The sequence below is a fragment of the Pituophis catenifer genome, unplaced genomic scaffold (assembly GCF_029215685.1).
Source record: "Pituophis catenifer annectens isolate HBS135680 unplaced genomic scaffold, rPitCat1.0.hap2 SCAF_1, whole genome shotgun sequence".
Classification (NCBI taxonomy): Eukaryota; Metazoa; Chordata; class Lepidosauria; order Squamata; family Colubridae; genus Pituophis; species Pituophis catenifer.
Window position 1 is genome coordinate 28775846 of NW_027256881.1, and position 123366 is coordinate 28899211.

At 39.8% G+C, this 123366-nt stretch overlaps 1 protein-coding gene across 4 annotated transcripts; it reads left to right on the plus strand.

The window, feature by feature from the left end:
* The first annotated feature begins 38420 nt into the window (after positions 1-38420).
* Positions 38421-114217, plus strand: XPO1 (exportin 1). 4 transcript variants are annotated; one of them, XM_070932218.1, is made up of 26 exons: positions 38421-38573; positions 39741-39766; positions 43327-43458; positions 49462-49563; positions 53358-53430; positions 79917-79978; positions 80087-80131; positions 80214-80395; positions 80706-80754; positions 80838-80957; positions 81066-81194; positions 85021-85179; positions 91479-91676; positions 93098-93236; positions 93623-93804; positions 97114-97270; positions 97436-97599; positions 97864-97998; positions 98855-99038; positions 100338-100444; positions 101213-101407; positions 107711-107879; positions 108035-108169; positions 108263-108422; positions 108513-108609; positions 113182-114217. In XM_070932218.1, the coding sequence occupies exons 3-26, from the start codon at positions 43333-43335 to the stop codon at positions 113326-113328; spliced, it is 3216 nt and encodes a 1071-aa protein (XP_070788319.1). In that variant the 5' UTR covers positions 38421-38573; positions 39741-39766; positions 43327-43332; the 3' UTR covers positions 113329-114217. The 4 variants fall into 4 exon arrangements, with proteins under 4 accessions (XP_070788319.1, XP_070788320.1, XP_070788318.1 ...); XM_070932219.1 differs by lacking the exon at positions 39741-39766; XM_070932217.1 differs by lacking the exon at positions 38421-38573 and having other exon boundaries at positions 39548-39766.
* The last annotated feature ends 9149 nt before the right edge of the window (positions 114218-123366 follow it).

Below are 123366 nucleotides of genomic sequence, written 5' to 3' on the forward strand. Positions count from 1 at the left end.
AGAAATGTTTACCAATGTGAAATTGTTGAAAAGAAGAAAATTGTAAAAGATTCTTTTTTGTTTTCAAAAAAAAACCTGTTTAATAAAAATTATTTTTTTTAAAAAAAGATCTAGAAATAAGTAGATAAGGTATTGGATGCTGAAATGTAGCAACTTACATATCTTACCAGAATAAGAGAGCACAAGCTTTACAGGAGGGTTTCCTAACCGTGGCAACTTTAAGACATCTGGACCTCAACTCTCAAAATTCCTCAGTCAGCAGTTCAGCTTTGACATCTCCAAATAGCCATGATCTGCAATAGCAGAGACTTGAGAAAGATCTCTTCCTGAAGCCCTAGAGAGGCAATGCCTGTTATAGTAGATAACTATATCGGTTAGGATATAGCCCATATACTAGGTTACATCCAGCCTTTAGAAAAGTTTGGTTAGTTTTTCCTTTCTAAATGGCTTAATCCTGACCTCATATTGATTATATTATTTTAGATTTTTATTCCAATTAATGCATTTTATTGATTTTTCTTTTATAAGCCATTACAAAATGACAAAGCAAATCATTTTGATTTCAGCAGGAAACCACTATAGTAATGTTGGAAGAAAAATCCATCTGGTTCCGTTCCAAGCTGGTAGAAAGGCACTGGAGATAAAATGGAGGCTGGAGGCTGATTGGAAAGAAAGGTTCCCTTTATTGATGAAGCAGAACCACTAACCACATGTGATTCTGGGCAGCTGACAAAATGGAGTTTAGAGTGGGTGGGTTTTATACCTTATGGATTCCTATGGGATTCATGTAGGGATCATAGCTGGCTCTATAGAAGAAATGCAAATCCTAGGTGTTTGTCTGAGCTAATTTTGTCAACCTTTTTTGTTGCTTATCTAAGTTTCTGTCTTGACCCAGTCTTTCTGAATGGATTACCAAATCTGCATTCTAAAAGCTGGCCTCTTCAGTTTCTGCTTGGAGCAGAGAAACTGGGGCTGGTTTCTGCCTCTCTTTAAAAAAAATTCATTTCTCCTTTAGGGGAAATATTCTATCCTGCCTTTTTAATATGTCCCAAAATATTTCATTCTTCTGGGGGGGGGGGCTTCCCACAGTAAATTAAATATACCCAGTTATCTTTTCAGTTTTCTGGCCTCCACTTGAACGTCTTGTCTTTGTTGCTTCTATGAAGCAAAGACCCTAACTAGCCATTATGTGTTTAACCTGGGGAAACCTAGCAATTCCTGCATGAATAGATCAGTCACCATTGTAAAAGAAAGTAATCTACTAGACAAAATTGCAAGAGGAATTTTGAACTTCTGACTCAATCAAAAACTCATTTTGGGGTGGTGTCACACAAAATTTGGCCATTTATTAAGAATGTCTTCCATGTACCAATACTTCCAGTTTGCTTAGATAGCATTTAAATGACAACTGTATTAGAATGCCTTAACCAACTTCAGAAACTTATCCCATGTAACATAAGTGCCATCTACTTGCCTGCCTCTCAAAAGGTAGCATTACACTGTCATAGTACCCATACCCATTTCAGGCTTCACAGTTAAAAGCATTCATCATACTTCTTAAGCCATCACAGAGTAGCACCAAGGTCACCCAAAGAGCAATGAAATCTGATATGAGACTCCATTTCTTAAATTTGCTGAGCAAGGTATCCAGCTAAGTTAGATGTTTCATACTAGAAGCTTCAAATTTCATGCCAAAATCTTAGTGCCATACAATACCTACATGGCATAGCTCCATAATCCAAGTGTAAAATTCACATTTCTCACAAGTCACACATTTCCTTAGAAATGAATAACTGTTGGACTAACAATTCAATCTATTTCTCGATCCATTTATGCTGAATCAAGAGCAGGAATTTTTAAGTTAGTCTAGATCACAAGATTTTCCATGGTTTTTGGAAATTTCTGTAAAACTAAGCAAAATATTTAATGCATTTAATTGGAAAGAAAAAAAAGTAAAAAACATCAAACTATCTTATCTGAGCATCTTTTAGAGCATCTTTTGCTCTAATGATGGCAAAGCAAAACTTTTTTTTTTTTTGTATTACTCTAAAAACTCAAAAACCTAGACATCACTTGATTTGGTTCAAAAGCTGGGACTTGTATTTTTTTTAAAATCTCAAAAATAATATAGAAAAGCATACAGTAGTTAAATAACAAACTGTATAAAAGGAAAACAGTAAACCAAAAACATAGAAATTATTTTATGGAATATTTTGCTTTCAGTCAAAAAAAAAAACACCTAGACAGCTTATATTGTAACAAGTTATTCTATTAACTAATTTAACTTATGTATGCCTTGGTAACTACCTTATAGTTCTGATTTGCTTGTGTATCTACAAAGAAATAACCATTATCTATGGAGATTCTCAGTCAGCTCTGAAGAAGTTTCTTGGATGTGAAGCGAAACGTCTTCAAAGAAAAACCAAAAAGTCCAGTTGAAAAAGCATCTTTGGGACTGCAAAGAAATAGTTCCTGACAGCCTTGGCCTTTGGATATTTCTCCTATGCACTTCAAACAGTTACTCTCATGAGTTCCTAACCACGGGATGAGCCTGCCCTGGTAACTGTTCTACATCCTGTTATCTTGATATTGTCTTCATCTCATCTCATCATATCTCATGTCATTTCATCTCAACTCATCCCCAGCCCACAGAGGAGAATCTTCAGCTGCTCCAGTTTAAAAGTTGCACTTTCCCTCTTCTCTTGACACCTTTTTAGCTGAGGGTATGATCCAGCACAGGGGTGGGCAAATATGGCCCCTTTACGACCTGTGGACTTCAACTCCCAGAATACCTGAGCCAGCTTGGCTGTCTCAGGAATTCTGAGAGTTGAAGTCCACAGGTTGTAAAAGGGCCACAGTTGCCCACCCCTGATCTAGCATGTTTTTCTGAGAATGTGATTGATGTCGTTGTCAGGGGGGGCATCTATCCAATTCCATATAGCACTGGGACAGTGATTCTATATGAGATAGAGATAGAGATAGAGATAGAGATAGAGATAGAGATAGAGATAGAGATAGAGATAGAGATAGAGATAGAGATAGAGATAGAGATAGAGATAGAGATAGAGATAGAGACCCTGTTTCCCCCCAAAATAAGACATCCTCTGATAATAAGCCCAATCGGGCTTTTGAGCGCATGGCAATAAGGCCAAGCGCTTATTTCAGGGTTCAAAAAAATATAAGATAGGGTCTTATTTTTGGGCATACATGGTATAGATATAGATATAGATACATTGGAAAAAAGTAAAGGGTAGATCTGAAAAAATCTGAAAGTGGTTATAAGGATTTTGAAAAGCAATTGTTTATGTTTATAATTTTGCTTTACAAAAGAAAATTCAAGAGCAAAACCAAGGGAAAAAATGACAAAAATGAATAGATTAATAATAATATCTAAAATCAAATAGTGTATGCAATTTTATTTTAAAAAGATGGTTCCATTTCCATATTTTCACATGGATGTGAAAGACTTTTCATTAAGTGGCACCATTTTTACAGTAAAAGTTAAAGAACCAAAAGTAAGTTTTTGAAAAGTAAATAAATACATTCTGAAATAAAGGACTGTCCTTTATAATAATGGGCGTATGGTTACTGTATCCAAAGACCCTTAAATTGCTGTCATTTCCAATTCCTGCCAGGCATGGCTATTTGGGCTGGGACTACAGGATAGACTGGATGCTCTGTATGGAGAACTCAGCAGGCAGGAACTGAGACTAGGCAGGCTGCGAGTAATAACAACCTTTACTGCTAACAAGAACTAACAATTAACAAGGCAAACTTCCGTAAGGGCAACAACAACATTTGCCGTCTGACAGCCGCTTAAATACGGGAGCTGTCAGATGGGTGGACCAATGGCAGGGCTGTGTTTGTCCCACTCTTTGGTTGCCTGTGCCTCAGCCAATCAGGATGGTCCAGCGGCAAGTCTCTGAGCAGCGTCTTAGCCTCAAAAACTTAACATCCCTCTCCTCCCAGATGGCGCATGCACAGTCAGACAGATACGCTGGCTGACGTCAGCTCCGCCCAGATCGTCTCAGTTCAGGGGTGGCGGCCGAAGGAGGAGGAGCTGTTGTATAGTCCTCCGGAACTTGTGCTGACTGCGCAATTACTTCTGATGTAAGTCCATTCATCACTGGAAAACCCGATTCCTCAGGTAAGTCGGGGCCGAGAATGCTTCGGTTGTGGGTGATTGGATTGTCTCTGGCTGGGCTTGCGGATTTGCTGGGCATGGTGTTTCCCCAAGGTATGATTGGGCCTGCTCTGGGCATTGATTGGCTGCATTCAGGAACCTTCTTCTGAGTTGATTTATGTGTCAGCACCATACCCGACCGTCTTCGAGCTCGACCCTATAAGACTAGGGCCCAGTTAGTTGAGTTATGTGGCCTGGCAGCCATCTTGGTTTGGATCCATAGTTTTGTGCAAAGACTGGATTTCCCACGGTAAAAGTTCTGGTATGATTATGAATATCAGGAAGTTGTTCAGTGGCATAGTTTGGGTGTAGTCGGTCCAGGTTTGTCAGAGCCAACGACCCATAAGTATTTCTGCAGGACTTTGCTTAGTAATTGGGCATGGGGTAGTGTGTTGTGCCAAAAGATATTGGCAAAGTTTGTTGTGTCAATTGTCAGGGCCCAAGTGGGCCAATACCTCCTTAACCAACCTGATGGCCCATTCAACCAGGCCGTTGGCAGCCGGGTGGAACGGGGCCGTCGGGGCATGGCGTATGCCATGCTTGGCAAGAAACATCTGGAAGAGTGCTGACATGAACTGGGGACCATTGTCCAACACCACAATGTCGGGTAACCTGTGGGTTGCAAATAGTTTTCCCAGGGCCCATATGACCGCCTCTGAAGTGGTGGATGGCATAAGAGCCAATTCCACCCATTTGGAATCTACTAACACCATGAAGGCTTGGCCTAGGAAGGGGCCAGCGAAGTCCAGATGGACCCGTGACCAGGGAGCTCGGGGAGACTCCCACTCTTGGACAGGGGCCGCTGGGGGAGTTGGTCTAGATTGCTGACACTGCTGGCATTTGGCTACCCTTTCTCAATCTCCTGATCCATCTTAGGCCACCACACATAACTGCGCCCAAGGGATTTCATGCATATGATGCCAGGGTGGGCATCATGCAGGCACTTTAAAATTGACGCCCTTAATTCAGGAAGGGCCACCAGCCAGTTTCCCCACAGGAGACACCCCTTTTTGCATCCACAGTTCATGTTGTCTGCACTGGTAGGGTTAGAACTCGGATGGCACTGGCTTTTGCGGCCAACCCTTATTCACCCAGTCTAAAACTTGGGAGAGGGTAGGATCCGTGTTTGAATGAAGCGCAATGTCTATCACTAAATGAACGAACCAGCCATAAACATAGTCATGGAATCTTTTTATTCCTGCTATGGCCGCTAAAGCCTTTCTATCTAATTGGCTATAATTTCTCTCTGTAGCTGATAGGGTCTGACAGTAATAAGCGATTGGGGCTTCCATTCCATTAGGAAGGATATGGCTTAGGACAGCCCCAATGCCATAAAGTAATGTGTCACATGCCAAAGTCAGCAGCTGACTATCATTGTATTGGATGAGAACTGCATTAGAAGTCAGCATGTCCTTAATAGCTCTGAAAGTGGCCACAGCCTTTTGATCCCAATGCCAGGGTGTTTTGGAGTCTAATAACCTATGAAGCGGTTCTGCTAGCGAAGCCTTATGGAGCAGAAAAATGGCGTAAAAGTTAAACAGTCCCAGGAAAGCTTGTAGTTCTGCCTTATTCAAAGGCGTAGGTGCCTTTTTGATAGCTTCCACCTTAGAAGGAGTAGGGTGGATTCCCTGGGAGTCAATAAGGAATCCCAGGGAATTCTACTTGAGGAACTCGTATCTTCCATTTTTCCTTCTTTAACTTGAGCACTGTGCATCTGAAACATGACAGCACAGCTCTCAACTTATTGACGAGTTCTGTTTGATTGAATGCAGAGATCAGAACATCATCAAAATAGGGAACTACCCCTGACAGCCTCTGGAGCAGCTGCTCCATCAGGCTCTGAAATAACCCTGAGGCCATGCTAACCCCGAACTGGAGGCATTCACACTTAAAAACTCCACAGTGTGTGATGATGGTTTGAGCCATAGCAGTGGCATTGTCGACTGGGAGCTGCTGATACACCTGTGCTAGGTCCAGCTTGGCAAATATGGTATCCTGGCCTAAAGAGTGGAGAAGATGTTGCACCACAGGCACAGGGTAGGGGTTGGCTTGTAAAGCCCTATTGATTGTGTACTTATAACCAGCGCATATCCTAATAGATTCATCCTGCCTGAGGGGAATCACTATGGGGGATTCTCAATTTGAATGATCAAAGGGTTCTAGAACTCCCTGGGCTATAAGTTTGTCTAGCTCCAGGTCCACCTTGGGATGGAGTGCAAATGGCACCCTTCTAGGTTTTAAGAAGATCGGCGCTATCTGGGGGTCCAAATTGAATGCAATGGTGTCCCCCTTATATTTACCCAGGCTGCTGTCAAAAACCTCCGTGAACTCACTGGATAGGCTGGCAGAGATGTCAGGAGCTGTGGTATGGACGCCTAACACGTTGAGCCCAAAAGCTTCAAACCAGTCTAATCCCAGGAGGCTGGGCAGGTTTCCCTTCATGATGATCAGTGGAAGGTGTTGTGGCCTGTCAGCACCTGTGCAGTTAGTAGCTGATTCCGACAGCAAGGAGTCTGGTGTGGTGCTGCACCAGCAGCCTGTGCAGCTGACACTCGAGTCAGACAATGAGGAGGCTAGAGAAGATGTGGTGCCAGAGACAGGGATTCAGCCAGGGTCTTCAGAACCTCCAGAAGCTCCCAAAAGTGAAGAGGAAGAAGAGGAGGAGCCTCTTCTCAATGCACGGGTACACAGAGCTGCCAAAAGGCAGGAGTGGCTCCTCAGGAGGAGGTCTTCTCGAGAGTAAGGCTTGGGGCTAATTGGCCACTCCCTTAGCCTATTTAAGGAAGGACGACGACTGAGGCAATTTGCAGGGAACAACTTCGTTCACTCTCTTCACTCTGCACAGGCTGCTGGTGCAACACCACACCAGCCTCCTCGTCTTGAAACTTGAAACGTTCGAGGTAGGTGTCCCATGTCTCAATGGCCGGTTTAAATGGTGTGAAAGAGGACTGTGTTGCCATCCTTATAAGGACATGATGCCTGTAGATAGCCTTGGAATGACTGTACCTCAGCTCTGTTAGTAACTTAGCTGGCCGTTACCTCAGTCCTATCCCACCTTCATTGCCAGTGCTCTTTATGGAGAACTCGGCGGGCAGGAACTGAGACTAGGCAGGCTGCGAGTAATAACAACCTTTATTGCTAACAAGAACTAATAGCTAACAAGGCAACAACAACATTTGCTGTCTGACAGTCGCTTAAATACGGGAGCTGTCAGATGGGTGGACCAATGGCAAAGCTGCAGTTTTTCCACTCCTTGGTTGCCCGCGCCTCAGCCAATCAGGGTGGTCTGGCAGCCAGCAAGTCTTTGAGCAACATCTTAGTCCTGGGGACTTAACAGTAGATATTTGCAGTCCTGAGATATCTGGCAACTTATATCTGGCTACTGACTGGTGCTTTCCTAAATGCCTGCTTGATTTTATATGACTTTTTCCAACAAAGTGCTAGACTTGAGTTTTAAACACGGTCAATTTAAACTAGGAAAGAGAGATAGGTTCTTCCAATTAAGTGTTGCTGGTTCTTTCATCATTGTGAGTTTATAGGTTTTCTGTCAACAAGAGGTTTTTCTTTAGGTGGAAGGGGAGCCGTTTTGTCATGATAAATGCCTAACTATTACTTCTCCCTGACCACCCGGTCCTTCAAGGGTTAACTAACCACATATCCCATAATCCCTGTAACCACTCCTTACCTCTTGACCCCTCCTCCTGGGTACAAAAGGGCCAACCACATGTTCCACAGTTGATTCCAGATGTATACCTGAAAGAGAAAGGTACAAGGTCAGTGACCTCCAGTACCAACAGATCAACAATAAAACTACTGAAAAGAACTAGTCTATGTCTTTGAGTTATTGGGCTAGATCCAGTTTCTAACAAAATGGTAGCAGAGGTCGGTTGCCCATAACTCCAGACAATGACTGAACCCAACACCTATCCTGAAGAAGCAAACAGAGCACAGACCAGAGCTCTTACCAAGAAGATGGCTGAGAAGCTTGCGACCGAAGCCACAGCCATGGAGGAGACAGAAGCTGGAAGCGAACAGGACTCCAGCCTGGACTCACAATCAGATGAAGAGGGGCCATCCAAGGAAATCATCGCCCCGGAAGAAGAAACAGCACAGAAAATGAATAAATTCAAACTCTCCATCCTGAAACTGATGGAGGGAAACAGCGACAAAGAAAACCTCATCGCGGACCTTCAAAGCCTCTTCGAGCAACAAGAAGCAGCGATCGAGGCCCCAAAGACCACCGAGAAAGAAAAGCCAGCAAAAAAGGGTAAGCCACCCCAACCCGATGACCCTGAGCCGGCAGAATCCATCTCCGCGCCCCCTTCCCGGCGGCCATCTTGGGACGAGCACCAGCCAATGGGAAGCCAGGATTTGAATCCCTTGGCGCGAAAATGCCCGAACCCCGAAACAGACGAGGGGGACTCAGAAAGTGACTACGAAGAGCCCAGCTCTGAAAGCGACCACGAAGAGATCGCAATAACAAAAAGAAAAACGCCCACCGATCTCGAGTTGCAAAAGGCAATCGAGACCATCACCGCTGCCCTAGGCTCTGCTTTCGAGCCTCCTGCGGCACTCAATAAATCGAAGAAAAATCCCGGGGGGCACAAGAAGACCAGGACAACCAACAGAGACCAGGCAACCGAGGCACAGCCCACAAAAAACTCCGCGCGCACCAGCAACCGGCACAAAAGACCGCCCGCCTGCAGGAAAAGTCAACCGCAGAACTCGAACTCACCACCCGCTACACCGGCAACGCGAGGCCCGAGGCAGAAGAGAAGAACCGGCTACTCACCAACGCCACGACACCCATCAGGCCAGTCCACGCGACCAGGGACCAGCGACCACGAGGGAGGATCAGCCGCCGCCGCCGCCATTGCCGCCGAGCCGCTGGGAGCAGGAAGTCCTCAACCTACGACCTCCGCTGCTGCCGCGCCGCCGACCCGCGAAAGTCCTCGACTTGCGACCGTGTCGCCCCCTCACCTTCTGCCCTTCTTCGCCGGGGATCCGGCCATCCAGCAGTGGTGTCCACCTCAGGGAGGGATCTTCGGACCCACCGGAGGCGGGTCCAGCCTCCCACCGACAGGCCTAGGCCTAGGCCTGGGAGCTCCAGCAACAGGAACCTCACCCGATGGACTCCAGCGCGGAATGAGCTTCGCGCATGCCCAGTACCTGCCTGTAATAAGAGAAGCAAGTTACATAGATCCAAGCAAGTACAGAATGGCCACAGACATCCCAAAGCCTTATTGCGAGTTTAATCACAACTTGGACCATGGACAGCTCCCCCCAGTAAGTAACCTTACTAACATTTCTGGGGCAAATTATGCCAATTTGCCAAAACTGCAGTTAGATGGGGGTAATATTATAGAATGGAGCCAACAATTAAGAGTTGCTCTCATGAGAGAGAATGCACTGTTCCTAGCTAACAAACCTCCCCAAAAGCCCTGGTCACTGGAAATTGACTGCATTCATCACAGGGCATTTTGCATCATGTTAACCTCCATTCCATCTGCTATGTATCCATCTATTGAGGACAACCTAACTGTTTATGATATTATGCAAAAACTATGTAACCTGTTTTATAGCCAAAGCAGAGCCACCACCACCAGACTATCTAGGGAGTTCCACTCCACCAAGCATAAGGCAGGGGTCCCCATGAGTGAACACATCTTAAAGATGAACGCTGCAAGGACAGAACTCATGCAGAGGGGGGAAATCATCACTGAAGAGAGCATGATAAGCATAATCATAAACTCTCTTGATAGCAGCTGGGACATCTTCATGACCCAACTAAATAGTCTCAACATGCAATACCTCACACTAGGCTCACTGACCAGTCAGCTCGTAGCAGAGGACACCCTGAGGAGGGAACGCCAACTAGCCAAAGGGGACCCCAGACCCACAAAGAGGGTGGATTTCCAGGATAGGGCCAGGGATACCTCAGAATGTTATTCTTGTGGATCGAGGAACCACTTAAAGAAGGATTGCCCCAGGAACCATAGGGATAGGGGGCAGCACGACAGTAGAGGGGGAAGGTCACCTGAACGCAGGTACCCAAAGGAAAGGGGGCGAGGATGGTCACCCAACCCCAAGAAACACCACGAGCGCAGAGACCACTCCAGGGAGAGTAGCTCTGGCTCCATGTACGGGATCAGGCACGATGACCCAAATGACAAACACAAGATAGAGAGAAACTCATGGCTTCTAGATTCAGGGGCCACAAGTCACACTACCTGTAACCCAGAGCTGCTAGACTCACTCACAAAAATAGACTCAGAAATAAAGGTGGCAAACCAAAGCAAGGTCAGAGTAGTGGGGAAAGGAAACGTACACATCACACAGCTAGGGGACTTAAAGGAGGTACTGTACATACCAGAGATTCCCCACAATGTGCTAGCCATCACGAGGCTAACTCGAGACACAAATATAGAAATAAAGTTTAAAGATGGAAAGGCACACTTGATCAAGCAGGGGAAAGAGATAGGAAAGGTAACCATACACGAGGGACTCCCCTACTTCACACCCAATGCAAGAGAGGAAGAAGGCATTGATACCAGCACAAACCACAGGATAGATAAGTATCCAGAAACAGAGGGGGTGCAGCAGGAGGCAGGAAGTAGCCATGAGAAGACAAGCAAGTCCGTATCTATCGGCAAGCCACTACATGATAACTGCGCCCATCTCCTCCACAGGAGACTGGGACACATAAGCTTCCCCATTGTAAAGAAAATGACGGAATGTACCGAGGGTCTCAAAGTAAAGAACTGCGAAAACTACTTGGAGTGTTCAGTTTGTAAGCGTTCTAAGATCAAGGTTAAGGCCATCCCCAGGGGATCCAAACGAACCACGGAATACCCCTTTCAATTGGTGCATATGGACTTGGTAGGGCCAATGAAACCCTCTGTAGGACATAGGAAGCGGTTCTTCCTCACGATTGTAGATGACTACACCAGGTACGGGTATGTCTACTCCCTGAGACACAAAAATGAAGTATTCCAAAGGTTTAAAGAATTCCACAGGAGAGTGGATATGCAACACAACATGAGAATAAGGCAGATAATGACCGATAGGGGCTCAGAGTTCATGGCCAAAGAGTTCACAAGGTGGCTGAGGGAGCAGGGCATAGCGCATTACACCTCTTCACCTTTCTCCCCCTTCCAAAATGGAGTCTCAGAGAGAAAAAACGGGGTGTTGCAAACCATGATGAGATGCGCCCTGGAGGATGCTGGGATGGGGCAGCATTTCTGGTCAGAGGCATTACACTACGCCAATTACACCCTGAATAGACTGTGGTCAAGCACTATCAATAAGACGCCATACGAGATGCTATACAACAGAAAGCCCAACATTGCTCACTTACACATATTCGGCGCCCCAGCTGATGTCCACATTCCCAGGCAGCTAAGAAGAAAGGGGGAAAAATTATCAAAAAGGTTAAGGTTCGTGGGTTACGAACCGGGCACAAAGGGCTACAGATTTGTCGACAACAATAACCGTTTTGTGGTTTCCAGATCAGCCAGTTTCCACGAAAACGCAAACTGGTCGAGGGTACACTCCAATGACATCCCAACCAATAGGGTCACGTTCGAGCATGACCAAGGGGAAAGGGAGGTCAGAGAGGTCACAGGGCACAAAACCAACCATCGCAAGGCAAGCGTCAAAGGTTGGAAAGAAGGGCACCCCTCACTGAAGATAGATGACCTAACGGATAATGAGGCAGACAACATGCAGGAAACCGAACCAACCCCCAGCAGGCCAATCAGAGAAACCAGAAACAAGCTACCAAAGAAGTTAGAGGACTACGTTATGACCATCCACAACACCCATTTCACGCCCAGCTCATATGAGGACATCCTCGGGCTCCCCCAGGAAGAAAAAGAAAAATGGATGTCTGCCATGGAGAAGGAGATGGAAAGCCTAAGGAACCTCCAGGTATACTCACCTGCCCAAGTTCCAGAGGACAAAAAGCCAATAGGAACCAAATGGGTGTTCAGGGTCAAGACATTAGAGGACAACAAGGTCCTATACAAGGCAAGATTAGTCGCGCAGGGTTTCGCCCAAAGATACCCCGAAGACTATACAGACACCTACTCGCCAACCGTCAGGGCGGAAAGCGTCAAAAGCGCCCTGGTGATGGCCACCATCCTAGGCTTGGAGGTCTTCCAGTTCGACGTGCAAACAGCGTACTTACACGCCGAGCTGGATAAAGAAATATACGTCAAAGCGCCGCCTGGGTACAACAAAGGCGAGGACCAAACCTGGCTGCTGAACAAAAGCCTGTACGGACTCAAGCAGTCAGGCAAAAGGTGGTATGACTGCCTGGCCAAGGCCCTCAGATCCATGGGCTTCGAGGCCACCTCAGCCGACAAATGTTTCTTTACGAGGAGAGAAAACAACACATTCGAGGGTGTGCTCGTTTACGTGGACGACATCTTGTACATCAGCAAACACAAGGACAGATGTGACAAGTTCGCCACCGACCTGGGTAGCCACTTCTCCCTAAAGTCACTCGGGAAGATTGACAGATACCTAGGGGTCCAAGTGATAAAAACCAACAAGGGCTTCCGCCTCTCCCAGAGAGAAAAGATCATCGAGCTGCTGTCCAAATGCAACATGTCCGAAGCGAAACCCAGCGAGACCCCCATGCAGCCTGAGTTCCTGAAGACCATGTACGAGGAATCTGAACCTTTCACAGACAACAAATTGTATAGGTCAACGATAGGGTCACTGCTATACATATCCAACTGGACCAGGCCCGACATCGCCTTAGCCGTCAATCTTCTGTCCAGGCATGTAAGCAAGCCCACGTTAATACACTGGAACGCCATCAAAAGACTACTCAGATACTTAAAATTCAGTGCGGATGCCCTACTCTGCCTAGAACCAGAAACATCCGAGAAACCAAAGCTAACCTGCTATGCTGACGCTGACTGGGCTGGGGACATAGGGTGCAGAAAAAGCACCTCTGGCTACGTGCTACTACTCAACAATTGCCCCATCCATTGGTACACTGGAAAGCAAAAACTGGTGGCCACATCAACCACGGAAGCAGAATTTGTTTGCCTATCAAAGGCCGCAAACAATTTAGTATGGTTCGATGACCTGCTCTGCGACATCTGGGCTGAACCCTCATATCCAATAGTTATCCACGAAGACAACAAAGCAGCAATAGAGATCTCTAGGGCCGATGCCATAGGTCAGCGTTCTAGGCACATTGACATTAAATACAAACACGTCAGGCAGTTTTCAGAGATAGGCTTCATTAGAGCAGTACACTGTGACACAGAGGAGCAAACAGCAGATATTCTCACTAAACCCCTACCACATAAACAACATGCTTACCTAATGTCAAAAATGCGTGTTTGCTTGTAATTCATGTCTGTACTTGTGTATTTCCTGTATGTACGCATACATTACCCCTGGTATCCAGTTAGGCATTTAGAGGGGGTTTTGTCATGATAAATGCCTAACTATTACTTCTCCCTGACCACCCGGTCCTTCAAGGGTTAACTAACCACATATCCCATAATCCCTGTAACCACTCCTTACCTCTTGACCCCTCCTCCTGGGTACAAAAGGGCCAACCACATGTTCCACAGTTGATTCCAGATGTATACCTGAAAGAGAAAGGTACAAGGTCAGTGACCTCCAGTACCAACAGATCAACAATAAAACTACTGAAAAGAACTAGTCTATGTCTTTGAGTTATTGGGCTAGATCCAGTTTCTAACACGTTTCATCTATTCTATTTTAGTTCCATGGCTATCCATAATCTAAGTCTGGGTGCTTCCAACCAGACTCACTGCCATCATTGTCATTCACTTGCAGTATTCCTTAAAACAATAAAGACAATACTAATCTTGGTTGTGAAAGAACAGGGTTTAGCCGTGGTGATGCAGTGGTTAGAATGCAGTACTGCAAGCTAGTTCTGCTGACTGCCGGCTGCCAACAGTTTGACAGTTTGAATCTCACCGGCTCAAGGATGACTCAGCCTTCCATCCTTCCGAGGTCTGTAAAATGAGGATTCAGATTGTTGGGGGCAATATGCTGACTGTAAACTGCTTAGAGAGGGCTGTGAAGCAGTATATAAATCTAAGTGCTATTGCTACTACTATTAGCAAGCAGAGTAGCAAATTTTAACCCGTGTCAGCTTAAAATTTTCTACACTGCTTGCCAAGCAGTGACAGGATAACAGAGTTGGAAGGGACTTTAGAGGTCTTCTAGTCCAACCTCCTGCTTGGGCAGGAAGCCCTATACCAGCGGTTCTCAACCTGGGGGTCGCGACCCCTTTGGGGGTCGAACAGCCATTTCACAGGGGTCGCCAAAGCCCTCTCTCGCCCCCCCCCCATGCCTTCCCTCACCCTCACTCTCTGCTCTGTTGGATCGCCGGCTGTTCGCATACCCCGCCCACTCCCAATCTATTGCTGCCTCCTGAGTCCCAGCTGATGGCTAGAGAAAAAAAACTGTTTAAATTCTTGCCACAGGGCTTCAAAGGGCCGCCCTATAGCCAGTGGTGGGATTCTGCCGGTTCTAGGGGTTTCAGCCGAACCGTTTGTTAAATTGCTGGCTTGCCCCGCTCCTCCGCACCACTATTTATTGCCAATAAATAGTGATGGGCGAGGGGCGGGCGAGCCAGCAATTTAACAAATGGTTCGGTGTTTTTTTGTAATTTTATTGGCCCGCGGAGCTTCAGCATAGGCTAATTAGCCCTTGATTAGATCGGCTCCCGACTCTCAGCTGATTTGCTCTCAGCTGTTTTGCTCAGGGCTCTGATGCTTGCTGGAGCAGATTTTTTTTCCCCTAGCTATGCTGAAAAACGAAACTGAAAGTAAAGCAGGCTGTTGGCTTTGCTGTTGCTGCAACGTTGGAAAATTAGCCAGGCAGATTTCTTTTCTTTTTCCTCACCAAAAAAGGTAGGTGCAAACAATGGAAAATTTAGGGAAAAAGAGGAGAGTTCAAGATTTTAAAACACAAAAGAAAAAAAGCTCTATTTAACTAGGGAATTGTAATAATTAAGATACTATTAATTGTATATTGTGTTGAAAGCAGAAATGGTTAAGTTATGGTTTGGAGGAATATATGGGGGAAATTATTTGGTAATTATTTATATAATTAATTGATTTGTAAGAAATTGGATTGCATGGAAATAATTGGAATATTCATGTTCATATTGATTAATATACAAAAAAGGTAGTTATATAACTAATTGATTTATATTAAAATGTTGAATTTATATTAAACAACTGTAATATTACATAATTAACCAATGTGAGGATGGATATAAAAATAGATGACAATGGGAAGGGGTATAATATAGAATAGAAGGGAAAAATTGAATTTGATTAAGATTAGAGATGAGGATGAAGGGTAATATTGGTTTTTTACAAAAATAGATGAGGAATAAATATGGCAAAAAGGAAATATAGAAATTGTAAATTTAATTGAAGTGACTAAACACTGTTTAAATTTGTGAACCGGCCAAATACTCTGTTCAAAGAAAATACATTGTATGTTTGTATGTGTGTTTCTAATTATTGTTATTTATTCATATTTGTTCTCTTTTATTCTTTAAAGTTTAACAATTCATTCTTTATTTTAATATCTTTATATTTGTTTGGGGTTGGCTTTCTTCCCTTTCATCTTTTTTATTGTACAGCAATCTTTCTCCTCAAACCTACCACCTCTCTCTTTTCTTTCCTTCTTACTTTCTCTTCCTCCCCCTCTTCTTCTCCTCCCTACTTCCTCTTCCTTTCTCCTTCTCCTCCTCTCTTCCTCCCTCTCTTACCCTCACTCCTACTCTAATTTCCCTTCCCTTCCTTCATCCCTCTCTATTGCTGTATCCTTTTATGCATATGGACTACTCAGAGGGCTGAAAAAGTTATTTCTGCCTGGTCCTCGCACTTTTGACCAGTCCTCGAACTTACGACTGTCCTCAGATTTTACGTTTTTGCCCTATCTTGTCACCATGGTGAAGAGAAGCAGTTGTGAAATGAGTGACATGGTTGTTAAGAATGCTACAATGGGCATAAATGATGACCAGTCATAAGTGCGAAGACCGGTCAAAACTGCGAGGACCTGTCAGAAATCACTTTTTTCAGCCCTCTGGGTAGTCCTTTTGTTCACATGGACTACTCAGAGGGCTGAAAAAGTTATTTTTGACTGGTCCTCGCACTTTTGACCAGATCTCAAATTTATGACAATCCTCACATTTTACGTTTTTTGCCCTATCTTATCACCATGGTGAAAAGAAGCAGTTGTGAAATGAGTGACATGGTTGTTAAGAATGCTGCACGGGCATAAATGTGAGGATGGTCATAAGTGTGAGGACCAGTCAAAAGTGCGAAGACCTGTCAGAAATGACTTTTTTCAACCCTCTGAGTAGTCCCTATACACATAGCCATGGCCACCTGGTCACATGACCAGCTAGCCACGCTCACCCAGTCACATGACCTCCAAGCCACACCCACAAAATAAGCCATGCCCACAGAACCGGTAGTAAACAAATTTAGAACCCACCCCTGGTTGGGGGTCACCACAACATGAGGAACTGTATTAAAGGGTTGTGGCATTAGGAAGGTTGAGAACCACTGCCCTATAACATTTCAGACAAATAGTTGTCCAATCTTTTCTTAAAAACTTCCAGTGTTGTAGTATTCACAATTTCTGGAGGCAAGTTGTTCCACTGATTATTTGTAACAGTTAAATGGTCCTAGCAGTTCAAAAGCATGCAAATGCAGGTAGATAAATAGGTACCACTTCAGTGGGAATGTAACAGCATTCTGTACCCCCTCTGCCTACAGACATGCTGGTCATATGATCATGGAAGCATCTTCAGACAATGCTGGTTCCCTCAGCTAGGAAAGGGAGATGAGCGCACACACACGCGCACGCGAGCACACACACACACACACACACACACACAGTTGGACAAAATTGGACAGGGAAACCTTTACCTTTTTAAGTAGTCCTGTAGTCTATGGCATTGTAGTTCAGAAAGTAAGTTAAATATCTTCACTTACTAGGCTACAATTTTCCAGAATTCTATGGGAAAAAATACAGATTAAACCCGTTTAAGCCAGTAGTGTAATATCCTTACCTAACCACGCATTTGATTTGATTGAGGATGTAGGTTTTGAATAATCCAGTAGATGGCGTACAGACATTCTTTTAGGAAATGAAATACATTATTAGCAGTGTTAAATTCAAGACAATAATATTGTTACACATCCCTTCTATCCTAATTAAAATAAACATTCAAATTAGTATACAATGCTTTACAGGTCATTATTTTCCTTCTGCATTTGAACAGTACTTTCCAGAATCTTTCGACTCACAACCTAATAATATATGCATACAAAATTGTCTATCTACAATTTCCAAGATCTGAGAGCAGGGAATATAGTTGAAATTTTTCATCTGCATATTCCCCAGAAAATTCCTCTACATTTTTAATAGTATTTATTTTCATAAAGGAAATTAATGTACATTTTCTCTAATAGTGCATATAACAGAGTTAGGGCAAATAATAACTTTCCCTTGTTATACTTCTCTATATTGCTGCAGAAAAGGTGCTAGAGCGTTCCCTGATGTACAAAGGCCAAAAGACAGGATTCCAAGACTAAGACTAAGACTGAGCCTAAGATTTTGATTTTGTGCAGAGTCATCATAAGTAGACCCCTTTCCTTTAAATCCCTTTTGAATACACTTATTTCGGAATTCAAGAAGAAATTGCTTTATACTAGAAGATCATAATACAATGTAAATTTCAACACTTTTAATTAATATTTTCTCATTGATCTATTTCTGTATTATAACCAAAACTCTTAGCCCACTTTATCATGCATTCTTTAACTTATTCTTCCGCTGTTTCAATTCCCAGCAAAAGTATGTACATTCTTTGAAAACTTACACTCTTCTAACACAGGGCTATCAAACTCACGGCCCGTGGCTCGGATGTGTCATGTGCTGGCCACGCCCACACCCGGTTTAGCGAAGGGGGAAAGTCGTGACACATCATGTGACAACGCCGTGACAATGCAAGTTTGACACCCCTGTTCTAATGTAAGGTCTCTTATTTTTCAGAAACATCCATTATTTCATTCTGACCAAACACCAAGTAGCAAAACATAATTATAAAAACCCGATCCTCTTCTTTCCTTTGCATCTTATATTTAACTTGTGGTGGATTGTTTTTTCCCTTCCAATATAAATTTAGATTTGTCTTTCTGCCATTGTTTAAATAATATACAGGTAGATTTCAGTTTACAAGCACAACTGAGCCCCAAATTTCCGTTGTTAAGCAAGGCAGTTTTTAAGGGAGTTGTGCCCCTTTTTACAACCTTTTTGTCACAATTGTTCAGCGAATCACAGCAGTTGTTAAGGGAATCATGCCATTGTTAAGCAAATCTGGCTTCTCCCACTGACTTTGCTTGTCAGAAGCCAGCTGGGAAGATTACAAATGGTAATCACATGATCCTGGGATAGTACAACTGTCATAAATACATGCCAGTTTCCAAATGCCTGAATTTTGCTTGTGTGACTTTTAGGATGCTGCAATGGTCATAAATGTGAAAAACGATCATGTGTCACTTTTTTTCAGTGCTGTTGGAACTTCAAACTGTCACTAAATCAGGGGTGAAATGATCCCGGTTCAGACTGGATCACTCAATCCAGTAGTGATGGCGGCAGGTGGTTCGGAGAACCAGTAGCAAAAATCCCTGCCCCCTCCCCATGCCCAGCTGAGCCACACGATCATCAGAGGCTGGTTTTTTTACTTTTAAAAGCATTTTTTCTACAACCTCTTCAGCTGAAAAAATGATTTTAAAAGTAAAGAAAAAAGCCTTTGATGATCGCGCGGCTCAGCTGAGATCGTCAGAGGCTCTTCAAAGCATTTTTTTCTGCAACCCCTTCGGCTGAAGAGGTTGTGGGGGAAAAAATGCCTTGAAAAGCCTCTGGCGATCCCAGCTCATTTGCCTGATTGTCAGAGGTTGTAGGGAAAAAAATGCTTTTAAAAGTAAAAAAAAAGTTGGCCATGCCCACCCAGTCACATTACCCCACCACCACCAAGCCACACCCACAGAACCGGTAGTAACAAATTTTAAATATCACCCCTGCACTAAATGAATGGTTCTAAGTCATGGACTACCTGACTTGACTGTTGTCAAAACAGGTATTGTCTGAAACAAAAACGGCACTCTTGGCAAGACATTCATTTTTCTCATAGAAATTCTCCCCTATAGTGACCATTTTAATTTCTCCATCTTAATTTGTCCTACTTAATTTCAATCCATGTTGCAATGTCATTATTTTGAAACAACAAAGAATTCATATTTGTTACTGTACTCAAGTATTTTACCTTTTTTTTCAATCTTAAAACTTGTTTTCTCTATCAGTTCTATTTGATCTTTTAATTTCATCGTTTTTGTTAATATGTTTGTACTTTGATTATTAATCTGGAAACCTGCTAATATATCAAAGTCCTTTAATTTTCCCATTAAAGTTTTCCTGACACAATTTTAGAAGTGGTCTGCCATTATATATGAGAGAAATGTATATCAGTTATGTTTCAGTCCAAGTGGAAATTAGATTTTCTTTAAATTCTAGTTAACCTTTTTTCAGAATTCCCACACAGTAATTTTCCAATCATCACATTATGCTCTCATGCTATCCTCAGTCCTGCATATGATGAAAGCAGATGTTTCTGGTGTAAACAGCCATCCACTCTGCAATCCCAAATCTAACCTAGATAGCCTAGGTTATTTTACAATGCCACAAACTGAATGCATAGTGCTCAGTCATCCAAAATTGTTCTTTACTAGAGAAGCAGCTTCTAGAATAAAAACACAGGTTTAAAATGAAAACCTTTCAAAATATATGCATGCTGTATAATTTCTTTTCTGGTTCAATGGCTTTCTCTGATAAGCCAAAGAAAAGAAGTGTCTGTGTGTTTCTGAGTCTGTGTATTTTCTAAAATACTGTTACACCTTATAACAGTTGCTAAAAGTGCCCATGGAAGGGAAGGGAAGGGAAGGGAAGGGAAGGGAAGGGAAGGGAAGGGAAGGGAAGGGAAGGGAAGGGAAGGGAAGGGAAGGGAAGAGTTGAAAGGGACTTTGGAGGTCTTCTAGTCCAACCTCCTGCTCAGGCAAGAAACCCTATACCATTTCAGACAAATGGTTGTCCAATCTCTTCTTAAAAATTTCCAGTGTTGGAGAATTCACAACTTCTGGAGGCAAGTTGTTCCACTGATTAATTGTTCTGTCAGGAAATTTCTCCTTAGTTCTAAGTTGCTTCTCTCCTTGATTAGTTTCCATCCATTGCTTCTTGTCCTGCCCTCAAGTGCTTTGGAGAATAGCTTGACTCCCTTTTCTTTGTGGCAATCCCTGAGATATTGGAACACTGCTATCATGTCACCCTTAGTCCTTCTTTTCATTAAACTACATACCCAATTCCAGCAACCGTTCTTTATATGTTTTAGCCTCCAGTCCCCTAATCATCTTTGTTGCACTTTTCTGCACTCTTTGTAGAGTCTCAACTTCTTTTTTACATCGTGGCAACCAAAACTGGATGCAATATTTCAAGTGTGGCCTTACCAAGGCATTATAAAGTGGTATTAACACTTCATGTGATCTTGATTCTATCCCTCTGTTTATTCAGCCTAGAATTGTGTTGACTTTTTTGGTAGCTGTAGTACACTGCTGGCTCATATTTAAGTGACTGTCCACTAGGACTCTGAGATCTCATCTTGGAGTTGTTATATGAAAGAAATTCATATGTCTCAGAAGTAGTAAGTGTCCATGGGTTTTGTGATGTCCAGAAAACTAATATGAAAATGTGTGAAGTGAAAGAGTTTTAGGCATGAGCTAACCCACAATTAGATTGAAAATTCTACAGGACACGAGGGACAGAGGAGGAGTTGCCCTACCAGATTGGGAGACCTATTATCAAGCAGCATGCCTGACCTGGATAAAAGAGTGGGTTGAGTTGGAAAATAAAAGAACTTTAATAATTGAGGATCATGACCTACAGGCTGGATGGCATACATTTTTATGGGGCAAAAAATACAAATTACATGGATATTTCAAAAGCCATATAATCAGGAATTCACTATTAATAATTTGAAACAAAATTAAAAAACAACATTATACGGGAATGCCAAATTGGATTTCACCCAATGAAATATTAACCGCCCCAACTCTATTAAATTGGACTAAAATAATTAGGTACAGGGATATATTTAACAAATTGGGAAATCTAAAAACGAAACAAGAATTAGAGCATGATTTGAATAGGGAAGTACAATGGTGGACGTATTTGCAAATCAGATCAAAATACACAGAGGACACAAAGATTAATCAGATACAATTGGAACAAAACAAATTAGACAAAATTATATATGGAAAAGACCAAAAATTAATTAGTAAAATTTACAAATTTTTATTGCAGTATAAAATGGAAGAGGAAACTGTGAAGGACACTATGATTAAATGGGCAAGAAATATTAATCGCACGATAGAGTTAGAGAAGTGGGAAAAGATGTGGAAAATAAATATGAAATTGACAGTATCAATGGCATACAAGGAAAATCAGATGAAAATGTTTCATAGATGGCATCTCCCACCAGCTAGAATAGCAAAAATGTTCCTTGGTAATTCACCGAAATGTTGGAAATGCCAGAATAATTATGGAACATACTATCACCTCTGGTGGACGTGTCCGGTGGCAAAACAATTTTGGACTAAGTTAAAAAACTATTAGAGGATATAATACAGAAACCTGTAAAGGGAGAGCCAGAGCAATTCTTATTAGGGATTCCAACAGAAAACTATACAAAAGAAATTCAATATTTAATATTACATATATTAACTGCAGCCCGCATAATATAGCGCAAAACTGGAAGAAGGAATATCCACCAACAGAAGAGGATTTAATCAAAAATATCCTTGAATGCGCAGAGATGGACAAGCTTACAAAGGAACTTAAGGAAAGAGAGGACTCAGATTACTATAGAGTATGGTTTAAATGGTATGATTGGTGTGAGAAAAGGAAAAACGAAAAAAAGGAATAAAGGGGGAAAAAACGGGGAATGGAAATAATACTCTATTATTTATTTTTGTGATAATATGGATTGAATGTGCTGAAGATCAAAGTAAAGAGAAGTTGACACAAAGGAAATTAGATTATTTAAGTAGATTAAGATAAAGTTAGAATTTATGTAAATAATAAGAAAGGATCACCTTAAACGAGCTGTTAACAATGGAAAAATGATTTGTATACATGTGCTGTTTGTTTTGTGTTTATTTTTAATGTATTCAAAATAAAAAACTTTTTATAAAAAAAAGAAAAAGAAAGAAGAAATTCATATGTCTCAGAAGTAGTAAGTGTCCATGGGTTTTGTGATGTCCAGACAACTAATATGAAAATGTGTGAAGTGAAAGAGTTTTAGGCATGAGCTAACAAGGAAAATGAGGTTACTGTTTAACAATCAGAAAATGAGGTTCGTGGGTACAGGCAAGAGTAATATTAAAAAAAATCTTTTGGATGTATTGGATTATACCTCCCACTATCTCCAGCAAGACTGAATGATTAAAAACAATTAGTCTAATTCAAGATTCTGATATTTTGGCTTGGACCACCTTAGAGACTAATGTTTGTAACCTAGTTTTTGCTTTTCATTTGTTTCCCACTTGCTGTAGAGTTTGTCTCCCAGTTGATGTTAGGATAATTAAATTCCCCCTTACTACAATGGTGTGTTTCCTGCATACCTTAACTGATTAGAAAAAAGTTCATCAATTCCCTTTGCTTGGTTGGGTGATCTATAGTATACATGTATAACAATGTCATTTCTTTTTCTTCTAATTTTCACCCAAATGCATTAAAGAAGGCTTTCATCCATGGTGCTGTGTATTTCTATACAGGTGTAGTAATTTCTTACATACAGTGCAACTCCCCCTCCTCTTTGGGGTATCTGGTGGTGTTTTTTGTTTTTTTTAATTTCCTTCTAGCAGTACATTCCAATCATAGGCTCCATCCCTCCAAGTTTCAGTAATAGCAACAATATCTTCTATGCTCTTGCTCCTATGTACTATGATTTTAAGATCACCTTGTTTGTTCCCCATACTTTGAGCAATGGTGTATATACATCTGAGCCCTTTATGACTGTCTTTGTGTTTGCCTCCTATTTCTTCTGTTTTATACCCTTCCTTCTCACCACTCCATTTTTTGTTGTCTGATTGGTTATTTTGGGGCTTATGTCTCCTAATGATTAATCTCCCTCCCCTTCCAATTTTACTTTAAAGCCCTTTGGATAAGCTGAGCCAATTATTTTCTAAACACATTCTTCCCAGTTCTTGTGAGGTATAATCCACCCCTTGCCAGAAGCCCTTCCTGTAGGTAATGTAAACCATGGTCTAGGAATCCAAAGTTCACTCTATAGCACCATCCCTTCAGCCAGTGATTTACTTCTAGAATTTTCCATTCCCTCATTAGATGTTGACCTTCTGTTAAAAATACAGATGAGAACATCATCTGTGCTCCTAACTGTTTGGATTTCCTGATATTGTTTTCGTTGTGTCATTTGTCCCAACATAAGCTGACCAGATTTTAAGATTGGTAAAGAGGGACACAATTGTGGGCGTGGCTTATTTTGTGGGCGTGGCTAGCTGGTCATGTGACCGGGTGGCCATGGCTATGTGTATAGGGACTACTCAGAGGGCTGAAAAAAGTCATTTCTGACAGGTCCTCGCACTTTTGACTGGTCCTCACACTTATGACCATCCTCACATTTATGCCCGTGCAGCATTCTTAACAACCATGTCACTCATTTCACAACTGCTTCTCTTCACCATGGTGATAAGACTGGGCAAAAAACGTAAAATGTGAGGACAATCGTAAGTTTGAGGACTGGACAAAAGTGCGAGGACCAATCAAAAATAACTTTTTCAGCCCTCTGAGTAGTCCATATGCACAAAAGGACTAACCAGAGGGCTGAAAAAAGTCATTTCTGACAGGTCCTCGCACTTTTGACTGGTCCTCACACTTATGACCATCCTCACATTTATGCCCATGCAGCATCCTTAACAACCATGTCACTCATTTTACAACTGCTTCTCTTCACCATGGTGATAAGATAGGGCAAAAAACGTAAAATGTGAAGACAGTCGTAAGTTCGAGGACTGGTCAAAAGTGCGAGGACCAGTCAAAAATAACTTTTTCAGCCCTCTGAGTAGTCCATATGCACAAAAGGACTAACCAGAGGGCTGAAAAAAGTCATTTCTGACAGGTCCTCGCACTTTTGACTGGTCCTCACACTTATGACCATCCTCACATTTATGCCCATGCAGCATCCTTAACAACCATGTCACTCATTTTACAACTGCTTCTCTTCACCATGGTGATAAGATAGGGCAAAAAACGTAAAATGTGAAGACAGTCGTAAGTTCGAGGACTGGTCAAAAGTGCGAGGACCAGTCAAAAATAACTTTTTCAGCCCTCTGAGTAGTCCATATGCATAAAAGGATACAGCAATAGAGAGGGATGAAGGAAGGGAAGGGAAATTAGAGTAGGAGTGAGGGTAAGAGAGGGAGGAAGAGAGGAGGAGAAGGAGAAAGGAAGAGGAAGTAGGGAGGAGAAGAAGAGGGGGGGAAGAGAAAGTAAGAAGGAAAGAAAAGAGAGAGGTGGTAGGTTTGAGGAGAAAGATTGCTGTACAATAAAAAAGATGAAAGGGAAGAAAGCCAACCCCAAACAAATATAAAGATATTAAGATAAAGAATGAATGGTTAAACTTTAAAGAATAAAAGAGAACAAATATGAATAAATAGCAGTAATTAGAAACACACATACAAACAAACAATTTATTTTCTTTGAACAGAGTATTTGGCCGGTTCACAAATTTAAACAGTGTTTAGTCACTTCAATTAAATTTACAATTTCTATATTTCCTTTTTGCCATATTTATTCCTCACCTATTTTTGTAAAAAACCAATATTACCCTTCATCCTCATCTCTAATCTTAATCAAATTCAATTTTTCCCTTCTATTCTATATTATACCCCTTTCCATTGTCATCTATTTTTATATCCATCCTCACATTGTTTAATTATGTAATTATTTAATACAGTTGTTTAATACAAATTCAACATTTTAATATAAATCAATTAGTTATAAAACTATCTTTTTTGTATATTAATCAATATGAACATGAATATTCCAATTATTTCCATGCAATCCAATTTCTTACAAATCAATTAATTATATTTACCAATAATAATAAACCAAATAATTTCCCCCATATATTCCTCTGAACCACAATTTAACCATTTCTGCTTTCAACACAATATACAATTAATAGTATCTCAATTATTACAATTCCCTAGTTAAATACAGCTTTTTTTTCTTTTGTGTTTTAAAATCTTGAACTCTCCTCCTAAATTTCCCATTGTTTGCAGTTTTTCACCTACCTTTTTTGGGGAGGAAAAATAAAAATAAATCTCTCTCTGCCTCATTTTGTCACGTTGCACCAAAGATCCTGGTTTCGGTTTCGTTTCTGCAGCTTAGCTAGGGGAAAAAAAAACTGCTTCAGGAACTCTTCACACTGATTGCCTGTAGGGCGGCCCTTTGAAGCCCCAGGCAAGAGTTTAAACAGTTTTTTTTTCTTCTAGCCATCAGCTGGGGCTCAAGAGGCAGCGGGACTCAGGAGGCAGAATGAAAAATCGGGACTTTTTTGAAATGCCGCGGGACGCGGGACAAATTGCTAAAAATCGGGACTGTCCCGCCAAAAGCGGGACGTCTGGTCACCTTATCCCAACATGAAAGAATAGAAATAATATTCAATGGATGATTATTTTGATAACCCTCTCTCCCAATCTTTGATATTTGCACCTAGGAGGCAACATATCTCACTTGATAAATTGTCTGGCCCACAAATTGCAGATTCTGTTCTTTTAATAAGTGAGTTACCTATCACCAACAAATGCCTTTTTTTCTTTAGGGAATATCAGCTACTTTCCTTCTTATAAAGGAAAATATTTATAGCTAGAGTTGAAATGAAAAGTCCTTGGTGCTCTCTGAGTTTTGTTTGGGGTTTTTTGCAGACATTTCATTACCCAAACTAGATAGTCTCATCAGTGCTAGTGATGTTACCTAATTTGGGTAATGAAACATCTGCAAAAAAAACCAACCAAGAACTCTCACTTTTTTTCTTGTTTCTGCAACACTTGATGAAATCCTTTCTTCAGATGCCTGCATGTTTTCTTCCTGGGGGAGGCTGTGAAATCAATTACTCAGCTCCAGTAGGGCTGGACCTGACTGGATTAGAATACACAACAGTTTTCTTGATATTTTTTTTTTACCTCTGAGTGACATACTGCCATCAGTTTAACTCTGTGGCTCCATTATTCCAGGTAGTTGTTTGTTCCTTTCTGTGTTTAATTTGGATATAAACTTCTGCTTTTACTAGGAGTTCCTCATCTTCCTGGCTGAATCTCAGTTTCTCATTTTCTTGGTTGAATCCCAAGCTAGTTTGCAAATCACTATGGGGCTAATCTGTTTCCATGGCAATGTTATTCTTCAAGAAAGAAAGAAAGAAAGAAAGAAAGAAAGAAAGAAAGAAAGAAAGAAAGAAAGAAAGAAAGAAAGAAAGAAAGAAAGAAAGAAAGAAAGAAAGAAAGAGTTTGATGTTAATGTAAAAAGAAATAGAAAAAAAAGTAAATCCAAGCTTCTCTCCTAATAATTCACTTGGAGTAACAATAAGGAAAAGGTTCTGTGTAAGAACCTTTCCTACTTTGTCTTCTTGAGACTGCCTGCACAATGGCATGATGATTGGGGCTTCACTTTCACCTCAGCGAAGACTGCTGAGTCTTCAGAGCAGCTCTTGCCTCAAGAACTTGGTGGGACTGAGTCAAGTTTGGTGGGAGCCTGGAAAGAGTTCTGAAGAGGCTCCTTCCTTGCGAATAAGGAGTAAAAAGTAGGTTTCACACATAAATAGCCACCCAGTACACAGGGTATTGCCCCTTAGCAATGTCAGATATTGCCTGCATAGGATGCACCAGAGACTAGAAGAGGTTAAGTCTTTACAGACATCACATGTGACTATATCAGCCAATGAACTCTCTTATTCGACTCTTACCTAGAAACCACTTGGATATCTTCCCTTTCTTTTCTCTCTCTCTCTCTCTCTCATCTATCTCTCAGCAAGACAACACATGGACTTCTCTCTCCTCTCAACATCTGAGTCATACAGTTAGGGTAAAAATGTAACAGGATACCCTGTTCATTGTCGTATGCATGTATATATTTGTAAATAATAAAAACAACATTTTGAACCTAAAGCTGTATTGACCAAATAACTTCTTCATAGAACCAAATGAGCACGACCATCAATATATATCTGATTATTATATATATCTAGCAAAGTAGCTAGAACTGGGGGCGGAAAGTGGGTGGGTGATGGGAGAAGGTAATGGGTGATGGGAGACAGTTTAAAATCCTAAGGGCTTTGCACCTTCAGGGCTTCAGGGTGACTTGAGGCAGCACCACAGAGTTGAGGGGTGAAGAAATGAAATTGGGATGGGGAAAGGAAGTAGCGGCCTCTTCTTCTCTTTATTCTCCTCCTCCTCCTCCTCTTCCTCCTCACTCTCCTGCTGTCCTTTTTCTCCATCTTCTCCTTTTCTTTCTTCTTCTCTTCCTACTCTTTAGCACTGCTCCTACCATTTGTATATTCTTCTTCTGTTTTTCCTGCACCTTCACTTCATTCTCTTCCTCCTCCTTTCCATTCTTTTTCTTCTACCTTAGTAGTTGCATGAGAAAAAAATGCTGCACATTCATCAGTAACAGGTTCCCCAATACCGTGCTGTTACTGACACTGACACCATCCTTAAATTCTTCTCCTTCTTCTCTTCCTTCTCCTTCACCTTCACTTTATTTTTCTCCTCTTTCTTCCATTTTAGCAGCTCAATTTTCATGAAGTTATTTGTATACACTGGATCAGTGAAGGAGTGAAATAAATAGGTGTAGGGCACCTTGATCAGAATGGGGCAAAGTCAAAGGAGAAAAGTTTTTTCTACTCTACCACCAGAAGTGGGAACTGTTCCAACCCTTTTGGCCTTAAAACTTGGTTTTACCAGTTGGCATGGGGCCACGAGAAGATGTTCAATGCTGGTGATGGTTAATAGGGTACTGCCCATCTCCTTGGTTCTGGTTTTTTTTTTTTTTTTTTTTTTTTTTGCCGTTTTAAATTTTTAATGTGCATAGTTTGAAATTTTGTTTTTCTTTTTTTTATGCTAGGCAAGCTGCCCATATTCACTCTATTGGGAAGATGAGTGGTATGGTTAATAAATAAACAACTAAATCAATGCAGGTAGTCCTCGAGTTATGAATGTAATGTAGCCAATTACATTCATAGCCCGAGGATTCATTGGAGTGAATCATGTAATACTTGGAGAGGTTATTGCTTAACTTCAAACAGTCACTAAGTGAACTGTCATAACTCCAGGATTAACTGTAAATATCAACATGCCAACCAGCTTAAAGAGCAAACTGATTAATCTGTGTACACTACCTGTGCTTGATAATATAATTGTGACATTTGGATATTAAATGTCAAATCAGTGTAGAAGCTGAAAGTTGACCAAAGCACTGAATGGTAAACATCAATATATAACTAACTTTCTAGCTCGTCCCCCACACCCCCCGCCCCTGCTGCCCAGCTGATTTCTGCGTCGCCCCTGCTGTACTCACCAGAGCTGCCCAGTAATGGGTTTCAATTTCATCTGCTACCGGGTCGCTCGTGGGCGTGCATGCGCTCGCGCATGACACTTCTGTGCATGCACAGAGACGTCTGGGCAAGTGGGCGGAGCCTCCCATCGCTGCTACCGGTTCACCCAATCTGGGGTGAACCAGTAGCAACCCACCACTGGAGCTGCCTGAGTTGATTAGTGGCATGTTTGAAGCTCCGTTTTAGTCCCAAAGGGGCGTGGGCGCACTCACAACCAGCAAACCCATTGTGAATGTTAAGTGCAGCCCACCTCTGGATGTAGCTATAAAATTCTTTATAGGCATTAAAAGAACAAGTTCAGATTTAGATAAACGTAATCTTCAGTTATCAAACTTCTGCATACCTTGAAGTTTGCAACAAACTTGTAAGGTTGTATAGTCACATAATGGTTAAGATTGAGCCTTGAATTATGGCAGTTTGATTTCTGTTATGAATTTACAAGGTTGCTTTAGGCAACCTGTTATCCCACAATCTCAGGCCCCCCCATGCAATATATAAGAATAAAAGTGACCTACTTCATAATAATGGGAGGACAGAAAAGTGGAGACCTTGATGATATAGATGTTCTCACCGCGGACAGGGGATAAAGAGTTATTCTTCAGCAAAAAAACCAACCTTGAAAATTTCAAGATACTAAGAAAGATGTCTAAAAAAGATGTTGCAGAATCCCCTGCTGTTGACTGATTCTAGTGATTTGAACCGAAGTCTGTTTTCATGATTATCAGATTTATTATTTTCCATGTTTCATGATGTTTATTATAAGGCAATTGAAGTCACTAAGAAATACATTTTTATAATGACATTGGCAGCAAATATCAAAATGAGCGAAGAACTGTCATGTTTCTGGATTTTTGCTATTATAAATCCAAGTTACCATGTAGATTTCTGCAGGAATATAAAAACTCAGGTGTATTTGCCAATTGTGTGCCAACGTAATAAGGAATTAATGTGAAGACAAGGAGAATATTTTAAGGGTATAATCATTAAGTAACACTAAAAAATGCTTAATCATGCAAATGCTGCATGTTTTCCATTTAAAATTGCCTTAATCACCACCAATTGTCAGTTGTGGAGCTCTCCTGAAAACAAGAGAGCCTCCAAATGCTCACTGCAAGAAATAGATCTTCATGGTTTTCCTGAACATTTATTGAAGAAAATGAAAAGATGTAAATTATGTAAAGATACGGCTATCTAAAATGCATGTCCCTAGACAGCCATATTTCTATCCATAGGAAAAATATCTGAACTATATAAACGTTCAGAAATACCAAGATAGATATTAATACTGAAGCGATGTTCCCTTTAAGTTAGGTGTAGATGCAACTTCATACAGATAGTAAAGTTGGTCCACAGGGCAAAACATAATACACACAACAAGTTATTATTGCCAATACTTTATTCATCGTGTCTTCCTGTGATTACAGTAAATCCTGAGATTCCAGCATTCTGCTCCCAGTACCTGCCTTACATTTTGCTGGATGGGAAGACAGCTACAAACCATTACTGTAGCTCCTGGTCCATTCTGGCATGAGATTGGTGGAATTGGGACAACATCATGAAGTTCATTGGCTTGTGCTGCTACTACCGTAATTAAACCAAATGCATTCAGTTGGTGAAAGAGGATTGGAGAGTTGTCTTTGGTTGATAGCAAGTTGGCCAAATTAAGGTTATTTTGTTTGATAAAATATTGGAATACTCTCCTTCCCTAGATGAGACAGATTCCCTCTCTTGGCCTTCCAAAAAGGCATTAAAACATGGCTCTGTGACCTTGCATGGGGAACCCACAGGGGCATGCAGCTGTGGTTAGTGTTCTGAGACCCCTCCATTTTTAACAGGTTTTAATTATCCTTGCCTTTTAAATTTTAAGATGCTGTTTTTGTATTTTAACATTTTATTGTACATTGCCCATAGTCCCTATCTGAAGGATCTGGGTGCTGTTCTGTCCCCGTCCCACACGCACACACACCAACAGACGTCCAAGAGTTAAAAACCAAACCAGCCGACAAAATCCTTTTCCTTATGATAACGGAACTTGGCAGCAACCTAGTGGATGCCTGCCAAGGGTTTATTACTCACGAAGGGAAGAGATAACTTCTCTCCGCTTCTGGTACATCAAAGTAAAATGTTCAATAATTACAGAGTAAATTAAGTCCAAATATAATCCAGCAAAGCCTATAGCAAAAGTCCGGCAATGCAGAATGGCGTGGAAGATTTCAGCTTTGTTCGTCACAAGGCTTGACTGGCCACCACGCTCCCTTTTATACCCTGTGGGGTGTGGTCCAGTGACTCAGCCTAATCTCTGGCACGCCTTTTCTTCTGTTGCACGTGCTTATCTCTGCGATGCTGTCGAGGATCCAGCCAAGACTCATTACTCTCATCACTGTCCACCTGTGGCTGTGTGGACGTGCTTGGCGCCGGCCCTATCTCTTGCCCTTCAGTGGACACCGAAGGCATTGCCAACGAGGAGGGTCCTGGAGAGGGAGGCCTTGTCAACTCCTCTCCTTCACTCTTGGATTCCTCTCCTGCCGATGACACAGACTCAGGTAACAGAGCCACAACAGGTGCTTCAAAAATGTGAAAATAAACAAATAAAATAGTACATATGTCAGTTGAAATCTGAAGCAGAAAATGCCTCATTTTTATTTTGTTTAAATACGTGTTGTAAATTCATAATGATTTTTACTAAAATGTGTTAATTAAACTTAGCAACCATGGGAAAATGAGGAAAAATTCTCTTATATCCACATATACTATGGAAGAAAACGCAGGGAAAAGTAATAAATGACCAATTTTTACAATAGAAAAAGTATAAAAAACAGCATGTGCAAAAAACTGTAAAGGAAACAGCTATTGATAAATGATCTAAAATATATCCAAGTTTATTAACAACTAAAATTATTTAAGGTAATTAGAATACAAAAGCAGAGTTTCAAAAAGAAATTCAGAATTCTTCACAAAATACCATGTTTGTCCCAAAATAACATCCGGTCTTATTTTTTGCCACCAAAAAAGGCACCAGGTCTTATTTTCAGGAAACATCTAATTATGGACTCACCTCGCATTGGTGGCACCAACAGCCTCGCCCAGGAGGCGCCTCCTGCTGGCCCATTTCTGCAACCATTTGCCACCACTCACACACGTCGCCCTTGGCCTGTTTTGCTGTCAGAGGCCTTCCAGAAAGGCCTTGGCAACTGAGAAACAGGCTTCAGATTGACACATGCAGTGGCTCCTGACTTCCGTTTCACCATCAGATGCCTTCTGGAAAGGCCTCCGCAGCTGACAATAGAGCTCTTGATCGATCCAGGGCTCCTTTATCGGCTGCAGAGGCCTTTCCAGAAGGGCCTCTGACAGCAAAACAGAGGCCAGGGGTGACAAATGCGAGTGGCAAGCAGCCACAAAGGTGGGCCTGCAAGGCAAGGCAAGTGTTGGGGTGTGTGAGGCCTAGTAAGTAGAGGAGCTCCACCCCACCTCCGCTCTAGTTCTTTATGCATGCACGTGGCCCCATCTCATGCACCACCGGAGTGGACAGAGTCTTAACTAGGGCTTATTTTGGGGGTAGGTTTATATTGGGCAAACATGTAAAAATCAAGCTAGGACTTACTTTCGGGGTAGGTTGTAATTTTGGGGAAACACGGTAGTTGGTGTCCTGATGGTCCTCTGGAGGGAAGGAATTACTATAGCAGGTTTTCTCCTGATTTTTTCTTATTCCTCTGGGATCCTTTTTTTAGAGGTTGGCAATTGGGAGAGGCAGGCAAAAATAAACTAAAGGATATCTGGAAAATATTTTAATATCACATAAATGGGAGCTGAGATGTTAATAGACAACTCATTTGTTGAGCAAATTCCTATTGATAAAGACAATTTATCAAATTAAGTTAACAGAGGAGCTTCTAGGCCAGGGCTGCCAAACTCCCAGCCCGCAGGCTGAATGTGTCACACATTGGCCATGCCTATGCCTGGTTTAGCGAAGGCGGGGGGGAGAGACAACACCATGATGTGAGTTTGACACCCCTGTTCTAGGCAGTGATTTACAGAATGCCCCAATATGTTTAGCATCATATGTATCACCAGGCAAAAATATTCCTCTATTTCCCCAAATCTTTCTTTGGTTTGATTTGCCTCTTCTATATTGGAATACCAGATATAGTTTCCCTATACAATTTATTAATTGCATGTTATTCTTTCACAGTTTTGCTTTTATGCTTTCATAATTTCTTTACATTTTAAATAACATGTAATACAGTTAGGGAGCTTCAGTTATTGGGAAAACTCAAATTCAATATTAGGCTGCTGCAAAAAAAAAAGGCAAATTCTGTGAAAGAAATCACTTAGAAAAAGAAGTAACTACAATGGAAGAGTTATGCAAATCTGTGATGAAAGACACAGAATACTTTTATCTCATAATGCAGAATTGAAGAAGCTGCAAAACTGCAAAATAAACTAATCACGATAAACTTGCAAAATAAACTAACCAAGAGCAAAATTACATTTGAGCTAGTTGAACGTATAACTATAGTATTTTACCTAGTATGAACTTGACCTTGGAAATCAGAATCATCATTAAAGCTTAACGCATTGTAAGCCGCCTTGAGTCTCCGGAGAAGGGCGGCATATAAATCGAACCAATAAATTAAATAAATAAAGCTGAGTGATTAGAAATAAAACATAGCAAAATGGATTGCTTCTTCTAAATGCAGACAATCTATGAAATTTATAGTCCTGGTGGCGTAGCAGACTAAAGCACTGTTATTAACAGTGTTATTAAGACCAGCTGCCTGCAATTACTGCAAGTTCAAATCTCACCAGGCTCAAGGTAGGTAAAATGAGGACCCAGATTGTGGGGGCAATAAGCTGACTTTGTATAAACATACAAAAGTATGAAGGCTATTGCTTAACGCATTGTAAGCCGCCCTGAGTCTCCGGAGAAGGGCAGCATATAAATCAAATTTTTTTTAAAAAATTTATTCCAGAAGGTAAACTGCGTATCACTAACTTGACAACTTAAAAAAGGATGAGAATTCATAGAGAATATACCTGTTGAAGTTATCATTAGGATGTGTGAATTTATTTATTCCTCCAAAATCACCATTAAATCACTATCACGCCAAGTCCCCATTTTATTTAACTAACATAAACCAACTCTTCTTCAGCAAGGCAGACACTGAGCAGCTAGCAGCCCTGTTTTGTAAGCCTCACTACAACAATAGAGTAGGGAAAGAAGAATAAAAAGACAGGGAACCAATTAATGTTGTAATCCTTTCAATTCTAGATAGCTGAAGTTCTTACAATTGATCAAGTCTCAAAAGAAAAATTCTAATGCCAAATTATATTAAAGGGAAGTTAGAGGGAAATAAATTAGGGAAAGGGTTTAGAGAGGAAATAAAATAGAACAGAAGAGTTGGAAGGGACCTCGGAGGTCTTCTAGTCCAACCCCCTGCAGGAAACCCTACACTACTTCAGACAAATGGTTATCCAACATCTTCTTAAAAACTTCCAGTGCTGGAGCATTCACAACTTCTGGAGGCAATTTCCAGAAGTTCCACTGATTGTTCTGTCAGGAAATTTCTCCTTAGTTCTAAGTTGCTTCTCTCCTTGATTAGTTTCCACTCATTGCTTCTTGTCCTACCCTCAGGTGCTTTAGAGAATAGCTTGACTCCCTCTTCTTTGTGGCAGCCCCTGAGATATTGGAACAATGCCATCATGTCACCCTTAGTCCTTCTTTTCATTAAACTAGACATACCTAGTTCCTGCAACCGTTCTTCATGTTTTAGCCTCCAGTCCCTTAATCATCTTTGTTTAGGAGTCTCTTTGTACGGAGTCTCAACATCATTTTTTTACATCATGGCGACCAAAACCAAATGCAGTATTTCAAGTGTGGCCTTACCAAGGCATTATAAAGTGGTATTAACACTTCACATGATCTTGATTCTATCCCCCCGTTTATACAGCCTAGAACTGTGTTGGCTTTTTTGGCAGCTGCTGCACACTTCTGGCTCATATTTCAATGGTTGTCCACTAGGACTCCAAGATCCATCTCACAGTTACTACTATTGAGTAAGGTATCACATATACTGGGGATAGGTATAGAATGGGGAAAGAATGGAGACACGAAAATATCTGAATAACTTAAATGAGAACAGAATTACTACTAATATAATGTAATATTTATTAACCTGGTTAAATAAGAAACCTTTTATAATATTGAAGAAGCTTTAATGTCCATCAAACATAAAAGAATAGCAAAAACATGGAAATTACACAAACCTGATTGTATTTTTCTCCAAAATACATGTATCAAGCACAGGAAAAATCATGCTTCCTCTTTTATATAAATGGATACAAACTGGTAAACAGATGCAAACTTCAAAAGAATCTAAAGCTAGAGCTGTAGCCCTTTGGATATCAACCAGTATAGATTTTTGTTTGCAAATACAGCAAAAGTAAGTTTATTTTTTTTAAACATAAGGTACAAGAAATGATGTCAAGTTCAACCAATCATCCAAAGACAATTTTACATTCTTTAAACTTTCTCCAGAGGTAATATTGTTATTGGAAATATTTCAGTAGGGTTATAGATATAAACATGGATTGTTTTAATCATATATCTGAATTTAAAATATAGTAATTTCTTAGATATAAAAAGTTAGTTAAAATATGGTTGACTGATACTTGGTGAGAAAAGAATACTACAGGTAGTCCTCAATTTGTGATTTATTATCACAATTGCAATCAGAATTCCTTTTCTAACAATGTAGTCAGAAAGCATTATATCACATGACTGCATTGCTTAGCAATAGCAATCCTGGCAATCTGTTGTTGTCATTAACCAAATTCCACAGGTGGTTAGCTGAGGACCCACTGCAATCCAAGAAATTCCAGCCTTGGTCTCTCCCACAGGTAAGGGATTGCATCCAACTCCCCACACCTGCCTACCTTCCCATCGCTATCCTTTTGACTGCCTTGTATTCTACTTGAGAGACAACAAGGTATTATGAAAAATACTATGAACTTTTGATAAAAACTCTCAATTATTAATGTAACAAAGCAATATAGCAATTATATTTTCAAATGTTAATTTATTAAGACTATCGCTCAAAGGCTTCATTAAGGGAAATTATTAAAATTCTGGCTGTCATCTCAAACATATCTACAGGTAGTCCTCAACTTACAGCAGTTCATTTAGTGACTATTCAAGGTTACGGCAATGAAAAAAAGTGACTTATAACCACTTTTCACAAAACCATTACAGCTTCCCCATGGTCACGTGATCAAAATTCAGGTGCTTGGCAACGGACTCATTTATGAAGCTGCAGTGTCCCAGGACCGTATGATCATCTTTTGCGACCTTCTGACAAGCAAAGTCAATGGGGAAGCCAGATTCACTTAACAATTGTGTTACTAACTTAACTACAATGATTTACTTAACAACTATGGCAAGAAAGGTCATAAAATGAGGCAAAACTCGCTTAACTGTTTTGCTTAACGTAATTTTTGGGACTGAGATTGTAAATTGAGGACTACCTGTATTTCACATCATTTTTAAAAAATGTAAAATTCACCATCTGATTCTCACTAAAGCAATTATCCAGAAATATCAAAGATACTTAATAGATTTATACATCCAGGAAAAATATTATATATAGAAACACTAATTATTCAATATTTTCCAAATTGGCTTCAGAATAAAAATAAGCATTATTAGCTTCTGGCTATTCAAAAAGAATTATTGTGCGTAAAATATCAACAACCCTTTTTGTATAGAACATGTGCAGTTCGAAAGCAAGCAATAAATTTATTTTAGTAGTCACTTTTTTATGCCATTTTTTTTTTAAATAAATTAATTAACAATACCAGGAGCAAAGCAAGTGTTGGCAAAAATATAAGAGACTTAACATATGTACACCTGCGGGTCGTGTGCAAAGTTCAAAGGTTTTATAAAATGTTTGGCATATGCAGATTTTAAAAACAGGAATATTGCATTAGACCACAGGTTAGCCTTATTAAGTAAGCAAATTTAAGAAGTTGCACAAAGAATTGTTAATAGTTTCTTATTAATTGCTAGCCAATTTATAGATCTTATAGATCACACAGGAAACGTTAGAATCTTTTAACATCGGTTTGGATTCTACAATGTTGGCCAATAGACATAATTGAGAAGTTGATGGGGAGGGGGAAAGTAAGGCTAAGCAAGTTTGGTATAATTTTACTCAATATGCACAAGGTGGTATTTATATACTCCTAATGCACTAGCAATCCATGATCAGATATTAGTTTAGAAATAACTATTGAACAACGTATTCTGTACTTATTAATATAGTTAACATATTTGAAAGTTCTATTTGTGCAAGAAATATTATTAAACTATTTTAGTATTTTTTTAGAAAAATAAAGACATGTGAAACCAAATGGAGAAAAAGAGCAGAAGAAAACCTCTTGAGGGAAATGTGAGGTATATAATTCAAACAATTCAAATAAAATATAAATATGGCACATTCTCGAACTAAATTTCCACTAAGCCAGTCTTGGCAAGTCTGTAGTCCAATCCTCCTGGAGAATACCCGTTGAGAAAACTGTTTCCATGGCTAAACACAAAAAGCTCGAAATCAAAGAGCACTTTCCAGGCTCAAACGCTAAGCCTTAGTGACTAAGGTATAAACTGATTAACAATGCAGGTGTCGCAAGAATCCTCGACGGTTTGGCAGATCAACGTAACAACTCTTTCAGAAAGAAAGGAACGCTCCACGGTGATCTTAATTTCCAAATGCTAAGAACCGTCGCCTCTTGAACTACAGAGTCAGCCCTCCTTTCTTCCTTCTCTTCATCTCTACCCGTCGCCTGATCAACGCCTTTCTCCTCAGCATCTTCCACTCACAATTCAATTACGACGCCCCGAGCTCTGCCGTAAACGGTCTCCTTCGCCTCGAGCTCGCCTCCTGACGTCATCTAAAGCTGCCACCCAATGAGACGTAAGGCTTAAGTATAGAACCAGTCCTCGTGAATGCTATTTGAAGACATTGGGGCATGAAGGGAAAAAAAAAAAGGTCGAGGCGGGAAGAAATAGAGGTGGGGATGGGGCGGGACAACAATAAGAGAGACGGTCCTCTTGCTCCAATAAAAAACAGGCTACTTTTCCTCCTCTCTTGCCCTTAAGTACGTTCACTCTTCTCCACTCCTGTACTGCGGAAAGAGTAAGAACGAGGGGGGGGGGGAAAGAGCTAGGCTTCCCCCACAAGGGCTTCGCGCGTTCGAAAGGGGTAGTGTAAGCAAGATGGATGTCCCGATTAACCAATGAAACGCCGAGATCTATTATTTGCCTATAACCCCGTTAGATGGTGTATGTGTGTATGCGGATCCCCTTCTACTTTGAAGCTCCCTCCTCCTTTCCGTCATTTCTTGGAGCCAATGGGAAGGCAGGGCGGCTTGGGGTGGAGGCTTTCCCCCCTCCCCTCCCGCACGCTCGGAGGCGCCATGGGCTGAAAACTAAACCGAGATGGAATCTCCCAGTCTGAACCGGTTTGAGCCGGTTCCGAGTCTGTGGCACTAGAGGAGGAGGAGCGGGAAGAGCGGAAGGAGAAGCAGCAGCAACGAAGGAAAGCGAGAGCCGGGGGGGAAACGAAAGAGCGAGTGAGAGCGAAGGGGGGATTGTGTCCGAGAGAAAGAAAAGCAGTCGCCCCACGCACTCGGTTCCTTTGCCGCCTTTACCGTGTGGGGAGGGGCGGGCGGGCGGGCGGGCGAGCGAGCGAGAGAGGAGGAACTGCTGGAGGGCGCGCGTGTGCGAGGAAGCAGAGCGGGGTTCATTAAGCGCAGGAGTGGATTGGCAGGAGGAGAAGCAGGGGTTTAAAATAGAGAGAAGGGACGGGGTTAGGTATGGAAGTGAACTGAGGGGAAAGCAACCCGTGCAGTGTGAGAGCGTGAGGAAAGAAAGGGGGAGGCAGCTCAGCCAAAGACTGGCCGTCTGACTGACTCCCGAGAGTCGGGTGGTTGAAAAGTGCTTCTGAGTTTTTAAAAATTTAGGGACTCCCAAAACAGGCGTGGGGGGGGATCTAGCCAATTGAGCGTTTTCTAGCTTCCCCGCCTATTTAATTTTGGAGTGGGAAGGAGCGTGGTGTGGGTGTGTTGTAGGCCCCTAAATTCCTCCCCCCCCTCCCAAATTGGCAGATCTCCCTCAACTTAAGCGTTCAGCCTGACTGCCTACCTGAATAAGGGAGTCTCCTTAAAATCGCTCTGTTTTAATATATAAGAAGTATTATTTATGTGAGGGGGGGTGTAGAAACGCCCCCTCCAACTTAAGGTTTTAAGGAAACGGCGGGAGAGGAAAACCGGTAGAGTACCTTCTTTCTTGCCTGGTGGAAGAACTTGCCTCGAATCAAATCGCATCCCCACCCTCCTTGTGTGTCTTTTTGGGGTGGTTGGAAAAGGGGGTGAATCTTGGGTACACATTTGAATGGACGGCCAAGCCCTGGTTTTTTCTATGGGCGAATTTGTAACTTTAAGAAACAGAAAGTGATTTGTGTGTTGTTGCCCTCTCAGCCCTTCTTTTTTGTAATTCACCTCTTCCCATCCCCATTTGTTAGTAAGTCGGAGAGTTGGGGGGAGGGTGGGTGGGCTTTGAATGACTTTTGGACTGCTTATGAAAAGAGAAAGATACCTTTCTTTTGTATCTGTGTGGTGGGGAGTTGAGAAGGAAGGAAGGCTGGACAGATCTCTTCACTCCTCCTCCTCGTGCATTTTAGCTTTGCTTGGATTTCTTTTTTTTTTTTAACTGCTCCTCTCCACTACTTGCCTCTCTAGAAGGAATAGTTGTGATACTCAATTAGGTAAGTGAGAGCTTTCAATTAATGAAAACACGTGCATGGGACATTAAATTGGAAAGGGAGGGAAAAGAGGGTTTGTTGAAGAAAGTTGGGGTGTAGAGGAAAGCAATGCCCGGAGAAATCAACTGGAACTCTTGTGGAAGGGGCTGAATGTGAAAAGATCTACTGGAAAGATTGCTTTATGCTTAGCAATTCCCAAATGCATTTTAGTTTTTATTTGAAATAATGGTTCTCATCCCCCTAGGCCTAAACTGTATACAGTAAACTGTGTGATAATCTTGTCGTTTCCAAGGAAAACAAAAATGGGGAGTGCTAAGTACGAAGCTTTTTCGTAATATAGAGATATAAGCGGGTCGTTCTTGAAGACTTGTACTTGCACCACATGGAAAGCAGAAAGAGAAAGGGGCGTGTATCTCAAAGAGACATAGGGCTTCAATAGGTGCCAGCTTTGGAGCAAGACGAAGTTCAAAGAAGATGCTTGGGAAATCGGAAATAATAGTAATCAGACAGGGAAGGAAAATGTAGCAGGTTCCAGCAACCTAGGCCATCCTTGGAGCATGGCGGTGGGACTGGAGCAAAGCAGCAAGTGTAGGTTAGGAAACTGGAGCTGGATACTAAAACGTAAGCGGCAGAGAGAAGGGCCTGGCGGGAGATGAAAGGAGGACCTTTTCTTATAGGTAGATGAAGGACAAGGCGGGAGACTGGGACCGGATGGAGAAAAGAACGAGCGTTATCTGTGAATTATTAGGAGTGGAAGTTTCCAGAAATATTTTTTGTGTGTCTCCGTGCAGCAGTATTGAAACGTCCGCCTGGATCACGTGGGGGCCCTGTATAGAAAGCAGGGAAAGAGGAGGGAGGGGCTGCAGCGGCCCTGCTGTGCTCTTTACTGGTCTTAGGGCGGAAAAGAAAATCTGCGTGGTCCGCTCTGGGCTGAAAAACGAAATCTCTTTGGGAAAATTCTGAAAATAAACTCAACAATTTATAGCTTAGTTGTATGTCAGTAGCGTGGATGTCGCATGTGCTGCAGCGTGTCTGCTTATTGGGGAAGGGCGGCAGCCAAGGCCTAACCAATGGGTGTGTGTATAAGTGTATGTGTATGTGTATAAGTGAACGTAGCGGTCTCCCTTGGATGTATCCCATGTGCGTATGGCTTCTCTGTTTATGTTACTGGCCTATTTCTGATTAAGCCTTAAGTTCTTTAATTCGCTAATTTTTCTGTTAAGTTAATTTCTTGTTCCGAGGAAACATTGCTGAAGTGTCTCTATGGGAGGGGCAGACTGCAGTCCTTAAATACTATATTTTGGACTCCGATAAAGGTTTTTCATCTTACACAGCTTATCTGACTAGATTTTATACGAAGTACCTAATTATGAACAAATATAAAACTTCGGGAGGCCTACATTTAGTAGCAGCACACTGATAACTAAAGATGAATTGGTTGTGCTGAATTGAAGTTAATGGAATTAAGAAATGAAGTGCAGAGAGTTATTCTTAAATTGTAAATTTGCTAACCCTGAACATTGAAGGATGGTTCTCCAAATTTATTTCAAATGGTATTGTATTCTCTCTTCAAATTATTTGATGTGTACATATTACAGATAAATTAGATATACTGTTTAGAATAATTAACTTAAATTATGTCTAATTTTTAAGCTTGCAATTTTAAGAGTTTTTTCACTTTAATTACCTTTTGCAATTAGTAAATATATGCAACATTAACTTCAAAGCATCTAGATCTTACAGTGGTGAGGTATCTACTCTTGCCCTTTTGTACTGTCTATTAGAAGCAACTACATCATTTTAATGAGCTCATGTGATAAGAATGTTTACATTCCATTGATTAAGTTTATAATATGCAATCATACCATATGACTGGTTCTTATAAACCATCACTCCTTGTGATAGTGAAGTTTTTTCTTCTGTTCAGTCATACCAATTCTCTGAGACTGCCTGGATAGCCCTGCAGTTTTCTTGGCAAGCTTTTTCAGAATTGATTTGCCATTGCCTCCTACCTAAGGAAAGTAACTGGCTCAAGGCCATCCATCTAAAGTGCCTAAGGTGGGACTAAATGAAACTCATGGTCTCTCAGTTTCAAGCCTGACCACTACTACAAACTTAGTTAAGAAAATAGATTTTTCTTAAAGGAAATGTAAGCATCAGTGGAAATTGCACGTAAGTGCCCACTACAAAGTTTCTATGTGCATATAAACTACTCAAGAAAAAGTATAACAGGAATGGAAATAGTACTTGTTGAGACTTAGAACTACAGAATTAAATACCTGAGAAAAGTGTAATTAGATATGGAAAAATATGTTTAATTTTGTTTTGGACAGTGATGTGAGGAAAATTGTTTTGTCAAACCAAATAAAAGTCATTTCCAATAGCATAGAAATTCTACATCTGATATACATTTGGGGGGGGTGTACTTGGTTAAATTTTGTTCTTAATAGCAGAAGGTATATATACAATTTACCATAAGAGTACTCGGGATATTTAAAGTTCAATCCAAGAGAGGTTAGGCCTGCTAAATTCAATAGGGGTGTGTGTAGAGTGAATGAGATTGAAGCCTTGTTTTGCCAAATTAAAACAACCTCAACATAATCATTATCTGTTTAGCTATTTTTTTTTCACATTTGTATTATGGATTCCAATAGAAAATATTAATGGGACCATTTCCAAAACAATATGAACCACTGGAACATAGGTAAGGCTCAGCCACAAACATAATCCTTCCAATCTAGTATCCTGAAATCTGCTGAACTACAATTCCATCATCCTCAATCAATTATAATCAGTGACAACATTTAGTAGGCATTGTAACCCATATTTCTGGTGGACATCAGAGGAAAGCTATTAGCCATATTTAATCTGGGAACACATCCTATTTAACTTAAGTAGAACTTTTGCATAGGATAGGGTTAGTATACACATAGAGGATTCTTCCTTTAAAAGTTTGGAATGGGAATCATGGGTTTCTTAAAGGTAATATGTTAAACAGGCAACAGGTTTCCAACTGTTGATCATTTTAGTAAGCTTACAAAGAAGGCAAATACTGTAATTCCCTCTAGTTTTAAAAGTTGTTGCACTTTGATTCCACTGAAAATGAATTGCATTATTTATCAATACAAATATTTACAATAAAGATAGATTACTAAAATTCAAACTTAATTTTGGGTATAATGTTTATTGATTTATTTTGTAAGAACATAACATTGAAGAGACTTCAGTTTCCCACCTCAGTAACTGGGTCACCAGTGTATTCATGCAACATACAGTGTTCAAACAATCTGTGTTATGATTTAATCTTATGGCCTGGTTCAACAATGCCTTGAAACAAAACCTGTCCACCAATCATTCTAGTGTTTGTGCCAGCCCAGCTGCTGAGAAGAAACCCCTCTGTTATTCCATTTTAAAAATTTATAATTTGGAATTTAATTTTGGTCCTTTCAGATATTTCATAGTCATCAATTCTTTAAAATGTCATCTTTGTAAAATACCTTGCTGAATATTTGAAAATTTAAAATTATTTTTCACTTGATTTGTTGTTGTTTTTTCAATTTCAGTAATCTATGCCAGCAATTATGACAATGTTAGCAGACCATGCAGCACGGCAGCTGCTGGATTTCAACCAGAAGTTGGATATAAATCTGTTGGATAATGTGGTGAACTGCCTGTATCATGGAGAAGGAGCCCAGGTAGAGTACATGATTGGAAATTAGATATCCATTAAGGGATTTAAGTATACTCAAATCTGCAAAGGAAGAAACAAGTTGTTCTCTTTAAGAATGACCTTATAGGTTGACTTGTAATAAAAGAGACCTGAGGAAGTAGGAATATTGCAGTAATAATATACATTTTATACCAGTTTGTTTATGACTGTTCAAACTTACAACGGCACTGAAAAATGTGACTTATGACAGTTTTTCAGTTATGACCTTTGCAGCATCCCCATGATCATGTGTTCAAAATTCAGATGCTTGACAATTAGTTCATATTTATGACCATTGCTATGTCCCAAGGTCATGTGATCATTTAACAACCTGTGATGCTAAGTTACCAACTGCAGTGATTCACTTAATAACTGTGGCAAGAAAGTTCGTAAAATGAGGCAAAACTCACTTAAATGTTTCACTTAACAACAAATTGGGGCTCAATTGTGGTTTAAGTTGAGGACTACCTGTACTATAATAATAGAATCATAGAACACTTTAGAGAGAGTTTTTGTTAATATAATCCGCTGATGCCCAAGTTCAATACAGATTGCATCACAGTATTTGAACTGGAAGGCCAATAGGTTACCGTATTTTTCAGAGTATAAGACTCACCTTAGTTTTTGGGGAGGAAAATAAGAAAAAAGCTGATTGGAGGGTAAATCCATCTCCCAGAATACCCCCAATCAGCTGTTCTCAGAGGTGAATTTTAGCAACAGGGTCCTTGGTTGTGAGCTCTGTGCCTTGCTTTTTTTTTTCCCCTTTTTTTTTTCCTTTTTTTTCTGCCACTAAAACTTCTGAAACTCTGTTTTAGAAAAAACTTTTTTTTCTGCCTCTGAAAGCCTGCGAAACAGAGCTTCAGGAAAAAAGCCCCTGAAGCTCTGTTTCTGAGGCTTTTTTTCTGAAGCTCTGTTTGAGGGCTTTTTTTCTGAAGCTTCGTTTCTAATGCTTTTTTCAGCCTCCGAAACAGGTGAAATCCAGCAGGTTCTGACTGGTTCTGGAGAACTGGTAGCAGAAATTCTGAGTAGTTCGGAGAACCGGTAGTGGAAATTTTGAGTAGTTCGGAGAACCGGCAAATACCATCTCTGGCTGGCCCCAGAGTGGGGTGGGAATGGAGATTTTGTAATATCCTTCCCCAGGAGTGGAGAGGGAATGGGGATTTTGCAGTATCCTTTCCCTGGAATGGGGTGGGAATGGAGATTTTACAGTATTCTTCCCCTGCCATGCCCTCCAAGCCAAACACACGCCCACCAAGCCACACCCACAGAACTGGTAGTAAAAAAAAATTGGATTTCACCACTGCTTTGAAACCTCTGTTTGAGAAGCTGGGCGGGGCTACATTCTGAGTATAAGACGCACCCAGATTTTCATCCTCTTTGGGGGGAAAAGGTGCATCTTGTACTCTGAAAAATACGGACTTAAACCTTTGGTGATCATTCTTTTAGTATTATTGTTTGTGTGATCCAGTAGTGAATGAGACATGTTCCTGCTCGCTTACCTGGGAAGAATTTGATTCTGTAACTCCTGAGGAAATAGACATGAATTTTGGTTAGTTAACTGGCCACCTGTTAAATTTTTGTCCTTTGTTAGTGAAAGCCTCCTGGGAAGAGGTGGTTAGGTCTCTCTGGTGGTGACTTCCTCTCTGAGGGAAGTCTTGGAGGAGGCAATGATCCCTCTAATGAAATCATCACTGGACCCAATAGTCCTGAATGCCCAATTTCCAACCTTCCCTTTTGGATGAAAGTTGGCTGTGGTCCTGGAGGAAATGGATTATCTGGCCTTTCTACAATTAAGTTTCATACCAAGACATAGAATTGAAATGGCATAGATCATACTTGTTGATGATCTCTGGCATAGCTTGAAAAAGAATGGTGCAACTATCTTGGCTGTCCTGGGTCTCTCGGCTGTCTTAGATACAATTGATCATGATATTTTGAAACCAACTAATAAGATTAAGTGTTGGAGTTATTGTATTGTGGGCGTTCTCCTTTCTGTTTGGCTTGACAGGTGGGAAGAAATTAAGTCCAAAGTTCTCAATCTACAAGGTGTTCTGGATTCAACATCTATATAAGACCACTGGGTGAGGGTATCAGTTATCACAGTGTCTGGCATCATCAGTATTGATGATGCTCAATTGTATATCTTGATCCCTGGCAGACTGCATGAGGCTTTCAAGATTTTGTCAGCTTCTAGATGCAGTGGAGATCTAGATGAGGAACAGACTTGAAACCAACCCTGGCAGGACCAAGGTGTTATAGGTACCCGACCCTCAAAGATCCAGGGATTTTCCATTTCTTTTTCTGAAGGGGATTGCAGTTCCCCAGATGGAACAGATATGAAGTTCAGGAAGCTGAAATTTCAGTTTCTGCTTGAAATGCAGGGGGCAGCTGTTGATAGGAAAGCCTTTGTACAAATCTGTCTTTGTGTGCCAATTATACCTTTTACTTCTTACAATCACTTAGGCCTTGGTTACTTCTCAAGTGCACATTGCTATGCACTTTATTTGGGACTGCTCTTGGAAATTAGTTGAAGCTTCCACTGTTCCAGAGTAGGTACAAACAAATGCCACAGTATACCCATGTAACAACTCTGTTTTGTGAGTGTACTACTTTCCATTAGTTTTCCGGATGCAATTCAAAATGCTGGTTCTGAGGGCCCTTTATGTATAAAGCCTAGATATTTGAAGAATCATCTCTCTCTCTCATGGTATAAGCTCAGGCAGTCACATGCTTAGGGTACCATTCATTAAGTATCTGATGTACCCAGATAGCATTTCTTCATTGCACTATGTGCCCTTTGGAACAGTATCCACCTGGAAAGTTGAATATCCCCAGTTCTACTTTAAATAGACCTTGAAGGTCTGGCTTTTTTTTCAATCTTGGGCTAGGATGGGCAGTGAGCTATCTTTGTGATTGTTACATCTGTTCCATCAGGATGACCATTCTCCTTTTCTGTTGTTGTTTCTTTGGTTTTTAATTTGCATGCTGCCCAGGGCCAAGCAAAACATATACATTTGCTAATTGATTATTTGGCACCATTTTTCATGTTCAGGACTAATTAATTTCTCAATTAACGTTCTTTCTTTGATATTTATGATAGTGAATAGGAATGGAGGAATTAATATTTAAAAATTCATTTTGCAGTGTTCAAGTTGTAGAATAATATTCAATGTGTTAGAATTTATAAGTCCAAGAAACAATCAAAGCTTTTATATTTTGTATTTGGGACCTCTGACTCTAGATCAGTGGTTCTCAACCTTCCTAATGCCGCAACCCTTTAATACAGTTCCTCATGTTGTGGTGACCCCCAACCAGGGGTGGGTTCTAAATTTTTTTACTACCGGTTCTGTGGGCGTGGCTTATTTTGTGGGCGTGGCTTGGAGGTCATGTGACTGGGTGGGTGTGGCTAGCTGGTCATGTGACCGGGTGGCCATGGCTATGTGTATAGGGACTACTCAGAGGGCTGAAAAAAGTCATTTCTGACAGGTCCTCGCACTTTTGACTGGTCCTCACACTTATGACCATCCTCACATTTATGCCCGTGCAGCATTCTTAACAACCATGTCACTCATTTCACAACTGCTTCTCTTCACCATGGTGACAAGATAGGGCAAAAACGTAAAATGTGAGGACAGTCGTAAGTTCGAGGACTGGTCAAAAGTGCGAGGACCAGTCAAAAATAACTTTTTCAGCCCTCTGAGTAGTCCATATGCACAAAAGGATTACCCAGAGGGCTGAAAAAAGTGATTTCTGACAGGTCCTCGCACTTTTGACCGGTCTTCGCACTTATGACTGGTCATCATTTATGCCCATTGTAGCATTCTTAACAATGTGTCACTCATTTCACAACTGCTTCTCTTCACCATGGTGACAAGATAGGGCAAAAACGTAAAATGTGAGGACAGTCGTAAGTTCGAAGACTGGTCAAAAGTGCGAGGACCAGTCAGAAATAACTTTTTCAGCCCTCTGAGTAGTCCATATGCATAAAAGGATACAGCAATAGAGAGGGATGAAGGAAGGGAAGGGAAATTAGAGTAGGAGTGAGGGTAAGAGAGGGAGGAAGAGAGGAGGAGAAGGAGAAAGGAAGAGGAAGTAGGGAGGAGAAGAAGAGGGGGAGGAAGAGAAAGTAAGAAGGAAAGAAAAGAGAGAGGTGGTAGGTTTGAGGAGAAAGATTGCTGTACAATAAAAAAGATGAAAGGGAAGAAAGCCAACCCCAAACAAATATAAAGATATTAAGATAAAGAATGAATTGTTAAACTTTAAAGAATAAAAGAGAACAAATATGAATAAATAACAATAATTAGAAACACACATACAAACATACAATGTATTTTCTTTGAACAGAGTATTTGGCCGGTTCATAAATTTAAACAGTGTTTAGTCATTTCAATTAAATTTACAATTTCTATATTTCCTTTTTGCCATATTTATTCCTCACCTATTTTTGTAAAAAACCAATATTACCCTTCATTCTCATCTCTAATCTTAATCAAATTCAATTTTTCCCTTCTATTCTATATTATACCCCTTCCCATTGTCATCTATTTTTATATCCATCCTCACATTGGTTAATTATGTAATATTACAGTTGTTTAATATGAATTCAACATTTTAATATAAATATATTAGTTATATAACTACCTTTTTTGTATATTAATCAATATGAACATGAATATTCCAATTATTTCCATGCAATCTAATTTCTTACAAATCAATTAATTATATTTAGCAATAATAATAAACCAAATAATTTCCCCCATATATTCCTCCAAACCACAACTTAACCATTTCTGCTTTCAACACAATATACAATTAATAGTATCTCAATTATTACAATTCCCTAGTTAAAAAGAGTTTTTTTTCTTTTGTGTTTTAAAATCTCCTCTTTTTCCCTAAATTTCCCGTTGTTTGCACCTACCTTTTTTGGTGAGGAAAAAGAAAAGAAATCTGCCTGCCTAATTTTCCAAGTGCAAAGCCAACAGCCTGCTTTACTTTCTCTTTCGTTTTTCAGTATAGCTAGGGGAAAAAAAATCAGCACTCTGCAAGCAAGGAGCAGAGCCCTGAGCAAAACAGCTGAGAGCAAATCAGCTGGGGGTCGGGAGCCGATCTAAGCAAGGGCTAATTAGCCTATGCTGAAGCTCCGGGGGCCAATAAAATTACAAAAAAACACCGAACCATTTGTTAAATTGCTGGCTCCCCCGCCCCTCGCCCACCACTATTTATTGGCAATAAATAGTGGTGCGGAGGGGCGGGGCAAGCCAGCAATTTAACAAATGGTTCGGCTGCACCACTGGCTATAGGGCGGCCCTTTGAAGCCCCGCGGCAAGAATTTAAACAGTTTTTTTTCCTCTAGCCATCGGAGGCAGCAATAGATTGGGAGTGGGCGGGGTAAACGAACGGCCAGCGATCCAACAGAGCAGAGAGTGAGGGTGAGTGAAGGCGTGGGGGGGGGGCGAGAGAGGGCTTTGGCGACCCCTGTGAAATGGCCATTCGACCCCCAAAGGGGTCGCGACCCCCAGGTTGAGAACCGCTGCTCTAGATGTTAGGCTCTAAAGCTGGATGCTGCAAAACTTTACTTCGCTACTTACTCACATTGTAGGTTCATAGTTTGAATCTTGAGTGCATTCTGTTACATATCTATCTCACAACATGTATTGTGAGTAGATACAGTTTTGCTTTTCAAGTTACAGTCTCTGAACTATAGAGATGTTTCTTTGTCAGGAAGGGTGTTTTCAGAAGTTTATTTTTTTCAGAACTTTAATAAAGCAGTATATGTGATCAAATACTAGTTTCCCCATTTATAAGAAAATGCGGGTCTCCTGATACAACTTTTTTGCTAACTAGAGCACTGTAGAATGCATTAACTTCTATCTTAAAATCTGTGATTTTGGAACTTAATCTATTCCTTGTGTCTTGGCTATTTGAAATCTAGGTAACACTATTCTGAATTTACTTATTGGTATTAATTATTTGTGTCTTAACTTTTTAGCAAAGGATGGCACAGGAAGTCTTGACTCACTTAAAAGAACACCCTGATGCATGGACAAGAGTTGATACTATTTTGGAATTCTCTCAGAATATGAACACCAAAGTAAGTACATGATTTTTAAATTGAGTTCTTTCTTTCTTCCATTCAGACTTTGAGGAAGGTATCTCAATTTTTAGATTTAGTGTTTGTTTAATTATTATTTTTTTTGCTTGTTCCTGCAAATCTCTTTTAACTTAACCCTATACTATCACATGGTATTTCCATGAGGTTATTGGTTACTTTTTCTTGTAAAAGGCTTGAGAATTTGAGTCACATGGGATTGGTGTTAAAATTATGGTTTGAATATGAACAGATTTGAGTGTAATAACATTTATAGCTGTATCATGTTAAGATTGTGTTTGGCTTTCATTTATATTAATGAAAGCCATATGCACATAACTGAGGGCAAGTATGTTCCTCAATTTTTTTTTTTTACATTGGTATTACTCCATGTAGTTTAAAACAGGCTAGGCACCCCAGATACTTTCTTCTGTTAAATACAATTTATACTTACTTGTAATACAGTTAAGCCATATCATCAGAATAGTGGCTGGCTGTAGTGGACATTTCTCAGCCTTCTGCAGTTGTTTTTGATCTAGAAAATTTAGAGGTTTAAATATAAATTGTCAAACATGTTAAAGTGGTTGTCATATAGCTGAAGAAACATGTGCATGGCCATGTTCTTTGCGTGCACACACATATACTTTGCTATACCTTGTTCTAGATAACGTACAGCCATGCTCCAAATAGTTCCTACAGAATTTGGATGATATTTATCAAAGTCTTATTTTTTAAAAAAAGGCTTCGTAAATTTTAGGACAAGGTTAAGAACTTCCTCAAAGTACTAAATTTAAGTAACCATGTTTGCCTGTTTGCTTGCCTGGTAAACTTTGCTTTTTATACTCACAGACATTACTAATGTTTAAGTTGATTTATCAACAGTATTTTTTAAAACACAAATTTGTCTTGTGAAAAATGAGATGATTAGAGGAACAGAAAGAAAGCAACAGGTAAAGAATTCTTCAATTTACATAAATTGCAAATGATTTGGTGCTAAATTTATGCACTATGACATTTGGCTTTTATGCAGTCATTTTTTTTCTTAAAGCTGTTAACACTACCTGATATTAATCATAATGTTCCATTATGTTGATTGCTTGTAATAGGAAGAAAAGGGGTGTCTTCCTGTGCAACTGACACAGCTAGGCTTTGACGGCAGGCCTCCACAAGGTCTACCCTTTTGATTCCCTTTAACTGAATTCTGTTCATCAATTGCTTTTTTTCCTTGTTTTGGTTTCTTGGGTGGTGGGAGGGAATGGGTTGGTACATTGAATAAGTGACCCATAAAAATTTCTGCCATGGGGATCATGATACATTATTTTGTCAATCTATTTCTGTCCCATCTTTTGTAATTACGTTTTATCGTTTATTTTGAAAATGTTTTTGAGACCTGGAGAAACACAGTAGAGTATGTTTTACAGCTAGCAATTTTATATGCATAAATTTTTGTAGTTAGTCCTGAGAACTTTTTATAGCAATTGTAGGCATTGGGGGTTTTTTTATTCAAAAAAAAAAACATAGTTCTATTAATTTTTAGAACTAAGTGCAAAAACTTGCATAACAAAAGTAAAGAAAAACATGCTTGCCTATCTGTTTGCCCTGCTTTGCATATATGTAACTAATTATGCATTTGTGAAAGAGACCAGTACCATCATCCAGGCTACATGAAAATATAGTATTACAGGCTTTTCTGAATAATTTGAAATAAAGTTGCATTAAACATGTGAGCCGGGAAAATATAATGTAATTTTCTTGTAAATAAATCCTTAGTGTTAGAGTGCTTTGAGAGGATGCCTTGGCTAAGTACCCATGCTTTATATGCATAAATACTCATAACTGCTAAGCAGCTTCCATGGAATGGAGTAGTGTGATAATAGCCTTATACCTGTGCACTCTTATTGCCCCAGATGATTGGGTGAAATTTTGGGAAACAAAAGTCTATTCATGAGATATTCTAAGCATCTTTCTGTATCAGTAAGAAGAAAGCAATACTTCCTGCCATTCTGTGTCTCTAGGATCTTGCTGCAGGATGGCAATGAGGTGGCTATACTTTTGAGCTGTAAAAACTGTTCAGCTTTTTGTGTATCCCTGTGGTAGTCAATATTTGAAAACTTGTTTCTGAAACTCCTAGATCTGTAACCAGCTACCCTGATGGGTATCCTCTCCGGAGACAGAAATTATTGTTGGAAACCAGTTAGTCTTAAGAGAAGTGGAACTAATATTAAAACAAGAAAGATACTTGCACTGGTATCTACTGTACAATTTTGATTAGAGGGAATCATCGTAACAGGTGAAGTCTTGTCATGACACTCTGTTGTTCATGTCTGGTGCTTTGGCTGCTCTGGATGCTGTTATTTCATGAATGCCAGCACTGTTCTATAGAAATGTTTGTTCATTTAAGATTTAGGCCGCAGTACAAAGAAGTTGCATGCATTGTAGAATAGGAAGAAGAAATAAGAGACTTGCAAATTGCTAGAGATTTGCTTGCTGTTTCTTTGGCATCAGTTCTGATTGCCAAGAAAGCAACCTGCTGTTCAGTTTTAGATGTAGTTATGTTTTTTCTTTCTTTTTTCTAAACTGAGAGGCCTGCTAAAGAAACAGCAAGCAACAGTCCACTGCTATAGATAATGTGCCCCAACATTCATAGATAACTATAGTACTTGAGATTGCAGTTATAAATTTAAAGTGTTTTACTACCTTCTTCTGGAAGTAGAATAGCTTATTAGTTCTGAAAGAGATTAAACAATAAACTTTGAGGGTGGAAATGCAGGAAAAGCTAAAAACAAGTCTCAAAAACTTTTGCAGGAAACACAGTGTAGTTTGGGACAGTCTACATTGTGCTATTCATTTAAAATGATCTTACATGATACCTCTGGCTGAAATTAAAATTACCCTATTCTATATAGACACTAACAGTATTGAAGAACTTTTATTCTTGGCCAAATCTTGACCAGCCATCTTGTTACTGAAGCCTAATTTTGCCTTTCAGGTATTGCCTCCCATCTTCTCACTATCAGCAACTCTTTGACCCCTTTTCCTCCTCTCCTGTGCTATTTCTTTAAATATATTTTTATTTCTATGCAAGTTATAATAGAGGTCATATTGAATATTTTTATGCTGAGATAAAAGGAATAAAATGGGTTGAAGAATTTTCATTCCCTACAAATGCATTGCTTTCAAAACATGTGTTGGCAGGCTTACCTGGAAGGTAAAACAACCTCAAGGTATATATGGAAATGGTGAACTTTTGACTGAATACAAAAGTTAATATTGCAACTATAGATATGGTTGTTATAGGGGAGAGATTATTGTACCTTGAAATAAACTTGAATTGTCTTGCTGTTCTTTAAGAAACACACCAATTAATTCTTAGGAAGCACATTTTCCTGAAGGTGTTACAGGATTTAATGTTAAACCCTAGTCTTAACAATTCAAATGACAGAAAGCCCATAAACATCCAAGTTGCTAAACTTGGCTGTATATTTGGAAGCTATAAGCAGTCATTTAGGCCATGATTTTTGTTGACTGCTGATTTTCTCCCCTAAAGATAATTAATTTGGCTTCCCAAAACATTTTTTATTTGCTCCCCTCTGGTGTGATCATGACCAAACAGCAGGGCTTTAGATTAGCAAAGGAAAAATGAGGAAAATGCATGGGAAAAACTAGTAAATGGGTGATAGATTTGTTTTTGATCAACATAATCTTAATAAAGTGTGAATGATGTCAGCTCAAATGAGAATCCTGAAAGTTGTTGTTAACTCCAGTATATTCACATATTTCACTTCTCCAATTTTCAGTATTATGGCCTGCAGATCTTGGAAAATGTGATAAAAACAAGGTGGAAGATCCTTCCAAGAAACCAATGTGAAGGTAGAGACTTTTTCTGATTGATTGGTAACATAGTTCTTTAAAATGTTGATCTCATATGGCTCTTTTTTTCTAATCATTGTATAGTCTTTTCTAGTCTTGTATGATCGGTCGTATCTAACTAGCTACTCTCAATGCATTAGGTGACAGGAATCTTATCATAATCATGCCAGATTAATAATGTTAATTGGAATAAAACAGTTACTTATAAAGCTAGTGTTTATGAGTTCCAATTTGTCTAAAAAACATAAGAGTTCAAATGAGTATTGTGTGAATATTCATACCTATTACTCCCTCATTAGCTAGTTGCCATTTGTATTTGTGATAAGCAAGCTCCAGGTCTACTTGTAAAGCATGTGTGTAGTAAATAGTAATGATTGATTTCATTCTTCTTTTCTCCTTCACCTGTCCTCAGTGGAACACTTGTTTACATCATATCATCCTATATTAAGATAACTGTTTAACACTGACAAATTCATTTGTAAAAGAAATGTCAAGAATAGTTGCTTTAGAAATTACTGGTGTGCAAAAAAACGTCTTGTTTTGTTAAGCCACCATATCCCAGTGTTACTATTTAAGTTAGGGGAAAAGTAGAGTTGATATTTGCAGAATATTAGTTAAGGGGTTCTTGTTAAGCAGGAGGTTCCTATATTGGCTGATTATATTAAATGAGCTGACTTCAGTGCTATAAAAAAAACCTGCTTGCTATCTTGCATATAATATCAATTTTTGGCATTTAGTCTGGCTTCTTAATTAATTGAAGTTAGAGCAGAAGGACTGGGGCTGATATAAATATCTACATTACAGTGTTATACTAGCTCCAGCAAGCTAGTGGAAGAGATACCAGAATGAACACTGATTAGCTAATGTCCTTACATGAAAACTTAATTCAACTGCTACACTAAATAGAAAATTGAGTTTATAGTATAGACTAGGGCTGTCAAACTCCCAGCCCACGGGCTGGATGTGCTGGCCACATCCACACCCAGTTTAGTGAAGGGGGGGAAATCCCGATACGTCATGTGACGACGCCATGATGACGCAAGTTTGACACCCCTGGTACAGACTAAGGCAAGACATGTGCTGTAAACTGGAAGTGGGCTTTTTGAAACTATTTGTATGTGTTGTTCATTTACTTATGTAAATCCTTCATATGAACATAATTATTACTGAAGTGATAAATAGAAGATAGAGGACCAGTTTGGTCTGGCGGTTCTAGATACCAAGAAACTGAAAGTTCTGGGTTCGGTTTAGGCATGAAAGATAGCTGAATGACTTTGAAGGAAGGAATGCTAGATATGTTCGCTGCCTTGAATAATTTATAAAAATAAAAAAGGCAGGATGAAAACATTTTATGTTTAGAAGAAGAAGAAGACTCTTGTATATAATATAGATTATACATACTTTTTAATGCAGAGAATATCCAGCAGATGAAAGTTTGTTGTTTTGTTTGGGGACAATAAATATACCTATAATTTATATGTTCCTAGTGTGTCCAATACTAACATCACCTTCATTTAATTTAGAACTTTTAGATACATTTAAATATTTTCAAATTATATCTATTTAGCACTTGGGAAGAACTTAAACAAATGCTAAAATCTTGCACCTTGTCAGAAAAATATGGGAATATCCTTCGTTCAAAATGAAGTCTGCTGGTCAGATAGTCATGTTTCTGTATACTTGCAAATAGTATGGCTAAGGTTTGGGCAACTAAAACTACTTATCCAAAGTCCTTGTATTTTACAGAAGGAATGATAAGCCAGTGGTGCAGTCTTTATATGTAGGAAGTGTGGTTTGGAAAGTTTCCTCTCTGAAACCTGCAGAAGTTGTAGTTGATAGAGATTATATTGAAGTACAACCAGTTGAATAAATATATCAAACCACTAGGTTCCAGTGCATAACTTTAGAAGATTATATTGCTGGGATTTGAAGTGAGGTTTAAATCACTAGCGGTATTAGGATTGCTGAGAGTTCAGTCTGCATGTTCTATTATGTTTGCATTTTATTTACCAGATTGCCAAAAGATTGCTTTTAAATATCTGGTGGTAGTCCAAGGGAAATGACAAGTAAAAAGCATTAATTTTAAATTGATTGTGGACCATACCTCTCCCAACCATGTTTGTAAGAGGAAGGAGATGGGCATTGATTATATGACCACCATGTGACTTATGATTATGAGAGACCTCTACAGTCTAAACAGCAAAAGATGCTTGGTAGGAAGGAGATTTTGAGCTTTATAGGTGAGTTGGAAATATTTCAGGTGAATTAGAGACAGCAAAAGGAGATAAGGGCTTTAGGAGCCACTATCTCCTATGTCATATTTGTCTGAGTGTTGTTACAGGACTTTATTATGACCTCTATATAATAGAGTCACCTCTAGAGAAGATGGGCGACACATAAAGCTAAGAAATAAATAATAAATATAATAGCAAAGAATTACATTTTCAGTGTTTCTTTGCTGTCATAATAGTGCGTTGCACAGCGTTTTTCAGGTTTGTTCCTCTGCTTGTTTCTATGGCCAACATCCTTGAATCTGTGTTGGGTTTTGTTTCAGTGAAATATAGGCTATCCAGAACAGTTTGAGTTTGCTTTGTTAAATTATGGCAAATTCCAGCTGGTTTAATTAAACTTTCAGGGTATAACTGTAAATAATGGATTTTTTTTATTTGTACAAACTGCTGGTTGAGAGTACAGTGTTATATCTGCCATTAGCAAGTCTCATCCAAATGGTCTTTAGCATTATAAATATAATAGTAATTTATTAAACTTGTATGCTGCCCAATTCCCATTGACTCAAGGTGGCTCACAACAGCCAAGAAATTACAATAAAATCAATAAAAGATGGCAAGAGTGACAGATCCAATGGAATAAAGCAAGGAGTTTCATTCTCTTCTCCAAAGGCCTAGGTGAAGAGCCAGGGCGTCACTGCTCTTTTGAAAAATTGTGAGGGCAATTTGGGTTTTGGGGGAACCTCACTCCAGAGGACAGACACTGTTATAGAGATGTGTTTCCAAGCTCCTTTGACAAAGGACTCCAGAGCATGCAAACTTTGTATGCTTGAAGTGGTTGGGTGGATACTATGATTATATGGTTCTTTTATATTTGTTATACAACATTATTGTCCATTGCGTGACAATTTTCGTTTGCTAAAAATTGACCATGCTTCCTTGAGTTTTCTATATTAACAGTCTAAAACTAGGGCTACAGATTCAAAGGTAAAAAACTGATTTGGAGTGCATGAGTGTGAGCACATAACATCTTTCTGCAGCTCCTTAAACCAAATGCATTTTACACTTGTGATATAATTGCAAGAAAATACATGCTTCATTTAAGGAATGATAGACAAGTGTTGTATATGCAGGTGATCTTAAATGCCTTTTTGCACCTGAATTCAGAACCTTGTAGAATTTTGTGGACAAAATTAGGGTAAGAAATAACGTTTAATATAATAATTAAATAAAAGATAGGGATTACTAGGCTTGGCAGAACAATTAACTCTGCAGGGCAGTTAAGTGTACATAATTTTGTAGACTCTTCTAGGAAGTTGATACCTATTTTTGTTATCCACAAAGCAAAGTTAGATGTTTCAAGTTTTGATACCGTGTTTCCCCAAAAATAAGACCCTGTCTTATATTTTTTTGAATCCTGAAATAAGCGCTTGGCCTTATTGCCATGCGCTCAAAAGCCCAGTTGGGCTTATTATCAGGGGATGTCTTATTTTGGGGAAAACAGGGTATTAAGCTTTAAAATTCCAGTTTCAGAATTTTATATGAAATTAAGATAGTATCTGCAGTAAGTGCAATAAACATCAATACTTGTTTCCCCTCTGATTTCTTTTATTGCTTTAGAGTGTTGGGTTCTGTTTGCAACATCATTTAACTTCTAAAATGTCTTAGTTACAGAAATGCATAACATTAATAAATTCTTCCTTTTTCGTATCCTCATAAAGTCATTCTGTCTAGGTATCTTCTGCCAAAAAAGGCAATGTTGCAGATGTACTCATTTTTGTTCTGCTAATCAAATTACACATTTTTAATATGTAATTGAGGAAATTAAGATAGCTAAACCCTATGTTTGTGGTAAGAATATTAACCATATAGAATATCCATTTAGGTACTTTTAATGCATATGGTTTTATATTGGAAAAAAGCAGAAATTTCATATCAGCTTCACTAATCCTCATTAACATACCTAACTACAGGTAGTCCTCAATTTACAACAGTTCATTTAGTGACTGTTCAAAATTACAACAGCTCTGAAAAAAGTGACAACTGTTTTTCACATTTATGACAGTTATAGCATCACAATGGTCACATAATCAAAATGCAAATGCTTGGCAACTGGTTCGTATTTGCGACTGTTGCAGTGTCCTGGGGTTACGTGATCAGCTTTTGCGACCTGATAAGCAAAATCAATGGGGAGTCCAGATTCACTTAACTAACTTAATAAATGCAATGATTCACTTAACTGTGGCAAGAAAAGTCGTAAAATGGGGCAAACTCACTTAACAAATGTTTCACTTAGCAACATAAATTTTGGGTTCAATTGTGGTCATAACTCAAGAACTACCTGCATTACAATAATGGCTAACTGTTAAACAGATGGGGGGGGGGGTATTTCCAGTGGCTAGGTTTCTTGCTTATTTGTGACAAAATATGTTTCACTAAAATGCTTTTCTTACTTCAAAGGGATTTTTTAAGTTTCACTTCACAATGTACTTAGTGTATGTCTAAGTATATTTTTGACATTTCTATCTCTTTATGTGTTAGAATTGGAACAATAAAATAGATGTAACTTAAAGCAGTATTTTTACTATCTGGTTGTCTTTAGCAATTATTAATTTGTACTTTGGGAAAGGATAATCATTAAGTTCCAAATTTCAGTGATTTACCAATGTAATGTCCTTTGGATTAATTGTACTGCCAAAGTCCAACTTCTAGATTTTTCTTGGTAAATAAAGTATTTCCATAGTATCATTTAAAACAAAATTTTGCTTTATGTATGAAATCATTTCTATAAGAAACTATGAATAAACAAAACAAATTTAGTATTTGGTGAGAAAATCTGTTATCTTGGTATATATCTTGATCTTGACTGAATTCTTTATTAATGGGCATCTGTGTGTATATGTGTCCAAATATATTTTCTACAATTAAAGCTAAATTTCATGAAATTCATGATTTTTGTTTTAAAAGAGTTCAGGTAGAAGAATGTGTGTAGATGATATCCACTTTTGTTGGCCATATACTAACTAGCAATATGGGTTTCACCCTATATTTATTTATCTTATCATTCATCTCAAGTAATGACTATATAATACTAAAACTCGTGTCATGATCTTTATCCTGGGGTGCATCTCAGGGCAACAGTTTTTGAACCAAATTGCCTCAAATAGGTGAATTTACAGAATGCATCCAAAATCTGGGAACTCTGACTCTAGAGCAGGCCTGTCAAAACTGGTGGCCTGGCCCGCGAAGGCCATGGTCACCCCAGTTTTGCAAAGGCAAAAAAACCATTGCGATATGTCACAATCCAGCCTGCGACCCGATTGGATTTGACATCCCTGCTCTAGAAGGAATGAATTTGAGGAAGTTGTGGCTGCTTCAGTGACTGCCTGCTGCTTTTGATGTGTGATTTTCATTTTCAACATTCTATGAATTTCCCAGCCAGTCTCGCAATCCCTTGCTCCAGGGGTGGGTTCTACTTACCTTTACTATCGGTTCACAATGGGACCGCGTGCGCTCTTCTGCATATGCACAGAAGCGTTCTGATGATGTCAGGGTTGGTGGGCGGAGCCTCCTGCCGGTTTTACTACCAGTTCTATAGAACCAGTGCGAACCGGGGGCAACCATCACTGCCTTGCTCCCTCCCTTAACCAGCATCAGCCACTTACTACCTTATGGAAAGTGGGGAGGAAGAGGGAGGGAGGAACCTCAAACACACATACCTTCTTCTCAGCCCATACACTATCCCTGTGTACTGCCCTGACTTGTGCTGCTCCAAGCCACACGTCTTCCCATGTGCCTTCCCTAATCTATGCAGCATCTCTTGCACCTTTCTCCTAAGCACCTTTCCTGACCCATAGTGCCCCCACAGATCTTGCCCAACCATGCAACACTTCTTGGGCTCCCTTTCTCCCCATGGGTCATCCTTGATCTGCCTGTGACATTTCTCACATACCCTTGCCATCTTTTTAACCCATACCACATGCCCTGTGCAACTTGCACAATACCTCTCATACATTCCCAGGCATCCTTAATGGTACGCTACCTACTGTGCACCCTCTACAACCCATGGGACATTTATGAAACACACCCACATACCCTTCCCAATGCAGACAGTGCCTCTTATGCACCTGACATACCATTCCTGATACCCATCCCCTTGTTGTAGCCACTTAGCTTCCAGCTGGCCTTAAACATGCAACTGCTGGCTTCCCCACTGACTTTCTCCTGCAAGCTTTCTAGAAGCAAAGTAAATGGGGAAACTGACAGGAGTTCGAGGGAGGGAGATTATGACACGAAAGGAAAAGGAAGAGAAGGAAGATTTCTGATTTCCACCAGTTTCCCTCAAGGAAGCTCACTGTTTTGTTGCCCACTTGTGCTCATTTTGTCTCTCTCTTTAGGTAAGAAAATGATCTCTGAAATGATGACCCAATAGGACAGGGGTTGTCTAGAATAATTAATAATTATATAATTAAGAGATTTATTATGTAAGATCTCTGATTATACACACATTTTAAATTATAAAATTACATTATTTTGTATCTCTCTCTCTCTCTCTCTCTCACACACACACACACACACACACATATCCTGTTTTCCCCAAAATAAAACATCCCCTGATAATAAGCCCAATCGGGCTTTTAAGTGCATGGCAATAAGGCCAAGCGCTTATTTCAGGGTTCAAAAAAATATAAGACGGTCTTATTTTCAGGGAAACATGGTATATAATATAATAAATACAATAAATATGTATATTCATGATTTTTAAATGAGGCATGGCAAAAAAAGGTTTTAAAGTGAATTGTTTTTATTGTATTATAATATAATATACAGTAATACAATACAATAAAAACAATTCACTTTAAAACTTTTTTTTGTCATGTCTCATTTAAAAATCATGAATTAGCCTCCCTAAATAAATTACAAATCTATACTAAAAAATAAACTAGCTAGGCAATTTTACCACATATTAGAAATCCTGCAGATTTCTGATAAATATTAGCTTACACATTTAGGTGTATATGCAATAATTGAAAAGTTATTGGAGATGTTATTATGAACATCTACTGAACCACTGCTCCTGCTTTTCTGTGCATCTTGCAAGATCTGAGTAATAATACAGGTAGTTCTCGACTTACGACCATAATTGAATCCAGAATTATGGTTGTAAGTTGTGGTTGCTAAGCGGTTCACCACATGACCTTGTCGGTTTTTCTGACCTTTTTTGCAGTGATTGTAAAATAGACCCATTTTCCCCAATGGGTGTTTTTTTCCCCAGAAACCAAAAGTGCTGGAAACTGGGAAAAATCACTCAAAATGGTGGTTATGTGACCATGGGATGTGGCTGTAAATGCAAGCAACTTGCCAACTGCCCAAAATGCAATCACATGACTGCAATTTTAAAAGGAAGTCATAATTAGCTCTCAGGAGGTCTGCCATAACTTCAAATGGTTGCTAAGTGAAGTCTACCTATAAATAGGAGCAGTGAAACAGGCACACAGGTATATTCTTGGTTATAGTAAATTTTAGTTTATAGTTTTCTCACAGAAATGGATTTGCTCCCTGATTTGAAAGGTCCTACATCTGTAAACATATAAAATTTCAATTTCAATTTATTTATTGTCGGTGCACAACATATGTACAATGAGATTGGTTGAGCTCCCTCAGTGCACCCCCCCAACACAATACAACTCACAGTGAAGACAGAAAATCCCTAACCCAATAAATCATATTAACAAAACACCCAGTCCTATTGCCCTAGTGTGCAAATGTGCCCTTTCTTCTATCCAGTAGGGTTAAATAGCATGTATAAAGTTAAATTTGTGAGAGATGGTTAGCATATATAGAAATAGTTCATTGTTCTGTTGATTTAACGTGCCGGACCTGCGCACGTTTCGCCGTGCTCTCAAAACTTTTCTATTTCAGCAAGCTGGCCTGGCCTAACTCCCCTCTTTTAAATTCTTAAATTTTAAATTTTTTAATTTGTGATTTTATAAATTGGGTGTTTTAATCTGTGTTTCGGCCGAAATATTTAATAATTTTAAGGGATTTTTAATATTTGTATTGTCTGTATTTTATCTTGGCTGTTCACCGCCCTGAGTCCTTCGGGAGTAGGGCGGTATAGAAATTTGATTAATAAATAAATAAATAAATAAATAAAATCAATTCCATTTGCGAAGCACTTTTTTTTTTTTAATCTAGTGCTAATTTGCCTTTTTGGCAATCTGATTTGCTGCTTCTCATATAATATTCTTGCTTATTGAATTCTGGAGTTGATAGATATGCAGGCAGAGGTTTTTTTTTTATTATTTTTTAAATAATAATCTGTTCCAATAAAGGAGAATATTTGTAGCTCAGGGTTGAAATGAGGGGTCCTTGGTGTTCTCTGAGCTTGCTTGTTTTCTTACAGATGTTTTATTATCCAAACTTACTAGCACTGATGTGTTAACTTGTTTGGGTAATGAAACATCTACAAGAAAACTCAGAGAACACCAAGGACCCCTAATAATCTGTTCCTTGATTCCATGGTGTTTCATTCACACTACCCTTTGGAGGGAAAGAATGGTGGCTAACAAGTTGAAGATGAACATGCATATTGTGTGCAGCAGGGTAATTGAGTATATTTTTCATTGTTAAATGAATATACTGTAAAAATATATGATTGACCAAAATAATTGTTCTACTTAAGGCCCTTCTGATATGCTGTGATTTATTTATCTAATAACATGTGATGTAGAGAGAAGTAAATTAATACCACTATTTAGACAGAACTCCTTCCATTCATATGGTGATTGTGGAAACGTATCACTTCATATAATACATAAACGGGGGCTTTAAATTAATGTGTTTTAAGGGACTTATTACAGTTTTATTTAACATTTGTACTAAATTTACACAATCTTATTTTATGATATGCACTAATGTACAACAGACTTATTTTGATCATTAAGGTCTATTACCTCAATATTCTCTTTAGGTTTTTTTTTTCTTAGAATCTTTCTCTATTATCTTATATTGTTGATATAACAACATAACTAAATGGGAGGCAGTCTATTAGTTCAAAGAAGCATGTGGTAATATAGATGCTACATGAATTATAACAGAATATTAAAATAGATGACTATATTCCTTGAAAATCAAGTATTTAGCCTTCACAACTAGAAATGTCTGTTAGCACAACATGCTTATCCAGATTCATGTTTTGAATTTGTACTGTTCTTGATATTAAATTAGCTATATGAAACAGGTTTATAAAGCACTCTTAAGTTAAAACATAGTTTTCTAGTTTGTGTATATTGTGCACATATAACCTCTTCTTTGCTTTGAGTTTTCCCAGACTATATCTTTCCAACAGCAAAAACTAAATAGAATCCCCCTTCACTTTTGTCAATTTTGTTATGTTGCAGGCTGATTCTACAGTTGTTGAAATTCCTTTTTTCCTCATTAATCTACACTCAGTACCCCATAATGACAAAAGTGAAAACAGAAGTTTAAAAATGTCTGTAAATTTATATTTTTTTAAAAAACTGAAATATCACATTGGCGTAAGTATTCAGACCCTTTGCAACATGTGCCTCCCATTTCTCTTGATTGTTGCTGACATGTTTCTAAACCTTGATTGGAATCAACCTGTGGTAAATTAAATTGATTGGACATGATTTGGAAAGACACACACCTCTCTATAAAAGGCCTTACAGCTGACAATGCATACTGTAGCAGAGCAAAAGCCATGAGGTCAAAGGAACTGCCTGCAGAGTTCAGAGACAGGATTTATTTATTTTATTTTATTTTATTTATTTTATTGGATTTATATACCGCCCTACTCCCGAAGGACTCAGGGCGGTGAACAGCCAAAAGATAAAACACACAAACTACAAAATTTAAAAGACAATATAAAAACCCATTAGATAATTTGGCCCAAAACAAATTAAAATACCCCTAATATTTTAAAACAAATTTACAATTTAAAAGGGAAGTTAGGCCAGGCCAGACTGCTGAAATAAAAAGGTCTTGAGGGCACAGCGGAAGGTGCGTAAATCCGGGATCGTCCGTATCTCCGGGGGGAGCTCATTCCAGATGGCAGGTGCCCCCACAGAGAAGGCTTTCCCCCTGGGGGCCACCAGTCGACACTGTTTGGCCGATGGCACCCTGAGGAGCCCCTCCCTGTGAGCGTACTGGCCGGTGAGAGGCTACTGGTGGCAGAAGGCGGTCCCGTAAGTAACCAGGTCCTAAGCCATGGAGCGCTCTAAAGGTGGTAACCAAAACCTTGAAGCGCACCCAGAAGACCACCCGGAGCCAGTGCAGCTCGCACAGGAGAGGTGTTACATGGGATCGCCACGTCGCTCCCATAACCACCCACACGGGCGCACTCTGAACCAGTTGGAGCCTCCGGGTGCTCCTCAAGGGGAGCCCCATGTAGAGAGCATTACAGTAGTCCAGGCGGGAAGTGACGAGGGCATGAGTGACTGTGCGTAAGGAGTCCCGATCCAGAAAGGGACGCAACTGCGAATCAGGCGGACCTGCTAAAAAGTCCTCCCGGCCACAGCTATCAAATGCTCTTCTAAAGACAGCTGTGAATTCAGGAGGACACCCAAGTTGCGAGCCCTCTCCGTGGGAGCCAATGACTCGCCCCCAATAGTCAGTGATGGCACCAACTGACTATATCGGGACGCCGGAAACCACAGCCACTCAGTCTTGGATGGGTTGAGCCTGAGTCTGTTTCTCCCCATCCAGATCCACACGGCCTCCAGGCACCGGGACATCACTTCAAGGGCATCATTGGGGTGGTCCAGGGTGGAGATGTACAGCTGAGTATCATCAGCGTACTGATGGTACTTCACCCCAAAACCACGGATGATCTCACCCAGTGGCTTCACATAAATGTTGAACAGAAGGGGCGAGAGGACCGATCCTTGTGGCACCCCACATATAAGGCCTCGGGATCGACCTCTGCTCCCCTGCCAACACAGACTGCGACCGGTCGGAGAGAAAGGAGGAGAACCACCGCAACACAGTGCCCCCCACCCCCAACTCTTCCAACCAGTGCAGCATGATACCATGGCCGATGGTATCAAAAGCTGCTGAGAGGTCTAATAGGACCAGGACAGAGGAACAACCCCTGTCCCGAGCCCTCCAGAGATCATCAACCAACGCGAGGATTATTGCAAGACACAGATCTGGGGAAGACTACAATAAAATTTCTGCAGTACTGAAGGTTCCTAAGAGCACAGTAGCCTCCATAATTCTCAAATGGAAGAAGTTTGGCACAACCCGGACTCTTCCAAGAGCTGGTGGTCCGGTCAAACAGAGCAATCGGGAGAAGCAAGTAAGTGAGATGACCAAGAACCCGATGGTCACTCTGATTGAGCTCCAGAGATCCTGTGTGGAGATGGGACAGACATCCAAAAGTACAACCATCACTGCAATATTCCATTGATTTGGACTTTATGGCAGAGTGACTAGACGGAAGCCTCTCCTCAGTGAGAACTCACTTGGAGAACACATGAGAACTCACTTGGAGTTTGCAAAAAAAAAAGGCACCTAAAGGATTCTCAGGAATCTGTGAGGAACAATAATCTCTGGTCCAATGAAACCAAGATTGAATTGTTTGGCCTCAATTCTAAACATTATGTCTGGAAGAAACCAGGCACCGTTCATCACCTGTCCAATACCATCCCAACAGTGAAGCGTGGTGGCAGCATCATGCTATGGGGCTGTTTTTCAGAGCATGGATTGGGAGACTGATCAGCATTGAGAGAAAGCTGAATGGAGCAAAGTACAGGAATGTCCTCAATGAAAACCTGTTCCACAGAACTCAGGACCTCAGACTGGGCCGAAGGTTCACTTTCCAACATGACAACGATCCTAAGCACACAGCCAAGACAACACAGGAGTGGCTTAAGGATAGCTCTGTGAATGTCCTAGAGTGGCCCAGCCAGAGGCCTGACTTGAACCCTCGAACATCTGTGAAGGGAACCTGAAAATGGCTGCCTACTGATTGTCGCCATCCAACCTGACTGAGCTTGAGAGGATTTGCAAGGAAAAATAGCAGAAAATCCCCTAATCCAGGTGTATAAAGCTTGTTGCATCATACCCAAAGAGGCTGTAATTGATGCCAACAAAGTACTGAGTGAAGGGTCTGAATACTTATGCCAATGTAATATTTCAGGTTTTTTTTCTTTTTAATAAATGTATAGACATTTCTAAAATTTTGTTTTCACTTTGTCATTATGGGGTACTTATAGATTAATGAGAAAATGAATTTCAACAACTGTAGAATCAGGCTACAGCATAACAAAATTGATAAAAGTGAATGGGGTCTGAATACTTTCTGAATGCACTATAAGACTTCTAGACTCAAGATTAAATTGTAATATATAATTCTATAAAAATAATAGGTTAGCTATGAGATCTCTCTAGTCTTTAGAATAGAAAAAATATGGTAATGTGTAACATGCTTTTAATGAAACATCAATGGCTGTAAAGAGTTAGAATGGATTTTTAAATCACTAGCAAAAGTACATTGAAATCAAAATGAAAGCAATATCTTAAAGAATTTCTTAGGACTAATTATAAACTATATAAAAGCAGAGATAAGTTGTAAAACTTAGAAGCTGTTTAGTAGAAAGCTGAACAACACTGATACTAGAATGTATAGTAATTATAGCAATTATGCTGTATATTGTAGCTGAGCAGTTAGATTGTAATGATAAAAGATGCTCTGAGATGAGGAATATAATCACTATTCCTATTTTTAAAATGTAGAGTATATATTTCATGAATTAATTATGAACTGCATAACATGTGGAGTCTTCCATATTATCCTTTTTGTTTTGCCAAACATCTTAATTGAATAGAACCTACTGCTATCATTAAGGTGAGATTGTGAAAATGCCTTTTTCCCATCTTCTTTCTGGACCATGGATATTTTTCAATTTTAGACCACATCCTGATCGCCTTTGTTATAACTGTCTCGTTTGGTTGAGGTTTAATTAGTTACATCAGTGGTTCTTAACCTGTGGGTCGCAACCCCTTTGGGGGTCAAACAACTCTTTCACAGGGGTTGCCTAACACCATCAGAAAACACATATTTTCAATGGTTTTAGGAATAATTTTATGGTTGGGGGTCACCACAACATGAGGAACTGTATTAAAGGATCGCGGCATTAGGAAGGTTGAGAATCGCTGAGTTACATGATCCCTTAGATTCCATTATTTCTTAGATATCAATGTCAGTGATTTTGTGGAGGCATTTGGCAGGAATTCTTGTAAAAAACATTTTAGCGCTCTAGGTTATTCTTGTGGAATTTCAGTCTTAAATATTCTGAGATTACTTGTAATTTTTGGCAACTTTATGGTACATTACTAAAATTGAATTAATAATAAAAAGATTAGCAAATTGCTTCTGATACAGAATTTGAGAAAATATTGCTTATATTCCTTTATAAATGACTTGTCCCATTTATTTCTGCTTTGTGCTTTTTGTTCTTCAATTATAGTCATACCATAATATACCTTTGGGGCTCTTTAATGAGAGTTAATCCATAGCTTTTACAGATTCCTACTGGAAAAAATTCTCTACTCATGAAACAGTTGGTGAAGCTGGGTTTCCCCTGGCCAAGTTCATGGTGGTAGTTCAACAAGATTCCTTTGGTCAAAATTCTGAGCATCAAACTGCAATTGGTGCCTTTATCAAGTTTCCTCAATCTTTAGCAAAAGAAGTTTACACAATTTCTATAATTTTAAACAAATTAATTATCCAGTCATTCATTCAAAAATACTTATTATTAAACAAGATTATAAACATACCTAGTTTATTATAAAATAAACCTAGTCTTGACCAAAATTTTAGCATCTTCATCATTTTTCAAAATACACTCTGTTAGTAATTTTTACATTTCTTTCATCTCTGTGTATTGTGGTGCATCACTGAAGTAATCCCAAGAGAAAATGATTATTTTCTCTATATTCTGTTCATCATAGCAAAATATCATAATCTCAATTAAATATCTTTACATTCTTAAACCTCACTTTTTAAACCCAATTAATACCAATAATCAAAATTAATATTCTGCTCAAATGTTTACTACCTCAACAAAATAATCATTATTCATAAACCTCTGCCAAGATTTACTTCCTCATTTATTTCGGGAGGGGGGTATGTGCCCCATCTCATTGTAAAACATTTCTGATACGAAAATCAACAACCCTTTGGGATAAATTGTAGTTCAAACCTCAGTCTCTGGAAATTTAAGGTCACATATTCTCATTTAACCTTTGCCTGGTTTATATCTGGTAAAACTGAAACCTTTCTTTTTCTCAAATTTCAATAAATATTTCTTTTAAAACAATTATATTTCGGTTTTTAGCTTTTAATACTAAATCAACGCTCACAAGAAATTTCTTCCTGTATTTTTTTTCTTTCAATAAAAACAGAGGACTTAAAACATAAGTATTTATAGAATGCCCTTCTTTATCTTTAATTTCTATTTTATATTTTATTTGTTTACAATCCACATTAATTATATCAAACTTTGCTAGTAAGGATTATAACAATATTTTAATAATTCCATTTATAGAAATGTGTTTTATTAAAAAACTGCATAATCACACAAAAGAAAATTGAAAAATCCAAAACTTTGTCGTCTTGTTCTAAAAACTAAAGGCAAATCCCAAATTGATTTTTTTAGTCCAAACTAACTTCTGAAATATTGAAAATCACCAGGAGAAATAAGACTTCATGATTGAGGGAAACCAGTTTTCAATTTAAAGCTTAATACATTAAATGAAGCGCTTACAAAATAGGTCAAGTTTAGTGTTTGTTTGTCCAGGCTGAACTGCAGCATTTAATTTGAAACTCCCACCTCCCAACTGGTCACTCACCAGGCAATCATAAAATCATCATTTTTGTGACCTTGCAAGCATCAGCTGTCTGGAGGTCATATGAGTTGATTTTTTTTTATTCTCCTTACATCTAGATTTCTGCCAAATACATTTTACATATTTCCAATTTTGGCCATAATATTCTTTTTTCCATATTTCTTTATCTTAATCTCTTAATACATAATACATCAACCGTAATCCGCCCTTTAACTCCTAATTTCTTACAATAACATCAATTATCTTATTTCTTCATTTACAGCATATTTTGAAAATCCCCACCCCACTTTTTAACGTTTCAATTTTGTCTCTTAATTTAACTTATCCTCATAATTAACCCCAATTACCATTTCATATTTCATCTGCTATTCTGTTTTACTATAAGCAATATACATCATCATCATTCACTTCTTACATTAAAATCCTTTAATTGATCTTCCACAATTAATATTAATACTGTTCCCTTAAATCTACTTATATATACCTTATTCTCCAGCGTGCTGCTTGGAGAATCCAAAAGCGAGGGTTATTCATCAATTCAGTAGTCAGTGCTGAGTGTAGGTGTCTTTAAATTTTGTAGCCACGCCTCCTTTGTACATCAGAGAGTCAGATTTTATTCACTCGGTCAGTTAATCAGACGTGTTTTTCTGTTTCTCTCTGGTGTCTGAACTTTTGAATAATTTCTTTGCTTTTGGATTCTCCTTTTGACCTTGGACTGGTTTTGACATTGTATTTGGATTTGATTTGGATACCTTCAATTTGGATTATAAATTTAAATATTTTTTCCTTCCGTTTCTCATTGGCAACGGCTGGGTAAGTCCTATGGCCTTTATTTTGTCTGGCCATACCTAATTTCCCCCTTAATAAGAAGCTCTGCATTGCCAGGGTGCCTTCTTTGATTATGGTTAATTATATAACTGGGGCGGCTAATGAGTCCCTGCCCTGCTCTCAGCGGCAAACTCAAGTATTTTTAAAAGGTTTCTTGCCGCTTTAGAGTCCCTGCCCTGCTCTCAGGGGTAAACTCTTCCAGATCATCTATTTCTGGCGCGAGGGCTGCTTTTGAGCAATTACACACCTATTGCGCTGTGGGGGAGGGAGCGAATCGCCGCTGAAGCCGATGCCGGCGATTTCGCTCCCATGCCTGTGAAACGATGTCGCCATAATGGCGGACCACGTTTCTCCTTCTTCTGGCTGATTTTCTGCCCGGTAACAGGCTTGCGCATGCGCAGAAAGCCTGTAGCTTAGTTTTAACCGGGAAGGAGCTGCGCAGCCGCTGTTTGCCTTCCGACGCTGATTCTGACCGGCAACAGCGTCGCAGCCATGCAGGGGCTCCCTGCGCCTTTTTTCATGCCCCTTACAGCTCTACCGTGGCGAGCTGGGGGCTGCTGAAGGTACCTGCCAGCACAACGTCCGTGGCTGGAGGTAACCTGCTGTTAAAGTGCTAGGAGCCTGCTTCCCAGTAGCACGTTAATAAGGTGATTACTCTGCCGCCCTCTGCTGTTAGCAAGGCAAACTGCAGGATATTGATTTTGGGTTTTTACCCTTCATAGTCATTATGGATGCAGCCCCGCTTGACTCATGCCTGGCTGGCATATGTTAATTCTTGCCAGAGGTTTCTTTGAATCTTTCTGTGCAAACAAATAAATAAAGTAAAATAAAAAAAAATAAAAAAGGGGGGGAGAGTTTTCCGGTCAACAAACAGCCTCTTGTGATCTAAAAATTTATATCACAGATATATATCTATATGTATATATTATCACTAAAAAAAAGAAAAGAAAATTACATGAATAATTAATGAGGCATATCTAATTATCAATGCAACAATGCATACTTACCCTTGTTCTCCTCATGTCTTCAGCATCACCAACATGTCTGACTGCGAGCTTTCCTCCAATTTGGAGCATAGTTCTGGTCCTTCTGAGGCTCCAGCTTCTCCAGGTCCTGTAAGAAAAAAGTCAAAAAAGCGGAATAAGACCAGCGATGCCACCGCTCCGGCCATCTCAACGAGAAGTTGGACATCTTCTGCGGCCGCCACCAAGGATGCCGACAGACACCATAAGGCGCTCGAACGCCAATTTGATCGGGCTCAACGACAGGCTCAGTTGACTGCCTCACCTGCAATCATGCCATCTGCCGGCACTGGTGCATTCTGTTCCCCATTCAGGGATCATGCCTTCTGTGTACCAGGGTCTCTCTCTGGTGATTGAATCTCCGTTACCTGCAGTAGTACATCCTTCTACCGCCGTCTCGTACGACACTGCAGTTCCGGTGGATTTGTCTCAGACTAAACCACCTGCTCAGCGCCCTCCTCCAGAGGCTACTTACACCCCCACAGTTGCGGGGCGCCGCCCGGGGGGAACTTCACATGTCATGCTAGCTTGTGACATTGAGAATATCATTTCTCAAACTGTATCCAAGACTCTGGCAGCTAGTGCACACCAACCTATATTGTACAGGCCGGTTTCTATGGCTGTTCGTGCCCCTCCTCTTCCTCCTCCTCCACCTCCGCCTCCACCACCTCCTCCAGCTCCTCGGGGCTCTCTTTCCGATGACCCGGCAGATCGCTATTCGCCTCAGTTGGAGTCTGCACAAGCTGAGGACTCTTCCCTGGAGGATGAGGAGGCCCCAAGAGATATGGAGTTTTCCGATGATGACGATCTTCTCCCTGACAGACCAGCTTTCACTGGACTATTTCGACCATCTCTGTTTAAGTCCTTGCTTCACAAGGCAAAGGCATCTACTCATATGGCCACCTCAGAAGGTCTCTCCGATCCACCAACAACGTCTCAGCCGCACGACGCTCTGTTTAACATACCTAAGACTGAATAGCCATTCATTCCGTGTCCTCAACTTTTCACAGAAGTTGTACAATGATCTTGGAATCTGCCGTCTTCCTTATCGGCTCCGACCGGTCTTGACCGTAAGTTGTACTGCTCGGCCCCGTCTCTACAGGACGTTTTGGCCTTGCCTGTGGTGGATACTCCTGTCGCGAACCTGACTTCATCCTCCTCGCTCCTGTCTCGACATTGCCGACGGCCTCTGGACGGAGGACCGGAAGGCGGAACTCACAGCCCGCAAGATGCATAACGCAGCAGCCTGGGCGGTCAAGGCAGCAACCTCGGCATCATTTTTCAACAGGGCGACCCTCATTTGGTTGCACCAACTTCAGGAACGCTTGCCACCGGAGGACACGAGGGTTCACCAAGACATTAATAAGATTGTGGCGGCCACCGAATACTCTGCTGATGCTTCACTCAATGCCGCCAAGTTGGCGTCTCATGCCCTAGTTTCATCGGTGACATCCAGACATCTCCTATGGCTGAGGCACTGGAGAGTGGACATGAAATCAAAGTGGAGGCTTGCATCGGCCCCCTATAAGGGGTCACATCTCTTCGGGGACGCGTTAGACCCGATTCTCGTGGAAGACAAGGACAAGCGCAAGGTCATGCCTTGTCTTATCGGCGAGCCGAGTGCAAGGTCCCCTCATACAGCCACCGGCAGCCCTTTTGTGCTGACCCGGGACCCAGCGGCTCCTTCGCCACGAGACAATATTTCCAAGGCCCTGATCGTTCCTATGACAGATCTTCCTTCCGAGATCGTGGCAGGTGCTCAGCCCAGTCCAAGCGCCCCTTCAGAGGTACGGGGACCCGTGCCTTTCGAAGAGGCAGATGACACCCTTCATCAACTTCCCATTGGCGGCTGCCTTCAGCACTTCGCAGCCCAATGGGAATCTACAACGTCGGACGCCTGGGTGCTCCAGACAATCCGGCTGGGACTGACTTTAGAGCTTTGATCCTGCCCCTACAACAGGTTCATTCAATGCCCTGTGTCATCCAACCCGACCAAACGCTGACTGATGGAGGAGGAAATTCAACATCTCATTGACATTTCCGCTATAGAGTCGGTTCCCACAGAACACCGTGGAACTGGTTTCTATTCAATCTTTTTCCTGGTTCCAAAACATTCCGGGGGCTGCAGAGGGATCCTCGATCTGAAAGAACTGAACAAATACATACTATATCACCGGTTCAAGATGCAATCCCTGAAATCTATCCTGGGTTGCATCCGGCAGGGAGATTGGATGACCTCCGTGGACCTCAAGGAGGCCTACCTCCACATTCCAATCCGCCCTTCCCAACGTCGTTTCCTCCGTTTTTCTTACAATCATCGGCACTTTTAGTACAAGGCGATGCCCTTCAGACTCTCTTCCGCCCCCAGGACTTTTACAAAAATTCTGTCTGCCGTTGCTGCACTTCTTTGGCAGATGCCAATCAGAGTACTTTGTTATTTGGACAATGTGCTCATCTTATCGTCCACACAGAACCACGCCACACAGGACCTGACCACGGTTTGCCACTGCCTTCAACAGCACGGCTTCTCCTTGAACCTGCCAAAAAGCCACTTATATCCCACTACCAGGATATTACACCTGGGTTCCATCATAGATTCCGACAAAGGGCTGGTTTTTCTGTACCTGGATCGATGCCATAGCATCCGGGCACTGATTCGACAGATTCTCTCGCTCCAGTCCGTCCCTCTCCTACTACTGTCTCGTCTTCTCAGAAAGATGATTTCATGCATCTCCATTGTCCCGTGGGCGCGTTTTCATGGTCGACAGCTTCAATGGTTCATGCTCCCGTATCAGCGTTCCCGCCGCAGCAATTCCACAGCTCGAGTATCCCTCCCGACAGGGGTTCGCGGGTCTCTTCGCTGGTGAACCTCGTCGGCTCTGACGAAGGGCTGCGCCTTCTTGGAACCGCATCGTCTCCTGTTAATGACCGATGCCAGTCTGACTGGATGGGGAGCTCACATGCAGTCCCAAGTTGCTCAGGGCAGTTGGTCACCATTGGATCGCAAGAACGAGATCAACTGGCTCGAACTCCGGGCAGTTCACCTCGCTCTCCTCCATTTTCAACCATCAGTGGAGAATCATCACATGTTAGTCCGGACAGAAATGTGACGACAATGGCACACGTGAACCGCGAGAGGGGAACTTGCTTGAAACCGCTGATGGACGAGGCATCCCGATTGCTGTCTTGGGCGGAGTGTCACCTCCTCTCCCTACGAGCACAACACATATCCGGAACGACAAACTTGACCGCGGACTGGCTGAGCAGAACGCAAATAGACAACTTGGAGTGGCGTCTCCACCCGGAAATTTTCCAAGAGCTGTCCCACCGCTTCGGGCTTCCCGTCATAGACCTGTTCGCCCATCGGGACAATGCCCAGCTTCCTTGGTTCTTCGCTCGCCACCCTTGTCCGCTCGCGGAGGGAATCGACGCACTCGCAGTTCCTTGGCCTCGGGTTGCTCTACGCCTTTTCCCCGATTCCGCTCATCCCGCGTCTCCACAAGATCCTGCGCGAGAAGGCAGAGATTCTACTAGTCGCTCCTCACTGGCCACGAAGGGCCTGGTACGTGGATCTGCTGAATCTGTCAGTCGCTCCTCCATGGCGCATTCCGGACGACAGGATATCAGTCAAGGGGTCGTGCAGCATCCAGATCCTCAATGGTTGCAGCTGACCGCCTGGCGCTTGAGCAGATCCTTCTGAGAAGGGACAACATCTCAGGGAGGGCGATCTTTACTATCCAGGCATCCCGGCGTCCCTCCACGTGTCACATCTATAATGCCACCTGGTCTTCGTTCTGCAATTGGTGGTCCAAGGGCCACGTGGACCCTACATCCGCATCTGTCGCTGAGGTGATAGACTTCCTTCAAGACGGTCTGGACAAGGGTCTTGCGCCGAACACGCTCCGTCAGCAAGTGGCAGCCTTGTCTACAGTCCTTTCCACCAAAAACGACTTGCCTGTCTCACACGATGTGAGGATCCGAGGTTTCCTCCGGGGTGCAGCGAACCTGAGGCCCCCAGCTGTCCACCGATACCCGACCTGGGACTTGTCATTGGTCCTTCAAGTACTTACACAGTCTCCCTTTGAGCCGTTAGGTTCCATCAGTCTACGGTTTCTCACCTTGAAGACTGCCTTTTTGGTCGCGATTACTTCGGCCCGCCGTGTTTCCGAGCTGGCTGCCTTATCCGTGCGAGAAGATCTATGCACATTCTACCCTAACTGGGTGGTCCTTCGACTGGACCCATCTTTTCTGCCAAAAGTCAACTCCCTCTACCACTGTCAACAGGAGTTGGTCCTCCCGGACTTCTGCCCGGACCCGAGACATCCGCGAGAGGCCCAATGGCACACCTTAGATGTCCGCAGGGCCTTGCGCAGGTATATTCGGAGGACTAGCCATTTCCGTAAGTCGGAAGCGCTGTTCGTCTCCTTTCTGTCCGCGACAATGGGGCAGAAGGTTTCCTCGTCCACCATCGGGAGATTATTATTATTATTATTATTATTATTATTATTATTATTATTATTATTATTATTATTATTTTATTTCTCTACCGCCCTTCTCCTGAAGGACTCAGGGCGGTGTACAGCCTATTTAAAAACAGAATAGACATCAATTTAAAATAATTTAAAAGTATTAAATAAATTTGGCTTAATTTAAAACCCCAAAAGTTTAAAACATCCAATATAAAATTATGTTGCTAACCCAGCCTGGCGGAACAATAGGGTCTTGGTTGGGAGATGGCTGAAGGCCTGTATAACCAAGGCGTACACGCTTCAGAACAAACCAGTTCCCGGCAGGATTTTACCGCATTCTACATGAAGTGCATCCACCACGGCAGCTTGGGCGACTCAGGCCACCATCGCAGACATCTGCAAGGCAGCAACATGGACGTCGCTGAATACGTTCATCTGCCACTACAAAGTTGATTCATTCGCCTCGGCTGACGCCTCCTTTGGCCAGCGGGTTCTGCAATCTGTGTGTTCTGCTCCGGTCACGCAGGTGCAGCCTTCCATCCCACCCTAATTACAACTTGCTTGGGCATGTCCCTCGCTTTTGGATTCTCCAAGCAGCACGCTGGAGAATGGACGTTACTTACCTGAACGTCCCTTCTAGGCGCGCTGCTGGAGAATCCAACCTGCCCGGTCAGGCTGCTGGAAATGAACCTCTCACGTCTCCTCGAACCTTTTCTTCGTGAACAAAATCTGACCCTCTGACGTACAAAGGAGGCGTGGCTACAAAATTTAAAGACACCTACACTCAGCACTGACTACTGAACTGATGAATAACCCTCGCTTTTGGATTCTCCAGCAGCGCGCCTAGAAGGGACGTTCAGGTAAGCAACGTCCATTTCCCTTCCTCCTTTCCACTATTCTTCCCCTCTTTAACCATTTTCCCTTGCTCTCTCCAAAATTCCACTTCTTAGTAATTTCCTACTTTTATCCCGTTCTTTTAACTTCTTCTTTTTCTTTTCTTTTTATGTTTATTATATCTTTTCTCCTGAATTTTCTCACTTTTAAATATATTACTCGAGTAATTCTCCCCAAATTTTCTCCTAGTCTCTTTCCACTATTTCCCTCTTTACCCTTTGATTGATTCCTTTTGGGGGAATATTCCCCCCATCCACTCTTTTTTTGCCACTGTTAATCCCAGTGAAATCATCTAACTGCTTTTTGCTTTCAATTCCTTTTCTTTCAATGTTATTTTCTTGCTCCTCATTTATACTCTTTTTCCAGCTCTCTATGTTTCAGCAAATTTCTAACTTTTTATTACCCTTTAGTATTTGTATTTGGGAGAACGGAAAAAAAAAGAGATGAAATAACAAGACACAGTGAAAAATGATGAATTTATGATATATAAAAGGGATGATTGTGGAAAAAGTGATATATAAGATGTGACCCGGTCAACACTCTGTTCATAAAATATGCATAATGAAAGAAAAAATTTAATAAAACTTGTTTACAAAAAAAAAAAAATTCTTCAGGCTTCTGGAAATCTGCCTGGGCCCAAAAAACTTGGACTGTCACTTCAGGGAACCTCTTTAACCCATCATTTCCCCCTCAGAAATTACAAACATACACAGCAAAAGGGTAATTAGAATGCAGACTTTGGAAAGTTACAAATAGACTAGAGGTCAAGATGTATATTAAACAAGATTTTGAAATAAATTGTAAGAATCCCTTGGGAAAATTCTTTTGTTTTGAATTCTTTAAAAACGGTGGAACGATGGTGGGACTTTGAAGGTTGGACACTAGAGGGAACCAGAAGAACTGAAGATTAATTGGAGAAGAACATACAAAGTTGAATTACTAATACAGAAAATTATTTTAAAATTGGATGTAATGAAGGTTATTTATGAACAATGGACCCCAAAGTTAATCTTAAGAGTGTCTGCCATTATAGACACTTTTTAAAAAATGGTATGGAAGAGGAACAAGATTTATCCGACAAGATTGAGACTGATCTGAAAATGGATTTAAAAATTGTGGGCTACAAGAATGATATGGGAGAAAAAATATCTGGATATACCAAAGAAACTGGCTGATGTCTTAGTAATTAAAAGGGATATAGAAATAACAAAGAATGACTTGGATAACTTTACTATATTGGATATATAAAAGATATTTGTTGAAATTATGAAGAAATGTAATGCAAAAAGATAAAGTAAAATAAACGTAAATCATGTTCTAAAACATTTTTGAAGGAAGGGGTTGAAAATCAAGATAGTTAAAAGTAAACGGAAATTTAAAGTTAGGTTATGTGATCAAGATTAAAATAGATATGTTGTCATCGCTGATAACCTTTAATGGACTTTTGCAGATCAGAACTGAGCAAGGTTTAAGGATCTGTTTATAGATAAGGGAAGGAGATAGTTTGTATTTTAAAAGAAGGTGATTATTTGCCAAAATAGTTTATACTTGTGATGAAGGGGAAAGTCATTTTTTATATGTCTTTGATATATGTGTGTATAACTTGTTCTTTCTGTATTTTCTTTTATTTTCTTTTATTGTAATGTTTAATAAAATTATTTTAAAAATTCTAAGCATAATTCTTTGCATTTTTCCTCTTATAAGGGGAATACCCTGTTAACATTTACTATATTTTGATAATTTAGTGTCACTTTGTGGAGGGAGACTATTTATGGGTCTCTATATTGATATGTTTGTAAGTAGCAAGTTTTTCAAAGAAATACTTGTTTCTTGGATTGCTTGGTGCTGTGATTGGTAAGGAAATACAATATTGCTCTTGAGAAAGAAGGGAAGGCAAAAGTATGTGGGATAAAAAGGAAAGCTGTTGGGAAACAAAGCTCCAAAATACAAAATAAAACCATGTAAAAGGAAAAGAGATTAGCAGATGGGAACTGAAGAATTGACAGCTAAGATTAGATAATCCAAAATATGATCATCTGACTATACAGGTGCCGCAATTTGCCAGAGCAGCAGGGTTTGTGGCTTTACACAGTAAGACACATAGAAAATTATGAAGGATAATCTATTGTGTTATAAAAGGACACTTCTTATTAGCTGTAGTACAGATATCAGAAATGTTTGTACCAGTGCTAGATTTAATATAGACATTGCATCTTCAAGAATAATGAGGAAAATGGCAGTATTGGACAGGGAATGTGAAACTATTTCGTGGACATTTTGGTCTTACAGCTTGGAAAAGAATGCTGAAAAATTGATTAAAAGATCTAATAGATTGGAAGGACCAAAGATTAGCCAGGGACATCATTGTTACCAGGGGATGCCCAGTTGGGGGTTCCTTTCACCTCCCCATCAATGTGCCCACTGAAGTGGTGCCTATCTACTCGCGGTTGCATGCTTTCAAACTGCTAGATTGGCAGGAGCTCATAGAATTTTACTGTATTTCAGAAATAATTTAGAAAAGACACTTTTCCCACCAAAACATGGCTGCATAAACTTGTGGGCAGCTTAATACATTCATACTTACACACATCCTAAAACATTGTCACAGAAAGTGTCTAGGCACTTAACTGTCCAAAAAAGAGCCAAATCCTAATATTCAAATAAATGTAATTCTAATAGCTTAAGATAGAGGATTGTTGTCCATGGGATCGCGATAGGTCGGACACGACTTCGCAACTAAGAACAACAATATCTTAAGAAGAAGAGAAAATGTGAATGCAAATAATAATAGAATAGATTTCTACTCCTGGGTTTCCTAACATTTATAAAATAGCTTACTTTATAAAATTGCTTAATAGTAACTGCTTTTGGAAGAAATATATTTGATGATAAATTATGCTAAAAGTCCTTGAGGGTGTATAGGTGTCCTAAGGAAATGTACCAGCACATGAATTGATGAAATAATGTAGACACCAATTAAGAGATTTATAAAACACATTTTAAATTAATCCAACTCCATATCTGATTAGTGTGGATAGATGAGGTACAGTCTTGAACACTGATGATACTTAACTGTACTGGAATTCAAAGTTGAGAGTCTCAGGGGAACAAGTTAGATAAGGTAAAGTTAGTAGGGCAGCATAGGAATCTTGGGAGTGAACAGCTTCTCAAAAGATTGCCATTGATCAAATTATGAATTATGCTTCCAGGTTTCCCATGCCCACTCTTCATGAATTTAACCTTTGGGGCTCTTTCAGTCATCAATTTAAGCTTCTAGTTGCTAAAGTTTCAGAAGTTCAGTGTCTCTCAAAATGCAAGATATAATTTTTCATTTTTTAAAAAAATAAGATTATTATATGTGAATCTATTTATATAAATGCAAAAACCACTCACTGTAATCATGAAATCTCCAGAACTGTAAAGCCTACAAACTTGAAATTTGCCACGTATGTTCCTCTTGGCTTCTAGATGCTCACTAAGAAAGGATTTTTCAAAATGATAATCAGAGCATTAGTATTTCCTATATTTTAATTAATACGCTCTGATGCTAAGGAGTTCTACTCCCCCTCCCCACCTGAAAATAAATCTGTTCCAAATGCAAAAAACAAGCAGAGGAGATGAGTTTCACTTTCAGTTTTACTTTAACAGCAGAAAGCAGCTTTAATACAGAACATTTGCGTTAAGCCATGGCCAGGCTCCTTCCTGTCTCCTTGCTCACACAGCAAATATTGTTTCACTTTCCAAACAGCCCTCTGATGCTAAGGAGTTCTACTCCCCCTCCCCACCTGAAAAGAAATCTGTTCCAAATGCAAAACGCAAGCAGAGGACAGGAGTTTCACTTTGTTTTACTTTCACAGCAGCAACCGGGGGTAGGATAGCGGAGGCTTCTGTGGGGCAAGGCTGAGGGAGAGAAGGGGATAAGTTAGGATAGGGTTCTGTGGGGCAAGGCTGAGGGAGAGAAGCGGAGAGGAGAGGCCGATCGTAACTACTCATTGATTTTCAAGCTGTAAGTGTCGATTTATCAAGCCCGATCACATAGTTTCATAGCAAAGCATGGGTATCCAGCTAGTGCATGTATGTAAGATAGATGCAACCTAATTGGCAACTGATAGTTTACTGTTTATGTAGCTGTTGTTTACTATTAAGTCATTATTGTTTACTGTCTACAGGTATCAAAAAGTATGTTGTTGGCTTAATTATCAAGACCTCCTCTGATCCATCGTGTGTTGAAGTGAGTAAAAGTTCCTTGACGATAAGAAGATGGTCCTTGTAAATTAAATAGGATATGTCTTAATTTCTTTATTTTTCTCTCTTGTCCTCTCCCTTCTCCCTCATTCAGAAAGAGAAAGTATACATTGGGAAATTGAACATGATTCTTGTTCAGGTGAGTCAAATTTCTGGTCTTTATATATTATTTAAGTCTGAAGTAATAATTGTTCACTATATTCACTTTTCATGTTTTGCAGATACTAAAACAAGAATGGCCAAAACATTGGCCAACATTCATCAGTGATATTGTTGGGGCCAGCAGAACAAGTGAAAGCCTTTGCCAGAACAACATGGTTATCTTGAAGCTATTGAGTGAAGAAGTTTTTGATTTTTCCAGTGGACAGATAACTCAAGTGAAAGCCAAACATTTAAAGGACAGGCAAGTGATTAATATAAGGAGTATACCAGAAATGAATTCCGAATTGTAATGAAAAACAAATCAAATTCTCCACCTAATGTCAAGAGCCTTGAACATAAGAAAGTGGTATCAGTTAAGATACATTTTGTTGAATTGTGTTCCTTGATACCAAGAAGCCATTACTTTCCATTTCCTCTGTCAGAGACAAAAGTAGTTTGTCTGTCTCTTACCTTCCTGTGCCAAAGAAGATACATGCCAGACAACTCCATAGTAGCATAGTGGTAAATGAAACTGCCTAATACTAAACCTGATTATTTTCTCTTGCTACTAGCATGTGCAATGAATTCTCACAGATATTTCAGCTATGTCAATTTGTGATGGTAAGTTTTATAATATAATTGTTGTTTATAAGATACCACTTCACAATATAGGTGGACTTGCTCACATACCATTTTATTAACAGGAAAACTCTCAAAACGCTCCTCTTGTTCATGCGACATTGGAAACCTTACTTCGATTTCTCAACTGGATTCCACTGGGCTATATTTTTGAGACCAAATTGATCAGTACATTAATATACAAAGTGAGTACTTGCTATGTGTAGATTAATTTACTGAGAGCAAAAATTAGATATTGAGGTTGCCTAATAAGACATTGCAGCTTATGTTGTTGTTTTTTTCTTCTTTTATAGTTTTTAAATGTTCCTATGTTCCGAAATGTTTCTTTGAAGTGCCTGACTGAAATTGCTGGTGTCAGTGTGAGTCAGTATGAGGAACAATTTGTCACACTTTTTACTTTAACCATGATGCAGTTGAAACAGGTAACTTTCACATTCAACTATTGATCTTTTCTATTTGTCTGTTAAATAAATAGCAAGTTTCCTTATATATGTCCTGCTCACATTGAATAAGCTGCTCTTGGCTTGTTTAAAAACATTTCCCCTACAGAAGCCTTTTTTTTAATCCTGACCAACTGCAAAGGCTTTAATACACAATTACACATTAATAACTACAAAACGTTAAGTGCATGGTAATATATACTTTTTTAGATTAACAACTGGAGATTTCCAGTTTCTTATGGATACACATAACTTGTTAAGTTGAACTAATTTCTAATTATTGTCTTTGTCTTGAATATATAAGGATTTTATAAGGGCTGTATTTAGACTCTGTCTTGAAAGGAGATAATAATTAGCTTTGGGCTACACTTTGATGTAAGACCTGAGGTCCTTTTGGCCGTAAAATACTTCAGAGTGTAACTCCTAATTGAATTTATATGCTGCCCAGAATCATTTCTTATGAATGGATAGCTATATACATTTGATTAATAAAAATTTATAAGGGGTTAAGTTCCTTTGCCACTCAGAAAAGTCAGGACTGTCATTCAAAAATTTATATGAATTTATTTTTCTATTCCACCTACCATTTAGAACTACTTTATTCACCTTAACTCTATTTACTTATTATTGCTATTACTACTATCTACTATTACTAGAAAATACCTTATAGCCATGTTTAACTACAGATAGCTAGCTTATTAAGTGCGGTCCCTGCTCACAATCTGCTGAAATTCTATCATTGGAAAATCTTACCTCTGACTTGCCTAGCATCTGGTCCACTTAGAAGTTCTCCTGGTCTCAAAGATTGATGTAGCCATTCAGGAAATTTTTACAGAGTGTCCCAGACTGCCTGCTTGGATAGAAGAGACACAAATATTCAAGGGCATTAAATCATTTTAGTTAAATAATCAGAAATGTATTTGTGTTGATGCACAGAGAGTTATTTTATTGATTGAGTTTGCTTGTGTGTCATTCACTCCCAAAGGTTTTTGGTAACTAACTTTGACAGTTTATAAATATATAAAATAGCGATCATATTTATATAAAAAATGTAAACACCATGTGCCTGTGAACTCCAGCTGCAATTAGAATACCCTTCTCCCATGAAAGTAGAAAGGGTTTTATTAAAATCTAAGTGGGATAGAGTCAATTGAATCTCTTGACAGGAAGGAGTTAAAAGGAGCAGAGGGCTACTGAAGGTTGCTGATAGGTCCAAAATTGTCCAAAACAGTTAGATTAAGCAAAAGCTTCCTGATCAGAGGTGACAGCAACACTGCTTATTTAAAGAAGCATTGATTACTGACTGGATACAATCTCCTGCCAATTCATGGGAGGCCTTAACCAACTGTGAAGATCCCATCTACTGCCTTGGGACTCACCAACATAAAATAATTCCACTTCATAAGACAAGACCCCAGTCATCTCCATGGGTGCTGTCCAGCTGGAATCCAGTTCCTCCTCATGTTCATGAGTGGTTTTGTCCGCCAAATGCTGCAAAAAAACTTCACAGTGTTTCTTCAAATGGTCTTGATGAATATTCTTCTATTGAAGTGTTGGAGTCGCCTTAAAAAGACCAAAGGGTAGCATTAAGCAGTGTCATAACAGTAGCAAAATGCTTTCTTTCTGCTACTTGAATGACTTTTGTATATACACCAATGTAAGCACATGCTTGCACAGATCAGACTGAAGATGGATCTTCCTCCTGGGACATTCAATGCATTTCTACTACTCAATTTTCCTAAACTGCTCAGTAACCAGTGAGCTGCAATGAATGTGGAAATGTGTTCTGCTCCAGCTACAGACCCCAAAGAACGCAGCACACACAAAGTCCGTACAAAGTTTAGTTTACTAATTAAGGATTACTAATGAGCTTTCTTAGTAGTCGTTCGAACACAAGTACAATTTAAATCAGTATTTTCTGAACAAGAGCTGTTAATTTAACTTCATTAACAGCCGACAAGAATTCAAAGAATAATAACTCAGTTCTGAGGCACAGTATTTCAGATAACCATAATCTTACTGTGGTTGGCAGAATGCCCAGAAGCAATTTGCAGGAAAACTGTTAAGAGAAAAACAAGAGCCAAAATCAAACGTTTCTGGAATCAAGACTCGAAGGAATGTGAACGAAGTTGTTTCCTGCAAATTGCCTCAGTCGTCGTCCTTCCTTAAATAGGCTAGGGAGTGGCCAATTAGCCCCAAGCCTTACTCTCGAGGAGACCTCCTGAGGAGCCACTCCTGCCTTTTAACAGCTCTGCGCACTCGTGCATCAAGAAGAGGCTCCTCCTCTTCTTCCTCTTCACTTATGGGAGCTTCTGGAGGTTCTGAAGGCCCTGGCTGAATCTCCGCCTCTGGCACCACATCTTCTCCAACCTCCTCATTGTCTGACTTGAGTGCTAACTGCACAGGCCACTGACGGGCCACAACAAGATGCCTCTCTACTACAATCCAGTCCAACACTCCACAGGCCCCTTATTCCAGGAGATGACAAGAATTTCATCTGAATAGCCCACCAAACCCTTGAGAAAAGACCTCTGAAAAGCCACAAGATCCATAAAACAGCTGTAGCAGACTGATTTAATAGGTGCTCCTCTGTTGCAGGGGGGAGTCACATTACAAAATTCCATAGCATAGTGTGAGATCTCTCATGTGTCAGTGCCATGGTTGCCATAGCAGCCATGAATTCCAGAGCCATTCCAGATCTGCTGAAGAAAGATAGGTTCCCATTACTATATCTGGGAAAACTCCACAATCAAGTTAAGCAGCGACAGTAATGCATACAAGCAGCAAACCAAATTAAACTCTCTAGCCCAGCCCATTCCAAATATCTTTAGTGTAGCGCATCTTAAATCTCAGATTACAACTTCTCCCTACCTGCTGCTTGTCCAGGAACTGCATCTATTGCAAATGTCAAAAACCAGGTGAACAGATTTCCAACAGAGAAACATATCATCCTCTTGCACTCAGGTTTCAGTAATGAAAGGTACAGTTAAAGGATTTCTTAATTGCCCAAAATCAGCTTTAACGCTATATCTCTGAATAGTATACTATCTTCAGCTGAAAATACATATGGAACTTGAAAGTCGACTGAAATTTCATTCCTCTCAAATAAATTATAACTTCAATTCAAAGAAAAGTAAATCAGAATATTTAAGCAAAAGCTTTGTTACAATAAGTGTGGAAGTATTAGTTGTCATTTCTGAAGTGATATATCTTTGAAGTCTAGTCCTGTATATGGATGAGAACTTCCATGAGTTTCTCAGATGAAAGTTGTGTAAGAAGTATTTTATAACTCTAGGGCAGCCTTTCTTAACTGGGGTTCTATGGGAGATTATAATTTTAAAAAATACATTTTTTGACCTTTATACCCTGCTGTGCTAGTGCTCAAATTTTAATGCTCTGACACTCGGTCCAACCCCCTGCTTAGGCAAGAAACCCTACACCTCTTCAGACAAATGGCTATCTAATCTCTTAAAAACTTACACTGTTGGAGCATTTACAACTTCTGGAGGCAAGTTGTTCCACTGATTAATTGTTCTGTCAGGAAATTGTAATTTTTGTAAAACAGATTAGAAGTGAATTGTATATCCAAGTTTTCATATTGTTTGCAAATTTTATGTAGGGATTTACTGAAATCAGAAATTTTTTTCAAGGGTTCCTCCAAGATAAAAAGCTTGAGAAAGTCTGCTGTGGGAAATAAATACAATGTAATGTCTTAATTTATGTATGTTTTATGTCATACACAAAAATAAGATTATTAGCAGGACTTAACTTTTAAGTTCAGGATTATAACTACATTTTCCTTCTTTAGATGCTTCCTTTGAACACCAATATTCGACTAGCATATTCCAATGGAAAAGATGATGAACAGAATTTCATTCAGAATCTGAGCTTGTTTCTCTGTACCTTTTTAAAAGAGCATGGTCAACTTATAGAAAAACGTTTAAATCTGAGAGAGACGTTAATGGAAGTAAGCTCCTTTTTATTTTTATTCACACCTATGTCAAATTGAAGATGTGGAGTTAAGTTTACTTTATTGTCATTGCACCTCGTACAACAAAATTAAATGCCATCTTCAGTGTACATTATAACTATAAAAATAAAACACAAACACACATCCTTCACGTTCTATACAATTGAATTGGAAACCCAATATTGCATTAGTATTGCACTATGCAGTAGAATTCAATATAGTTAATGCCCTGGGAGAGAAGCTGTTTTTTAGCCAATTTGTCATTGTTTTTATTATCCTGTACCGTCTGCCAGATGGTAATAGTTCAAAACAAGGGTGCCCAGGATGACATGGATCTTTAAGAATGTTTTGAACTTAAGGCAGTGGGAACTATAAAGCTCTTTCAAAGAGGGGAGAAGGCAACCAATGATCCTCTGGGCAATGACGTTAACCCTCTGGAGTGCTTCCTAACTGCCACTGTGCAATTGGCAAACCATACACAGATGCAGTAAGTTAAAATATTTTATAGTGCAGCAATAGAAGATCACCAGCAGTTTTCATTCAGTTGTTGTTTCCTGAGAAGTCTCGGGTAGTATAATCTCTGCTGGGCCCTTTTGACCAGTGCTGCAATGTGAGTGCCCCAGGTCAGGTCCTCTTTTATGATAACACCCAGAAACTTAAAACTGGCACTTGTTCCACTCGGTTTCCATTGATAAGCAAGGGCTAGATGTCTGATCTATTCCTTCTATAGTCCACTATAAGCTCCTTGATCTTATTGGTGTTAAGGACCAAGTTATTGTCTCCACACCACGAAAACAACCGGTCTCAATAGGCAGACTCATCCCCCTCCCCCCCAAGATGAGTCCCACCACTGTTGTATCATCTGCAAATTTAGTAATAGTATTACTAGCGTGAGTGGAAATGCAGTCATGCACATAAAGAGTATAGAGTAAAGGACTCAACACGCAACCCTGTGGTGTACTAGTGTTAAGAATAAGGGCTGAAGAGATATGATTACCTAATCTGACACTGAGAGCAGCCAGACAAGAAATCCATAATCCAAAGGCAGATTGCATAAGAAAGTCCAAGATCCATAAATTTAGACACTAGTCTTATGTGGAAGTATTGTGTTAAATGCAGAGCTAAAATCTACAAAAAGCATACTCACATAGCCCCCCCCCCCCGCCAATTCCAAATGATTCAGAGCAGTATGAAGAGTGATGGCTATAGCATCCTCTGTAGCTCTATTTCTTCTGCATGCAAACTGGTGTTTATCAAATGTATGCGGAAGACCAGAAACGATGTGCCAGCAGACCAATTTCTCAAAGCACTTCATGTTGATAGGAGTGAGTGCCACTGGTCTGTAATTGTTGAGGTTATTGATAGGGAACTTCTTTGGCAGCGGAACAATGGTGGAAGCCTTCAAACAAGATGGAATAGTGGACTGATTGAAGATCCTGGTAAAGACTCCAGCCAACTGATCAGCACAGTCTTTAAGCACTCAACCAGATATACCATCAGCCTTTCTAGGGTCCTCAGCCCTCACCTCCTGTTCCTCCACAATGAGGTGGGGGCTACTATGGGCTGGTGGCTATGTCTGATGTCTCCACTTCAAAGTGAGCAAAGAAATGATTCAGTTCCTCTGCCAATGAAGCATCCCCCTCAGCAGGGATGACAATGGTCGGTTGATGGTTGTAATTTGTTGAATCCCTCGCCTGCCTCATGTTATTACTATAAAAATTATCCTCAATCTTCGTCTTATAATCAGTCTTAGCCTTCTGAATACCTTTCTTCAGACTAGCTCTGCAACACTGTATCTTGCTCCATCACCAGACCTAAAGGCCTTGGTCCTGTCACACAAGAGGCGCTGGACTTTCTTTCTTTGGAGAACAAATACCAAGACTTGGTTTGATGACAAGATGTAAAATAGACCAGGTTGCTTATTTCTATTCCATTTTAGTTTATCTCTCTATCTCATAAATTTGATTAAAAGTATATTGAGAGCTGGAAGTCAAACATGATGGCAGTCCAACTGCAAGTAGGAAACCTGATAAATCAATGCCTCAAGTATTCTTCTGTCAACTTGGCAATTGTGTTCCAATCCAGATACTTATCTTCTACCCGATCAGTGCAGATACTGTAACTGCATAAGAAATTGTAAACTTTTTTTAAAAAAAAATTGGCTCTCGCTTTTTTCTTTTTTTAAAACTATTTTTATCTCTGAGCGTTTCAGAGGTCATGGTAAAGTAATACAGATGAACAGAGTTAAGGTTTTTGATTGATTGGTGATTTGGAAGTGGGGAATGGGCTATCCTAAAGATGAAAACCAAGCTTTTAGCTTCATAGTATAAGAACTTAGCAGTTTGCAGGAAAAGATATGAACATTGCACAAAAGCCATTTTGCTTTCAAGGCAAAATCTGGGACTGCCTATTTAGGAATGTTAGGGCTATATGCAGCGGGTGGCATTGATTATGCTTGCAGATGCTTTTTGTGGGGCTCAGATAAGGGAGACGTAACTCATGATCATATCTCATTTATCTGGTTTTGATATTATCAGACATGGAATCCTGTTGGATCATCCCTGGGCATGGGAGGCACTGTGATAACTTTATCTCCCAGGACAATTGTTTGTTTGTTTGTTTGTTTTATTTGATTTGTATACCGCCCTACTCCCGAAGGACTCAGGGCGGTGAACAGCCAAGCAATAAGATACATAAATACAAAAATTTAAAAAACCAGTTAAAATCGAATTAAATCATTTTTTGGCCCAGACAAATTAAAACACCCCAATAATTTAAGAACAGATTTAAAATTTATGTATTAAAAGAGGGAGGAGATTAGGCCAAGCCTGCTTGATGGAATAAAAGAGTCTTCACAGCGCGGCGGAAGGTGCGCAGATCCGGGATCCTCCGTATCTCTGGGGAGAGCTCATTCCAGACGGTAGGTGCCCCCACAGAGAAGGCTCTCCCCCTAGGGGTCGCCAGCCGACATTGTTTGGCTGACGGCACCCGGAGGAGTCCCTCTCTATGAGAGCGTACTGGCCGGTGGGAGGCTATTGGTGGTAGTAGGCGGTCCCGTAAATAACCAGGTCCTAAGCCATGGAGCGCTTTAAAGGTGGTAACCAAAACCTTGAAGCGCACCCGGAAGACCACCGGGAGCCAGTGCAGCTCGCGCAGGAGAGGTGTCACATGGGAGCGCCATGACGCTCCCATTACCACCCGCGCGGCCGCACTCTGCGCCAGTTGGAGCCTCCGGGTGCTCCTCAAGGGGAGCCCCATGTAGAGAGCATTACAATAGTCCAGGCGGGAGGTGACGAGGGCATGAGTGACTGTGTGTAGGGAGTCCCGATCTAGATAGGGACGCAACTGGCGAATCAGGCGAACCTGATAAAAAATCCTCCCGGTCACGGCCGTCAAGTGCTCTTCTAAAGACAGCCATGAATCCAGGAGGACGCCCAAGTTGCGAGCCCTCTCCGTGGGGGCCAGTGATTCGCCCCCAATAGTCAGAGATGGCATCAACTGACTATATCGGGACGTCGGAAACCACAGCCACTCGGTCTTGGATGGGTTGAGCCTGAGCCTGTTCCTCCCCATCCAGATCCGTACGGCCTCCAGGCACCGGGACATCACTTCAAGGGCATCGTTGGGGTGATCCGGGGTGGAGATGTACAGCTGGGTGTCGTCAGCGTACTGATGGTACTCCACCCTGAAACCACGGATGATCTCGCCCAGCGGCTTCACATAAATGTTGAACAGGAGAAGCGAGAGGACCGACCCTTGCGGCACCCCACATATGAGGGGCTTCGGGGTCGACCTCTGTCCCCCTGTCAACACAGACTGCGACCGGTCAGAGAGAAAGGAGGAGAACCACCGTAACACAGTGCCTCCCACTCCTAACTCTTCCAACCGGTGCAGCATGATACCATGGTCAATTGTGATGATGTTGTAGAGATGGTAGTTTAGCCTTACTTTGTGCACTTCCTCAGGAATTAGCATTTTCCCTGCTCTATTTATAATCTCCACATGAGGCTTTAGAAGAAATAATATTAATATGGGGCCAGATATCAATATACAGATGTTACCAGTTGACCTCTGGTGAACTAGGTGATACTGTGATGACAGTGTCCCCATTGCCATCACTCAAAAATGAGCCCTAGCCTGATATAAGCCCTACAAAGCCCCAAAAATAAGCCCTAGTGAAGGGAGTGGGGGTGGCCAGCACAGGAGGTGGCAAACGCACATGGGCTGACTGTGTCTGGCAGCAGCTTCTACAGCCCAGGTGAGTTGATTACTTATCTAAACAGAGGCGGAGGGAGGCACTGGATCTGGATGGCTGTGTGGACCGTGGGAAAGCCAAGAGTCGGGCTGGAGGGCCAGCCGGCAGTGGGGAGGCTTGTCTTCATGCAATGGCAACGGCAACAGACGAAAGCAGAGGCGCGGGTGAAGGCAGGCAATCCAGATGTGCTGCATGGGCTACAGGAAAGCCGACAGTCAGTGGGCAGGCCAAGGGAGGCTCGTCTTCACATCTCTCGGCTTGCCTGCAGCACATCGGGATCACCTGCCTTCCGCCCTGCATCTCTGCCTCTGTCTGCTGCCAGTGGCGCCATGCAAAGTCCAGCCTATCAACTCGGCTTTCCCGTGGGGCGTTCAGATTGCCTGCTTCTCCCTCACCTCTGTACATCATCTGCTTAGACAGGGAATCAACTCATCTGCGCTGCGCAGCCCCAGAGTGCACCGACCAAGGAATCAGCAGGCTGCAGCTGCTGCTGGATACCGTCAGTCCCCGCACACTTGCTGCCTCTTGTGCACATGCCAGGGGCAGGGCGCCCAGCCGGACTGATCACCCTGAAATTGTGTTTCCCCGAAAATAAGCCCTAGTGTTTATTTTGGAGCCCCCCAAAAATATAAGACCGGGTCTTATTTTCTGGGAAACACTGTAGGTGGCTATTAGATTATAGATGGGAAGAAACTAACACCGACAAAAGCAAATTATTCTGGATTCAAACACTTTATATTTCTGGAGATTCACTAGGAAATGCACTTTCCTATACAAATTTTGTGCATAATTTGGGAGTCCTCATGCTACCTTTACTCAACAAGCAACTGAAACCATAGCTTGAAGAATGTTTGCATAGATGCATCTGTTGTATAATAAGGATGTCCTTCTCCAAGTCATTCATGACTTAGTCACCTCTCACTTGGACTACTCTACAAGAGCTTAGTCCAAAATGCAGTGGCACAAATTTATTTAATGTATTTATATATCACATTTACATTCCACTGGGGGGTGGGTTCTACTTACCTCTGCCACCGGTTCGCAACGGGAGCGCGCGCTTCTGCACATGCGTAGATGTTTCTGCGCATGCGCAGATTGTTCATGATAACAGGTGGGCAGAGCCTCCCGCCACCGTTACTACCAGTTTGCAAGAACCGGACCAAACCAGGAGCAACCCACTACTAATCCCACTGCAGTTGTATGCGGAGTCTGGACTCTGGTTACCTGCTGGTTTCTGGTTGCAGTTCAAGATATTGGCTATTATTTGTAAAGCTCTGCATGACTTGGGGCCTAGAAACATACCGGACTGCCATTCTCCAATTAAGTGATGTCATATTATGAGACTTCAGAGACGAATCTGCTTTGTGGCTGCCTCTGCACCCTGATAATAGCATTCTTCACAAAATTTGCATTGATCTTGGAGTAGATTGATTTGTGGACACTCTTCAAATATTGTCTTAATTTTGGTTGATTGTGGAGTTGTTTTGTTTCCCCAACATGCTTCCATTTTTCTTATATTACTTTTTCCCTTCTTGTTTTAAATTGCATTCATTTAATGTTGTACATTACCTAGAGGCCCTTCTATGATTAGGCAGATTATAAGTAACTTGGTTGAACGGATGAATGAAACTGCCTGCCCTGATTTATGAATTATTTCACCTGAACGTGTTCCATGTTCTTTTTTTTCTGTTGTAGTGATCAGTGTGGATAAACTATTTGCTCCTTTTTTGGATGGATGAATGTTTCTGAAAATGTAAATATAGACAGATTAGAGCAAAAACAGCCTTTTCTATTCACTTACCTCATCTATGGTGATTTCCAATTTCATGCAATAACTTAAATGACAAAATGAAATATATTAAATGCTGGAATTCTATGAGATTTTAATGTACTTGATTTCAGCAATTTTTTAATTTTCTTTTTGCAGAGGGTTGTAGATACAATTTCAGAGCTACTACTTCATTTTAGGGATATTTTGAAATAATCTTTGAGCAATTTCTAAACCTTTTATTAATTAAGCTCCAAAATAAATTTATATTAGGCTCTCCATTACATGTTGCTGGTATCTGAAGTAGAAGAAACTGAAATCTTCAAGATTTGTCTGGAGTATTGGAATCATCTGGCTGCTGAATTATATAGAGAGAGTCCATTTTCAACATCAGCTTCTCCATTGCTATCAGGAACTCAGCATTTTGATGTTCCTCCCCGGAGACAACTTTATTTGCCTGTGCTGTCTAAGGTAATTGTAATCTCCAGTTTATTTATACTTTCTATAAGTATGGAAGAGTTTACTGCAGTACCCTGCTATGACTTAGTAGCTGTGAGTTCCTGGAGATACATGTCCAGAAACTGGAGATATGTTATCTTGGACTCTAGATGGTGATTTGCTACTCCACTTGGATGTTGTGTACAATTTGGGGGTGCTTCTGGATTCCTAACTCTTACTTTATTTATTTATTTTTATTTATTTTTAAATTTGTATACCGCCCTTCTCCCTGAGGACTCAGGGCGGTGAACAGCCAAGTAAAAACATAAACTACAAACATTAAAATACAGTTTAAAAGATATATATAAATTTGGCCCCATGATTAAAAACATTTTTAAAAGTGTGAGGCCAGCCCGGCTTGCTGGAAAAAGAAGGTTTTAAGGGCACGGCGGAAGGCACCGAGGTCTTGGATTCTCCTTATCTCTGGGGGCAGCTGATTCCAGAGGGTAGGTGCCCCCACAGAGAAGGCCCTCCCCCTGGGGGTCACCTGCCTACATTGTGGCTGGTGACCCCCAGGGGGTACCCACCAAGGGGGTACCAGGGGGCTGGTACCCCCTTGAAGAGTATGTGATGCTGTGATCAGGGAAACCCTTTATACAGCTGTGCTAATTACATTTTTTCCTGAATTGGGAGGACCTGCTCATAGTAATTCAAACTTTAGTCACTTCTCAATTGGATTATTGCAACATACTCTATATGAGGCTGTCCTTGAAAACCAGACAAGTTTCAGTTGTTTCAGAATGCAGTAGTGTAGGTAGTTATGGGATTTCATTACACATAGCCCTTTTCCTTTGGAATAGTTACATTCAGTCCCCCCAATACTACAGTTGGCCACAACCCCATAGCTCTTTAAAAGGCAGCCGAGACTTGGATCTTTCCCTGATCAAGATGAATAGAATTCCCAATTGAAAAGATATAATCTGTTTTAGTTCCAAATGTCATTTAATTGCTTTAGTTTGTTTTTATCATATACATTATTTGTCTTTATATTTTTATTTAATGATTCTGTACACTGCCCAGAGTCATGTTTGATAGCTGTATAAATGTTTGAAAACAATAACATTTAAAGGTGAGGTGTAAAAGAGAACCTGATGGGGTTGTAAGTGTGATAGTCGCGGGTACACAGCCACCCACTGGTAAAAGTTAAGGATTCCAGCTATATGAGTTTTGTGCACAGCAAATGAACAAATTTTTGGTTTCTTTCTGTAGGAATAATTTTTATCATTTTAAATGTACATCAAGTTTGTAATTTGTTTTTCAAATCTTGTACTACAATAATCAACAATAAATTCTCAATCATTAGATAGCCTCTGCCTCATCTGGCCTATCAGTTAAATAGTAATGTGAAAAATCTGATTTACATACTATGTTTTTTAAATATATATAATATATAGGTGCGATTATTGATGGTTAGCCGCATGGCAAAACCAGAAGAAGTACTTGTTGTAGAAAATGATCAAGGAGAAGTTGTTCGAGAATTTATGAAAGATACAGACTCTATCAACTTGTACAAGAACATGAGAGAAACACTAGGTAAATTATATTTGCATGATTGTTACCTTTAATTCTGCTTTGTTAAGAAAAAAATCCCCAAAACTAAAATGTGAAAATTTATACTATTACAATTGATAGGAAGGGATAAATGGTTTTTCCGTTGACAGCCACAAGCAAAGCCAGAGTATAGGTTATATCATTTTCATAAGCAAATTTATTTTAGCCATGATTCTGTAGATTGAATTTTTTGTTGCAGGTGCTTATAATTTTTATTAAGGTAATTGGTTATAGTTTGCATTGGTCTCCCTCAACTCTGTAAAAAACTAGCAAATTTTACAATTCACTCTAGCACTTCATTAAATGTTAGTGGAGAATGATATTCTGAATTCCTGGTAATATCACCTTACTTAAATTATTTCTTCCAGTTTATCTTACCCATCTGGATTATGCAGATACTGAACGAATAATGACAGAGAAGCTTCACAATCAAGTAAATGGTACTGAATGGTCATGGAAAAATCTCAATACCCTGTGTTGGGCTATAGGTTCAATAAGTGGAGCAATGCATGAAGAAGATGAGAAGAGGTTTCTTGTAACAGTAATAAAGGTATAGTAATGTATACAGTCTTTAGTAGCTTCTCAGAGAACTTTATCTTTTGTAAAAAGAAAATTAACTTCTTAAGACAATTTTGGGATTTGACCAGAAGCGTCACGGTGAGACAGTCAGGAAATTAGCAGACTCTGATGAGCTCCGCGAAAACCCGGACTGGTCTGGCTGCCGAGGGGTCTTCGGACCAGAATCGTCCTGTAGGGACGGGGAAGAAGGAGAGGCACCTAGGAAGACCAAGAGGAACAGGCAAGTTCCTCGAAGGTCAAAGGAAACTCTCTATGACTTGGCAGCAGGTGACAGCAGCCATTGCGGCTGTCACAAAGCTGGGACTAAGCATTGAGCAAGAGTGGTGAATGGAACGGAGTATTTTGAAGCCAGGTGAGTGACAGCCAACCCATGGTTGAAACAATAATAAGGAAAAAAAATTTAACTTTAAGACCCCTAACGATAAAACAGCGGCTAATGAGCACTGGGGGAAGAAAAGAAGATTTTGAAGCATAATCTTAAAGGGACAAAAACCCAATGGAAAATTGACTTTTGAACAAAATTATTTGGAAAATTTTAAATAACTAGAGAAATTGCCCCAAGATTGGTTAAAGGATCAGAAAGAAAGAAATAGATCCTTTTTTTTCCCTTTCTTTTTCGAATTTCAAGAAAAACAAAAGAGAATGGACAATAAGCCCTATAAGAGAAGTGTTGTATAAATAAAAGAAAGGAAAAAAGAAGTGAGAAAAGCTGTTTAAATTCGGACTGGACTATAAAACTGATTTGATATTTTTAAAGCTAAAAAGAAAAAGAGAAGCTAAGTAAGATTGTTAATGTAGATTGAAACAAAATGGATATTTGTTAGACAATCGGAAATTGTGGATTGCAGAGAGATATCTTCAGGAGTAAAAAGGAATATTGCAACTTGGTCTTTGTTTTGGAAAATTGTGAACGTTACAGATAACAGCCGTGAGAACTTTTGGGGAGGATATCTTTGCCTGCAAGCGGCTTGACTTTGGGAAAAAAAGAAAGGAATACAACGGAACTTTTAAAATCGGAATAATATTAACTCAAAAAAAATAAAATGGCACAGGAAATTAGAGAAATTATTAAATTGATGTACTTGTCATGGAAAATGGAAATAAGAGAAATAACTACAATGTTACACGGAGGATTAAAATCTGAGGACACAAAAGCTGAGATGGAGCATACGCAAGCGGACAAGGAAATGAAGATGGAGAAGCAAGACATAGAGGTTGAAAATAAAGAAGATAAAAGCAATGTGATTAAATATGAAGAAGTAACTGAACATGTGGATAGTAATAATAAAAAGAGGTTTTTAGAGATTACATTGGGATTAACAATGAAAAAAAGAGGATGGAAAGAGACAAATAAGGAAGGGAGGATGGAACAGAAAGAATATAAAGAACTTAAATGATTACACTGGGATTTACAGTGAAAAGAGAAAAAGGGTGGAAAATAACAGGAAATATAGGGCAAAATAGAAGAGTTCAGGACTTTGAAATACAGAATGATAATACTGGGATAAATAGTGGGATAAACAGCGGTGAAGCAAAAAAAAGAAAAGGAACAACGGGAAATTAGGGCAAAACAGAGATCAGGATTTTAAGGCACAAAAGGAAAAGGGAGGAAGGGAAAATGAAAAGAGAAAAGAAAGAAATGAAAAGGAATATGATGTATATGACTAGAATTGAAATATGAATTGTAAGAAATAATGTTAAATCATGATGGTAAAAATGAATTGAAAAATAATTGGAATAATAATTGAAATATTTTTAATGGTTTACGTTGGTGTGTGTACAAACGATTAAGTGATGATTTGGAATAATACAGGGGAAAGCTATATGATTAGAGGATAATAGAATATTTTTAAATTCAACTAAGGTTTTAGTTGAATTTATTAGTTAAGGAAATTATGTTATAAAATAATTGGGTTTATTATTAATATAAGAATTAAATAACTAACACCACATAATTAATTTGATAATGGATATAAAAATTAGATGATAATGGGAAGGGGTTTAATATAGAATAGAAGGGAAAATGGAATTTGGTCAAAATTAGAGATGAAAATGAAGAGTAATATTGGTACAAAATAGATGAAAATAAATGTTATGGCAAAAAAGGAGGTATAGAAATTGTAATTTTAGTTGAAAGGACTAAAAATTGTTTAAATTTGTTAATCGGCTGAATACTCTGTTCAGCAAAATACATTGTGTGTTTGTGTGTGTGTTTGTGTAAAAAATAAAAAAAACTACAAAAAAAAAGACAATTTTGCAAATACTATATTGAACTTCTAATAAGGCTTAAATCCTGAAAAGGTGGTGTTTTCATGGAAGTCAAACACCAGCATTACAACTTGACTGGCAAACAGCATTTTGAATGCCTTCAAGTCCAAATACACCCTCTCCTCATTTAGCCACTGCATTTAGTTCCTTAAATTGGAAGCGAAATAATGCTAAGCAAATTATGTGACTGAGAGATGTTGCAAAGTTTACTGGTTGCAGACATCTCATTGAGGTAAAGTTGTCTCATGCAGCAGTGGCAGTGATGATGTTCTCAGGCACAAATAATGTGTAAGTGCACATTATTTGGATTTTTTTTAAAAAAAAAAACCATCTTATTTATGAACAGCCACTAAACAACATAGCAGCTAAGCAAGGGTAGCTAGGATAGCCTTCTAAAAATTTCCTTCACTCCGTATTCATTATTCAAACACAAGCTGCTTGAAAGTGCATATTCTCTATTAAACATTTCAAGCAAGACTGGTTCACTTGATGGGAACAAAACTGGGAGAGTCATTTTGATGGCTGCTCTTAAGTCTTTGGATGTTTTGTGAGGCTTGCTCTTTCTGCTATTCTTCTAGGAAGCAAGAACATTTTTATTCAAGCATCTGTTTATTGTAAAGCTGGTATATTTATTAGGTTCAGTTGAATTTGTTTATTGCGGTGTTTTATTGGTGTGTTTTCACTGGTGTACTTTTTATTAGTTCTGAAATCTTCAGTTCGTTAATTGGTATATTAATGAAATTTTCATAATGATGGACTTTTATTACTAGTCTACTCAGAAGAGGATTTGTCTTACTATATATTCTTCCTTAGTGCTAAATTAACTGGATTGGGGTATCAAGAAAAATGTCTTCATGTTCTGCATAATTACATCATTTATTACACGATGAGTCATGGTTTTTTTTTACAAGCATTTGATTTCACTTACTTTATCTTTTTTTTCTGCAATGCTGCTCTAATTTTTTTATCATAAATAAAAATGGAACTTTTTATGAACCTTGTGTTTCTGTAGGATCTTCTTGGACTCTGTGAGCAAAAAAGAGGAAAAGATAATAAAGCTATTATTGCATCAAATATAATGTACATAGTAGGACAATATCCAAGATTTTTGAGAGCCCACTGGAAATTTCTGAAGACTGTTGTCAACAAGCTATTTGAATTTATGCATGGTAACGTATCTGGAATTTAATTTGGATTGTGCAATAATAATGTTAAAACCAGTAACAGTTACTGTTTTCCTATTAAATATCATAATAGATGGGTATATAAACAATTGGGAAATAGCTTCGCAAAACATTCTTATATTAGCAACTATTTCTAATTTTTCTCTTTAGAAACTCATGATGGGGTCCAGGACATGGCTTGTGATACTTTTATTAAAATAGCGCAAAAATGTCGAAGGCACTTCGTTCAAGTTCAAGTTGGAGAAGTAATGCCATTCATTGATGAAATCCTGAACAATATTAACACAATTATTTGTGATCTTCAGCCGCAGCAGGTAATACCAAGTTATAATATTGCAAAAATACCTAAAATAAGGGGATGTGCAAACACATGGGCATCAATAAGGCAGGTTTTTTTTAAATCTAGAATATACTTTTTGGATGTATTCTTTACTGAACAGTGCATCCATAGAAATCTAAAGTCTTAAAACGAAAAAAATGTAAGATTTGAAACTTGTAACTTAATGGTTTTAGTGAAATTATTGTTGAGTTCCAAATATATTGAATTACATATTTTAGTATACTTTTTCTTCAATTAGGTGCATACTTTTTATGAAGCAGTTGGATATATGATTGGTGCTCAGACTGACCAGACAGTACAAGAGCATTTGATAGAGAAATATATGTTACTCCCTAATCAAGTATGGGACAGCATAATTCAACAAGCTACAAAAGTAAGAGTTCATAATATGTATACTCTTTGCAGACATGATTATAATTTCAGAAAATGTTGATTTCTTGTGAAGATTAAGTTGGGTGTGATTTGTTTTCCTTTCAAGAAAAAAATTGATGAACAGCAAGTATTTTATGGGAATTGTTTTATTATTGTGTATTGCGCACAATCAAAACATAAAACTGTTCCGTGCATTAAATAATTAATATTGGGTGGTTCATCTCTGTACTAAAATATATATGTTACAAATATTTTTGTCTGTATACAAAGTGAAATGGAACTGTTGCATTCAAGATTATTTGTTTACCTATTTGTCATATTTAAATGGCCAACCGTCTCACAAACAAGTTACTCTGAATGGTGTACATCAAAGCTAAAAACCATATATGCAAACAGTATTATTATTATTATTATTACTAAAAATTTAAAATTATAAAAAGTACAAAAATAAAAATACTAGGTGAAAAGCAATATTACACAATATTTCACCAGTCCCCTGGGGTCCCCAAGCCAGATGACACAACCAGGTCTTGGGGGAAGTCTGGAAATTTAAAAGGGATAAAGCTAGCCTCACTCTGGGGAGAATAATATTCTATAATGCAGGGGCCGCAGCAGAAAAGGCCTACTGCCTAGGACTAGCTGAGTAAAGCTTCCTAGCCAATGGGACCTGCAGCATGCCCCCTCTGCTGGATCTGTTAGGACAGGCAGAAGTAATTGGGGTAATTTGGTCCCATGCTGCATAGGGCTTTAAAGGTCAAAAGCTGTATCTTGAATTGTTCCTAGAAACATACTAACTTTTATATACTATTAGATGAAGGGCTGCTTTCTTGCTAAATGCACAAATTTCTGTTTAACAGAATGTTGATATTCTTAAAGACTCTGAAACAGTTAAGCAGTTGGGGAGTATCCTGAAAACTAATGTGAGGGCATGTAAAGCTGTTGGCCATCCATTTGTGATTCAGCTTGGAAGAATCTACTTAGATATGCTGAATGTGTATAAGTGCCTAAGTGAAAACATTTCTGCGGCTATTCAAGCAAATGGTAAGAACGACTGCTTTAATTACAATAATATTTTACATCTTCTTACTTGGTTATTTATCATGTTAAACAAATGAACTAGACTTTGTAATGTAGAAGAGAAATCTAAAACAAATCACGGGATGATTGAGTAAAGGTAATAAGAGCAAGTTTAAAAGTGGGTTGTATTGTGGGTATGGTCTGCTTAATTTGTGATGGGTGAATAAGTTTCATTGACATGAATATGATCCTACCAGATGAATTGTTGCAGAACCTAAATAGCTTCATACATTGTAAAGATAAATGCTAAATATAAAATCATATTGGTAATTTAAGACACATCAGCATAATGTCTTCATTGAAAATAGTACTTTAACCTAACAATAAAACCCTGGTTTAAGTTTGAAGCACCAAACTCATTTGAGCATAAAAGGGGGAAAACAATTTTTTTCTGTACTTAGCAGCAAACCTGGGCCTCATTCCAAAAACCTATGAGTGGACCCAAAATAAAATGAAATTGAACTTAAATTATTTAAATAATCTTCTCCTTCCATCCCCCTATGACAGTAAAAAAATAAGTCTAGCAACCATTTTTAGTTCTCCAAGAACCCAGCACAAAGCTTTTCAACTTATGTACTTAATCATAGCTAGGGTCAATGTAGACCCCCCAAAGAGGAATAAAGGAGTGGGGGGGGGAATGCTGAAGATTATGGTACAAGATAGACGAAATAAAGATGGAAAACAATTGTTGAATAAGACAAAATTAAAATATGTGTAAATAGATGTAAATAATAAGAAAGGATCACTTCGAAGTAGCTGTAGGAAAAAGTATATATATGTATATAAATGTTGTGTGTTTGTGTCTTGTTTTAATGTATTCAAAATAAAAAACTTTTTTTTTTAAAAAAAAAAAAGAATATTTTACACCCAATCAGAATGTACATGTTATAATAATCTGCTATAGATTTTCTGTAACTATAAAAATATGAGCTTGCTTGTTTGGTAATCATACCTTAGAAATCAAGGCCTGGGTCACCTGTGTTCTATCAACATAATATATACACTTAGCAGATACCAAGCTATCATGTAGATTTTTGGTATTTTCTGTCTTTATAGAAAGGTTACTATATATAGGAAGATTTTGTAACCCTTCTGATACAGCATCTTGAATCTGAATAGCATTTAATAATTATTATTTTGTTCTGGATTTTCTTTTATATTCCTTAATTTATTGATTTTTGAAAAGCTGGGCTAAAACTTTCTAAATCAACTTGCTCCTCCAAGGCTATTCTTGATTTGTAATTGACCTTAAAACTCTTCCAGGTGAAATGGTAACAAAGCAACCTCTGATTAGAAGTATGAGAACAGTAAAAAGGGAAACTTTAAAACTCATTTCTGGTTGGGTGAGCAGATCTAATGATCCTCAGATGGTAAGTGCAATGTCCTTAATAAACTACTAAAACATAGAGGATGACATACACAATCTTGACTTAACATTAACCCTAGTAGGAGATTTACCTTGACCTTGGGAACCCCCTTTGAGTGTTAGACACTAGAACTGCAGTAGTAACAGACACTAAAACCAGATGGGTAGTAGCTTAAACTTTTTTTAAAAAAATTACCATGGGAATTATTTCTGAAAACATGTTTAAGTACAGTTAAAGCCAAACAAATAAGATATGGTAGTATTCAGCACTTCACCAACTGCTATGGTCTTGGTATGGAAAACAAAAGGCTAGTCCCATCTGCATATCAACTATTAAAATATTTCCATGTTTATTCTGTTGGAACACATACCTCACTCAAAACATTCCAGCAGAATGTTCCCAGTTGTGCTGCTTTGTTTGGATCTTACAACACTTTTTTTCCTTTATTGTCTCACCATCTTACCCTGCTGAGAACAAATATTACAACTGCCTTTATGATATTTTACTGATGGGGGAGGGGATATCTTGATTTTAGACCATTGCATGGGGAAAGGGAAGTTTATTTCCTTTTCCCAATTCTTTTCCTTAAAAAATAAGACCCTCAGAAATAAAGCAAATGGAGGTGAGAAATAGAAATTTGTCTGAAACAGTTCATTACTTAAATCATTTTGGCATTTTTTTTCTCAATATTTTTATATGATTTAACACATGCAAACAGTTCAAACTTTAGGAAATATTGGGTTAATCTTCTTTGTTGATTTTTTTTTCTAGGTAGCTGAAAACTTTGTCCCACCTTTGCTGGATGCCGTTCTTATTGATTACCAGAGGAATGTTCCAGCTGCCAGAGAGCCAGAAGTGCTTAGTACAATGGCTATCATAGTAAACAAATTGGGGGGGCACATTACTGCTGAAATACCTCAGATATTTGATGCTGTCTTTGAATGCACGTTGAATATGATTAATAAGGTAATTCCGTGACTTTTAAACATTAAAAATAGCTATAGGGAGAGAGCTTATAAACATTGGTCTGACTTATTTTCAGTAAAGGACAATGGTTTGGTTTTTTGTAGCGGAGCTGGAATTCTGTATTGGTTTCATTGTTTTCCAAATTTATTCCTAGATAGGCTAATTTCCCACAGCTTTTAATAGTGTGATGGCGCAACCAACTATAATACCTTATTTCCCCGAAAATAAGAAGACCCTGTCTTATGTTTTTTTGAGCATGTGTCCTTATTTTCGGGGAGGTCTTATTATTTTGGGATACGTGGAGCAAGATGAGGCACCTCTTGCCATCTTACCTGATTTCCAGCTCTGTGTTTAAATATTTGGGGGGGGGTCTTATTTTAGCGCATGCGCTCAAAAGCCCGATTGGGCTTATTATCAGGGGATGTCTTATTTTCAGGAAAACAGGGTAGTAATCACTTTTTTCTCTATTTCCCCTTCATCCTGTCAATTTCATGTGTAATTTTATTATTTTCTATGTCCTTTGCATCCTAACTTAATATGTTTTTTCTACGTTGACACTACATGTTTTACATTATGACTACTCTCCTTAAAGTATTTTTCTGACTTCCTCTGCTCATGGATTGGGCACACCCAGAGACTTTTTTAAACCCTATTTTGCAAGTGCGGAAGACTTTTTCTTCATATCTTTCTGCACTTATATTCTAACACTAATTAGAATTTCTAAATTTAATGATTCAGTTAATATGTTCTCAATCATTCAAGGATCTCTCAATTTCTGAAACCACTTACAATCACTTTCTATTCTTTGCACTAAGAACTGCTTCTCACAACCTTTGTTTCTTTTAAGTTCCTTCTCAAAATTCTAGGAAACATTTGGATCATCCCCCTCAATTAGAGGTGTATAGTTTGATGCCTCAAAATGACCTGATTAATCCAAACAGTTTTGGTTGTGGCTTCCAACAACTCCAAAATCTCTTGCTAAATTCATCACTAAAGAGGAAAATGAACAAATACATAATTGGAGAGTAGTGTTAATTATTGAAAAATGAAATGAAATAAGGTATATTTTTCAGTATACAATTCTAAATTTGCCATCAGCCATGAATCTCTGCCTCTGTGTCTTATTGTACTTAAGCCAACATAAATGAGTTTTTGTCATAAATAAATCCATGTAATTCTTTTTGGCAATAGTACAGGTAGTCCTTGACTTAGGACTGGTTGCTTAACAACCATTTGAAATTAATAAGGATAAGGATAATTTTATTTCTATACCGCCCCTCTCCCGAAGGACTCGGGATGGTGTACAGCCAGGTAAAAACACAATACAAATATCACAATTTAAATTTAAAAAATTATTAAAAGTATTACATTTAAGGCCAATTAACTAAAAAACCCCAAAATTTAAGAATTCCAATTTAAAACTCAATTTATGAAGCTAGCCCTGCCTGACGGAAGAGCAGGGTCTTAAGAGCACAGCGGAAAACTCGGAGGTCAGAGATCCTGCGTATTTCCGGGGGCAGTTCATTCCAAAGGGCAGGGGCTCCCACAGAGAAGGCTCTCCCCCTGGGTGTCACCAGCCGACATAATTTGGCCGACGGCACCCTGAGGAGTCCCTCTCTGTGGGAGCGAACTGGACAGTGGGAGGCTATCGGTGGCAGAAGGCGATTTAGTTTAATTTAGTTTATTTGATTTGTATACCGCCCTACTCCCGAAGGACTCAGGGCGGTGAACAGCCAAGCAATAAAATACATAAATACACAAAATTTAAAACCAGATAAAATCAAATTAAATCATTTTGGTCCAGACAGATTAAAACACCCCAATAATTTAAAAACAGATTAAAATTTACATATTAAAAGAGGGAGGAGATTAGGCCAAGCCCACTTGATGGAATAAAAAGGTCTTCACAGCGCGGCGGAAGGTGCGCAAATCCGGGATCCTCCGTATCTCTGGGGGGAGCTCATTCCAGACGGTAGGTACCCCCACAGAGAAGGCTCTCCCCCTAGGGGCCGCCAGCCGACACTGTTTGGCTGACGGCACCTGGAGGAGTCCCTCTCTATGAGACCGTACTGGCCGGTGGGAGGCTATTGGTGGTAGTAGGCGGTCCCATAGATAACCAGGTCCTAAACCATGGAGCGCTTTAAAGGTGGTAACCAAAACCTTGAAGCGCACCCGGAAGACCACTGGGAGCCAGTGCAGCTCGCGCAGGAGAGGTGTCACATGGGAGGTGACGAGGGCATGAGTGACCGTGCGTAACGAGTCCCGATCCAGAAAGGGACGCAACTGGCGAATCAGGCGAACCTGATAAAAAATCCTCCCGGTCACGGCCGTCAGGTGCTCTTCTAAAGACAGCCGTGAATCCAGGAGGACGCCCAAGTTGCGAGCCCTCTCCGTGGGGGCCAATGATTCGCCCCCAATAGTCAGTGATGGCGTCAACTGACTATATTGGGACGCCGGAAACCACAGCCACTCGGTCTTGGATGGGTTGAGCCTGAGCCTGTTCCTCCCCATCCAGATCCGTACGGCCTCCAGGCACCGGGACATCACTTCAAGGGCATCGTTGGGGTGATCCGGGGTGGAGATGTACAGCTGGGTGTCATCAGCGTACTGATGGTACTCCACCCCGAAACCACGGATGATCTCGCCCAGCGGCTTCACATAAATGTTGAACAGGAGAGGCGAGAGGACCGACCCCTGCGGCACCCCACATATGAGGGGCCTTGGGGTCGACCTCTGTCCCCCTGTCAACACAGACTGCGACCGGTCAGAGAGAAAGGAGGAGAACCACCGCAACACAGTGCCTCCCACCCCTAACTCTTCTAACCGGTGCAGCATGATACCATGGTTGATGGTATCAAAAGCCGCTGAGAGATCTAACAGGACCAGGACAGAGGAGCACCCCCTGTCCCGAGCCCTCCAGAGATCATCAACCAACGCGACCAATGCCGTTTCCATGCTGTACCCGGGCCTGAAGCCCGACTGGAACAGATCCAGATACGTCGTTTCATCCAGGTGCTGGGGGAGCTGTTGCGCGACCACACTCTCAATAACCTTCGCCACAAAACGAAGGTTGGAGACCGGACGATAATTTACCAACATTGCCGGGTCCAGGGAAGGCTTCTTGAGGAGAGGCCTCACCACCGCCTCTTTCAGGGCGGCAGGAAAGACACCCTCACCCAACGAAGCATTTATAATCCCCTGGAACCAGCCTTGTGTCACCTCCCGAGAAGCCAGCACTAACCAGGAGGGACACGGGTCCAATAAACAAGTGGTCGCGTTCAGTCTACCCAGAATCCTGTCCACGTCCTCAGGGGTCACAGGATCAAACTCATCCCAGATAACATTCTCAAGACCTGCCCCAGTCCCTCCCCCTGAGACTACCCAGTCAGAGTCCAGATCTTCCCGAATCTGAGTGATTTTGTCATACAGATATTGAACAAAATCCTCGGCTCTACCCTCCAAGGGGTCCTCCCGCGCTTCTTGGCGGTCTCATAGGTACCCAGGTCCTGAGCCATGGAGCACTTTAAAGGTGGTAACCAACACCTTGAATCGCACCCGGAAGACCACTGGGAGCCAGTGCAGCTCGCCCTGGAAAGGTGTTACATGGGCGCAACGGGTTGCACCCATAATTACCCGCGCGGCCGCATTCTGGACCAGTTGGAGCCTCCGAGTGCTCTTCAAGGGGAGCCCCATGTAGAGAGCATTACAGTAGTCCAGCCGGGAGGTAACAAGGGTGTGAGTGACTGTGCACAAGGCATCCCGGTCCAGAAAGGGACGCAACTGGCGAATCAGGCGAACCTGATAAAAAGCCCCCCTGGCCACAGCAGTCATATGCTCTTCTAAAGACAGCCGTGCATCCAGGAGGACGCCCAGATTGCGAGCCCTCTCTGTGGGGGGTAGAGATTCACCCCCTATAGACAGCGATGGCGTCAGCTGACTATACCGGGACGCGGGTAGCCACAGCCACTCGGTCTTGGAAGGTTTGAATCTGAACCAATAAAAACTTGGTTTGCACTTCTGACCACATGGTTCATTTAATGACCAGGGTGACTGACTCAATAGCTATCATAAACAGTCGTAAAATCGAGTTCAATCACGTGGTGCCCCAAGTTATGACTGCAATAATTTATAACTAAAATTCCTGTTCGGGTTGAGGTTATAAGTCAAGGGCTACCCATATATTCTGCCATTATCTTTCTATGAGATTTTAAAAAATTCTTCAGTGTAATCTATAGCAGTGGTCCCCAACCTTTTTATCGCCGCGGACCAATCAGCCTTTGATAATTTTACCGTGGCCCGCTGAGCGCGCGCAGGGGTGGGGGCTTTGGGCCACACGTGCGTACCTGCGCGGGGCTCTCTTCCTGGAGCCTTTGCGCACGGCCCAGGAGCTTTTGCGCACGGCCCAGGAGCCTTTGCGCTGCAGCGTTCATGTCCCCCGGCCGCTGCGCGGCCCGGTGCCAGGTACTCCACGGCCCGGCACCGGTCCGGGGGTTGGGGACCACTGATCTATAGCATAAGAGTACTTTATTGGTCTTCAAGTACAAGCCAGACCTGGCCTGATTTAGATTTAAATCTAGAGTCAGTACTTCTATTTACTGCAGGTAATTTTTCCCTTTTTCCTGACCAAACTTTCCTTGGTTGGTTGGTTGCTTCTTTGCCCTTTGCCTCCTGAGAATCCAGACCTACCACAGATGTAAAGGGAAAGAGGTACATTTTCTGCTCAATTTACAATAGAATTTATTACAGGTAGTCAACTTAATATCCATAGTTGGAACCAGAACTTCTGTTGAAAAGTGATGTGGTTGTTAAGTGAATTGTGTCCAACTTTATTACCTTTTTGCTGCAGTTGTTAAAAAGATCATTGCAGTTGTTAAATGAATCTAGCTTCTGCTATTTACTTTGCTTGTCAGAAGCCTCATTGGAAGCTAGCAAATGGAAATTATGTGACCCCAAAATGCTGAAACACCCAGTTGCAAAGCACTCAAATTTTTACCACGGTGATATGACACTCGTAAGAGCGAGGACTAGTTGAATGTCACATTTTTCAGTGCCATTGTAACTGTGAACAGCTGATACATGAATGATTGTAAGTTGAGAACTACTTGTATAAACTGAATAAGAGTTGCTAGATGGTCTACCTGGAATCTAAATTGGTAGGACTCACAGCTTTGCTATTTGAACCAGTAATTAGCTTATCCTTGAAATGTCTAATGCCAGTGACAATATTCTTAAAGGTGACTGTCTTGACCAGGTGGATTTTGTAGACATCTTTCCTTATATCTTAAACAATTTTCAAATAAATCATGACCATAGGCTTCACCCTGCCTTCACATTGAAGTTAAAGAGAAAAGACAAATACTGCTATCATTTCCTGCCCTAATCTCTGCTTATAAGAGAAGAACTAGCATAATTGGAATGCAGAAGAGCAATGAATTTTACTTTGTACAGGATTTTAGAAACTGCAAAGACCTTTCAGGACTTGGGGATATTTTTGAGAATAACTACTTCAGCAGCTTTCCATTTCACTTACAAAAGCTATCTGACACACATCCCGATAGATACTTGAGAAATATTACTATTTATTAGAGATTGTGTGCTTCAGAAAGTCAATGTGGTATGACACTTTTTGAATTCTACAAATGTATATTGATTTTATATTCCTGAATATTAGAGAACCATTCGTTTAGTGACTGTTCGAAGTTACAACAGCACTAAAAAGGAGATTTATGACAGTTTTTCACACTACCATTGCAGCATCCCATGGTTATGTGATCAAAATTCGGACACTAGGCAAGTGGCTCATATTTACGACAGTTGCAATGTCCCATGGTCATGTGATCACCCTTTGTGACCTTTTGACAAGCAAACACAACGGAGAAGCCAGATTCACTTAACAAGTCTGTTACTAACTTATCAACTGCTGTGATTCGCCTAACAATTATGGTAAACAAGGTTGTAAAAGGGGACAAAATTCATATAACTGTCTTGATTAGCAACAGAAAGTTTGGGCTCAATTCTGGTCATAAATTGAGGATTACCTGTACCAATTTCTTTGCAGGAAAGGCATTTAACTCCATTTTGAAAATTGTTACTTGTTTTTGATGAGTTTTGGAGGTTGAGATGTTTTTCTACCCTGGTCTGGGAATCAGGTCTGGGCTATTTCTCTGGAGAAGCATTCGAAAATTTGACTTGTGTACTTCAGTAGTGTCATAAAATGAAGAAGTTACTTGTCTGACTCAGAATAAAAATTTACAAGTAAAGAAGTTTCTGGAATTGCATGTAAAAGTTTCTCTTTTCCCTTAGGACTTTGAAGAGTACCCTGAACACAGAACAAACTTTTTTTTATTACTACAAGCAGTAAACTCCCATTGCTTTCCAGCGTTCCTGGCCATTCCACCTGCACAGTTCAAGCTAGTATTGGATTCTATCATTTGGGCTTTCAAGCATACAATGAGAAATGTTGCAGATACAGGTGAATATGCTTTATCCTAATCTAAATGATCATGATTTAGAAGGATGTAGATATGCAACTTTTTTACATCTGTTATCTGTTCAAATATTGTCAAAATGTAATTACCAACAAACATTAACATTTTAGAATGACTTTGCTTTTGTGTTTTTTTCCAGGCCTTCAGATCCTTTATACACTTTTACAAAATGTTGCACAAGAAGAAGCTGCTGCCCAGAGCTTTTATCAAACTTATTTCTGTGACATTCTTCAGCACATTTTTTCTGTTGTAACAGATACATCTCATACTGCTGGTAAGAGTTGAATTCTGAGGTGGGAAAAATTCCGCTACAAGTAGAACCTACATCAGTTACAAATATTAACTCTAATTTATATATTCTAACCAGGTTTGACGATGCATGCATCAATTCTTGCATACATGTTCAATTTAGTAGAAGAAGGAAAAATAAGTACTCCTTTAAACCCTGGAAATCCAGTAAGCAATCAAATGTTTATTCAGGAGTATGTTGCTAATCTTCTTAAATCTGCATTTCCTCATCTACAAGAGTAAGTGCTCAATTTCCAAACACAAGTTAGAATTTATATGCATGCAGCCGTCATGTAAACTAATTCCTTTGACTTTTTCGTTTGTGTTAGTGCACAGGTTAAACTGTTTGTAACAGGACTCTTCAGTTTAAATCAGGATATTCCTGCTTTCAAGGAACACCTTCGGGACTTCCTCGTACAAATAAAGGTATATTTGATTTTATTAATGTGTATTGGATTGTGTTTGTATAGGAAGGAGAGAAATTATTCATGCCCAGTGAGCAAAATTGCCTGGTCAGATGGTAGACTTAAATTTTTGAAGCACTGAACTTTCTTCATAAGTTTTGCAAATATTGTATCAATAAATATAGCCATCTTCTAAATTCCTGAGTTAGCTTGAGTTCTTAGATGGATCTTGTATTCATCATCTGACTTTGTATTATTTAGATCAAGCAATAATGTTTCCACGTACATGATGTTCATGAAGTATCTGAATATATTTGGTTCTCATTAACATTTAGGTAAAGTTGGGGTTTCCTAATGGTTAAGTAGCAGTTCAGGAAGTGATGGAACTCTTCTTTGCTGGAGGTGTGAAATGAGTAGCTAGAAGTCTTCGAAAGTAATTTAATATAGTTGAGGTGTTCCAATAGTTGAGAATATGTGTAGCTCAAGGTTGAACTGTTAGGTTGTTGGTATTCTTAAATTGGATGCTTTAATTTCCAGGTTTGGTAACATCAATAATTCATGGGAGAGTGGTGTTTGCTGTTTTATATATAATAGCTTATTCTGTTAGTTTTTGTTGAGGTTTGGTGTCTTCCTTGATGGTATCTTTATAAGGACATTGTTTCTTCCTTGACTGGCACTGTTTATTGCTTATCTGCAATGTCTGTGGCTGGGCCATTTATTTCTTTCCTTGACTTTTTGGTTTATACCCAGTAAATAAAATAGTCTTTAAAGTTTGTCAAATCTATACCTAATCCAGTTCTTGTTTTGAGGTTTTGGTTTGTAAGGGCTCCATATTCTACCATTCTGTCAGAATATTTCTCTGTTTCTAGCCCTGTGATTTAATAACAAGCTGGATTTTTAAAAGAATAAGTGTTTTAGTAACTATCCAGAGGGGCTGGATTAATATTTTATTTATTGGGTAAAGTATTATTTACCCAATTAATAAAATCAGATGAAATACACTTTTTTCATATCTTGCAAAAAATTAATTTGGAGCATCACAAGCTTCTTTTGCATCTTACAAAATTATTTGCTTTAATATGAAAATACGTTACAGTATTAATGTTAACAGAGAACTCTTCATCCTTTCAAAAAACAACAACAACATGCAGGATAAAATATTAATGGTAATATATAATTGTGTTAGTATAGCAGGCAAAGTCTTAGTGCAGAGCTCCCCAACCTTTTCGGCTTTGTGGACTAGCCCAGGGGGATGGTTCTGTGTGTGTGGCGGGCAAGCACGCAACTCCCTTGGTGCAAAAATGAAGTGCGCACGGCCACCCACTGCTCGCGCAAATGGGTATGTTGCGCACTCATCCACTTCAGTGGCCTGTTTCTGAAAGGCTAAAGGACAGGGGTTGGAGACCTCTGTCTTAGTGTCTGTTTCTAGGCTATTGGATAATTAATATAACTTACAGACTCCTGTACTGTTTCCGTAATAAGCCCCAAAATATTATAAGGATAGATCTCTTTCAAAGTATTATTATGTATGATACGATGTGGGAGATAGGTTTTTCCTATTGTTTTATACTATTTAACAGAGTTCCCATCTAGCCAGTTTTCAGTGTTCTCAGTTTTCATTGTTCTGGTCATTTCTCCCACAAATTTGGGGTGCATCCAAAATTCTTTTAGGAGCAGCAAGCATACCCTAATACAGGTAGTCCTCAACTTACAGCCATTTGTTACAATGGCACTGAAAAAAGTAGCTTATGACTATTTTTTATTTATTTATTACTCACATTTTATTTATTTATTACTCACATTTATAGACCGCCCTTCTCCCGAAGGACTCAGGGCGGTGTACAGCCAAGGTAAAAAAAAAAAAAAAAAAAATACAAACATTAAAAACAATTTAAAAAGATATATATAAGTTTGGCCCCAGGTTTAAAAAAAAAAACAGTAACAAAACATATTAAAAAACATTTTAAAAAGTGTTAAGCCAGCCCAGCTTGCTGAAAAAAAAAGGTCTTCAGGGCACGGTGGAAGGCACCGAGGTCTTGAATTCTTCGTATCTCTGGGGGCAGTTGATTCCAGAGGGCAGATGCCCCCACAGAGAAGGCCCTCCCCCTGGGGGCCACCAGTCTACATTGCTTGGCCAATGGCACCATCTGTGGGAGCGCACTGGTCGGTGGGAGGTCGTTGGTGGCAGCAGACGGTCTCGAAGATATCCAGGTCCTATGCCATGGAGCGCTTTAAAGGTGATAACCAACACCTTTCACATGACCATTGCAGCATCCCCATGGCCACATGATCAAAATTCAGACACTTGTCAACTGGCATATATTTATGACAGTTGCAGTGTCCCAAAGTCATGTGATCACCTTTTGCAACCTTCTGACAAGCAAAGTCATTGGGCAAACCAGATTCACTTAATGACCATATTACTAACTTAACTGCAGTGATTCACTTAACAACTGTTACTGGAAAAGTCATAAAATGGGACAAAACTAATTTAAAACCATCTTGCTTAGCAACAGCTGGGTCATTCTCTTCAGCTATCACTTTTGTTTCCATTTTAAATGTCTTTGTCTTCTAATCCATACATTTTTAAGCATTTTCAAGCAAGATTGTTTCACATCTCAAATTCCTTCATTAACATCTTTTAAACATAGTCTATCCATAAAAGCAGGCATCACTATTAATATTATTGATATTGTGGTTACCAATTTAAGGCCCCATTCTTTGAAGATCTCCTTTAATATTTCAAATGTTATAGCATTTTATAACATTTATAGTCATTTTGTAAATCCAATATTAATTAAAAACAAGAGCAGGTTTGCATTTTGGCAAGGGGAGTGGTTTCTAGTCCCTCTACTATCCAATGAAGTGTCTTTATCTCTGTTACAATTTACAGTAGACTAAATAATTTTGGTTCCCACAAAAAGCTGTTTGTTTTATATAGTTAGTTCCAAAAACTTACAGTAAAAGTTTTCAATGTTGCAAATGTGTCTGGCCCTTTAATTTGTTTACAGGTAACCCTTGATTAACAACCACTCATTCAGCATCCATTTGATGTTACAATGATGCTAAATGAGTGATGTTTAAGACTGGCCTTCAAAGTTCAAGCCATCCCAGCACTTTCACAATCACATGATCATAATCTGAGCATTTAGCAACCAGCTCACATTTAAAACTGCTGCAGATCCCACAATCAGGTAATTGAGATTTGCAACCTTCCCTGCCAGCTTTCCCAGCGGTGAAATGCAGTTATGTTCGTTACAGGTTCGGGAGTGTGAGCACGCGTGCTCGTTACGATTGCACACGCCTCTTCTGCTCATGCGCAGAGGGTCAAAAATGGGACATAATGATATCCCAACGGGTGGGGGGGGAGCCTCCTGCCACCTGTGCTATTGGTTTGTGCGAGCTGGATAAATCCGGCCAGATTTCACCGCTGAGCTTTCCACAAACAAAGACAATGGGAGAGGCAGCAGCAAAGGTCACAGGTAGCTTAGGTAAGTCTCCCCCACTAACTTCCTGCCAGCTACCTACTGGCTTTGGTTGGAAGCCAGCAGGAAATTGCGAGGAGGTGCTCTGTTATTGATCCACAATCCTCACTAGATAGCTATGGGGACTGCAGTGTTTGCTGTTGCTAAGTGATGCAGTAATGTGACATATCACTGTACAACCATGTATTTAGCAACAGAAGTTCTGCTCCCAATTACAATTGTAACTCGAGGACTAACTTATATAATTCTTCAATTAAATATCTTATTTAGCTTTTTAATAAATACTAAAAACATAAACAAGACTACTTCCAATTCTGATATGCTGTGATTCTATGATAAAAAGGATCAATTCAGTCAGCTTTTGAAAATTTGGGATTAAAGGAAAGAATTTTAACATAAAATTTTATGTTGCCAATTTGCTTCCAAGTACAATTCAAGGTGCTGTTGTCACATTTAAAGCCCTTTATGGTTTGGGGACAGGTTATCTGAGGGACCATCTCTTGCCAGTCACATCTACCCGACCCATCAGAGCAGGGAGGCAGGGAATGTTGCGGGTCCCATCCCTGAGGGAGATACACCTGGTGGGACCCAGAAGAAGAATGGCCTTCTCTGTGGTGGCTCCCTCTCTGGAACATCATTCCCCAGAGATTAGAATAGCCCCCACTCTAATACTGTTCCAGAAGGCACTGAAGACTTGGTTCTGCCAGCGGGCCTGGGGAACCCAGAATGGGATGGAGTCCATTAAATGGCTCGTGTGATCTGCTGTTGCCGGGGCGAGAGGTGGGGGGTGATTTTGTTACGTTGTACTATATTAATTTATTTGATTCTTTTTGTTAGTTTTTATTGTTTTAAATGTGGTTTTATATTCTGTAGCCGCCTTGAGTCACCATGGGCAAATAGGCAGCAATATAAATTCAATAAATAAAGAGGAACCAATTTAAAAAAGACTTGCTTAAAAGATATAATCTAAAATAATATTGTGTTTAAATAAAATTTACTTCAGCATGATTTGAAGAGAAATGACTATGTTTAGTGCTTTTTAAATTATTTTTAGAAATTATTTGCTGTGTGACTGGGTTTATAATTCCTAAATTATTTTATTTCCATAGGAATTTGCAGGTGAAGACACATCTGACTTATTCCTGGAAGAAAGAGAGACAGCTCTTCGACAGGCTCAGGAGGAAAAACACAAACTTCAGATGTCTGTCCCTGGCATCCTTAATCCACATGAAATTCCTGAGGAAATGTGTGATTAAAAAAATAACCAGTTTTTCTGTTTTCTTTCTGTACAGCTGCTTTGTTGTAGAAGAAAACAGGGCTTGGATATTTGTTGACCAAAATGATGCCAATTTGTAAATTTAAGATGTCACCTAGTGGCCCTTTTTTCTTATGTGTTTTTGTATAAGAAATTTTCTGTGAAATATCCTTCCATTGTTTAAGCTTTTTGTTTTGGTCATCTTTATTTAGATTTGCATGAAGTTGAAAATTAAGGCATTTTAAAAATAAAACACTTCATGCCCATTTTGTGGCTAAGAGTAAAAAAAGGCAAAACATATAACTTGTAAAGTCTATTGCAAAATTAAACATTTTTCCAGTTAAAACACTTTTTTTTCTTTTAATTAAGGATTATTTTCTAGTCTGTTCTGCAGTCTAGAAAAAGGGTAATAAAGAAATCCATCAAATTAATTGTTAGTAATAGGAAGATGAATGCTGCATCATCCGACATGAGCAGCTTTGGGGCTAAGTGATAAGGCTAGGCTACTGATATTTGCAAGTCATATGGCAAATTTGCAGCAAGATCATGTGCATATCATCCCATTGTAAAGCAACTTGGAAAAATATGGGAACACAGTACAGTTAGTTATTTTTACACAGTTCTTTTGTTTTTGTGTGTGTGCTGTCGCTTTGTCGACAACAGCTTTTTGTTTTCCTCAATGAGGAGTGTTGCTCATTTGTGAGCCTTCATTAACTCGAAGTGAAATGGTTAAAATATTTATCCTGTTAGAATAGGCTGCATCTTTTTAACAAGCTCATTAAAGAAGAACTCTGGCTTTTGAGATGACTTCTACTAATTTACATTGTTTACCATGCTGTAGTGCTTTAAGAACACTACTTAAAAAGCAAAATAAACTTGGTTTACATTTATTTTCCTTTTGTGGCTGTATTCTTTCATTGGAATGCTCTAATCATTGTGAAGAAAATTTCAATGTTGATCTGGAAGAACTGTAGAAACTATCATCTTGACTGATGGAATCCATAGCATGGAATGGGACAACTGCACAGACCCTGAACCTGCCATCTGGATGTGGGACAAGTGGCCCCAGCCAACTGGATATGGGGATAACTCAGTGCCGTGGGACAACAAAGCAGGAAAGGGTAACATTTTGCACCAATTTATTATATGTAAACATATTTCAGGGCTTGCAAGATGTTATGATTTTATATACATATTGAAAACAATTTTAAAAGATAGAGTTTTAAAAATTGTAATGAAGTTTAATTAATTATGGAACTTAAGTAAGGTACATGCAGTGGTGGGTTGCTACCGGTTCGCCCCAGTTCCGGCAAACCGGTGGCAGTGGCGACGGGAGGCTCCACCCACCCGGCGGTCATCAAATATGATCTGTGCATGTGCAGAAGTGGCACGCGAGCGAGCGAACCAGTAGCAAAGGTAAGTGAAACCCACCCCTGGGTACATGCTGCTCTAATCCTCAGAAAGAGCAGGAATCACTCAGCTGCTCTGCAGTGATTACCTGCTGATCAGGTAAATAAATCAGATATAAACATACACCCTGAAGGGAAGGCCAGCAAATTACATGAGTACAGGCAGAGCTGTGCAGATGTATAATACCCTTTCCTGCAAAGCTCTTAAAGGGTATCACTTTTCACAGTCTTTTTGAAATAGATGCAAATCCACCCTGATTTGGTGCTTCTCAAAATTCAACATGGCAAGGGCCAAAAAGGGGAAGATTCCTTCCTACAGGTGTATCACAAGCCATTCCCGTGCTTCTGCTGGCTCTGCCCAAATTGTTTTTTGCTTTGTGATGTCCAGGAGTGGCCTCCAAGATCATCACATACACACACACAGATCCACTTTTCTCTTAGTGAGGAGACACTCAATCAGAAGCGTGGGCTGAGCAACATTTTTGTTCAAAGAGGCAGAATTGCAGAAAAGGCAGTCCAAGAAGGCAGGCACAGATTTTTGCTTTTTGCTTTTGCTTTTTAATTTATATGCCGCCCTCCTCCAGAGACTCAGGGCGGCTTACAATGTGTTAAGCAATAGCCTTCATATTTTTGTATATTTATACAAAGTCAGCTTATTGCCCCCACAATCTGGGTCCTCATTTCACCTACCTTTGAAAGGATGGAAGGCTGAGTCAACCTTGAGCCTGGTGAGATTTGAACTTGCAGTAATTGCAAGCAGCAGATGTTAATAACAGTGCTTTAGTCCACTGTACAATCAGGCTCTATCAATTTTGGCTTTCAGTATTGATTACTGATATTTCCATGCTGCCTGCTATCTTCCAAAAAAAGGCTCTGGTAGCGCTCTTTTCACTATAAAGTTGGAGGACCCCAAATCTGGATTTGTACTCTTAGATTTACAATTCAAACTTTAAATCCAAACAATACAAGTGAACAGCTGCTTGCTGTCACTGGCTTATAACATTCTATGGTTGAAGTTTCAGTCAAAGCACTAATTTATGTAGTCATTTATATGTATTTTTAATCCCTCATGTTCATTACTAAAAATGATACCAAAGAGAAGGTCTGTTTCATTTTAAAAAGGAAAATAAACAATCTATAATTAATTAAACCTCATTACAATTTTAAAAACTACCTTTTAAAATCATTTTCAATATGTATCTAAAATTGCAAGTGCCAAGTTATTTTTATGTATAATAAATTGCTGCAAATATTATACCTTCCCCCCTTTGTTGTCCACCGGCAGTGAGTTGTCCCTGTGTCTTTATTTGTCCAGGACCATTGGTCCTGCATCCAGATGGCAGGGGCAACCCATCTGCACTGAGTGGTCCTAACATGGCTCCTCTGCTGGCACAATTGGGGTGGACCCATCCCATTTGTCTCCATTTTGCCTGGTTGGACAGCAAGCCACTCCTATCTGAAGGAATTATATAGGGAAGAGGACTTTCAGTCAATACTAAAGCATAATGCCTCCATCTAGTCTAATGTCCTATTTATTTTGATCCTTCAAAAGAAATGCCTATTCCCTAGATAACGTAGAATGAAAAGATTCTTCATCCATATTACTAATGTAAATGTATATTTACTACTAATAAAACTATGGTAGCATTTTACTAGTTGTCTCACAATTTTACAAATTGGTCCTGTTAATATTTTCTGGATCAAAGGAACTGAGAACATGTAGTATTTTAAGTATTTTCTTTGATACCATAAATCTGCACGTCCAAAGAGGAAAATTCTGAGGAGCTAGATTTATCTTGCCTGTCCTTATTCACCTGACTTAATCTCAAAAATGGAAGAACTGCATCTGGGCTCTCATTTCAGCCTGCAGTGAGGACTTACATGGTTGACATCTTCAAAAGATAGGTATTTACACAGTTAAAGCTGGCATGTTATAGAGAAAATGAGATCTTATTTGCCATGCTTTCTATATGGCCGGATTTTATTGTATAGGTAAAATTCCCATTTGAATCCTGAAAATATATATATCCAAATTGAGTTCCTTCTTGTAGTTTATTTATCCAGGAGGATCCTGGAACATGTAAGATAAAGGAAACTTTATTTGGACCATTTTCAATCAGATTTCATACTTACATACAGTGCCAAAATGGCATTGATCCTACTTGTAGATGATGTCTGAGTGACACGAAGGTGGTGCATCCACGCTAACTCTTGATTTCAATGGTTTTGATTCCATCATTTGTTCATGATAGATGGGCCAGTTCTGGGATTAAGAATGGGAGATGCAGTTCTGCATCTGTTCTCTTTGTTTCTCTGGGGTTGATTCCAATTATTGTTTGGAGGGGGGGTCCTAGTGCACAGCCTCTTCTATGTGGTAACTTTCTGGGCTCAATATTCTTCCCTAATCTTATTTGACATCTACCTGCAGCTCATAGGTGAGGTGATCCACCGCATAGGATAAACTATCAGTATACTGATGATTATCAGCTTTACATCTGTGCCCTTTGCCAACCTAGTGATGCCTCAGTTGAAGGTATACTTGAGAGAAGTGTGCTACAACTTGTTCTTTCCAAATTATACCTTCAACGTGCTGCTTTTTACTCTCAAATATCAGGTTATACAAGAAATAAAAATGTCCAGTCTTCAAGTCTTGGAAATTCTATTGACTTCAAGGACACACTCATAGCTTTCCTACAATAGTTCTTAAGTTATTGTTGCTTGCTTGCTTTTATCTTCTTTTAACTCCCCAGTTTGTCTACAGTCCTGATATTTCCTGGACCTGGACTAATTAGTCTTCAACTTCCAAGTCAACTTCCATTATCCAGACAATGCTACTTGCTGAGAGTAAACTAGGTACACTCCATAGTTGGATGTCTCCCATTTGCCATTAATACTGAATACTCATCCTGAGAGTTTTCTTCTGATTCGGTGTGATGGTAGCAACCTAAATAAATTCTATTTTGACAGGTAACTGAGTCACATATAAATCAACCAAATCACAAAATCTATTTATGCCATTTAGTTTTCTCCCAAATTCACTCCAAAACAGGAAAAAAGACTAAGGACAACATCAATCTCAATCTCAGCAAGGGACAGAATTAGACTGAAATCTTCCATTATCAAGCTGAAAGCATAGCTCTGAATTACACAAGTCTTGCCTTTCCTGTATAATGCAAAGAAATTAATTACTTATAGATGTTTACATTACATTAGATCAGAAGAAACCTCCATGGTAGGTACCCAGCACTTCAATCTAAATGGAATAATATATCATCAAATTAGAATACTGTCAACTCTTCTCTGAATTAATTACTAATACTGGATCGTAACAGTAAAGTACTATAGCAGTTATAATTTCAAGTCAAAAGATTTTTTTTCACAATCTACAAAATAGATGAAAGATAGTTAATAACACATGCTGAGGACAACTGAAATTAGTACAGTGAGAACCAAAGAAACCTGTATTTTGCCTTCCTCCTAATCCAGTGTGTTTCAGATGTTAAACTTCAACTGCCATCATTCTCAACACCCAACTAACCAGCATCACCGCTGTTGGTTCAATGCATTCAAAGAGTGCTAATCTGAGTAAATACCAGTATTTGTAAAAATTGCAACTACAGTACCTTAACAGATAAATTATTTTCAAGCATTTAATAGACTGGTGGTTACCTTGCAGTCTGATACAGTATACAGGTGGTCTTCAACGCTGGTAATTGGAACCAAAATTTCCATCGCTAAATGACATGATCATAAAATGGGATGTTGCAGCAATTACCAATGTTGCTATTGTTAAAAGAATCACTGCTGGTCATTAACTTAAGACATCACATGATAACTATTTATAACCACCTGCTGGCTTCTCAATTGACTGCTTGTAGGAACCTGGAAAAAGAGGTTGCAAATGGCAATTATGTGATCATTGGACACAGCAACCAACATAAGTACAAGGGCAAGTTATACCTATCACGATCACTTTAAACAGTGCTGACTAAATGGTCATTAAGCAGGGACCACCTGCATTCAACAGCCATATCTAAGTAATGGAAAGTTACAAAAAACAAACATTGAAATACAATACATTGAATAGAGCCATGGTGGTGCAGTGGTTAGAATGCAGTACTGCAGGCTAACTCACTGCTCGCTCCAGGAGTTCAATTCTGAAAGGCTCAAGGTTGACTCAGCCTTCCATCCTTCTGAGGTTGGTAAAATGAAGACCCAGATTGTTGGGGGCAAGATACTGACTCTGTAACCGCTTAAAGACAGCTGTAAAGAACTATGAAGCTGTACATAAGTCTAAGTGCTATTGCTAAGTGCTATTTATAAATTGGTTTATGATTTATGTTGTTGAGAGTTATATTAATGGAATTAGTGGTGGATTAAGGCTCACTGGTGCCCTAAACACTGACAAATCTTGGTGCCCCCCTCCTTTCAATGAAGAACCAATCTTCATTGGGTTTTTTTTCTTTCTCAGCTTTGCGGTGCCCCCTTTGGCCTAAGCATGTGCTTAGTCTGCTTAATGGTTAATACACCACCGAGTGGAATCCAAAAAACAGCAATTAATTTAAAAGGTGACTAAATGACTAGACAGGGCATTCATACATAGCTCCTCTTCAAGTCCGAAAGTGCCATACCAGCCCTGTCCTGGGCAGGTATGTTTATTAATGATCTGAACATATGTTTATAACATCTTTATTAATGAGCTGAATTAATGAGCTGATGTGATCATTCTTACACCAGCAAATTATATAAAAATAAAAGGACTAGCCACCAATTTTAGTAGACAAAGATTTTAAAAACTCTAGGCAGGCTTGAATAGTAGGACAATATTAACAGGTTGACATTTAGTGGGGAAAAACAATGTTCTGCACCTGAAGATGAAAACAAAAATGAAAAACAAATATAAAATGGAGGACTGTTTTGGCAGTAGTACACGTGAAAAGGACCTGGGTGTTCCAGTACATCAAAAGAGGAACATAAGCTAACAATATGATGCAGCTGTTAGAAAGGCAAATGTTATTTTGGGATATATTAATAGATGCATGGAGTTCAGATCATAAGAAGCAATTGTGTCACTCTACTTCTCTATAGTCAGGCCCCATTTAGAATATTCTTTCCAGTTCTAGGCATTGCAGTGACAAACTGGAGCAGGTTTAGAAGAGAAGGGCTATCAAAATAGTGTGCAAGTACTGAAAACCAAGTCTTATGAGGACTAGTTAAAGGAACTGAATATGTTTAGCCTTCTATATGATAGAAAAATACTAAGTATTTAAAGGATTGTCTCATAGAAGATAAAATTGAGTTGATTTCTAGGGCATGGATGACAGGATCAAGACCAGAACTAATTCACTGAAATGTAGGGAAGTAGATACAGGTTAAGGTTAAGAACTGTCAGAGAGCCAATTTGTTGTATTGATTAAGGCATCAGGTTAGAAATTGGAAAACCATGAGTTCTAAGCCTGTCTTAGGTATGAAACCAATTGGGTGACTTTGAGCCAGTCTCTCTCAGCCCTAGGAAGGAAGCAATGGCAATTGGCAAAACACTTTTGAAATTTTGTCAACAAATCTGCAACACTTTGTCCAGGCAGTTTCCAGGAATTAATGCTGACAAGAAGGCACCAACAAGAAAAAAAGCTGTTAACCAGTGGAATAGCTTGCCATATAAAGTAATATGTTTGAAGACTTAAGTTGAAGTTTTCAAGCCATGACTGGTCCATACAAAATGTAGCAAATCCTGCACTGAGCAGAGTATTAAACTTATGTTCTATGACTCTGGTGGTGAACCCATGACACTATTATAATTACTTAAAACAAGTGGATAGGAAAGATGGTGCATTCCGATTTCTACATTTTATACTACTCAAGTTTTCAAAAACTTCAGATTCAGCATTAAGTAGTTCACATTAAAGTAATATCTAGATTTTTGATGTAATACAAGTAACTAGCAAACAAGGTCATTAGTAAAGGGAAGAGAATCTATTCTGTCAAGTAGCCAATTACTATTGGGAAATTTGTCACAAAATGTTTAAAACAGGGCTGTCAAACTCCCGGGCCATGGTCCAGATGCGTCAACACGCTGGCCATGTCCATGCCCAGTTTAGCAAAGGGGGAACAAGTCCGGATATGTCACTTGACAACATGAGTTTGACACCCCTGGTTTAAAAGGTTGATATAATTCTATTTCTTTGGGTAGGTCTTTGATTGAGGATGGTTTATTCAGCTGTTCTTGATATGCAGCTTCCTCTCTCGTTAAGCAACTGAAGGGGAAAATATCTTCAATCTGCATCTTCATTTCCTCTCTGTGTTACATGAAAGAAATAAAGTTCAAGTGGCAGCAACTCCACGATGACTGAATAACGAAACATAACCCACTAAAAATAAGCCTTTTTTTATTGTTTCTTGCATTTTTTAAACATTTAAAATTTACTCCTGAATCCAAGAAAGCTGCAGAAATCTAATCTGGATATGATTAATGGCCCCATCTAGAGACCAAACTGCTATCCTTTTGAAGGCAAAACTTATATGTGCTTCAACTGAATATAAATATCCAAAGTTAATTCTCAATTTCTAACTTTTCCAAGCCAATATTGAGTTCTTTGGGCCATTCTGACTTATGTGTATCTAGGAATACTTTTCTCAATAAACATATTTATCAATTTGTCAATTTGTTATTACCCATCTTAACTGTAGCTGCAGTTACAGACCAATTTATAGCAGTCTACATAATATTAGCTGAAAAACAAGGTGGGTTGTTGTTAGCACATTGCTGATTTTAACTGTAAAAATCCCAGCTGCTTGCCAGCAACTATTTCTTTTATTTGCCCTGGAACATCTGAAAAAGTGACAGTGGCTTCTCTGCTATTGACCAAAATAAAATTGTTGATTGATTGTTATGATGTCAATTTCCCAGTGAATTTGATTGAAATTATTGAAAGGTGGGGTATATTTGATTGAAAGATAGAATATAAATCTTTACTTTCCTTCCCCCATGAAATATTTTCTACATAGGTCCTTGTTGGTCAGTAGTCTGCCAAATGCAGAGCTTGCCTTGGCAATTCTGCAATTGATCTCAATGTCAATTGTCATTGCACGGGAGAGGGTACTTCCAAGGTATGTAAATTGGCCCACTGCTTGCAGCTTTTGTCCCTTCACTGTGATGATGGGCTCTTGGTGTTGGGCATTCGGATCTGGCTGCTACATCACTTCGGTCTTCTTTGTGTTGATGAGGAGGCCGAAGTTGTTGCATGCTGCTGCGAATTTATCCATGCTGGCTTGCATTTCCTGCTTTGCTCCAGCATACAGGGCACAGTCGTCAGCAAAAAGGAGGTATTTTAGTACAGTCTCCTTTATCTTGGTGACAACCTGGAGTCTTCACAGGTTGAACAGTTTCCCATTAGTCCTGTATCTCAGGCTGATTCCCAAGAAACTGTTCTGGAAGGCGTCTGACAGCATGGCTGAAAACATTAAGTTGAATAGGGTCAGTGCAAGCATGCAACCTTGCTTGACACCGTTTGTGACAGGAAAGGCCTCTGAAGCTTCTCCATCGTCCAGGGCACGAGCCATCATGCTGTCATGGAACTGACATACCATCAGGATGAATCTATCAGAGCACCCAAACTTCCACATGATACGCCACAGATCTTCGCGACTGACAGTGTCAAAAGCCTTAGTGAGATCCACAAAGGTGGTGTACAATTCACAACTCTGCTCTTGACACTTCTCTTGGCGCCATCAGGGTTGCAGAAACCGCACTGTGTCTCAGGTAATAAACCCTGTTCCAGGTAGTCAGGTGGTTCAGCAACACTCGTGCAAGGATCTTGCCTGCGATGGAAAGCAGTGATATTCCTTTATGATTATTGCAGACTTGTCGATTCCCTTTCCTCTTGTAAAGGTGTACAATGGACATGTCTTTCAGTTCCTGAGGAATGGATCCTTGATTCCATAAGGACTGGAACAGCTGAGTAAGTTTGTCGACAAGCACTGCACCACCATCTTTATAGACTTCTGCTGGGATCACATCAGATCCTGGGGCCTTGCCACTGGACAGCTGGCTGATGGCCTGTAAGGTTTCAGTCTTTGATAGTGGGGTGTCCAGACTATAGTTGATATCTGCCTGGGGCATTCTGTCAATCACCTTGTTGATGGAAGATGGGTGGTTCAGTACAGATTGGAAGTGCTCAGCCCAACGCTGTAGAATCAGAGTCTTCTCAGTAATGAGAGTTGCACCATCTGAGTCCAGTAGAGGGGAGCTCCCTGAAGGCTGAGATCCGTACAAGGATCTAAGAGCTTCATAGACTAGCTGAACTGTAATAGTAATTGCCCCAGTTCTTTGCCTATGTCTAATATTGTTCCTTAGCCAGAAGAAAGACAGTTTTCAGTCAAACTAATCTGAATAAAAGGTAAGCAAAGGGCCTTCATTCTTGTTCCTGGTTATTTCTGCTTCTTTCTGGGATTTCTAGGGAACATAAGTCTGTTGAATCAGTATAGCTTATCTCAGTATATATAGATCTTGGCAAATCAACCATTTGTATTGTCATCACCTCACTATCTTTCTCCTTTACTATTTTTTCTTCTTCTCTCAATAGGCTCATGTTGTTTTTCGTATCTTTAAAGAAATCCTTCTGATTTTTCAG

Excerpts from the sequence above, each read along its gene's own strand:
- XPO1 (XM_070932218.1), top strand. The coding sequence starts at position 43,333 with ATGCCAGCAATTATGACAATGTTAGCAGACCATGCAGCACGGCAGCTG. Across the intron at positions 43,459-49,461 it reads ATCATGGAGAAGGAGCCCAG|CAAAGGATGGCACAGGAAGT; the intron begins GTAGAGTACATG and ends TTAACTTTTTAG. Across the intron at positions 53,431-79,916 it reads TCCAAGAAACCAATGTGAAG|GTATCAAAAAGTATGTTGTT; the intron begins GTAGAGACTTTT and ends TACTGTCTACAG.